Source organism: Tachyglossus aculeatus, chromosome 5 (genome assembly GCF_015852505.1).
Source record: "Tachyglossus aculeatus isolate mTacAcu1 chromosome 5, mTacAcu1.pri, whole genome shotgun sequence".
NCBI lineage: Eukaryota > Metazoa > Chordata > Mammalia > Monotremata > Tachyglossidae > Tachyglossus > Tachyglossus aculeatus.
The window spans coordinates 32,132,444-32,276,622 of NC_052070.1; the positions used below are offsets into that span (position 1 = coordinate 32,132,444).

At 45.1% G+C, this 144,179-nt stretch overlaps 2 protein-coding genes and 1 non-coding gene across 4 annotated transcripts; 1 reads left to right on the forward strand and 2 right to left on the reverse strand.

The window, feature by feature from the left end:
• Positions 1–44,686: 44,686 nt before the first annotated feature.
• FBXO15 (F-box protein 15) lies at positions 44,687–86,613 on the reverse strand. 2 transcript variants are annotated; one of them, XM_038746463.1, is made up of 10 exons: positions 86,538–86,613; positions 81,151–81,240; positions 76,480–76,584; positions 71,264–71,485; positions 70,789–70,998; positions 66,465–66,591; positions 62,897–62,979; positions 59,877–60,022; positions 54,950–55,074; positions 44,687–45,618 (listed from the first exon to the last, which is right to left on the reverse strand). In XM_038746463.1, the coding sequence occupies exons 2-10, from the start codon at positions 81,222–81,224 to the stop codon at positions 45,349–45,351; spliced, it is 1,362 nt and encodes a 453-aa protein (XP_038602391.1). In that variant the 5' UTR covers positions 81,225–81,240; positions 86,538–86,613; the 3' UTR covers positions 44,687–45,348. The 2 variants fall into 2 exon arrangements, with proteins under 2 accessions (XP_038602391.1, XP_038602392.1); XM_038746464.1 differs by lacking the exon at positions 62,897–62,979 and having other exon boundaries at positions 59,877–59,970.
• Positions 86,614–90,707: 4,094 nt separating this feature from the next.
• TIMM21 (translocase of inner mitochondrial membrane 21) lies at positions 90,708–110,964 on the forward strand. The gene is made up of 6 exons (XM_038746465.1): positions 90,708–90,986; positions 104,418–104,480; positions 104,574–104,671; positions 106,239–106,312; positions 110,311–110,416; positions 110,523–110,964. Exons 1-6 carry the CDS (start codon positions 90,719–90,721, stop codon positions 110,613–110,615), a joined length of 702 nt encoding a protein of 233 aa, XP_038602393.1. The 5' UTR covers positions 90,708–90,718; the 3' UTR covers positions 110,616–110,964.
• Positions 108,935–109,072, reverse strand: LOC119929209. The gene has a single exon (XR_005451345.1). It is a non-coding gene; the product is annotated as a small nucleolar RNA SNORA7 (small nucleolar RNA).
• Positions 110,965–144,179: the final 33,215 nt, after the last annotated feature.

Here is a 144,179-nt window from a genome sequence, read left to right on the forward strand (position 1 = left end):
GGGGCGGCAGAGGGGGAGGAGGGGGAGAGGAAAGAGGGAGGGACCTTGGCAAATCACCTAACTCCTCTGTGCTTCAGCACCTTAACTGCAAATTTGGAATTAAATCAAGGACAACCTGATTACCTTGTGTCTACCCCAGCGTTTAGAACAGTGCTTGGTACATAGTAATCGCTTCAGAAATACCATAATTATTATTATTATTATTAGAAGCTGATTTAGAGCACATTCCCTGGGGAAGAGTTCAATTTGTTGTTTAAAAATCCTTTGCTCTTACAGGACCATTCTCCATGTTTCAACGTTACTACAGTTGGGGTAGTAAAATGAGAAAAAAAAAATTTATAATTGAAATTGATGTGGCCTAGTGATAAAAGCATGGGACTAGGGGTAAGGAGACCTGGGTTTGAGTCCTTGTCCCATCACTGACCTATTGTGTGACCTTGGACAAGTCACTTGGGCCCATGTCCTACCTCTGGCCTGGAACGCCCTCCTCAAATCCCCCCTTCAAGGCCCTACTGAAGGCTCACCTCCTCCAAGAGGCCTTCCCAGACTAAGCTCTTCTTTTTCCCAGCTTCCCCTCCCCTCCACGTCGCCCCAACTTGCTCCCTATTCTCTAGCCACCTCTCCCCGCCCCACAGCACTTATGTATATATGTACATATCTATAATTCTATTTATATTGATGCCTGTTTGCTTGTTTTGATGTGAATATAAATATAATTTTAATTATTATATTGATGCCTGTTTACTTGTTCTGATGTCTGCCTCCCCACTTCATTCATTCATTCATTCATTCAATCATATTTATTGAGCGCTTACTGTGTGCGGAGCGCTTGGGAAGTACAAGTTGGTAACATATAGAGACTGTCCCTACACAATAGTGGGTTCACAGTCTAGAAGGGGGAGACAGACAACAAAACAACACATATTAACAAAATAAAATAAGTAGAATAGTAAATATGTACACGTAAAATAAATAGAGGAATAAACTTCCAGACTGTAAACCCAGTGTGGGCAGGGTTCCAAGCGCTTAGTATAGTGCTCTGCACACAGTAAGTGCTCAATAAATATGATTGAATGAATGAATGAACTTAACTTCTCTGGGCCTCTGTTCCCTCATCTGTAAAATGGGGATAAAACAGATTGTGAATCTCCATGTGGGACAAGAACTGTGTCCAATCTCAAAACTCCTTAACTAATGATGATGGTATTTATTAAGCACTTACTATGTGCAAAGCACTGTTCTAAGTGCTGGGGAGGTTACAGGGTGATCAGGTTGTCCCACGGGGGGCTCACAGTCTTAATCCCCATTTTACAGACGAGGTAATGAGGCACAGAGAAGCTAAGTGACTTGCCCAAAGTCACACAGCTGACAATTGGTGGAGCCGGGATTTGAACCCATGACCTCTGACTCCAAAGCCCGGACTCTTTTCCACCGAGCCATGCTGCTTCTCTGCCCAAACGCCGAGTGCCAGTAGCATTTAATAAACGACCATGAGCTCCTTGTAGACAGGGAATGTGTCTACTAATTCTGTTGTTCTGTACTCTCCCAAGCACTTAGCATAGTGCATTGCGCACTGTGAGTGGTCAATAAATTCCACTGATTGATTGATTATTATTGAAAAGGATAACAACAGAACCCAAACTTTCCAAAGACACAGCCTCAGATGAGCACAGCTGGTAGCTATGAAAAACAGGAGGCAGTGTGAGAGTCTTTTGCCAAATATACATGAAAGGATGGCTGTGGCGGACTCTTTGCCTAATATAAATAGGAAAATATGATTTCAAAGCTCTTAAGAATAGCCTCACAAAATGGACACGTGGGACATAAGAGCAGCACTTGGTAATTGTGGAAAGGAAATTGACGGGCAGGGGAGTGTGTCAGGGGAACCGAGACAGCGACGGAGACTCGGTATTAGTGGCACTGGAAGCTGCATAGAAATCCAAACCTGTCGGAAGAGCAGCAAATCTAAATGATCTGGCTAGCTGCCCTCTAGCATGTCTGCCAAGGCACCGGGGTAATCATGAGTGAAATCAATGTTCAATGAGAATTTTTTTTTATCACTGCCTAAAGGGAAGCAGCAGTGATAAGAGGCCTGGGTCTGAGGCCATCTGGACTCAATGCTGAAAATTCGTTCAATTCACTTTCACCCTTTGGGCCTCAGTTTGCCCATCTAAAAGACGGGAAGCATGATACGTTCCCTTCCTTATCTCCCTCAGGACCACTGTGAGGAAAAATGACATCACAGTTGATGTGGCCTAGATTGCCCTCCCTCTTCATACCCGACAATTACTCTCCCCACCTTCAAAGCCTTATTGAATGCTCATCTCCTCCAGAAGCGTTCCTTTCCTCTCTTCCCACTCCTTTCTGCATCACCTTGACTTGTTCCCTTTATTCAAGCACCTCCCCAGCCCCACAGCACTTAGGTACATGTCTGTAATTTTATTTCTTTTTATTAACATCTATCTCCCCCTCTAGAATGTAAGCTCTCCGTGGGCAGAGAATGCGTCTGATACATTGTTATACTCTACTCTCCCAAATTTATATGTACAAGTAAAATAAATAGAGTAATAATCATGTACAGATATATACAAGTGCTGTAGGGAGGGGAAGGAGGTAGGGTGGGGGGGCAATGGGGAGGAGGAGAGGAAGAAGGGGGCTCAGTCTGGGAAGGCCTCCTGGAGGAGGTGAGCTCTCAGTAGGGCTTTGAAGGGAGGAAGAGAGCTAGTTTGGCGGGTGTGTGGAGGGAGGGCAGTCCAGGCCAGGGGAAGGATGTGGGCAGCGGGACAGTTAAGAATGAGGCACAGTGAGGAGGTTAGTAGCAGAGGAGTGGAGGGTACGGGCTGAACTGTAGAAGGAGAGAAGGGAGGTGAGGTAGGAAGGGGAGAGGTGATGGACAGCCTTGAAGCCGAGAGTGAGGAGTTTTTGCTTGATTCGTAGGTTGATAGGCAACCACTAGACATTTTTGAGGAGGGAAGTGACATGCCCAGAGCATTTCTGTACAGGGATAATCCGGGCAGCAGTGTGAAGTATAGACTGAAATGGGGAGAGACAGATGGATGGGGATCAGAGAGGAGGCTGATGCAGTAATCCAGTTAGGATAGGATGACAGATTGAACCAGCAAGGTCTCGGTTTGGATGGAGAGGAAAGGGCGGATATTGGCAATGTTGTGGAGGTGAGACCTGAAGGTTTTGGTGACAGATTGGATGTGTGGGGTGAATGAGAGAGTGGAGTCGAGGATGACACCAAGGTTGCGGCCTTGTGAGATGGGAAGGATAGTAGTGCCGTCTACAGTGACGGGAAAGTCAGGGAGAGGACAGGGTTTGGGAGGGAAGATAAGGAGTTCAGTCTTGGACATGTTGAGTTTTAGATGGCGGGCAGACATCCAGATGGAGATGTCCTGAAGGCAGGAGGAGATATGAGCCTGGAGGGAGGGAGAGAGAGCAGGGGCAGAGATGTAGATTTGGCTGTCATCAGCGTAGAGATGAGAGTTGAAGCCATGAGAGTGAATTAGTTCACCAAGGGAGTGAGTATAGATAGAGAACAGAAGGGGACCAAGAACTGACCCTTGAGGAACCCCTACAGTAAGGGGATGGGAAGAGGAAGAGGAGCCCGTGAAGGAGACTGAGAATGAACGGCCATGAGAATGAATGAGATCTCCCACATCCTCTCAAAACCTACCCACTCCACCTACACCTCTGACCCCATCCCTTCACACTTTATCAAAACACTTGCCCCCTTCATTCTTCCCTCCCTGACTACCATCTTCAATTTTTCACTTTCCAATGACTTCTTCCCCACTTCTTTCAAACATACCCATGTATGTCCTATCTTAAAAAAACTCTCCTTCGACCTCAAGACTCCTCTCCCTCCTATCGTTCCTCTCCAAACTCTTGAGTGAGCTGTCTACACCCACTGCCTCCACTTTTGCTCCTCTGATTCTCTTTCTGAGCCCTTCCAACCTGGCTTCCATGCCTTTCACTCCACAGAAACTGCCCTTCTCAAAAGGTCACCAATGATCTCCTTGCCACATCCAACAGCCTCAATGCCATCCTAATCCTCCTCAACCTCTCAGCTGCCTTCTACACTGTGGACCGCCCCCTTCTCCTGGAAACATTATCCAACCTAGACACTATCCAACCTTGTCCCCTCCTGGTTCCTTCTATCCTCTATTTCTTGTCTCTCTTCCTGTCTCTCTGGCTGCTCATTCTCAGTTCATTTTGCAGGTTCCTCCTCTGCCACCCACACCTTAATTGTGGGAGTCACTCAAGGCTCATTTCTGGGTCCCCTTCTATTTTCCAGCTACACCCATCCTCTTGGAGAACTCATTCACTCCCTTCACCTCAACTACTATCTTTATGCAGATGATCCCCAAATCTACATCTCCAGCCTTGACCTCTCTCCTTCTCTGTAGTCTTGTATTTCCTCCTGCCTTCAGGGCATCTCTACTTGGATGACCCGTCCACACCTCAGACTTAACATGTCCAAAACAAGAACTCCTCACTTCCCACCCAAACCCTCCACATGACCTTCCCATCACTGTAGACAGCATCACCATCCTCCCTGTCTCCCAAACCTGTAAACTTGACATTATCCTTGACTCATCTCTCTCATTCAACCCACAAAATCAATCTGTCACCAAATTCTGTCATTTCATCCTTCACAACATCACTAAAATCCAACTTTTCCTCTCCTTCCAAACATCCATCACGTTGATCCCACCTTAATTATTGCATCAGCCTCCGTGCTGATTTCCCTGCTTCCTGTCTCCCCTCACTCTAGTCCACACTTCACTTTTGTTGCCCAGATCATTTTTCTACCAAACCGTTCTGTCCATGTTTCCCCACTCCTCAAGAACCTCCAGTGACTGCCTAGCCACCTCCGCATCGAACAAAAACTCCTTACCATATGCTTTAATGCACTCAGTCACGTTGCCCCCTCCTACCTCACCTCACCACTCTCTTACTACAGCAACCCAGCCCACACACTTCACTCTACTAATGCCAACCTGCTCACTCACTGTACCTTGATTTCATTTATCTCACCGCCAACTTCTCGCCCACCTCCTGCCTCTGGACTGGAACACCTTTCCTCTTCATATTTGACAAAAGATCACTCTCCCCACTTTTGAAGTCTTATTAAAAGCACTTCACCTCCAAGAGGCCTTCCCTGCCTAGGCCCTGATTTCCTCTTCTCCCACTCCTTTCTGTGTCACCTTGGCACTTAGATTTGCACCCTCTATTCACCCTTCCCTCAGTCCCACCGTGCTTATGTACATATCTGGGATACATTTCTATCTATATCACCTTATAGACTTTAAGCTCTTTGAAGGCCGGGAATGTGTTTACCAACTCCGTTGCACTGTGCTCTCCCAAATGCAGAGCGTTGCACACAATAAGCTCTTAATAAAAATGATTGACTGACTGGCTAATACCCTTAATATTTCCATCTCTCACCCTAACTTTCCCTTCTATACCCTCAATGTTTTACCCTACCCAAGTCCCTCTTGAATCTGCTAAGTAGGTTCTGCCCATAAACCTTCCTAAGGTAATGTGTTCCATGTGCTCATCATCTGTTTTGTGAATAAGTGGTTCCTTTTGCAGAAAGAACACTTAGCTCTTAAAATGCTGACCTTCTCATTGTTCCTTGATCTCATCTATCTCACTGCTGACCTCTCGCCCACATCCTGCCTTTAGCCTGGAAAGCTCTTCCTCTTCGTGTCTGATAGACAAATACTTTCCTCCCCTTCAAAGCCTTATTGAAGGCACATCTCGTCCAAGAGGCCTCTCCTGATTAAGTCCTCCTTTCTTCTTCTTCCACTCCCTTCTGTGTTGCCCTGACTTACTCCCTTTATTCATCCATGCTTCCAGCCCCACCACCCTTATGTTTACATCTGTAAATTTGTTCATTTTTATTAATGTCTGCCTCCCCTTCTAGAATTTAAGATCGCTTAGGGCAGGGAATGTTTCTGCTATATTGTTACATTGTACTCTCCCAGTGCTTAGAATAGTGCTCTGCATGCAGTAAGCACTCAATAAATACGATTGACTGACAGAAATAGCATTTATTGAGCACTTTACTGAGTCCCTGGGAAGTACAGAATGACTGAATCCCCTCCTTCCCAGACTGAGCCCCTCCTTCCTCTCCTCCTCCTCCCCCTTCCTGTCCCCCCCGCGGCCCTACCTCCTTCCCCTCCCCACAGCACCTGTACATATGTTTGTACATATTTATCACTCTATTCTACTTGTACATACTTACTATTCTATTTATTTTATTTTGTTAATATGTTTTGTTGTGTTGTCTGTCTCCCCCTTCTAGACTGTGAGCCCGCTGTTGGGTAGGGACCGTCTCTATATGTTGCCAACTTGTACTTCCCAAGTGCTTAGTACAGTGCTCTGCACACCGTAAGCACTCAATAAATATGATTGAATGAATGAATGAAGTACAAAACAAGAAAATGACATATACTTTGCCCATAAGGAAGTTCACTCTATTGGGGGAGACATACATAATAGCATTTTCAGAACAAGTAATCAGAATAAATCACTGAATTAACCATGGAAATGTGTACACATGAATAAATAGGGATAAATAAGGATGAGTATACAATGCTGGATATAAGTATAATGGTGCTAGAGTTAGCTAATGGGTGAACTAACCATCAGAATGTTTGCATTTGAAAGTTGCTAACAATTTAATAATGGGATACATTAAACACTTACAACACTTTAAGTGCTAAGGTAGATACAAAATAATCAGATAAGACACAGACTCTGTCCCACAAGAGGCTCACAGTCTAAGACAGGGGAAAAGTGGTTTTCTCATCCTCGTTTTACAGAAAGAGCTGAGGCCCAGAGAAGTTAAGTGAGTAGCTCAAGGACACACAGAAGGCCAGTGGAAGAATGAGGAGAAGAGTCGCTGGGTAGTGACTGTATATGTTGCAATTTGTACCTCCCAAGCGCTTAGTACAGTGCTGTCCACACGGTAAGCACTCAATAAATATGATTGAATGAATGAAAATGGTGACTTCCACATAACTATTCGTTCTACTAGATCATACTGCCTAAGGCAGCCGGATGGTTTTTGATTTTTTGCAGGAGGGCTTAATCAGGAGAGGCCTCTTGGAAGAGATGTACCTTCAATAAGGCTTTGAAGGGGAGGAAAGTATTTGTCTGTCAGACATGAAGAGGAAGGGCTTTCCAGGCCAAAGGCAGGATGTGGGCGAGAGGTCAGTGAAAAGAGCATGAGCTTGGGAGTCAGACGTCATGGGTTTAAATCCCAACTCCACTGCTTGTCAGCTGTGTCACTTAACTTCTCTGGGCCTCAGTTACCTCATCTGTAAAATGGGGATTAAGATTGTGAGCCTCACATGGGACAACCTGATCGCCTTGTATCCTCCCCGGCACTTAGAACAGTGCTTTGCGCATAGTAAGCACTTAAGAAATACCAAAATTATTATTATTATTATTATTTCAGCTGCTGCAGCTGACATCTACTCACTTCAGACAATTTGGGGTGAAAAAGGGACCCCAGGGAAGTAGACCTGTCTATCCTTGAACGTCTGGTGGGGAAGTTGCAGCCAAGAGGCTCTGGATAGTAAGAAGGATCGACCAATAAGCTGGACATTGGTCTCACCCTCATCTAATCATCTCAACTGGTGATAATTAGACTGACGACCATTCTAGACTGTAAGTTCATTGTGGGCAGGGAACATGCCATACCATATGTGTTATACTGTGCTCTCCCAAGTGCTTAGTACAGAGCTCTGCACATAATAAGCACCCAATAAATAATGGCATTTTATTGAAGGAACATCTTCTGAGGCCATCCCTTAAGCTCTTATTTCCTTTCATTCATTTGTTCATTCATTCTATCATATTTATCGAGCACTTACTGTGTGCAGAACACTGTACTAAACACTTGGAAAGTACAATTCAGCAACAAAAGAGACAATCCCTGCCCAACAATGATTTGCTCCCTTTATTCACCACCACCCTCAGCCCCACAGCACTTATGCACCTATCTGTAATTTATTAATTTATGTCTACGCATCAGGCAAAAACTCCTCACCCTCGGCTTCAAGGCTGTCCGTCACCTCGCCCCCTCCTACCTCACCTCCCTTCTCTCCTTCTCCAGCCCAGCCCGCACCCTCCGCTCCTCTGCCGCTAATCTCCTCACTGTGCCTCGTTCTCGCCTGTCCTGAAATGCCCTCCCTCCGCACATCCGCCAAGCTAGCTCTCTTCCTCCCTTCAAAGCCCTACTGAGAGCTCACCTCCTCCAGGAGGCCTTCCCAGACTGAGCCCAGTCCTTGCTCTCCCCCTCCTCCCCCTCCCCATCCCCCCTTACCTTCTTCCCCTCCCCACAGCACCTGTATATATGTATAAATGTTTGTACAGATTTATTACTCTATTTATTTATTTATTTTATTTGTGCGTATTTATTCTATTTATTTTATTTTGTTAATATGTTTTGTTTTGTTCTCTGTCTCCCCCTTCTAGACTGTGAGCCCACTGTTGGGTAGGGACCGTCTCTATATGTTGCCAACTTGTACTTCCCAAGCACTTAGTACAGTGCTCTGCACACAGTAAGCGCTCAATAAATACAACTGAATGAATGAATGAATGATTGAATGAATGTTTGTCTCCCCTTCTAAACAGTGAGCTCATCGTGCGCAGGGAATGTGCCCACCAGCTCTGTTATATGGTTATATTATACTCTCCCAAGCACTTAATACAGTGCTCACACACGGTAAGTGCTCAATAAATACAATCGATTGAGTGAGCGAGTGACTGACTGGTGTTTACTCCTCCAATTGGAATTCCCCATTTATTTGCAACAATGGCCAAAACATTGAATCCTAACTTAAACCCATCTATGACATTTCATGAACACACTAAACAATTAGCTGAGCATGTAGTTTGAAACCTTTCTATGAAATTCCTTCAAAAGGTGAAAAAGGACTTAACCCTTCCATTCCAACCCAGGTTCTTTTTGTGCAAAACGGTGTGATTTACTACATCACACAACCAGCGGTGATTGCCAGAGTTTGTAAGGTGAAGTTATTTATCAGAAGTACTGAGCTGCTATCCCTAGATATCACTGTACTGAGCCATCCATCTTTTGAAGGTTAAAAGAATATTTCTCTAAATCTGGCAGGGCTGCAATTCAGAACATCCCTAAATGGACTTCATTTCCCTAACCAGACATGTCAGGTTGCTTAAGGTTCCTGAGAGTCATTTTAAAGGTAGTGCTAAGTGCCAGTGAAATGACTATAAATGTACGATACATTTAGTCTGCCCAGCTCATCTTGATTAAATTTCCCCTGTGTTCACAAATGAGAGACGATAATTAATCGGGAAGAAGCACGAATTTCATTTTTTGCATTTGTTTGCCTTCTGTTAATTCCCTTCTGGAATTGGAAATGAAAAGTCTTCGTTTGCTTAAATGCCTCGTGGCTATTTCCGATCACATTAACATTACAAAATATCAGTATGTAATCATTTCCAAATGATCTTCCTTTGTCCGAAATGAATTAGAGGGGCAAGCAGAGGCCATTTGATGCGGATTAGATCACCTGATTAGAGATGTTCCTGGTGAGAATGGATGGCGCCAAATGATACTACTATCGCCCAGTAATCCTCTGCCGAATGGGGAGCGCTTAATTAAGCAAATGTGTCTGCTATTTTTTTCTGGCTCTCAGTCTTACTGATGCATGTGGAAGACAATGCCTTTCTCATCTCTCTGGGTTTATCTAAGTCTTGCATGATGAGCTATTTAAGTGTCTGTCCCCCGGCCCCTCCTCTGGATGGTAAACTCCTCTGGGACAGTCAGTCAGTTGTATTTATTGAGCGTTTATTGTGGGCAGAGCACTGTACTAAGTGCTTTGGAGAGTACAATATAACAATACAACATTCACATTGCCTATCAACGACGAGTTTACATTCGAGGGGGGAGACAGACATTAACATAAATAAATAATTACGATATATACATAGGCGCTGTGGGGCTGAAGTGGAGGTGAATAAAGGGAGCAAATCAGGGAGATGCAGAAGGGAGTGGGAGAAAAGGAAATGAGGACTTAGTCTGATGGAGGAGGTGTGTCTTCAATAAGGCTTTGAAGGTGGGGAGAGTCATTGTCCGTTGGCTATGAAGGGAAAGGACATTCCAGGCCTGAGGCAGGACGTGGGCAAGTGGTCCGTGGTGGCATAAACGATATCGAGATATGCTGAGAAGGTTGGCATTAGAGGAGCAAAGTGTGCTGGCTGGATTATACTATAGTAGGAGAGTGGAGAGGTGAAATAGGAGAGGGAAAGGTGACTGAGTGCTTTAAAGCCGATAGTGTGGATTTTTTCTCTGATGTGGAGGTGGATGAGCAACCGCCGTGGGTTCTTGAAGAGTGGGGAAACATGGAATGAATGTTTTCTAAAAAAAATGATCCAGGCAGCAGAGTGAAGTATGGACTGGAGTGGGGAGAGGCAGGAGGTAGGGAAGTCACAATAAATACCGTTGACCGATCGACAGGTTGAGCGAGTGAGGATCAACCTGTTATTCTTTTCACTTCTCTGAAAGATGAGATAAGCAGGCAGGCCTGACTAGGGCCTCGACCACCCAGCCTCCTGTTCCCCAGTGACATCCAGCCCTTTCTCAGCCTGGCTGAAGAGGAGGGGAAGAATCCTCTTGGACAACCTTTAGAACAAGAGGGAACCTATGGCTGCTTATTTGAGGGCTGAATTTGGGTTGGGGGGTGAATCCAGGAACCTTTTCCTTTAGGTGTCTCCATCCTAATGTACCTCTAGGTACCATTCCCCCTGGATGGGAGTGGCCCCACTCCCCTTGTCCTTCTGCCTGGTCCATCCCCAGAACATGGCGTAGTGGGTCTCTATATGTTGCCAATTTGTACTTCCTAAGCCCTTAGTACAGTGCTCTGCACATAGTAAGAGCTCAATAAATACGATTGATGATGATGATGATTTATTACTCTATTTATTTATTTATTTATTTTACTTGTACATATCTATTCTATGTATTTTATTTTGTTAGTATGTTTGGTTTTGCTCTCTGTCTCCCCCTTTTAGACTGTGAGCCCACTGTTGAGTAGGGACTGTCTCTATATGTTGCCAATTTGTACTTCCCAAGCGCTTAGTACAGTGCTCTGCACATAGTAAGCGCTCAATAAATACGATTGATGATGATGATGATGGATAGAGCATGAGCCCTGGGAGTCATAAAGTCATGGATTCTAATCCTGGCTCTGCCACTTGCCTGCTGTGCTACCTTGGACAAGTTACTTCACTTCTCTGGGCCTCAGTTTCCTCATCTGTTAAATGAGGATTGAGACTGTGAACCCCATGTGGGACAAGGACTGTGTCCAACTAGATTTGCTTGTAATAAAATAATAATAATAATAATAATAATGGCATTTGTTAAGTGCCTACTATGTGCAAAGTACTGTTCTAAGCGCTGGGGGATACAAGGTAATCAAGGTTGCCCCACATTGGGCTCACAGTCTTAATTCCCATTTTACAGATGAGGGAACTGAGGCTAGAGAAGTTAAGTGACTTGCCCAAGGTCACACAGCAGACACGTGGCGGAGCCGGGATTTGAACCCATAACCTCTGACTCCCAAGCCCGTGCTCTTTCCACTGAGCCGTGCTGCTTGTATCCACCCCAGTGCTCATTACAGTGCCTGGCAAGTAGTTAGCACTTAACAAATACCATTATTATTATCATTATTATTATTATTATTGTTATTATTATTATTATTATTATTATTATATTGTAGTGGGTATGCCATGCAGATGTGATTGGCATAAGAGGCATTTGGTTGGATCACTTCTGTGGGCAGGGAAGTAGCACGGCATAGTAGATAGAGCACAGGCTGGGAGTCAGAAGGTCATGTATTCTAAATCCTGGCTCTGCCCCTTGCCTGCTGTGTGACCTTGGGCAAGTCACTTCACTTCTCTGGGCCTCAGTTACCTCATCTGTAAAATGGGGATAGAGACCGTGAGCCCCATATGGGACAGAGACTGAGTCCAACCTGATTTGCTTGTATCCACTTCAGCGCTTAGTACAGTGCCTTTCACAGAGTAAAAGCTTCACAAATACTCCAATTAACTAATTACCAACTCTGTTGCATTATACTCTCCCAAGTGTTTAATTACAGTGCTTTTTTCATTCAATCATTCATATTTATTGAGCGTTTACTGTGTACAGAGCACTGTACTAAGCGCTTGGGAAGTACAAGTTGGCAACATATAGAGACGGTACCTACCCAACAACGGGCTCACGGTCTAGAAGGGGGAGACAGACAACAAAACAAAACATGTGAACAGGTGTCAAGTCCATAGTAAGTACTCAACAAATAGGATTGATTACGAACATATTTGGGCATCTTATTAATCTGCCCACCTCCAGTAGAAGGGACCTCACCGTACCTCGTTCTCGCCTGTCCCGCCATCAACACCCGGCCCACGTCATCCCCCGGGCCTGGAATGCCCTCCCTCTGCACATCCGCCAAGCTCGCTCTCTTCCTCCCTTCAAGGCCCTGCTGAGAGCTCACCTCCTCCAGGAGGCCTTCCAAGACGGAGCCCCTTCCTTCCTCTCCCCCTCGTCCCCCTCTCCTTCCCCCCATCTTACCTCCTTCCCTTCCCCACAGCACCTGTATATATGTTTGTACATATTTATTACTCTATTCATTTTACTTGCACATATCTATTCTATTCATTTTATTAGTATGTTTGGTTTTGTTCTCTGTCTCCCCCTTTTAGACTGTGAACCCACTCTTGGGTAGGGACTGTCTCTATATGTTGCCAACTTGTACTTCCCAAGCGCTTAGTACAGTGCTCTGCACACAGCAAGCGCTCAATAAATATGATTGATGATGATGATGAAGTGATGACTTGACACCTGTCCACATGTTTTGTTTTGTCGTCCGCCTTCTAGACTGTGAGCCCATTGTTGGGTAGGGACCGTCTCTGTATGTTGCCAATTTGTACTTCCCAAGCGCTTAGTACAGTGCTCTACACACAGTAAGCACTCAATAAATACGATTGAATGAATGAATGAATGAAAGGGACGGAAACTCTGACCGAACCTGACGCCGCAGCCCCTCTGATTGAAATTAGCCAGTGATCTGACGCAGTCTGACCACAGCCTGGCACCCGCCACTCCCCTACGCCCGATCCACTCCCCGGTCACCTCCGGAGATAACGGATGCTTGTCCCTGAAGGCCGCTCCACTCCTCCTGTGCCAGGGACTCTGCTTGGGGGGCAGCTCTGGAGGAAGGAATCCAGTAGAGAGATAAAAGACATAATCAAAAGGAGAATGGCTACATATTAATGAATTCCTAAATAATTGAAAATGGGAGAAGAACATGATTTAAGCACTCTTAAATTCTCTTCCTTGCCCACCCTTCCTCCTCCCCACTTCAGCTCACTGTGAGGCTGCCCACGAGCCATACGCCCGACACGTTTAGCGTGAGGCCTGGATTGCCTCTTCAGGACTTCAAGCCCGCCTCCCTCTTCCCTGGCGCTGCCCCCTGATCACAAGATTTGGCAACTTTTTAATTTACACTATGAAGACAATTAATTGGGAGTCGATAGAAACTGACCTTGATCAGATCTCTTTGAAGGATTTCACCTGATTAACGTGATGCAGCGCAAAATGCACCCATCCGTCTGGAGCCCCTGGGGTAACAAAATCCCTCAGCTCATGACCTGCTTTTGGCCAGCTGGGCTACACACAACTTGAGCTCACACACTGCACTCCACCATGCCCACCTTACCCCCACCTCGGCTCTGCACACAGTAAGCACTCAATAAATCCGATTGAATGAATGAATCCCTAATCTCCTCTCTTGTTCCTGCCCTAAACCACTTTTCATTCACTCATTCATTCATTCAATCGCATTTATTGAGCACTTACTGTGTGCAGAGCACTGTACTAAGCACTTGGGAAGTACAATTCATCAACAAATAGAGATGATCCCTGCCCACAGTGGGCTCAGAGTCTAGAAGGGGGGAGACAAACATCATAACAAGTAAACAGGCCATCACTGTTAATAAATAAAATTATAAATATATACTGTTATCGACAAGTAGGGTGCAAAATAGGTTAATCGGTGTAAATCGGCCGCAGGGTTCTTGTACCCAAGGTGGTGACGCAGATAGGAAAAATGACTCGGAGACATGAGTTCAGATAGAGCAGTAAAGAAGGAAAGTGGCTACCTGCCCGTTCACCTCCCGGGAGAGGTACGAGTGACAAGCAGCCCCAATCCCAGCCGCTTCTTCCTCTTTTATTGGGTTTCAAATCCGAGCTACACAAAGGATTCCTGAGAGTAGTGCCATCCGTGAGGCCTTGGCATTCCTAGATCCCAAGTTAAAGTACAACCGTTTGTTTGTCATGGTTTGGTTAGTGTTAAAATCCCTGTTTACAAGATGTTATCAGGAGATAATGGTCAACACAGGATGGGGACATTCCAGGCAGAGAGGGGCCACTTTGGTTAATGTTACTTTAGAAACACTGGAGTGCTTTCGGTCTGCACAAAATAAAGGGTTACTGTTGGTATGCACAAGATGGAGTCAGTCATGCCAAGTTTGCTGGTAGACAACAATACACATCATTAATAAAAATAAATGGAATTATAATTGTAAATATGTACATATATACACAAGTTCAGTGGGGCAGGGAGGCGAGTAGAGCAAAGGAAGCGAGTTGGGGTGATAGAGAGGGGAGGGAAGAGGGAGCAGAGGAAAAGGAGGCTTAGTCTGGGAAGGCCTCCTGGAGGAGGCGAGCTTTCAGTAGGGCTATGAAGGGGGGAAGTGTGATAGGTTGGCGGATTTGAGGAGGGAGGGCATTCCGGGCCAGAGGTAGGATGTGGGCCAGCGGTCGATGGTGGGACAGGCAAGAACGAGGCACGGTGAGAAGGTTAGTACCAGAGGAGTGGAGTGTGAGGGCTGAGATGTAGAAGGAGAGAAGGGAGGTGAGGTAAGAATGGACAAGGTGATGGAGAGCTTTGAAGCCAATAGTGAGGAGTTTTTGCTTGATAGTCAACCACGCTGATCTCTCCCATGCCCCAGTCCTATCAGCCGCCTACTCAATCCATCAATTGTACCTATTGAGAATTTACTATGTGCAGAGCACTGTACTAAGGGCTTGAGAGAGTACAACACAACAATATAACAGACACAAACCCCCTGCCCACAATGAGCTTACTGAAAAGAAAACTACATATTGCCTGCAAGACTCAGCATGGCCTTATGGAACGGACACAGGCCCAGGAGTCAGAGGACATGGGTTCTAATCCCAGCTCCACCTACTGTGTGACCTTGGGCTGGTCACATTTCTTCAGTTTTGTCATCTGTAAAATGTCTTAGACTGTAAGCCACACATGGGACAGGGACTGTACTCTAATTATCCTGTTTCTATCCCCATGTTCAGTAGAGTTCCTACCCCATGTTAGAGAAGCACCATGGCTCATTGGAAAGAGCATGGGCTATCGAGTTAGAGGTCATGGGTTCAAATCCCAGCTCCGCCAATTGTCAGCTGTGTGACTCTGGGCAAATCACTTTACTTCTCTGGGCCCCAGTTACCTCATCTGTAAAATGGGGATTAAGACTGTGAGCCCCAAATGGGACAACCTGATCACCTTGTAACCTCCCCAGAGCTTAGAACAGTGCTTTGCACATAGTAAGCGCTTAATAAATGTCATCATTATTATTATTAATTATCCTGTTTCTACCCCCATGTTCAGTAGAGTGCTTGACAAATATTAATCACTTAACAAATGCCACAACTACTATTATCCAAGGAACTTACAATCCAACAGGGGAGACAGGGAGGCAGAAATTATTTACAAATAGTGGAAGCCCGTGGAGGAAGAAGTCCACAACAGGAAGTAGTACAAATGTCTGGATTCATTCATTCATTCATTCATTCATTCATTCATTCAATCGCATTTATTGAGCACTTACTATGTGCAGAGCACTGTACTAAGCACTTAGGAAGTACAAGTCGGCAACATATAGAGAAGGTACCTACTCAACAATGGGCTCACAGTCTAGAAGGGGGAGACAGACAACAGAATAAAACATGTGGACAGGTGTCGTCATAATAAATAGAAATAAAGTTAGATGCACATCATTAACAAAATAAATAGAATTGCAAATATGGATGAAATAGCTGAATAAATAATTGAATATTCTCATCTACATTAATGCTAAGGATGTGTATAAATACACGTTTGGGGATTGATGGAACTCAGGGTGTTGGGAATGAATCCGAGAAGGCTTCCTGCAGAAGAGAGTATTTTAGGAGGATAAATCAGAGCTGATGAGATTAATCCATCAATCAATGGTATTTATTGAGCACTTACTATGTGCAGAGCACTGTATTAAGCACTTGGAAGAGTACAATACATGAGAGTTAGCTGACATGGCCCCCGCCCACACCAAGTTTACAGTCTAGAGGGGGATCAGTATTTGAAGATTATAAAATCTAATCTGTCCGGTGCTGATTTGTAGCTGAGGTGGGGTAGAGCAGAAGATCAGCCTACATGTTTTGTTTTATTGTCCGTCTCCCCCTTCTAGACTGTGAGCCCCGTTGTTGGATAGGGGCCGTCTCTATATGTTGCCGACTTGTAGTTTCCAAGCACTTAGTACAGTGCTCTGCACACAGTAAGCGCTCAATAAATACAATTGAATTAATGAATGAATAAATCAGCCGAGAAGAAAGGGTGGCTGAGGAGTCAGGGAAGGGAACAGGGGAGTTTGCTCATGAGGAACAGCAAAGCCGAGTGGATAAACCATGGGCTTGGGAGTCAGAAGAACCCGGGTTCTAAATCTGGCTCTGTCACCTGCCTGCTGTGTGACCTTGGGCAAGTCACTTAACCTCTCTGAGCTTCAGTTACCTCATCTGTAAAATGGGGATTAAGATCGTAAGCCCCATGTGGGACATGGACTGTGTCCAACCTGATTAGCTTGTGTCATCCCAGTGCTTAGTACAGTGTCTGACATTTAGTAAATGCTTAACAAATACCATTAAAAAGTAATATAGCTGTGGCAATTGTTAACTGCCTACTATCTGTCAGGCACTGTCCAGTCCTACATGGGGCTAGCAGTCTAAGTAAGAGGGAAAACAGGTACTGAATCCCTACTCTACAAATGAGGTAACTGAGTCACTGAGAAGTGACTTGCCCAAAATGATACAGCAGAAAAGTGGCAAAGGCATGATGGGGAACTCATTCATTCCCATGGCTTCGACTATCATCTCTACACTGATGACACCCAAATCTACATCTCCACCCCTGCTCTCTCTCCCTCCCTCCAGGCTCGTATCTCCTCCTGCCTTCAGGACATCTCCACCTGGATGTAGCCTGCCATCCAAAACGCAGTATGTACAAAACTGAGCTCCTTATCTTCCCTCCCAAACCCTGTCCTCTCCCTGACTTTCAGGTCACTGTAGACGGCACTGCCATCCTTCTCATCACACAAGCCCGCAACCTTGGTGTCATCCTTGAATCCACTCTCTCATTCGCCCCACACAACCAATCGGTCACCAAAACCTGCCGGTCTCACCTCCATAACATCGCCAAGATCCGCCCTTTCCTCTCCACCAAACCACTACCTTGATCTCCCATCCTCCTGTCTCTCCCCACTTCAGTCTATACTTCACTCTGCTGCCTGGATTACCTTTGTACAGAAACACTCTGAACATGTCAATCCCCTCCTCAAAAATCTCCAGTGGTTGCCTGTCAACCTGCAAATCAAGCAAAGACTCCTCAGTCTCAGCTTCAAGGCTGTCCATCCCCTCGCCCCCTCCTACCTCACCTCCCTTCTCTCCTTCTCCAGCCCAGCCCGCACCCTCCACTCCCCTGCCGCTAATCTCCTCACCGTGCCTCGTTCTCACCTGTCCCACTGTCGACCCTTGGCCCACATCCATCCCCTGGCCTGGAAGGCCCTCCCTCCCCACATCCACCAAGCTAGCTCTTTTCCTCCCTTCAAATCCCTATTGAGAGCTCACTTCCTCCAGGAGGCCTTCCCAGACTGAGCCCCCTTTTTCCTCTCCTCCTCCCCTCCCCATTGCCCCCCCACCCTCTGCCCTACCTTCTTCCCCTCTCCAAAGCACTTGTATATATTTGTACGTATTTATTACTTTATTTATTTCACTTGTACATATTTACTACTCTATTGTATTAATGATGTTCATACAGCTATAATTCTATTGATTCTGAGGCTTTTGACACCTGTCTACTTGTTTGGTTTTGTTGTTTTATTTCATCAATGATGTGCATGTAGCTATAATTCTATTTATTCTGACGGTTTTGACACCTCTCTACTTGTTTTGTTATGTTGTCTGTCTCCCCCTTCTAGACTGTGAGCCCGTTGTTGGGTAGGGACCGTCTCTATATGTTGCCGACTTGTACTTCCAAAGCACTTTGTACAGTACTCTGCACACAGTAAGCGCTCAATAAATATGATTGAATGAATGAATGAATGGATGAATGAATTAGACCCTTGGTCCTCTGACTTCCGAGCCCATGTTCTTTCCATTAGATCTTGCTGCTTCTCTAATAGGAGGGAGCAGGGAGAGGGGTGGGGTATCCGACACTGTTGTTGTGGCAGGAGGTTTGAGGATAGAGAGGAAAGAGGACATGAGTTCTGAGAAGCAGTGTGGTCTAACGGATGACTTGGGAGTCAGCAGGAGCTGGGTTCTAATCCTGGATCCACCACTCATCTGCTGTGTGACCTTGGGTGAGTCATTCAACTTCTCTGTGCCTCAGTTCCCTCATCTGTAAAATGGAGATTAAGACTGTGAGCCCCATGTGGGGCATGGACTGTGTCCATCCTGATTAGCCTGTATCTGCTTAGTACATTGCCTGGTACCTACTAAGCACTTAACAAACACCATAAAAAAAATTGAGTAAGCTTAAGTTACCTGATGACCAGAGTTGGTTGCTGAATTCACCAAAGGCCATGGGTTGTAATCCTGCTCCGCCAATTGTCTGTTAGGTGACTTTGGGCAAGTCACTAAATTTTTCTGTGCTTCAGTTACCTCATCTGTAAAATGGGGATTGAGACTGTAAAGCTCACATGGAACAGAAACTGTGTCCAACCTGATTTGCTTGTATCCACCGCAGCACTTAGTATAGTTCCTGGCACATAGTAAGCATTTAACAAATACCATAAAAAAAGAATGCTAATTACGGAATCTGCCCTTGGGACCAAGGAAAAAAAAAAGAATGTTAATTACAGAATCTGCCCTTGGGACCAAGGAATGGCGCAGCCTCCAACTGCCCCAGCCTTCCCCAGTTGTCACCGATTGATGCCATCTTTCCAAACACCTCAATGTTTTTGCAGGGTCTTCTTTACCTCCCACTCCTGCAAACAATCAGTAGTATTTATTGAGCCATACTCTGTGCAAAGGAATGTACTAAGGGCTTGGGAGAGTACAATATAACCGAGTTGATAGACATGTTCCCTGCCCACTATGAACTTAGACTCTGAGGGACATGCTGGCTCTTCTGAATTCTCACCAGATGGAAAGGGCTGGCAGCCACAGAGTCTCTCAGCACCTTCTCCTCCAATGGGGTCTTAGACACCATCAGAACCAGCTCCTTTCAACTATCTCACTGGTCAGAGTAAGCGATCCGGAGTCTGGACGGATGGGGCGTAATCCTCCACATTCCCATTCCCAGCACATCCTTCCCTTCCCATCACCTTCCAACATGGCCTCTGGAACACCTCCTTCCAAACCCTATTCAATTCGACTGATGATCTCCTAGTAGACAACACAACACACCAACACATCAGCATGGACATAACCTGGTCTTCAAAATTACCATGGACTACATTGCTTCCAAAATCATAAAATTCCATCCCCTAAACTCTAAAAACCTGACCCACCAGAGCAGAAATTATGTATCCACACCAGCATGGACATAACCTGGTCTTCTAAGTTACCATGTGCTATATCACTTCCAAAATCATAAAGTTCCATCCCCTAAACGCTGAAAACCTGAGCCATCAGAGCAGAAATTACATATCTCAGAAGATACATTCACCACCAGTTTTCAGTTGAGCTACATAAAGCTAGTCCTCCCTGCACACACTCTCCAAATGTTGTAACTTCAATCCCACCCCTTCTCCAGCTCCCCGGGGGTTTCTTCCAGAACCATGAACTTGCCCTCCCATCTCCACAGTCTCCTTCAACTCCCCCTGGTATAAGTCTATTATTTTAACTTTTATTTATTAATTCTCCAGTTGAGTCCCAGTGAGATCTCACTACTACCTGCTCCCTCTGTTCACCTCCCCCCTCCCAGCCCCACAACATTTATGTTCCCCTCTGTAACTTTATTTAGTTATATTAATATAACATTAATAATAATGTTGGTATTTGTTAAGCGCTTACTATGTGTCAAGCACTGTTCTAAGTGCTGGGATAGATACAAGGCAATGAGGTTGTCCCACGTGGGGCTCACGGTCTTCATCCCCATTTTACAGATGAAGTAACTGAGGCATGGAGAAGTAAGTGACTTGCCCAAGGCCACACAGCAGATGAGTGGTGGAACCGGGATTAGAACCCATGACCATCTGACTCTCAGGACAATGCTCCTATCCTCTGTGCCATGCTGCTTCTCCAATCTGTCTTCCCCCACTTTGGACTGTAAGCTCATTGTGGGAACGGAACGTGTCTTTATTTTAACACTGTACTCTCCCAAGCACTCAGTACAGTGCTCTGCATACAGTAAGTGCTCAATAAATGTGATGGACCAACTGACTGACTGACGACTGCTGCCAACCTAATTTCCTGGGCCAACCTGACAATCCCATGGCTTGTGGGTCTGTAAAATCAGTGGGTTAGGTGGGACTTAGGTAGGATGGAGGGAAAGTGGACAGTGGAGAATGAAGTGGAGAAGGAGGAAAAGGAGACAGCATAGCCTAGTCGAAAGATCACAGGACTGGAAGTCAGGAGACCTGGGTTCCAGTCCTGGTTCCGTCGCTTGCCAGCTCTACGACCTCGGGTAAAATCACTTAACCACTTTAAGGCACAGTTTCCTCATCTCTAAAGCCAGGATAAACTACTTGTTCTCCCTCCTTCTTTTGTGATGAACCTGGTGTGGGAGAGGGACTATGGCAATTCTCATTATTTTGTACAGGAAGCACTTAAAAAATACCGTTGTTATTGTCAAGGAGGAAGAGATGGAAAGGCTAGAGAGAGCCTCAGACCTCCTCCCTTTCCCCCACCTCCAATTCTCTTCCCCCTCCTCCTCCTTCTCCACCGCCTTCTCCCATCCCTCCCCAGTCTGGCCTGGCCCCCCAGTTTTGCAGTGCCACCAGCAATGGGGGTAGCTGGAATGGTGAAAGAAACAACTGCAGCAAGGATCCAGCCGCAACAAAGACCCAACAGCACTGCAGCTGCAGAAAAAAAGAAATAAAAGTTACAAGGAAAAAATTAAAATAGAGGCAGTGCAGTCAACTGAGGAGACACTGGGGGAGGTTGAGGGATGGTGGGAGGCAAGAAAGCTGCAAAATCCATAGAAACCTGGCAGGCTGGGCTAGGGTGAGGTGGGCATGGTGATTTTGTGGGTGAATTCAGGAGAAGAAGTGATTTTTGCCAGGCTGACGATGAACCCTCTTGTTTATTGTTTCCCGATCTTAATTCCGAACCCATATCCCTCAAAATGTTTTCCGTCTCCCAACCCCAGCCCCTTGCCCCAAGAACCCTGGCCTCCAGAAATCCTCTACTTCTCCCAAATTTCTGGGTTCTGGTCTCTCTAAAAGGCCTCCTCTCTTTGGTTCCCAAATCCACACTCTAGGGTCATTGTCAAAGTATCGGGTTCAGGGGTGCAGTGCGTAGGTGGGATTCCCCCACCTTTAGAGGTCAAAGATCAGATTCTCTGGTTTCCTTAAATGGAATGATTTCAAGAACACAGGTGGCAGCACGGAAAACGATTTCCCATTTTGCCAGGACCTCTCTTTCTCATCACCAGCTTTGAGATGCTGGCCAAGCTCCCAGATTCAGTTGAAGCCGGGCCAGGCCACCAACTGACAGTGATCAACTGGCCAGCTTCAGCTGCCGATCACACCCTCTCTCACAGAGGATGATTAGCTGCTGATTTACCCAGCTAGTCTGAATGCCCACCCCCTGCCAGAAGGTGGGACTCTAATAAAAATGGTCAGTGAACCTGTCTGAAACTATATATCCATCAATCAAATCCTTCCCCACTTTCACATTCTCAATAAAACCAACTGGGCAGCCTAGGTTCCATATTTCCCTTTAAACTCACCTTTAGAATCCTAATCGGGGATAAACGTGGACACTTTTGGAAGTGTCAGGGATTGGCTTGCTTTCTCTATGCTTCTCCTCCTGAAACCATCTAAAATGGTCCCCCAACAGAATCAGCCATACCCCAAACCCCAGAATACTAAGTGGGGAAAGCTAGTTCTTCCTCCTCCTCTTCCTCCTCCCTCACCTCAACCCAAATCCTTGATTTTTTATAATGGTATTTATTAAGCGCTTGCTAAGTGTCAGGCCCTGTACTAAGGATTGGGGTGGTGACAAGCTAATCGGGTTGGGCACAATCCATGTCCCACAAGAGGCTCACAGTCTTAATCCCCATTTTACAGATGAGGAAACTGAGGCACAGAGAAGTTAAATGACTTACCCAAGGTCACACAGAAGACAATTAGAACCCAGGACCTCTGACTCCCAGGTTCCATGTTCTTTCCACTACGCCACTCTGCTTCTCTGATATCTGCTTTGATACTCTTAGTCCCCTCCCCAACTCCACTCCATTCCCAGGGAAATGAAACATGAAGACACAGACAGTAAACATAAATTGGGAATAGCATGGAAACAACTTGTTAAAATGAGAGAAAACAAACTGAAAAATAAACAATAATAATAATGGTATTTGTTAAGCACTTACGATGTGCAAAGCACTGTTGTAAGCGCTGGGGAGGTTACAAGGTGATCAGGTTGTCATTCATTCATTCATTCAATCGTATTTATTGAGCGCTTACTGTATGCAGAGCACCGTACTAAGCGCTTGGAAAGTACAAGTTGGCAACATATAGAGACGGTCCCTACCCAACAGCGGGCTTACAGTCTAGAAGGGGGAGACAGACAACAAAACATATTAACAAAATAAAATAAATAGAAGAAATATGTACAAGTAAAATAGAGTAATAAATATGTACAAACATATATACATATATACAAGTGCTGTGGGGAGGGGAAGGAGGTAAGGCATGGGGGATGGGGAGGGGGGAGGGGGGAGAAGAACGAGGGGGCTCAGTCTGGGAAGTCCTCCTGGAGGAGGCGAGCTCTCAGTAGGGCTTTGAAAGGAAAGCTGTGTCAGCTGTGTGACTTTGGGCAAGTCACTTAACTTCTCTGTGCCTCAGTAACCTCATGGGGAGCTCATAGTTTTAATCCCCATTTTTACAGATGAGGTAACTGAGGCACAGAGAAGTGAAGTGACTTGCCCAAAGTCACACAGCTGACAGTTGGCAGAGCCGGGATTTGAACCCCTGACCTCTGACTCCAAAGCCCGTGCTCTTTCCACTGAGCGATGGAAATAAACGATATAAATAAACCGAAGAGTGAACTGGTGATTTGTCAGGGAATGCCTCCATTGTAGTTTTTCAAGCGCTCAGTACAGCACTCAATAAATTTGATTAACAGATTGAACGCGCCCTGGAAGAGATGATTTGGGAACGGTTTGGGTTTGGCAGATGGGGAAGACATGGCTTGGTAGGTTGGATGGGGGAGGGAATTCCATGCGGCAAGGAGGACATAGCCGGAGTGGTGAAAGAGAGAGAGGAGTTAGGGGTAAGGTTCAGTTAGGAGGTTAGCTGAAAACAGTGAAAAGTCTCATCTCGAACCTCAATCTCGTCTATCTCACTGCCAATCCACGTCCTGCCTCTGGCCTAGGATCTATTCTATTTATTTTATTTTGTTAGTATGTTTGGTTTTGTTCTCTGTCTCCCCCTTTTAGACTGTGAGCCCGCTGTTGGGTAGGGACTGTCTCTATATGTTGCCAACTTGTACTTCCCAAGCGCTTAGTCCAGTGCTCTGCACACAGTAAGCGCTCAAAAAATACGATTGATGATGATGATGATGATCTGGGCCGTACCGGAAGAAAGAAATAGCGGGAGTAGCAGAAAGGTAAGACCTACTTGGAAAGCATTCGACGCAGGACGCAAGGCCAGCAACCCCATTTCAGCACCATCTCTCAGGCTTGCACTTGGAGAGTTTCCACTGCTCTACCAGTCCCGACTATGGGAGGGAGAGTCAAGCAGAGGCATATCCATTTCATTCCTAGCTTGGCCGGTGGCTACAAGTCAAATCTGCTACAAGTCAAAACTCACCTGTGCCGGGCAGCAGCGGCCTGGGAGAGAGTGGAGGGTGGAGACTCAGGTTTACTGTGCGGAAGGAGGCAATGGTGAACTGCTGCCATGTTTTTACCGAGAAAACCCTCTGGATCCACTACTAGAACGATTGCAGATGGAGACGGGGCATTCTGGGAGAGATGCGTCCATTGCATCACTATGGGACGGACACGACAACAACAACTACTTAAGATCACAGACAATGAGGTCCGGGAATGACTTCAGAAAACCAGCTTCCAAACAATATCTGTCACATCACACCATCACTAGCAGCGTGGCTCAGTGGAAAGAGCACGGGCTTTGGAGTCAGAGGTCGTGGGTTCAAATCCCGGCTCCACTAATTGTCAGCTGTGTGACTTTGGACAAGTCACTTCACTTCTCCTGTGCCTCAGTTACCTCATCTGTAAAATGGGGATTAAGACTGTGAGCCCCCCATGGGACAACCTGATCACCTTGTAAACTCTCCAGCGCTTAGAACAGTTCTTTGCACACAGTAAGCACTTAATAAATGCCATTATTATTATTATAAGCGCTTAGTACAGTGCTCTGCACATAGTAAGCGCTCAATAAATACGATTGATTGATTGATTGATCACTAGGCAGAATACTCATTCATTCATTCAATCGTATTTATTAAGCGCTTACTGGGTGCAGAGCACTATACTAAGCTCTTGGGAAGTACAAGTTGGCAACATATAGAGACGGTCCCTCCCCAACAATGGGCTCACAGTCTAGGAGGGGGAGACAGACAACAAAACAAAATATGTGGACAGGTGTCAAGTCGTCAGAACAAATAGAATTTAAGCTAAATGCACATCATTAACAAAATAAATAGAATAGTAAATATGTGCAAGTAAAATAAATAGAGTAATAAATCTGTACAAACATATATACAGGTGCTGTGGGGAGGGGAAGGAGGTAAGGTGGTGGGGTGGGGAGGAGGAGAGAAAAAGGGGGCTCAGTCTGTTTCCCACTTAGATTGTGAGACCTGTGTAGGACAACGACTATGTATGACCTGAGTATCTTGTATCTTCCCCAGAGTTTAGAACAGTGCTTGACATACAGTAAATGCTTAACAACTCGCTGATTATTATTATCATTATCATTAAAGAATGGATAACACCAGGCTGTCTAAACAGTTCCTCGGAGCTGAACTGCAGAAACTTGAGACCGGGTGAGCGAAAAAACGCTCTTCAGATCCAACGAAGCCAAATCTAAAATGATGGGCGTAGCATGTAGATGATAAATTAGCTTGGTGGGCAACAAGTCAAACTGTGTTGGAAGAGAGACTATAGGAAGGCCTTACCACTATTGGAGAGAAATTAAAACAGCAGTAAGTACCGCAGTAACAAATGGAGCGATCTTTGTATTAACACAATGTGGATGGGATTGTCAGCCACACTCACACATTTACAGAAACTTCACTACTAATAGCATCATCTCAGATCCCAGAAGGCAGCTCTATAGAAATATACTTTACTGTATGTTATTGGGTTTACCTGGTCTCGGGATAATTCTGCAGGGAAATGCAATATAATCAGTTAATGTTACCTTGTAGCGTCCTCTAGAGCAGCACGCCTTTGCCAAATATTCAGAAATGGGTAATCTAATTCGTTGACATTTCTGCAGAGCCGAGATGTGTAAATGCAGTTGGGCCGTTGGTTCCTATTTTTAGCAAAGGGTATGGCTCCCAACTAGTGAACAACTAAACTGGATCAATGTGAAGGCCAAAGTGACTGCAGCACGGCTTCAGTGCTTAGACTTAGGACCCAGTGCTTAAAACAGTGCTTTGCACATAGTAAGCACTTAACAAATGCCATCATTATTATTATTATAGGACTACAGTGGCCAGTAGCCATCCCGGTCAGCCATTTTTCAGGATTCTGAACCTCTCCACCTGGCAAAACGCCCTAGGAGGGTTCTTCCGTCAGTCAAAAACCTTCGCTACGAATGGTAGAATCTCATCATCATCATCAATCGTATTTATTGAGCGCTTACTGTGTGCAGAGCACTGTACTAAGCGCTTGGGAAGTACAAATTGGCAACATATAGAGACAGTCCCTACCCAACAGTGGGCTCACAGTCTAAAAGGGGGAGACAGAGAACAAAACCAAACGTACTAACGAAATAAAATAAATAGAATAGATATGTACAAGTAAAATAAATAAATAAATAAATAGACAATCTCAACAGGCAGAACCAGAATTCAGGTTTGCTTATTCCCAGAGTAGTCCATTTCCACCAGACCAACATTAGGGGCTTGGCTGCATGTAGGGGTTCACGGGTGAGTTCCTCCGAACATTTTTATGATGACGATGATGGTGGTGTTAAGTGCCTACTATGTGTCAAGCACTGTTCTAAGCGCTGAATGATACTCATAGCTTGTTGAGTAGGAGGTTTTCAGGTGGATTGCAAACATCTCCATAATAATAATAATAATGATGGCATTTGTTAAGCACTTACTATGTGTGAAGCACTGTTCTAAGCACTGGGTAGATACAAGGTAATCAGGTTGTCCCACGTGGGGCTCATGGTCTTAATCCCCACTTTACAGATGAGGTTACTGAAGCCCAGAGAAGTTAAGTGAGTTGCCCAAGGTCACACAGCAGACAAGTGACGGAGCAGGATTAGAACCCATGTCCTCTGACTCCCAAGTAGTGCTCTTTCCCCTAAGCCACGCTGCTTCCCTAAATGATGCTTGCTTCTCATCATCATTATCATCATCATCAATGGTATTTACTATTTGCAGAGCACTGTACTAAGCTCTTGGGAAGGTACAATGTAACATAGTTGGTAGACACATTCCCTGCCCACAAGGAGCTTCCAATCTAGAGGGGAAGATAAACATTATTGAATCCTCAAGCAAGATTTATGAGAAGCAGGGTGGCCGAGTGGAAAGAGCCTGGGCTTTGGAGTCAGAGGTCATGGGTTCAAATCCCGGCTCTGCCAATTGTCAGCTGTGTGACTGGGGGCAAGTCCCTTCACTTCTCTGTGCCTCAGTTCCCTCATCTGTAAAATGGGGATGAAGACTTTGAGCCCCCCCATGGGACAACCTGATCACCGTGTAGCCTCCCCAGCGCTTAGAACAGTGCTTTGCACATAGTAAGCGCTTAATAAATGCCATTATTATTATTATTATTTATAAAATAGATTTTCAGCCACATTAGCACACACCGATAAGAAAATTTCATTGTCAATAATGTCATCTCCAAAATCAAAGGGCAGTTAAATCTATGTACACATATAACAATTCCTGTTGTATTTTGACTCCTGTAGAGCCCAACTTTTTCCAAGAGTGTATCTTCCAGCTCAGAGAGAAAGGGGATTCCTTGCGCCTAACTACAGCGAGAGCGTGATTTTATAAAGGACTGGCCAGCTGATATGCATTCCCAAACCTCTGTCAAACATGAACTGTTATCAAAAGGTGAAAAAAACTTATTTTTTTGTCCATCTCGCCCTTAAAATCCCTTTAAAAATCCAAGTACTTTGAAAGTTGAACGAGAATGATTTACAAATTGCTCCCTCTAGTGGTACAAGTGAATAGTTGCTGTTCGTGTGCCAGTCAATTGTATTTATTGAGCGCTTACTGTGTGCAGAGCACTGTACTAAGCGCTTGCGAGAGCACAGCATATAACAATAAACAGACACATTCCCTGCCCATAGCGAGCTTACAGATTTTGCAGGTCTAAATAGAAGGTAAGGGAAAACAAACTTGGGATTCAAGTTTATCAAGGTGTGTAAGATTGTGGTCCCCCCCGCTCTACTCTTCTTTTGCTTGTGTGTGTATTTGTCTGTGCTTGTGTGTCCAACCACCCTGCAAAAGGTTAACAGACCTCCTCACTCCTCCTCACAGATTTTGCAGGTCTAAATATAAGGTAAGGGAAAACAAACTTGGGATTCAAGTTTATCAAGCTGTGTAGTTGCTGTTCGTGTGCCAGTCAATTGTATTTATTGAGCGCTTACTGTGTGCAGAGCACTGTACTAAGCGCTTGCGAGAGTACAGCATATAACAATAAACAGACACATTCCCTGCCCATAGCGAGCGTACAGATTTTGCAGGTCTAAATATAAGGTAAGGGAAAACAAACTTGGGATTCAAGTTTATCAAGTGAGTTGTGTAAGATTGTGGTACCCCCCGCTCTACTCTTCTTTTGCTTGTGTGTGTGTATTTGTCTGTGCTTCTGTGTCCAACCACCCTGCAAAACTTTAACAGACCTCCTCACTCCCCTCTTCACTGCTCCAAACAAAAGTTCCAGGTGAGTAGGTGACTCAGGATATTGTCAATCTGTTGAGGCAAGAGTGTTTTTTAGTGACAATTTGAGTGTCTGAGGAGTCATACTTAGCTACACAACTCTTGGAGAAGGAACTAGAAAAGGTTCGCTGAAAACGGCTTGCCTCATCAGGACCACACCTGATCAACCATTATCTTCTGATGTACTAACAAATAGAAAACCTATGAATAGACAGAATAATAATAATAATAATGGAACATTATTATAAGGAGATTACAAGGTGATCGGGTTGTCCCACGTGGGGCTCACAGTCTTAATCCCTATTTTACAGATGAGGTAACTGAGGCACAGAGAAGTTAGGTGACTTGCCCAAAGTCAATCAATCAATCAATCGTATTTATTGAGCGCTTACTGTGTGCAGAGCACTGTACTAAGCGCTTGGGAAGTCCAAGTTGGCAACATATAGAGACAGTCCCTACCCAACAGCGGGCTCACGGTCTGAAAGTCACACAGATCATCATCAATCGTATTTATTGAGCGCTTACTATGTGCAGAGCACTATACTAAGCGCTTGGGAAGTCCAAGTTGGCAACATATAGAAACAGTCCCTACCCAACAGTGGGCTCACAGTCTGAAAGTCACACAGATGACAATTGGCGGAGACTATAAACTCCTTGAGGGCAAGAATCGTTTTTACTAACTCTACTATAGTTTCCCAAGCCCTTAAGACAGTGAACAGCACACAAAAGGCACTCATTAAACGCTACAGATTAAATGATCACGTGCCTATCACATGGTGAGCTAAGATTTTGTCCTTAGCCACGTTGCGGTTTGGGTAGCGCATGGTTAGCTATGTTATCCTGCAGCCGGCCCAGAGGGATTCCGGTCAGACTCTCGCCGGTAATGGAAGCAGTGAAAAATCATCACCAATCGTATTTATTGAGCGCTTACTGTGTGCAGAGCACTGTACTCCCACTGGCACCAGGATTTATCAGGTGAGTAATCGGTAACACAATCTGAAAAGCTTTTGAGGCTTACCGCAGAACGTGGCTCGTATCCTAAAGCCGAAACCACTGCCTCTACTGCGGAAGTTTATCTTCTGAAAGAGAGGGTCTATCCAAAGCTGGTTGAAATCCGTCCGACAATTGTAGAGAAGCAGCAAGGCTCAGTGGAAAGAGGAAGGGCTTGGGAGTCCGAGAACTTGGGTTCCAACCCCAGCTCCACCACTTGATTCAAGTGGGACCTTGGGCAAGTCATTCACTTCTCTGTGCCTCAGTTCCCTCATCTGTAAAATGGGGATTAAGGCTGTGAGCCTCACGTGGGACAGCTTGATGACCTTGTGTCTACCTCGGTGCTTAGAACAGTGCTTGGCAACTACCATTATCTGTAAAATGGGGATGAAGACTGTGAGCCCCCCATGGGACAACCTGATCACCTTGTAGCCTCCCCAGCACTTAGGACAGTGCTTTGCATGTAGTAAGCGCTTAATAAATGCCATTATTATTATTATTTATAAAATAGATTTTCAGCCACATTAGCACACACCGATAAGAAATTTCATTGTCAATAATGTCATCTCCAAAATCAAAGGGCAGTTAAATCTCTGTACACATATAACAATTCCTGTTGTAATTTGACTCCTGTAGAGCCCAACTTTTTCCAAGAGCGTATCTTCCACCTCAGAGAGAAAGGGGATTCCTTGTGCCTAACTACAGCGAGAGCGTGATTTTATAAAGGACTGGCCAGCTGATATGCATTCCCAAATCTCTGTCAGACATGAAGTTATCAAAAAGCGAAAAAAGTTATTTTTTTTGTCCATCTCGCCCTTAAAATCCCTTTAAAAACCCAAGTACTTTGAAAGTTGAATGAGAATGATTTACAGCGCTTGGCTCATAGTAAGCGCTTAACAACTACCATTATTATTATTATTATTCATTGAGCGCTTACTGTGTGAGAGAATCTGCCTTAAACTTCTATGGTGGGCAGATTGACCTAAAGAATTGATCAAGAATTACATCCAAAAAGGCATCAAAGATCACTGACATGGCAACCAGGATATCCAAGCAGAATGCATTATTGTTTTCGTATTAATATTCGTGTGGAACTTGTGACTCACCATTCCAACCAGGCTGAAACTAGTTAATGAATTAAATGCCTCTTATTCTGGCTGTCTGAAAGATGGTAACTGGGTGATTGCCGCATTGTCCTAACTAGGGCGATAATCATTCATGCATTCATTCATTCAATCGTGGGTTCTAATCCCGGCTCCGCCACTTGTCAGCTGTGTGACTTTGGGCAAGTCACTTCACTTCTCTGTGCCTCAGTTACTTCATCTGTAAAACGGGGATTGAGACTGGGAGCCCCATGTGACTCACTGTGCTCACATGCGGAGCACAGTACTAAGCACTTGGGAAGTACAAGTGCAAGTACAAGTACAAGAAGCAGCGTGGTTCAGTGGAAAGAGCACGGGCTTTGGAGTCAGAGGTCATGGGTTTGAATCCTGGCTCCGCCACATGTCTGCCGTGTGACCTTGGGCAAGTCACTTAACTTCTCTGAGCCTCAGTCACCTCATCTGTAAAATGGGGATTAAGACTGTGAGCCCAACGTGGGACAACCTGATCACTTTGTATCCCCCCAAGCGCTTAGAACAGTGCTTTGCACATAGTAAGCGCTTAACAAATGCCAACATTATTATTATTATTATTAAGTACAAGCCGGCAACATATAGAGATGGTCCCTACCCAACAATGGGCTCACAGTCTAGAAGGGGGAGACAGACAACAAACCAAAACATGTAGACAGGTGTCAAAATCGTCAGAACAAATAATAATAATAATAATGGTATTTGTTAAGTGCTGAGTATGTGCGAGGCACTGTTCTAAGCGCCGGGGAGGTACGAGGTGATCAGGTTGTCCCACATGGGGCTCACAGTCTCAATCCCCATTTTACAGATGAGGTAACTGAGGCCCAGAGCAGTTAAGTGACTTGCCCGAAGTCACACAGCTGACAAGTGGCGGAGGCGGGATTAGAACCCATGACCTCTGACTCCCAAGCCCGGGCTCTTTCCGCTGGGCCATGCTGCTTTTCCAAATAGAATTATAGCTATAGCTAGATCATTGCCATGGCACGCCTCCAGACACCCTTATGCGAACCTTATGCCTCTAGTGCGCATCAGGCAGAAACTCCTCACCCTGGGCTTCAAGGCTGTCCATCCCCTCGCCCCCTCCTACCTCACCTCCCTTCTCTCCTTCTACAGCCCAGCCCGCACCCTCCGCTCCTCCACCGCTAATCTCCTCACCGTACCTCGCTCTAGCCTGTCCCGCCATCGACCCCCGGCCCACGTCATCCCCCGGGCCTGGAATGCCCTCCCTCTGCCCATCCGCCAAGCTAGCTCTCTTCCTCCCTTCAAGGCCCTGCTGAGAGCTCACCTCCTCCAGGAGGCCTTCCCAGACTGAGCCCCTTCCTTCCTCTCCCCCTCGTCCCCCTCTCCATCCCCCCCATCTTACCTCCTTCCCTTCCCCACAGCACCTGTATATATGTATATATGGTTGTACATATTTATTACTCTATTTATTTATTTATTTTAGACTGTGAGCCCACTTTTAGACTGTGAGCCCACTTTTAGACTGTGAGCCCACTGTTGGGTAGGGACTGTCTCTATGTGTTGCCAATTTGTACTTCCCAAGCGCTTAGTACAGTGCTGTGCACATAGTAAGCGCTCAATAAATGCGATTGATTGATTGATTGATTGATTGATTGATTGATTTTACTTGTACATTTCTATCCTATTTATTTTATTTTGTTGGTGTGTTTGGTTCTGTTCTCTGCCTCCCCCTTTTGGACTGTGAGCCCACTGTTGGGTAGGGACTGTCTCTATGTGTTGCCAATTTGTACTTCCCAAGCGCTTAGTACAGTGCTGTGCACATAGTAAGTGCTCAATAAATGCAATTGATTGATTGATTCATTGATTGATTGATTTTACTTGTACATTTCTATCCTATTTATTTTATTTTGTTGGTATGTTTGGTTCTGTTCTCTGCCTCCCCCTTTTGGACTGTGAGCCCACTGTTGGGTAGGGACTGTCTCTGTGTGTTGCCAATTTGTACTTCCCAAGCGCTTCGTACAGTGCTCTGCACATAGTAAGTGCTCAATAAATACGATTGATTGATTGATTGATTGATTGATTGATCTGTATATAGCTATAATTCCATTTATTCTGATGGTATTGATACCGGATACCTGTCTACTTGTTTTGTTTTGTTGTCTGTCTCCCCCTTCTAGACTGTGAGCCCGTTGTTGGGTAGGGACCGTCTCTATATGTTGTCGACTTGTACTTCCCAAGCGCTTAGTACAGTGCTCTGCACACAGTAAGCGCTCAATAAATACGATTGAATGAATGAATGAATGAATACCTCTGCTGACATCGGATATTCAAAAAGAAACCCAGACTGTGGGAGGATAGCAAGAGTATGCTTTCCCCTCCAAATTCACCGTTAGCCGCAGAATCCGCAAATGGGATCCAAGCCTCCGGCAACGGGGTAGGCAATAAAGCCAGCTAATGGCCGTTTAATCATTTTCCTCCTCCAGCCGGTGGTGAATCCATCCAGAATTAACCATCAGAACGACACCCACTCTATGCAGAGCTTCACGTTCGCGGCCCTTACAAGTCTTCTGCTGAAAAAGACTCGATTTTTTTTTTTGATCGCAGTACCAGTACCATTCAAGTGATTCCCAGGTTCCAGTGGAGATGCAGCATCGGCTGAGGCTTTGTTTCCTGATGCTGAAATGTTAATAATTATAATAATAATGGTATTTGTTAAGCGCTTACTATGTTCATTCATTTAATCATATTTATTGAGCGCTCACTGTGTGCAGAGCACTGTGCTAAGTACTTGGGAAGTACAAGTTTGCAACATATAGAGACGGTCCCTACCCAACAGCGGGCTCACAGTCTAGCAGGGGGAGACAGACAACAAAACAAAACATATAAACCAAATAAAATCAATCAATCGTATTTATTGAGCACTTACTGTGTGCAGAGCACTGTACTAAGCGCTTGGGAAGTACAAGTTGGCAACATATAGAGACAGTCCCTACGCAATAGCGGACTCACAGTCTAGAAGGGGGAGACAGACAACAAAACAAAACATATAAACCAAATAAAATCAATCAATCGCATTTATTGAGCGCTTACTGTGTGCAGAGCACTGTACTAAGCGCTTGGGAAGTACAAGTTGGCAACATATAGAGACAGTCCCTACCCAACAGTGGGCTCACAGTCTAAAAGACTATAAAATATAAAATAAAATAAATAGAATAAATATGTTTTATTTTATAAAATAAATAGAATATATATGTACAAGTAAAATAAATAAATAGAGTAATAAATATGTACAAACATATATACAGGTGCTGTGGGGAGGGGAAGGAGGTAAGGCGGGGAAGGGGGAGGAGAGAGGAAGGAGGAGGTGCTTACTATGTGTCAAGCACTGTTCTAAGCACTGGGGTAGATACAAAGTGATCAGGTTGTCCCACATGGGGCTCCCAGTCTCAAAACTCATTTTACAGATGAGGTAACTGAGGCACAGAGAAGTTAAGCGGCTGGCCCACGGTCACACAGCAGACAAATGGCGGAGCTGGGGTTAGAACCCATGTCCTCTGACTCCAAGTCCACGCTGTTTTCACTAAGCCGTGCTGCTTCTCTTAATAAATTTTGCAGCTTGACGGTGCTGCACACTGTTGTAGTGGTATCTGGTCGATTGTAGTAGGTGTAGGAGTAATGCTGCCAGTGCACTGAACTAATAATAATAATAATAATGGAATTTATTAAGCGCTTATTAATAAGCGCATAGTAAGCGCTTAACAAGTACCATTATTACTATTATTACTATTATTATTATTATGTGCAAAGCACTGTTCTAAGTGCTGGGGAGGTTACAAGGTGATCCGGTTGTCCCACGTGGGGCTCACAGTCTTAATCCCCATTTTACAGATGAGGGAACTGAGACGCACAGAGAAGCTAAGTGACTTGCCCGAAGTCACACAGCTGACAATTGGCGGAGCCGGGATTTGAACCCATGACTTCTGACTCCAAAGCCCGGGCTCTTTCCACTGAGCCACGCTGCTTCTCTAGGCACTTGGGTCATACAGAAGCAGAAATGCATAGAGCACGGGCCTGGGAATCAGAAGGTCATGGGTTCTAATCCCGGCTTTGCCACTTGACTGCTGTGTGACCCTGGGCAAGTCTCTGTGCTGCAGTTCCCTCATCTGTAAAATGGGGATTGAGACTGTGAGCCCCACACGGGCCAGGGACTGCGTCCAACCCGATTTGCTCGTATCCACCCCAGTGCTTAGTACAGCGCCTGGCACGTAGTAAGCACTTAACAAAAAAAGAAGTGACCCATTCCTTTCCCACAAGGAACTGACAAATCTAATAGGGGTGACAAACATAAAAAAATTACAGAAGTAGTCAAAATAAATAATTGAATCATCATCAATCGTATTTATTGAGCGCTTAGTGTGTGCAGAGCACTGTACTAAGTGCTTGGGAAGTATTCCCAAGCATCAATGTATCAATCCAAGTATCAATGGGAAGTATTGAATGTATTACTGATTACACACACACACACACACACACACACACACACCCACACACACACACCCCATATGTACTAGACTGTGAGCCCACTGTTGGGTAGGGACCATCTCTATACGCTGCCAACTTGTACTTCCCAAGCACTTAATACAGTGCTCTGCACACAGTAAGCACTCAATAAATACGATTGATTGATTGATTGATTGATGCACCCATCTTCAGCACTCCCATAGATCATCATCATCATCATCAATCGTATTTATTGAGCGCTTACTGTGTGCAGAGCACTGTACTAAGCGCTTGGGAAGTACAAGTTGGATGAGAAGCAGCATGGCTTAGTGGAAAGAGCAAAGACTTGAGAGTCAGAGGACTTGGGTTCTAAACCCGGCTCTGCCACTTGTCTGCTGTGTGACCGTAGGCAAGCCACTTAACTTCTCTGTGCCTCGGTTACCTCACTTGTAAAATGAGGATTAAGACTGTAAACCCCATGTGGAAACCAACCCAAACCAACCCTGTTCCCCCTCAACTCTCTCTCCCCCGGATCCCTCTCCCCTTCTCTTCCTCTCTCCTCCCGCCATCCCCACCTCCTCACCCGTCCGGTTGTGGTGCTGGTGGGGTGGGGGGAATGTGTGTGGTGGGTGTGGAGGGGTAGGTTGTGGGGTGGGGGCCCGGCCGCTCCCTCCGCACATCCGCCAAACTAGCTCTCTTCCTCCCTTCAAAGCCCTACTGAAAGCTCGCCTCCTCCAGGAGGCCTTCCCAGACTGAGCCCTTTTTCCTCTCCTCCTCTTCCTCCCCATCCCCCCTCTGCCCTCCCTCCTTCCCCCTCCACAGCACTTATATTTGTACAGATTTATTACTTTATTTATTCTACTTGTACATACTATTTTGTTAATGATGTGCATACAGCTATAGTTCTATTTATTCTGATGATTTTGACCCGTCTCCATGTTTTGTTTTGTTGTCTGTCTCCCCCTTCTAGACTGTGAGCCCATTGTTGTGTAGGGACCGTCTCTATACATTACCGACTTGTACTTCCCAAGCACTTAGTACAGTGCTCTGCCCACAGTAAGCACTCAATAAATACGATTGAATGAATGGATGAATGAATGCATGTGGGACAACCTGATTACCTTGTATCTACCCTAGCGATTGGCGCATAGTAAGTGCTTAACAAATACTATTATTATTATATATATGTGAGTTCTGAAGGGGTGTGTGTATATATCAAAGCACTGTTCTAAGCGCTGGGGAGGTTAGAACACAGGGAGCTCACAGTCTTAATGAATATATATATATATATATATATAATCATCATCATCGTCATCAATCGTATTTATTGAGCGCTTACTGTGTGCAGAGCACTGTACTAAGTGCTTGGGAAGTACAAGTTGGCAACATATAGAGACAGTCCCTAACCAACAGTGGGCTCACAGTCTAGAAGGGGGAGACAGAGAACAAAACCAAACATACTAACAAAATAAAATAAATAGAATAGATATGTACAAGTAAAATAAACAAATAAATAAATATGTGAGTGCCCCCTCCTTCCTCTCCCCCTCCTCCCCCTCCCTCCCCATCCCCCTGCTTTACTTCCTTCAACTCCCCATAGCACCTGCATATATATATATATATATATATATATATATATATGTTTGTACATATTTATTACTCTATTTTACTTGTACATATTTATTATATTTATTTTATTTTGTTAATATGCTTTGTTTTGTTGTGTGTCTCCCCCTTCTAGACTGTGAGCCCGTTGTTGGGTAGGGACCGTCTCTATGTTGCCAACTTGTACCTCCCAAGCTCTTAGTCCAGTGCTCTGCACACAGTAAGCGCTCAATAAATACGACAATGAATGAATGAATGCAGAAGGTGTGTTTATAAATAAGCTGATCAGTGCTAGGGTTGGATGAGGGGTTGGTTCTGTATAGCATGCTAAGAAACTCCCCAAGGAAGTCTTGCTATACAGAAATTGTTACTAGAGATTGCCAAACGATTTGTATAAATAATAATTATGGTATTTGTTAAGTGCTTACTAGGTGTCAAGCACTAATATTCAAGTAGAAGTTGCTCTCCACCTCAAGATTATCATCAAAGTCTGGATTTCCAGGAGCCTATTTAGGGGTGAGGTCAAGTGTCACCCATTTTAGGGATCCTCCATAGTAATAACAATAATAAGACTAATAATTATGGCGTTTGTTAACTGCTGACCATCTTGGGCAGGTACTGTCTCTGTTATATTGTACTCTCCCAAGCACTTAGTACAGTGCTCTGCGCAGAGCAAGCAATCAATAATAATAATAACAATAATGGCATTTATTAAGCACTTACTACATTAAAAGCACTGTTCTAAGCGCTGGGGAGGTTAGAACACAGGAAGCTCACAGTCTTAATCCCCATTTTCCAGATGAGGCAACTGAGACTCAGAGATGTTAAGTGACTTGCCCGAAGTCACACAATAAATACGATTTATTTACGATTGACTATGTGCCGAGCACTGAGCTCGGCCCTGAAGGAGATACAATACAATAAGATATGACACAGTCCCCCTCCCATATTGTCAGATGAGAAAGGAGAAGAGGTATTTAATCCCCATTTTACACATAAGGAAACTGAGGCACAGAGAAGCTGAGTGAATTACCCAGGTCTCCTGACTCCTATGCCCGTGCTCTTTCCACTTGGTGACACTGCTTCTCTAGCAATACTCGGGATTTGTTGTAAAATCTTTACCAACTGCTAAATCATTACCCAGATTTATATAGTAAACGATTATAATTTATATATTGTATGAATATATATTAAATTGAAACTTTTGCATGCCGATATTTAAATTATGTACATATCTTTAAGTTATATGTTGTAAATCAGCGTGGCTCAATGGAATGAGCACGGACTTTGGAGTCAGAGGTCATGGGTTCAAATCCCGGCTCCGCCACTTGTCAGCTGTGTGACTTTGGGCAAGTCACTTCACTTCTCTGGGCCTCAGTTCCCTCATCTGTAAAATGGGGATTAAGACTGTGAGCCCCCTTGGGACAACCTGATCACCTTGTAACCTCCCCGGCACTTAGAACAGTGCCTTGCACATAGTAAGCGCTTAATAAATGCCATGATTATTATTATCATTATTATTATTAATGTCTGTCTCCCCCGAAGACTCCTTCCGGGCAGGGAAAATGTCTATCAACTCTGTTAGACTCTCCCAAGCACTTAGCACAGTGCTCCGCACCTAATAAATACTCAATAAATTCCACTGGTGGGAATCTTAGCCAGTCAACAATGGATCCAGTTGGTTTGACATTCTGCCTATAGAAACTGAGTGGGGAAAACAGGTTTTCCTCTTTTTAGGGAATGCTCATTTACTTCTACTCTAACATCCGTGTATGCGTTATTCAATTTTCTGAAGACCAATCGCGACAAACGGCGACTCCCCGATTGAGTTTGAGGATTACCCAAACCACGCTGACGGCTAACGTGATTTGGGTCAGGGGAGTCACGAGGGAAATAGTGATAGCTGGCTCATTTCTTCAACTGAATTACATTTTCTTCGCAATACTGCGTTTATATTGTGTAACATAGAAATCACAATAAACAGCCAGGAATAAGCTACTGCTCCTGAGCCTCTAATGAGCTATTTAAAATCTTTGACTCAGCACAACAGCCTTTTCTAAAATGCAAGCACTTGGCTGAGATGCAGGTTGGTGAACCAACGATTCAAAAGTCAGGAAAAACAGTTGCATCCTAGAGATGAACGAACGGCAAGAAAACCGCAGAGCAGTGGGACCATACTCTGAAGGAGGGAACCTTCTGCCAGCCTATTCATTGCTGCCAACCTGGTAACTACATCTTCACTCCGCTGCTTCTGATCGTCTTTCTTTTCCTTTTAATGGCATTTATTAAGCGCTTACTACATGCAAAGCACTGTGCTAAGCGTCTCTCCAAAACCCTGTCCTGCACACCTACAGGCCTTGGTTTTGGCAATAAGGTTATCCGCCTCTTGCCCACGTCCGCTTCTCCTCGGTCTCTTCCACTCCAACCTGATTAATGTGAGTCTACCTCAGTGCTTAGAACAGTGCTTGGCACGTAGCAAGTGCTTAAATATTATTATTATTGTTCCACCACAGGGCCCCTCACTGTACAAGTCCAGCAAGGCTCTGTTCTCAATCAATCAATCAATCAATCAATCGTATTTATTGAGCGCTTACTGTGTGCAGAGCACTGTACCAGAAGCAGCGTGGCGCAGTGGGAAAGAGCCCGGGCTTTGGAGTCAGAGGTCATGGGTTCAAATCCCGGCTCCGCCACTTGTCAGCTGGGTGATTTTGGGCAAGTCACTTAACTTCTCTGTGCCTCAGTTACCTCATCTGTAAAATGGGGATGAAGACTGTGAGCCCCACGTGGGACAGCCTCATCACCTTGTATCCCCCCAGCGCTTAGAACAGTGCTTTGCACATAGTAAGCGCTTAATAAATGCCATTATTATTATTATTACTAAGTGCTTGGGATGTACAAGTTGGCAACGTATAGAGACGGTCCCTACACAACAGTGGGCTCACCAGTAGTGAATGATTCTGTGTCCCGGCAAATAACGAACCCAAAACTTATTATGTCCAATAAAACTATCAGCAATGTTACAAAGTTAAAGCACAGAAACAATATTATGGCAATGGATATGATATTCAGAGGGGGGTACACAGGGATCCCCCTCCTCTACTTGCACGACACTCACTCACTAGGAGAGCTCATCTAGGAGGGCCCGTCAACTCAGATGGCTTCAGCTATCACTGGTCAACCCCCAAATCGACTCCTCCAACCTATAACCCCGTATTTGTTACCGAATTGTACTTTTCAAGCGCTTAGTACAGTGCTCTGCACACAGTAAGTGCTCAATACGATTGAATGAATATGGGGGGAAGAGGACGGAAGCTGAGGGTCGTGAGATCGCCACTCCCACCTCTGCTGCATTTCCGCCCGTGGATTATTTATTGAGCGCCTACTGGGTGCTCTTTTAGACTGTGAGCCCACTGTTGGGTAGGGACTGTCTCTATATGTTGCCAACTTGTACTTCCCAAGCGCTTAGTACAGTGCTCTGCACACAGTAAGCGCTCAATAAATACGATTGATTGATTGATTGATTGATTCCCAGTGTCTCCAGGTTGTCGCCAACCACCTCAAAGAAACATGTTCGAAATTGAACCACTCATCTTCCCCGCTAAATCCCATGCTTTTCCCAACTTCTCCACCTGTGTCGATGACACCAAAATCTTCCGAGACTTAAAAGTCCACATCCCTGCTACCACCCTAGGCTCCTCAACTATTTTTCAACTGCCTCGTTCAAGCTATGACTAAATCCTATTTTTAGTCTGCATATCTGACCTCTGCCCATCCCTCACCCAGTTGTCCTCCTTCTTAGTCCAAGCCCTTGTCATATCATGGCCGGACTAGTTTATCAGCCTCTTCCCTGATCTCCCTGCCTCCAGCCTCTCCCCATTCCCATCCACATTCCAGGCTGCTGCACGGATCGTCTTGAAGCATCAGTCATCTCGTCCCTACCCACTTCTCAAATCCCTCCACTGGCTTCCCATGTCCCTCAGTGACAACTCTTCCCACTTGGCTTCAAGGCTCTCTGCCAACTCAACCCCACCTTACATATCTGCTCTCTACCAGTCAATCAGTTAATCAAATTTATTGAGCACTCATTATGCGCAGAGCTCTGTAATGTTAATAGTAATGGTATTTGATAAGAACTTACCATGTGCCAAGCACTGTTCAAAGCGCCGGGGTAGATACAAGGTAATCAGGTCATCCCATGTGGGGCTCACAGTCTGAATCCCCATTTTGCAGATGAGGTGACCGAGGCACAGACAAATTGACTTGCCCAAGGTCACAGAGCAGACAAGTGGGGGAGCAGGGAGTAGAACTTAGTCTTTTAGACTGTGAGCCCACTGTTGGGTAGGGACTGTCTCTATATGTTGCCAATTTGTACTTCCCAAGCGCTTAGTACAGTGCTCTGCACACAGTAAGCGCTCAATAAATACGATTGATGATGATTAGAACCCAGGTCCTCCGACTTCCAAGCCCTTGCTCTTGCCACTAGGCCATGCTGCTTCATGAGCGTTGAACTAAGCACTTGGGAGAGTACAATATAACACAATAGCGGATGCATTCCCTGCCCACAATGGGTTTACAGTCTACCTGCGGCTGACCCACCTCTTCACTTCATTCCTCCCAAACTGACCGTTTGACTCCTCCAAGGCTGTGGGCCCGTAAGGGAGACACACTGGCTCTCCTCCCAGCCTATGTCCTGGTAGATGGGGAGGACTCTTAGGTCAATCAATCAATCGTATTTATTGAGCGCTTACTCTGTGCAGAGCACTGTACTAGGCGCTTGCGAAGTACAAGTTGGCAACTTGACTCTGAGGTCAAGAACCAGCGTGGCCTAGTGGATAAAGAGGACCTGGGCTCTAATCCCGTCTCTGTCACGCACCTGCTGTATGATCTTGGACAAGTCAACTTCTCCATGCCTCAGTTACTCATCTGTAAAATGGGGTTCAATACCTGCTCTCCCTTCTTAGACTGTGAGCCCCATGTGAGACTGGGACTGTATCAGGCCCGATACACTTGTATCTGTTCCAGTTCTTAGAGCAATACTTGATACAGAAAAAGTGCTTAATAAATACTGTTAAAAAAAAACCCATCACAAGCTCGAGTTGCCTTTTGCCCCCGCACAGATGCAGTCTGACTATAGCCCAGGATGTCCTCCGGCAATCCTCTGGCCGGAACCAAAGACTCAGCAACTTGGAGAACTCTCCAGACTTTGGGGAATTCAAGCAGAGAATTGATAAGCAACCAGCCCCGGCCAACTCAAGATGAGGCTGCCAGCCACCAGCAACTAGGTGCTAGTGGTGGAGAGGAGGGATTCAGGGCACAGAGGAGCTCGCCCCAAGTGTGGAGTGGGCTAAAACAGACCAGCTTGGCTCTCAATGCAGGGAACTGAAGCTGTAACGGTTGTAAAGCTCTTATCTGCATTCTTTTCCCAAATCCAAGGAGCCCCCGGGAGAGCCAGCAGCCTAAGGTGATGATCAGCCGATAGAGACGATCTAGATCTAGAGATGATCAGCCATCCACTGACGATAGAGACTTCCATACTCATTCATCAAGATAATAATAATAATAATGATGATGACATTTGTTAAGCGCTTACTATGTGCAGAGCACTGTTCTAAGTGCTGGGGATGGATACAAGGTGGTCAAGTTGTCCCACATGGGGCTCGCAGTCTTAATCCCCATTTTACAGATGAGGTAACTGAGGGTCAGAGAAGTGAAGTAAGACTGCGAGCCCCGTGTGGGACAACTTGACCACCTTGTATCCATCCCCAGCACTTAGAACAGTGCTCTGCACATAGTAAGCGCTTAACAAATGCCATCATCATTATTATTATTATTATCTTGATGAATGAGTATGGAAGTCTCTATCGTCAGTGGATGGCTGATCATCTGTAGATCTAGATCGTCTCTATCGGCTGATCATCACCTTAGGCTGCTGGCTCTCCCGGGGGCTCCTTGGATTTGGGAAAAGAATGCAGATAAGAGCTTTACAACCGTTACAGCTTCAGTTCCCTGCATTGAGAGCCAAGCTGGTCTGTTTTAGCCCACTCCACACTTGGGGCGAGCTCCTCTGTGCCCTGAATCCCTCCTCTCCACCACTAGCACCTAGTTGCTGGTGGCTGGCAGCCTCATCTTGAGTTGGCCGGGGCTGGTTGCTTATCAATTCTCTGCTTGAATTCCCCAAAGTCTGGAGAGTTCTCCAAGTTGCTGAGTCTTTGGAGTCACTTCACTTCTCTGACCCTCAGTTACCTCATCTGTAAAATGGGGATTGACTTGCCCAAGGTCACACAGCAGACATGTGGTGGAGCCGGGATTCGAACCCATGACCTCTGACTCCAAAGCCCGGGCTCTTTTCCACTGAGCCACGCTGCTTCTCTTGATGATCCAGATCAGAGCACTGCAGGGGGTCAGACACTGAAAATATTGGGAATAGAACCAAATCTCATGCTCTGGAAGAGTTTTGAGCATTGGCCACTTATTACTTCCTGGCCCGCTTAGGAGCCTTGAAACCGCTGTTTTTGTTATCACGCATAGCAGTTTTTATTGCTTTCCTTATCCTTGTTTTCTTAACTTGCTGCTTTGTATTTATCTTTTTAATCTTCCCGTCTTCCCGTCATGGCTTCATGGGTATTTGGTGCCTGGCCACTTTTCTCGCCCTATGGGCTGCGAGCAGTGTGGCTTAGTGGCAATAGCTTGGGCTTGGGAGTCAGAAGTCATGGGTTCTAATCCCGGCTCCGTCACTGGTCAGCTGTGTGACTTTGGGCAAGACATAACTTCTGTGCCTGTTACCTCGTCCGTAAAATGGGGATTAAGACTGTGAGCCCCACATGGGACACCCTGATAACCTCGTATCTACCCCACAGCTTAGAACAGCGCTTGGCACATAGTAAGCGTTTACCAAATACCATCATTATTATTATTATTATTATATATACCATACCTTGTCACTCTTCTCTTCTCCTAAGCACTTAGGACATTGCTCTGCGTGCAGTAAGTGCTCAATAAATATCACTGATTGGTTGATTGATTCCTCGTATTCAATGATGTCACTCATGGTGAAATTCAACTAAGTGCATGTGAGGCTAAAAACCCAATGGGGGACCCACAGGGTGAACCTATGTGAGACATGAAGATTGTCTCTTATTGTCATGTTTGATGTTTACAACTGGCGCTTTTTCCATTTGCCTCCTTGTCTCTCAATCCTTATCAATAAATGGTTTTTACGGAGTGCATACTATGTGCAGAGCACTGTGCTGTGTTTGGGAGAGTACAATACAAAAGAATTAGTGGACACATTCCACTAATAATGAGCTTAGAGTCTAGAAGAGACTTTGCTCAAAGATTTTGCTCAGAAAAAACCCAAAAACATTCCATTTTCAACTGCAGTATGCCCACGCTGGTCATCATCATCATCATCATCAATCATATTTATTGAGCGCTTACTGTGTGCAGAGCACTGTACTAAGCGCTTGGGAAGTACAAGTTGGCAACTACCCTCGGCAAGTGGTTCTGATTTGTAAGCTGAGACTTGCACTGTCTGAGGCTCCGTTTTGTTGTGCCCATTAAAGATTCCCTCTGTCCCCCTCGCTTTCGGGTTTTGTAATTCAACTCACCATTCGGCAGTTGTTTCGATCTCTTGCTGTCGTTCATCCTTCTCCCATATCGCACCCGATGGAGCTGTGTTGCGGCGAGCATAGTTTCAATATTAGGAGACCGACTACATCAGTAGGGGACTGAGTTCTGGAACTCAATAAACACTACTGAATGAGTGAAATGATCAATGAATGACAGAAAACCTCAATGCAGAGGGAGCATCAAACTAAAAACTTAACCAAGCACTACTTAAGAAACTTTATTCACCCATTCTAAGAACCCAAAAGAAACAAAGTGCTATGAAAGTACACGACATCATCAAAAATATGCAATACATTTTTTGTCATAAACTTACTTTTTTACCCTGTTCAAATTTACTAAAAGGAAAACATTCTTTTGGGCTCATCTATCTCCACTTTTGTATAACTTCTTTTCTTAAAAAAAGTTACCAGTCCAATGACATGTTCTCTGGATAATTTAGAAGATTACTTATCTTCTTGATCTTTAAGAAAACTTGACTTGGCAGAATTTAAGGGAAACATTCCCCAGTTCAAATGGACTTCTTGGAGTTATGTTCAGGGCTCTGTTATGTTTTTTAGTTCTTACTAGTTTAGAAGATACAGTACTAATAATCACATATTTATATTTACACCACACGTCCTTCAGCAGCCTTTACATTGGATCATTTACAATTCCAAAAATAAGATTCATGATACACTTTGGATGTTTCTAGAAAATATGTTCGGTGTTAAATGCTGTCAGGGTTCAAGGATCCTCCAATAATCATCATGAAAGACAATGGACCCCATTGGCCTTGTTTGCAACCAGAAAGGAAAACTCTTTACATCCTTCCACTAGCACTAACTTTCTTTTACTCTTTAATACAAAAACCAAAACCAGTTAGAGAAAAGTAGTTTGATTCTGCACAGACTTTCAGTAGTTGGTTCCAAACCACCGATTCACTTTTTTAATGCTTATGTAAAGAACCAAGTTGACAATGTAGAATTCTTCTGTCGTTTCCATCCGGGTGAACTTCAACAGGACTCTTCCTTCCGGGCCCAGGTAGCTTCCACTGAAGTTCTTTACTCCGTTGTTTGAATGGTCAGAAGGTTGAGAAACGGGATATAGGGTGACTGGGGAACTGAAACACCAGAAAGGTTTCTCTGTATCATCCAGAAGGGTAATGTCCATTACACAGCAGTTCTATAAAAAAAAAAAAAATCACGAAGAAGGACTCGCAAGGCCAATCGTATAACAGAAACACCTTGCCATCGGCTTTAAAGCATTCAGCTTGCTCCTTACTTCATGATTTCCTACTAGAGCCCAATCTTCACACTGTGCACCAGCTGGCTCACTTTCTCGATCCCATTTATCCCGCCACTGATCCCTTTCCCACATTCTCCTGTCCCGCCATCGACCCCCTGCCCACATCTTCCCCCGGGCCTGGAATGGCCTCCCTCTGCCCATCCGCCAAGCTAGCTCTCTTCCTCCCTTCAAGGCCCTACTGAGAGCTCACCTCCTCCAGGAGGCCTTCCCAGACTGAGCCCCTTCCTTCCTCTCCCCCTCGTCCCCCTCTCCATCCCCCGCATCTTACCTCCTTCCCTTCCCCACAGCACCTGTATATATGTATATATGTTTGTACATATTTATTACTCTGTTTATTTATTTACTTATTTTACTTGTACCTATCTATTCTATTTATTTTATTTTGTTAGTATGTTTGGTTTTGTTCTCTGTCTCCCCCTTCTAGACTGTGAGCCCACTGTTGGGTAGGGACTATCTCTATATGTTGCCAGCTTGTACTTCCCAAGCGCTGAGTACAGTGCTCTGCACACAGTAAGCGCTCAATAAATACGATTGATTGATTGATTGATTGATTCTCCCTCTGGCCTGGAGCTCCCTCCCAGCCAATATATACCAGACCACCGTTCTGCAAAGCATTATTAAGGTCACATCTCCTCCAAGAGGCCTTCCCTGATTAAGCTCTCTCTTCCTCTCTTCAAAGCCCTACTGAGAGCTCACCTCCTCCAGGAGGCCTTCCCAGACTGAGCCCCCTCCTTCCTCACCCCCTCCTCCCCATCCCCCCGCCTTACCTCCTTCCCCTCCCCACATCACCTGTATCTATGTACATATGTTTGTACATATTTATTACTCTATTTATTTTACTTGTACATATTCATTCTATTTATTTTATTTTGTTAATATGTTTTGTTTTGTTGTCTGTCTCCCCCTTCTAGGCTGTAAGCCCGCTGTTGGGTAGGGATCGTCTCTATATGTTGCCAACTTGTACTTCCCAAGCACTTAGTACAGTGCTCTGCACACAGTAAGCACTCAATAAATATGATTGAATGAATGAATGAATGAATGAAGCTCTCTATCCCTGACTCCCTCTTCCTTCTGTGTCATCTATGCACTTACATTTGTACCGGTATTCACCCCACTCTGAACCCCACAGCACTTTTGTAAATATCCATAATCACTCGTCTATATTAACGTCTTTCCCCGCCTCTAGACTGTAAGCTCCTTGTGACAGGGGATCATTTCCTGTAGCCTCCCAAGTGCTTCGTACAGTGTTCTGCACACAGTAAGTGCTCAATAAATACCACTGATTGATAACACTTAATGATGTATCACCCATAGCACAGCTAGACTTTGGCCTCAGTCTCCTTGCTGCTCTCCATCCCTTCCCCTCTTCAATCCGCACTACCCACTTCCACACAGATTGCGTGCTTGAAGTGCTGCCTGGCACACGTCTACACCCTTCAAAACCCTCAACCGGGTCCAAAACTCCCTCCTTGCCCAAATCCTAGAGACCACAGCTCTCTCCCACATTCAAAGTCCTCCTGAACTCCCACTTCTTCCAACAAGCCTCCCCCAATTAGTTCTCAGCACCCCAAGTCATTACAGACCCACTGACTTAGGTGCTTATTTATACCTGTCCTCGGCTCTTTATTAGTAAATATTTTTATGTCTGTCTCCCCCATTAGACTGTAAGCTCCTTGAGGACAGGGAACGTGTCACTCCTCCATTTTATACTTCCCAAGAGCCCAGCACAGTATTCTGCACTGAATGAACACTATCACAACTTCTACATAGTGATATAGCAGCAGGAGAGGCATCATCATCATCATCATCATCAGTCGTATTTGTTGAGCGCTTACTGTGTGCAGAGCACTGTACTAAGCGCTTGGGAAGTACAAGTTGGCAGGGCCTAATGACAAGAGCACGGGCTCGGGAGTCAGAGGACCTGGGTTCTAATCCCAACTCCACCACTTTTCCGCTGTGTGACTTTGGGCAAGTCACTTAACTTCTCTGGGCCTCAGGTATCTCATCTGTAAAATGGGGATTAAGACTGTGAGTCCCATGTGGGACAACCTGATTACCTTGTATCTGCACCCGTGCTTACAACAGTGCATGGCCCATAGTAAGCACTTAACAAATACCATAATTATTAATTTTTATCATATAGCCCTGATTTTAGAAGTCCCATAGAAGAACTCCTACTGACTTCAACAGTAATTTTTTCTGTACTCCCTGAAAAGTGAGCTCTCTACTTTTAGATTCAGGGTCAAATTTTCTAACACTTAGTTTAACAATTTATTTCCCAGCTGTTTGCAATGAAAGAGCCAAGCCTCTTCCTTGTGAAACACTTACGAGTAAATATTTGCTCTAGAAAGTTCAATTTGTTTAAATGTCTTCTCTATAATTTATGTTGCGAGATCTGGTTTATTTCTCTTAAATAACTTTGGAAGGTTTTCTTTGAACTTGGGAAATATACTCCCACAAGAGTCCCATGGGGAGAGTAATTTGCTATTTTGTGAGCTCCAAAGTTTTGTTTGTCTCCAAAGAGATGCCATCAGGAAACCAAATGGACCTGAGAGAACTTACCCACCTGGATGACACAGTAGGAGATCAGCCCAATGCCAGTCCAGGAATTGAGCCAAAGGCATTTTTATTTATTTATTCGCTGCTCTGTCTCACTAGGATGAAAGCATTCTTTTCTGCCTCATCTACCTCCACTAAATTTCCGCTTCTTTAAAGTCCCTTGTACAATGACGTAGTCTCCAAGACAATTTCAGGGATCACTTATCTACTTATTTAATGCAATAATGACTCTGCTTGCTGAATACACACTCACATCTCCCTTATTCTAAAAAAAACCCTTCCTTGACCCCATGGCTCCCTCCAGTTAACGTCCCATCTCCCTCCTACCTTTCCTCTCCAAACTCCTTGAGTAGGTTGTTTAAACTCGCAGTCTCTACTTCCTCTCTTCCAATTGTCTCTTTGACCCCCCCCCCCAATCTGCCTTCATCCCCTTCACTCCACCGAAACTACCCTCTCAACTGTCATCAATGACCTCCTTCTTGCCAAATCCTACGGTCTCTACTCCACCCTAATCCTCCTCGACCTCTCAGCTGCTTTTGACACTGTTGACCACCCACTGCTCCTGGAAACATTATCCAACCTTCGCTTCACTGACATTGTTCTCTTCTGGTTCTCCTCCTATCTCTCTGGTGCTTATTCTCAGTCTCTCTTGTGGGCTTCACCTCTGCCTCCCCCCCCGAACTGTGGGAGTCTCTCAAGGTTCGGTTCCGGGTCCCCGTCTAGTCTCCACTCCCTTGGAAAATTCATTTGCTCCCATGGCTTCATTTTCCATCACTACGTGGATGATTCCCAAATTTACATCTCCAGCCTTGATCTCGTGCCTTTTCTGCAGTCTTGCAATTCCTTCTGCCTTCAGGACATCTCTACCTGGATGTCCCGCCTACACATCAAACTTAACACGTATGAAATAGAACTCCTCATCTTCCCACCCAAACCCTGTCCTCCCCACAACTTCCCCATCACCGTCGACATCCTCCCTGTCTCACAAACCTGTAACCTTGACGTTATCCTCAACTCATTTCTCTCAATCAACCCAAGTACTCAATCTGCCACCAAATCCTGTGGATTCATCCTTCACAACATCGCCAAAATCCACCCTTCCCTCTCCATCCTAACCGCTACCATGTTAATCAAAGCACTTATCCTAACTCATGTTGAATTCTGCATCAGCCTCCTCACTGACCTCCCCGTTTCCTGTCTCTCCCTACTCCAGTTCCTACTTCACTCTGCTGTCAAGATCATTTTTCTACAAAATCGTTCAGTCCATGTTTCCCCTACCCAACAGTGGGCTTAGAGTCTAGAAGGGCTCACAGTCTAGAAATCATCATCATCATCAATCGTATTTATTGAGCGCTTACTATGTGCAGAGCACTGTACTAAGCACTTGGGAAGTACAAGTTGGCAACATATAGAGACAGTCCCTACCCAACAGTGGGCTCACAGTCTAAAAGGGGGAGACAGAGAACAAAACCAAACATACTAACAAAATAAAATAAATAGAATAGATATGTACAAGTAAAATAAATAAATAAATAAATAGAATAATAAATATGTACAAACATATATACATATATACAGGTGCTGTGGGGAAGGGAAGGAGATAAGATGGGGGGATGGAGAGGGGGACGAGGGGGAGAGGAAGGAAGGGGCTCAGTCTGGGAAGGCCTCCTGGAGGAGGTGAGCTCTCAGTAAGGCCTTGAAGGGAGGAAGAGAGCTAGCTTGGCGGATGGGCAGAGGGAGGGCATTCCAGGCCCGGGGGATGACGTGGGCTGGGGGTCGATGGCGGGACAGGCAAGAACGAGGTACGGTGAGGAGATTAGCGGCGGAGGAGCAGAGGGTGCGGGCTGGGCTGCAGAAGGAGAGAAGGGAGGTGAGGTAGGAGGGGGCGAGGGGATGGACAGCCTTGAAGCCTGGGGTGAGGAGTTTCTGCCTGATGCGCAGATTGATTGGTAGCCAAATCCACCTCTGCATCAAACAGAAACTCCTTATCATAGGCTTTAAAGCATTCACTCAGCTCGCCCCCTCCTTCCTTACTGCACTGATCTACTACGGCCCAGTTCGCATATTTCACTCCTTTAGAGAAAGCACTGCACTGTGCTACAATCTCACCTATCTGGCCACGGACCCCTTTGCCACATCCTACTTCTGGCCTGGAATTTCCTTCCTCTTCATATCCGACAGACGCTCATTCTCCCCATCTTCAAAGCTTTATTAAAAGCACATCTCCTCCAAGAAGCCTTGTCCAACTAAGCCCTCACTTCCTCTTCTCCCACTCCCTTTTGTCACCCTTGCACCTGGATTTTCACTCCTCCCTCAGCTCCACAGCACTTAAGATGTACAGATCTGTAATTCATGTTACAAACATATTGTCTCTCCCTCTAGACTGCTCATTGTAGCAGAGAGTATGTCTGTCGACTGTTATATTGTACTCTCACAAGCTCTTAGTACAGTGCTCTGCACACAGTAAGCACTCAATAAATATGACTGATTGATTGTCTGACAGGTATAGAAAGATTAAATGAAAGGGAGCTAGGGGGTCCAAAGTTGTTTCTGGGTGGCTGAATCTACCAGGGACACCAGGGCAAAGAGAACCCAAAGTAATAATAATAACGACAATAATGATGGTATTTGTTAAGCACTTACTACGTGCCAAGCACTGTTCTAAGTGCTGGGGTAGAAGCTGGCATGAATCCAGAAATACTGGGAGGAGGCTGACCCTGGACTGTGAAGCAGACTTTAACTGTTAACAACCAAGTAATCAATCAATCAGCAGTATGGATTGAGTGCTAACTGTGTGCAGAGCATTGTAATAATAATAATGATGATGGCATTTATTAAGCACTTACTATGTGCAAAGCGCTGTTCTAAGCACTGGGGAGGTTACAAGGTGGTATGTTTGGTTTTGTCTCCCCCTTTTAGACTGTGAGCCCACTGTTGGGTAGGGACTGTCTCTATATGTTGCCAATTTGTACTTCCCAAGCGCTTAGTACAGTGCTCTGCACACAGTAAGCGCTCAATAAATACGATTGATGATGATCAGCACTGTACTAAGTGCTTACCCCAAAAAACTCTCTGCACACCTAGGTGCTCAATAAAAATTGACCAAATCTGACAAGTTAACCTTTCAAGAATACTAGCACAAGATTAAGTGTGGAGAAAAGAAAAATGGCATTTTATTTCAGGAGTTCAATACATAGTAGTAATAATAATAATAATAATAATAATAATAATGGCATTTATTAAGCACTTACTATGTGCAAAGCACTGTTCTAAGCACTGGGGAGGTTACAAGGTGATCAGGTTGTCCCACGGGGGGCTCATAGTCTTCATCCCCATTGTACAGATGAGGTAACTGAGGCACAAAGAAGTTAAGTGACTTGCCCAAAGTCACACAGCTGACAATTGGTGGAGCTGGGATTTGAACCCATGACCTCTGACTCCAAAGCCCGCACTCTTTCCACTGAACCACGCTGCTTCTCGTCCATGCTCTTTGTACTGCTACTGTTCGGAATTATAAGGTTTGAAGTTAAAGATCTGACCTCACTTGGTCTAATGTCATACCAACATTGGTAAAATGCTTTATAACTTTTTAAATAAAATGAAGTTGCTGTATGTTTTGTGCTCTGGGTCTCTACCATCCTTATCTATAACTGGGGATTGGGGATTATAATTGGGGATTAAGACTGTGAGCCCCACGTGGGACAACGTGATCACCTTGTATTCCCCCCAGTGCTTAGAAAAGTGCTTTGAACAAATAATAATAATAATCAATCAATCAATCGTATTTATTGAGCGCTTACTGTGTGCAGAGCACTGTACTAAGCGCTTGGGAAGTACAAGTTGGCAACATACAGAGACGGTCCCTACCCAACAGTGGGCTCACAGTCTAAAATAATAATGGCATTTATTAAGCGCTTACTATGTGCAAAGCACTGTTCTAAGCGCTGGGGAGGTCACAGAGTAAGCGCTTAACAAATGCCGTCATTATTATTATAGCTGCACGACTGGTAGAGCAGAAAAAAGATAGCTGGGCTGGATAGAATGAACCCCTACTTTATTCTCTGCTAGGTTTGACAAAGTTAATAACTGTAGCATTTATTCATTCATTCATTCATTCGTATTTATTGAGCGCTTACTGTGTGCAGAGCACTGTTCTAAGCGCTGGGGAGGTCACAGAGTAAGCGCTTAGCAAATGCCATCATTATTATTATAGCTGCACGACTGGTAGAGCAGAAAAAAGATAGCTGGGCTGGATAGAATGAACCCCTACTTTACTCTCTGCCAGGTTTGACGAAGTTAATAACTGTGGCATTTATTCATTCATTCATTCGTATTTATCGAGCGCTTACTGTGTGCAGAGCACTGTTCAGTGCTCTGCAATCAATCAATCAATCAATCGTATTTATTGAGCGCTTACTATGTGCAGAGCACTGTACTAAGTGCTTGGGAAGTACAAATTGGCAACACATAGAGACAGTCCCTACCCAACAGTGGGCTCACAGTCTAAAAGGGGGAGACAGAGAACAGAACCAAACATACCAACAAAATAAAATAAATAGGATAGAAATGTACAAGTAAAATAAATAAATAAATAAATAAATAGAGTAATAAATATGTACAACCATACAGTAAGCGCTCGATAAATACGAATGAATGAATTTATAAAGCACTTACTATGTGCCAAACACTGTACTAAGTGCTGAGGTAGATATAAGATAATCAAGCCAAACACAGTCCCTGTCCCACGTGGGGTTCACAGTCTGAGTAATAATAATAATAATAATAATAATAATAATAATAATAATAATAATAATAATAATAATGAGTAAGAGTAATGTGTAATTATGAGTAAGAGTAATGTGTAATGAGTAATTATGAGTAAGCGGGCGGACAGATGCTGAATCCCTGTTTTACAGGCAAGGAAACTGAAGCACAGAGAAATTAAGTGACTTAGACAAGGTCACACAGCAGGCAAGTGGCAGAGCTGGGATTAGACCCCAAGTGCTCTGACTCCCTGGGCTGTGCTGCTTGCCAGTCACTGAATGGTGGCAGGCGGTCTCTTCGAACCTCGAGGGGCTCTAACTGGAAAATACTCTCCAAAGCGGAGGGGAAAGCTGAGAGGGATCAGCGGCCAGGTTGGGGGTTCGAATTTCTACATCTGAGCTCAAACCTCCGCCGAATTCATCCGAATCCGTGTCTGCCCTTGGCCTGCCCCCTCCCTGCCAAACTTCCCTCAGTTTGATCCCGTCAGGGGCTGTTTGTAGCTCGCGGTGCTTCGTGCCCAGGAGACCAAAGAGCAGGCAGGCAAGCGTAGCTCGCCTGTGTGATATCTGCCCTGTGGCCCTGGTTGAAGGTACTCACTGTCGCATCGGCAAGATGAGAGTAATAAATCACAACTGGGCGAGAGCTCTCTCCGAAGAACTAGCTACTAGGAAAGTGAGGGGATGTGCCACTAGTACGTTTTTGAGATTCCTCAAAAATCTCCAGTGGCTACCAATCAATCTGCGCATCAGGCAGAAACTCCTCACCCTGGGCTTCAAGGCTGTCCATCACCTTGCCCCCTCCTACCTCACCTCCCTTCTCTCCTTCTCCAGCCCAGCCCGCACCCTCTGCTCCTCTGTCGCTAATCTCCTCACCGTACCTCGTTCTTGCCCGTCCCACCATCGACCCCCGGCCCACGTCATCCCCCGGGCCTGGAATGCCCTCCCTCTGCCCATCCGCCAAGCTAGCTCTCTTCCTCCCTTCAAGGCCCTACTGAGAGCTCACCTCCTCCAGGAGGCCTTCCCAGACTGAGCCCCTTCCTTCCTCTCCCCGTCCCCCCCCTCCATCCCCCCCATCTTACCTCCTTCCCTTCCCCACAGCACCTGTATATATGTATATATGTTTGTACATATTTATTACTCTATTTATTTTACTTGTACATATCTATTCTATTTATTTTATTTTGTTAGTATGTTTGGTTTTGTTCTCTGTCTCCCCCTTTTAGACTGTGAGCCCGCTGTTGGGTAGGGACTGTCTCTATATGTTGCCAACTTGTACTTCCCAAGCGCTTAGTACAGTGCTCTGCACAAAGTAAGCGCACATTAAATACGATTGATTGATTGATTGATAGTACGCTGAGAAGCTACCACAGCCCTGAATTCTCCTCACACCCACACCCTGCCACTGGCCCCGTGTGGGAATGTTCCTTAGGACTCAACCTATACCCATCATTTTCAAACCTCTCTAATGCTAAGACCTCCTTATCTTAATGTAAGTACTCCAGGACCTGTTTCTGAATAATTCCAATTTCAGTTCCACTCAAGACTTAAAGGGGCACTATATTAAATGAACTTTGACATTCAGCCTGCTTAAATCAAGACCATTTATACGTATTTTATAAGAAACTACAACCAGTGTTGCTGCTGACAAAATGCAGTGTCGAGACAATGACCTAGACTCAAAAGTTGCGTTATGTTAGTTCTATTTACACTCTCCACCCCTGAATTCTGCAGCCACAAATAAAGAACTGCAGTTTCCTATACAGGCACTCAAGAGACTCGGCCGTCCAGCTAATGTATTAGACACCTCCGTTTTTCCTCAAGGCACAACTGACCAACAGATGGAACTGGCTTCCCAATCACCAACTTCTCTTGCGAACAACTGTTACCTGTACATTGCCTTCAAAATTATCTGCCTTCCAGAAGATGCCAATATTTTTATTAAGACGTAGATGTTGAGCATTCTTGTTATAATTTATGATTATGAGCTTCAAGTATCCATTCTGAATGTAATCTGAATAAAAATTAAAAAGAACTGTTACTCCTTATTCATAGAATACGCAGCAAATCAAAGCCTTCCCTGATTCATTTTTCTTCTCCCCAAGTTATATCCTGCCAACTATCACCTCAGTACTTTCCACCACTTCCACACCTTTTTCGTAACCTACAATTTAAAGTACATTCTCCTTCACATATCCATTTCTCCAATTTCCCTTACCCCTTATTTGTAATTATTCTGTGTCCTTAGGGAACTTCGCTCTCATTCACTCAAGCGTATTTATTGAGCGCTTACTGTGTGCAGAGCATTGTACTAAGAGCTTGGGAAGTACAAGTTGGCAACATATAGACGGTCCCGACCCAACAACGGGCTCACAGTCTAGAAGGGGGAGACAGACAACAAAACATATTAACAAAATAAAGTAAATAGAATAGTAAATATGTACAAGTAAAATAGAGTAACAAATCTGTAAAAACATATATACAGGTATGGTGGGAAGGGGAAGGAGGTAGGTCGGGGGGGTGGGGAGGGGGCGAGGAAGGAGGTGGCTCAGTCTCTCATCTCTCTCATCTTCGATCCCTTGCTTACGCCCACGTTCCTGCTTGGAACTCCCTCCCCAACCACATCTTTTAATTTTTTTACGGTACTTGGTAAGCACTTACTATGTGCCAAGCACAGCTCTAAGTGCTGGGGTAGATCAAAGTCGTTCAGGTTGAACACCATCCCCGTCCCACATGAGGCTCACACTTTAATCCCCATTTTACAGATGAGGCAACTGAGGCCCAGAGAAGTTAAGTGGCTCGCCCATGGTCACACAGCATACATGTGGCAGAGCCTGGTGTAGAACCCAGGTCTTTATGATTCCCAGGCCTGTGCTCTACCCACTAAACCACACTGCTCCTCTACACAAAGCCCTAAACATCTCCAGGAAGCTTTCTCTGACCAATCTCCCATCTTCCCATGTCTTCCCTCCATACTGGTTCACCCGTGCATTTAAGTCCATTTCCCCTAAAAACTTTTGTACTTACCCACCTCAAACACAGCACTTATGTGCATATCCTTATTGTTGGTTGCTTTCCCTACCTGTAATTTTTTTTAGTGCCCGAAATAAAGTAGAGAAGCAGCGTGGCTCAGTGGAAAGAGCACGGGCTTGGGAGTCAGAGGTCATGGGTTCGAATCCCGGCTCCGCCACTTGTCATCTGTGACTTTGGGCAAGCCGCTTAACTTCTCCGTGCCTCAGTTAACACATCTGTAAAATGCGGATTAAGACTGTGAGCCCTACATGAGACAACCTGCTTCCCTGTATCCCCCCACAGCACTTAGAACAGTGCAAATACCATTATCATCATCATTATTATTATTATCATTATTTTCCCCACTACATTGTAAGCTCCTTGAGGGCAGGGTTCGCACAGACCAACTCTACTGTACTCTCCCGAGTGCTTACTGCAGTGGTCGACTGATGGATTGGGGCTGGGTGTGAGTGAGTCCTCTTTCCCCCTGGTCTGAGGTCCTGTGTAGACAAAAAATCCCCTCGCTGTACCCGACCTGTCCACACTGCCTGGAGAAATCTACCCTGGACAAGACAGGTCTGGGTCACAGCTCCAGGACTACAGTGGGGACAAGCTCCCCACGGGTCACTGTTGGGTAGGGACTGTCTCTATATGTTGCCAATTTGCACTTCCCAAGCGCTTAGTACAGTGCTCTGCACATAGTAAGCGCTCAATAAATACGATTGATGATGATGACAGTAGGCACAGAGCCAGACGATAGTTGGCCGTTTTCTGGCAACAACTGCTACCCGAGCTCCAGTAGGTCCAGCTCCAGAGCTGCTGACATGACGGCAGGGGCCAAAAAATCCTGTGGAGAGTGCCTGCTCCCTCAGGCACATACTCCTATGGTGGCTCCAAAACCACAGCTCCTGCTGGTCCAACCCCCAGGATTTTGGGGGAGAATAGATGGGGGTAAAGTGGACTGATGTTTCGCTCTCGAGAGGCTCCAGAGTCTAGGTGTGGCACAGGAGCTGGGGGATGATGAGAGAAGCCATGGATACAGACGGCACGGGAGGTAGGATAAGTACTTTTTGTGTCAGTCAATCAACCTGTGGTATTTATTGAGCGCTTACTACATGCAGAGCACTCTCTTTCCTTCCCTCTTTCCCTTTCCTTACCCTCCTTTCCCAACCCCATCTCTTCTTTTCCCTCCTTCCTCACCTTACCAAGGCCCTACTACACACTCCGCTCCTCTGGTGCCAGCTTACTCGCTGTGCCCCGATCTCATCCATCTCGCCACCAATCCCTCTACCATGTCTTCTCCCTGGCCTGAAATCCCTCCCCCTCTGTATATGCCGGACCACCACTCTCTCCACCTTCAAAGAATTATTAAGGTCACATCTCCTCCAAGAGGCCTTCCCCGATTAAGCCCTCATTTCTCTGGCTCAGCCTCATTCATTCACTTCATTCAATCACATTCACTGACGTGGGCCAGGGGTCGACGGCGGGACAGGTGTGAACGAGGCACGGTGAGCCTCTCCTTTCTTCGTCGTCGAGGCACTCGGATCTGTGACCTTGGGGCATTTGATATTCACCTCACCCCCAACACCACAACGCTTAGGTACCCATCTTCAAACTACAAAATATAAATAACTGATTTATTCATACTAATGTCTGTCTCCTCCTCTAGACTGTAAGCTCATTATAGGCAGGAAACATGTCTGCTAATTCTGTTGCATTGTACTCTCCCAAGTACTCAGAACAGTGCTCTTCACATAGTGAGCGCTCTGTGAATATTGATTGATCCTTTCTTTCCTCTTATTCCTCCTTTTCTGTTCCTCCAATTTTTCTCCCTTGATGGGCCCCGTCAAAGCTCCATCTCCTCAACGCTCCATCTCTAATTCCCTGTCCCCCAAAGCTCTTACAATCCCTGCCCAAATTCATTTCCATCTGAATTCATTCATTCATTCATTCATTCAATCGTATTTATTGAGCGCTTACTGTGTGCAGAGCACTGTACTGAATTGAAAAGCTCGCACTCCTGCTGGACATGACCCGACTCCTTGCCCTTGTCCAGACAACTCAAGCGTCTCTATCATCTTCAGTACCCTTGCCGCGTCCAGAATTTGGCCAGTACCCACTTTTCCCCGCTTTATGGCTGGCCGTGAACAGAACATTGTCGTACACAGAATGGTATGCGGTATATAACGAGAAATACTAGTTCCACATATATATTTTCCGATCGCTGAAACGAATGGAAGGAGAAAATAGTCCCTATACTTTCTCCTGACTCTCGCTCCTTGGCCAAAGTGAGTGCAGGGCCTCAGCCACAAGCTAAGGGCAGACGAGGGAGTCGTGAATAAGGCTGTATTCCACGCCTACACTTGGTCACTCGAAATAAAGCAGGCTCAGAAACGGAAACTATGAACTGGAAATGAGTGCTCAAAAACACAGACACCTTTGAAGTGGCGTTTTTAATGTCTCTAACAACTCTTCATTTTCGATATTCAGTCAGTCTTACATTTATTAAGCCCTCAGTGTCTGCAGAGCACTGTGGTAAATGCTTGGGAGAGCATACTATAGCAATTTAACAGACACGTTCCCTGCCCACAGCAAGTTTACGGTCTGCATACAGAATCCTTAAATGTTTTTCCACTGAAATTTTTGGGGGTACCATTTAATCGCCCCTAAATGTGAAGCTTTGAAAACGATAATAATAATAATAATAATGGCATTTGTTAAGCGCTTACTATGTGCAAAGCACTGTTCTAAGCACTGGATGCACGCTGATTTGGAAAATGAATACTTAAAACCCAGATACAGAATTAAATGAATTACATTCAAAATAATCAATAGTTCTAATTTCGGGAGGCACCATTTAATCGCCCCTAAACGTGAAGCTTTGGAAATGACGCGTGCTGATTTTGAAAATGAATGCTTAAAATCCAGATACATAATTACTAGGAATGAATTACATTCAAAATAATCGATAGTTCTAAAATAGAAATAGAGCGAGTAATTAATGCTGCCCTCCATGTAAAATTTAAAGTATGTTGCTACATACAAAATTATTCAGTTAAATATCATCTTACCTTGTGCACAAAAATTAATCAATCGGTGGCTTACAATGTACAGCCTGCCTTCAAAGCTGAAACATTACAAAAGCCTAAATCCCCCTTTTAGACTGTGAGCCCACTGTTGGGTAGGGACTCTCTCTATATGTTGCCAACTTGTACTTCCCAAGCGCTTAGTACAGTGCTCTGCACACAGTAAGCGCTCAATAAATACGATTGATTGATTGATTGATTGATTGATTGAAATCCCATTCTACAGTATTCTACTACAAATACTGTCCTATTTTGATGGTACTCATTAAACCCTTACTGTGTCAAGAACTGTATTAACTGCTGAGGTAAATGCAAATTGATCAGATCAGGTACAGTCCCTGTCCCACATGGGGCTCACAGTCTAAGCAAGAGGGGGAACAGGTATTGACTCCCCATTTTACAGCTGAGGAAACTGAGGCACAGAGAAGCTAAGTGACTTGCCCAAGGTCACACAGCACATAGGTGGCAGAACTGCGATTGGAACCCAGGTCCTCTAATTCCCAGGCCCAGACTCCTTCCTCTAGGCCACACTGCTTCCCATTTAATCAAATGGTTCGAAGGCAGGGGCTCTTGTGTTGCTTTCCACAAGAGAGGAATGCTTGAACAGAGAGAAAAACAACCCATCGCCTCCATTCCTGAACTACAATGGGTCAAAATCTAGTTGACTTTACCCCTCCCTTTCTGAACTACGGCGGGGTCAGAATCTAGTTGCCTTTACCTTTACTGCCGCAGACATCGCGGAAGGTTCCACGCAGGTACTTATCCTTCCCGTTGTGCAGGTCGATATGTAGCTGATATCCACGCAATCCAAACTGTGGATCAAGTTTATCCAGAAAAGCGTTGTGAGGAGGAGCGGCATACGGGCTTACACAAGAACACAAACAGTGGTATACAGAATCAATAGATCAGTAGTATTTATCCCCGCCACTCTGCCGTTTGTCTGCTGGGTGACCCCGGGCGTGTCACTTCCCTTCTCTGCGCCTCAGTTACCTCAGCTGTGAAATGGGGAATAAGACTGTGAGCCCCAGGTGGGACACGGATTTGCTTGCGTTTATCCCAGTGCTTAGTACGGTGCCTGGAACACAGTAAGCGCTTAACAAACACCATAAAATTAAAATAAGTATTTATTCAGGACCTACTGTGTGTAGAACATCATATTAAACACCAAGGAGAGTATAATAGAATTAGTAGACTTGATCCCTGCCCTCAGAGCAGCTTGTAGCTTGGCCCAGTGGCATGAGCCTGGGGGTAGTTAGGACCTGGGTTCAGTTCAGTTCAGTTGAGTCCAACTTCGCCACTTGTCTGCTGTGTGACCTAGGGCGAATCACTTCGCTTCCTCTGTGCCTCGGTTACCTCAACCGTGAAACGGGAATCAAGACTGTGAGCCCCATGTGGGCCACGAACTGGGAAACCTGATTAGTACGTGCCTGGCACATGTAAGTGCTTAACAAATATAAAAAAATTACATTTATGGAGCATTGGGTGCAGAGCAATGTAAATAATGCTTGGGAGAGTGAAATAGGTAAGTAGACATGATGCCTGATATCAAGAAGCTTACAGTCTTCTACCAGAGGACACGGACCTAAATTCATTATAGATAAGATATATACAACATATGTATATATGTATGTATGTATGTATGTATGTATGTAAAGAAACACAGATTGGAAGAAATAAGTGAGCATAAAGAAATGACTGTTTAAGCCCAACAGCCCTTATGAACATATCGATAAATTATTCATATTAATGTCTGTCTCGCCCCCTAGACGTAAGATCTTATTGGGCATGGAACTTGTCTAAAAACTCTGTTGTATTGTACTGTTCTCGACCAAGTGTTTAATACAGTACTCTGCACCCAGTAATCACTCAGTAAATACCAGATTGACTGATTGAGGTTCTTAGGTGGCACAGACGTGCTGAAGTGACAGTCATGGGAACATAAAGTGGGGAGAGTAGGAATCACCTGGGGAAGGCCTCCTTGGGGAGATGTGATTTCAAAAGGACTTTGAAGATGGGGAGGGCAGTGGTCTGTCTGACATGAAGGGGAAAGGATTTCCAGGAGGAAGGGAGGAGCAAGTGGTCAGCAAGGGGAGAGATGAAAATGAGGTCCAGTGAGGAGATTACCTGGAAAGAGATGAAGGCAAGCTGGAATGTAGTTGGGAAAACAGCATGGCCTAGTAGAAATAGCATGAGCTAGGGAGTCAGTGGACATGGCTTCTAATCCCAGCTCCACCACTTGCCTGCTGTGAGACCTTGGACAAGTTATCTAACTTCTCTTGCCTGTTACCTCATCTGTAAAATGGTGATTAAGACTGTGAGCCCCATGTGGGACAGGGATTATGTCCAACCTGATTACTAGCACTTAGAACAGAACACGGCACATAGTAAGCACTTCCCAAATGCTATAATTACTACTACTAATTATTCTTATTAGAATCAGTCAAGAGAGCGTGAGCTGGCAGAATGTCAATGCCAACGGTCAGGAGCTTCGGTTTGATGGGGAGAGAAATGGGCAACTAGTGGAAGTTGGTGAGAAGTCGGGGGATGTATGTAGAACAACATTTAAAAAAAATGATTTGAGTTGCAAAGTAAGGACTGTAAAAGGACAAGACTAGACCTGAGAGATCAGCAAGGAGGTTGATGCAATCGTCAAAACAAATATATTCACTGAGGAGCAGGGTAGCCTGGAGGAATGAGCATAGGCCTGGGGGGGAGATGACCACCACTCTTCTCCTGACTCCACCACTACCTGACCTTGGGCAAGTCACTTAACTCCCAGGTAGGGCTGTGTCCAACCTGGTTATCATGCATCTACCCCTACTGCTTAGAATAGTGTTTGATACATAGTAAGTACTGAATGAATGCAATAAGGATAGTAATAATAATGATGATAGTTGCCAGGGCAGTCAGGTGGCTCTTTGGGTGGAGAAGAAGACGATGACTTTAGAAATGTTGCTGGGGGAAGATGTGACAGGATTTGACGGCACACTGAATTTGGGGGTTGAAAGAGAGGGAGGGATCAAGGATAATGCCGAGTTATCTGGCTGGTGGTGTTGTCCAGCTTCACCCAGAAGCTCAGTGACAGAACCGGGATGAGAACCCAGGCTTCCTGACACTCATTCCTACGGTCTTTCCATTAGGCCAAGCTGTTCCATCACCTTCAAGCAGGAGAGATTGCAGACTGATAGCTCCTGCCCTGGCCTACTGGAGCCCAGAAAGGTTGCATATCTCTTTATTGCTGTACTGTACTATCCAAGTGCTTAGTACAGTGCTCTGCACACAGAAAACACTCGATAAAAATAACTGAATGAATGACTGAAAGGAGTAAAGATAGGAGACCAATTCATTCAAGAAAACAATTTCAATTCCCACTAGAATGAGGGACATTAACTCCCACTTCCAGGGCTGCGGAGTGGACAGGAGACAAAATGCTCTTTCCTCAGGTTAAGAGTTAAGAGGAGGAAGCAAATTCTACCACACCGCTTAGTACAATGCCTGGCACTTAAATACCATAAAAAGCAGCTTGAAGACATAGTGTTACACCTCTCTGTATAATAACTCTCTCATCAACTGTTTCAGCCCAACAAAATAAACAAAACAAGAATATTCTTGGGAATTGCTTCAGCAGGTCACTGGAATCTTTTTTAAAAACATTTCAAGCACCTTCATACTATAGAGCTGTTTAGCTAATTTATTTTTTCATTTATTCCTCAAATATAGAAGATAAATTGTACATACACCGAGACTGAGCCCAAAATGCTCTTCTCCAGAAGTTGATGATAATGAAGACTCGCCATAACAAAAGCCATTTCCTTCTCTTGCTGAAAAGTTAATTATAAAGAATTCATTTTTCACCTGGAATAGCAAATTTTTCACAAGGTCTTCTTGAAGAACACAGCACATTCATCTTTCAGGTATGTGTTATTTCTTACTGTAAGATCAACAGAGTGCTAATGTATTATTATTGCTAATATATTATTTCTATTTCATATATCATACTGACAGGTGGGCCACAATTCCCACAAAGTTTCAGTACAAACTGTCCCAGCAGCCTTATTGCAAAGTATAGGGGCACTTGGAAGTGACTGAAAAACTGACTGCGTATGATGATTCTGTGAAAATATATATTTGCTTCTTCCAAATTCTTATAATGAGCACTATTTAAAGCAGAAGGGAAACCATTAAGAAGAATAAATGGCCCAGATGCATCAATTAATATCCTTCAACCAGTCGTCATCCTCAGTGGTATACTTACTAGTCAAAAAACATTTTCCTATCCCCAGATAATTGCTTCCTATAACTTGGCAAGCCCTTAATATAAAAATGGCATATTTTCCCAGTTTACAACTTCCACTTCAGAAGCAAACAAACCCCCAGGTTTCTCGCTTTCCTCATTGCTGACAGGAAGAATGATGCCCATAATGTATTTGCCTGGGCAAGGCAGCCAATTCTGGACCAGGAAGACAAATAAGTAAGGACTCTGTATAGATATGGCCAAATCACACCCACACCAGAAAAGGGACCCACAATTGCTTTTCCCCAAGCCACCAGAACAGAAAATGGAGCCTTTACAATTTATTAGGCAGTGGCAGGGAGCACTGGGACATAAGTGGAAAGGAGAGGAGAATAAACGCAGAGTACCCTTCCCTATTGCCACTTCCAAGGTCTGCTTGCCAGTGGTCTCCAACGCAGCTAGAATGGTAGGTAAAATGGCTGTGCCCAAAATCTCCAGCAGCTTTGGAAGTAGTCAGGACCCCCAAGGGAGTGTAGGAATGTTGGCAATGGTCATGGTGATGATGATGATGATGACAATCTGCTGCTACCATCGTGCCTTGTCCCACTCCAAAAACACATTGGATACATCCTTCTATGTTTGTGTGGGAGCAAGTGCAAGTTTGTGGACACCAGCCTGTACTCCAGACTGTAAGCCTCCTCTAGACTGTAAGCTCGTTTGGGTAGGGATTGTATCTGTTATATTACTGTATTCTACTCTCTGCACACGGTAAACGCTCAATGAATACGACTGAATTAATAGATCACTCTGCACACAGAGAAAGCACTCAATAAAGATGACTGACATCCATGGATCTTTCTCTCTCTCTCACTCGGCTCAACTACCTTGGATCCCACCTCTCCTTCTTCCCATTCTGTCCTATCTTCATCCCTCCCATCGTCCCTCTTACTCTTGCCGTCTGTCCTTCTCTTTCCCCTTCTCCCTCCATCTCCATTTTCCTGCCCAAGCCTTTCCTTCCCTCCCTTTCCTGCTTTTTTCTTTCTCCTCTTTTTGAATCGCCAACCACTCTTGTGGAATTACGGTCACTTCTGACTTCGCAAAAACCGAAAGAGAATTTGCACTGAGCTGTTTCCGCAAAATGTATTAGATACTCCCTTCCTGGCCTCTTCACCCACCCTCCATCCACTTCTTGGGAAATCTATGCTCACTGTGAGCAGAGAATGTGTCTTTTTTATTGTTATGTTATACTCTTCCAAGCACTTAGTACAGTTCTCTGTGCACGGTAAGCGCTGAACAAATACGATTGACTAATAAATATAAAGGTTCCCCTCAAAGGATGATTATTTGCCCATAGTTGGCTGTTACTTAACCTGAAACGTGTTTGTTCTACCTTGTGACCTACAAAAGCCTTAATTAAGTATGATTCTTGCTAAGCAAAGAATGTATATTTTATGTCCAGTTCAGATTCAAAGGCAAAGAAAAAGCAGACCAGCAGAGATCACCAAGTTAAAACTAAACTTAGAACATACACATACAAACAGGTAATAATAATAATAATAATGGTATTTGTTCAGCACTTACTATGTGCCAGAAACTGTACTAAGTGCTGGGCACTGTACTAAGCACAGAGGGAGACACTGATCCACGGGCCTTTTCGGGAGCAGACACACATTCACATAAACGCAGGAATAACCACAACTACTTATAAAAATAGAAAAACTCTGCTTCCTCTTTTCCCACTCTCCTTGATGGCGTGCAATCTGGCTTCCACCCCCTCTACTCCACTGAAATTGCTCTTTCTAAGGCTATCAAAAGTCACCTGCTTGCCAAATCCACTTGCGACCTTGACCTCTTAGTGGCTCTCAACACCATGCACCCCCTCCTTGTCCTGGGATCACTATCTTACCTTGGTTTCATTGACACTGCCCTCCCCTTCTCCTCCTGCCTCTTTGGCCTCTCCTTCTCTCTCTCTTTTGCTGACCCTTCTTATACCTCCCACCGGCTAACTGTGGGAGTCTCCCAAGTTCTGGACGCCCTTCCATTTTCCATTACACCCACTCCCTTGGAAGAGTCATCTGCTCCCATGGCTTCAACTACTACTCTTACGCAACGGTTCCCAAATCTACTTCTCCAGTCCTGTTCTCTTTCTGTCTCTGAAGTCTCACATTTCCTCCTGCCTTCAGTACATAAAAGATTCCCAAATCTACCTCTCCAGTCCTGATCTCTCTCCTCCTCTGCAAACTCACAATTCCTCCTGCCTTCAGGACAGCTCTACTTGGATGTCCCACCAACACCTCCTTTTTAACATGTCCTAAACCAAACCCCTCATCTTTCCACCTAAACCCTCTCTCCCGTGACTTCTGCCTCAATGTTGGCAATACCACCACCCTTCCTGTCTCAGAAGTCTGCAACCTCGGCATTACCCTTGGCATTAGCTCTCCTTCAATCAATTCAATTAATCAATCCATGGCATTTATTGAGTGCTTATCTTGTGCAGAGCACTGTACTAGGCATTTAGGAGAGTACAAGGAAGCTGGTAGACCTGATCCCTGCCCATGAGGAATTATCATATTCAGTCAGTCACCAATTCCTGTTAGTTTTATCTTCACAACATCTCTAGAATCTGCCCCTTCCCCTCTTCCAAGATTGCTACCACACAGGTCCAAGCACTTGTCATATCCTATTTGACTACTGAGTCAACCCTTATTTTCCCTGTCCCCAATCTCTTCTCTCTCCAATCCATTCTTGACTCTGTTGCCCAAATCATTCTCCTAGAGAGTCATTCTGCACACATCTCCTCACTCCAAAAATCTCTGATGGCTGCTCAACCAACTCCACGCGAAGCACTTTCATGGCAGAGATAGTTCAGTTACTTAAAAATTCAGAATTCAGCTCAGCAAGCCTGCAGGAAGCAAAGGCAGGATAAACAAATGCATATCATCTCTGGGTTCTGGTTTGAAACATATGTCCCTTAGGGCTCCATGTACTTGAACTTACCCATCATTTGGATTAGGGTAAAAATGAGGTGAGCGACAATATAACCAAGATGGACAAGGGAAACTCCAATCTTACCTTCCATAGCCCAACAATGAGTCCTGGGGCCAGGTGGAAGAGCTGGATGAGTCTGTCAGAGCCAATCATCTGGGACCTAGTTAGGTTACTCAAACAGTGCTCAGCAATTAGGGAACGTCGCCAAGGTCTTTTGAAGACGAAGCACAATATGGTAAATAAAAGCAGAAGTAGGTTCATCATCAACATAGTTACGTTTCTTTTCAGTTCATTAAAGCACCTTAAAGCACTGAATACTCCTAGGCAAAGAGGTGTTTAGAAGCGGGATGACCAAGTGGAGAGATCACAAGACTGGAAATCAGGACATCTGAGTTCCCACCCCAGTTATTCCACTTGTTTGCTGTTTGACAAGGCACTTCAATTCTTTATGCCTCAGTTTCCTTATCTGTAAAATGGCAATGAAATACCTATTCTCCCTCCTCCTTAAAATGTGATTCCCATGTGGGACAGGGACTTTGGACAATTTGATCACTTCATATCAACCCCAGTGCTTAGCACAGTACGTGGCACTTAATAAGTGCTTAACAAATACCACAATTATTAGAATTATGTAACCTGGGCTCTAGTCCCAGGTTTGCCACTTGCCTACTACGTGACCTATGGAAAGTCATTTAACTTCTCTGTGCCTCAGTTTTCTTGTTTGCAAAATGGAGATAAAATACCTGCTCTCCTTTCTTGGACTGTGAGATGGACTGTGTCTGATTTAATACTGATGGCATTTGTTAAGCGCTTACTATGTGCCAAGCACTGTTCTAAGCTCTGGGGAGGATACAAGGTGATCAGATTGTCCCACCTGGGGCTCACAGTCTTCATCCCCATTTTACAGATGAGTTCACTGAGGCACAGAGAAGTTAAGTGACTTGCCCAAAGTCACACAGCTGACAAGTGACAGTGCAGGGATTTGAACCCATAACCTCTAACTCCCAAGCCCGTGCTCTTTCCACTGAGCCACACTCTGATTAAATAATAATGAGGGCATTTGTTAAGTACTTACTATGTGCAAAGCACTGTTCTAAGCGATTCTCTTGTATCCACCCCCATGCTGAACACAGTGCTCAGCACATAATACACGCTTACTAAGTACCACCATCATTATACAGGGAAATTGGCAAATCCAACATACTATAGGCAAATTAGAAAATAGATAGCATGACTTATGTTTCACCTGAGTATCCCTTTAGGAACATGTCAGGGAATAAAAAGTGCATGTGTCATATTAATGTCTGTCCCTCCCCCCTCTAGACTGTAAGCTCGTTATGGGCAGGGAATGTGTCTGTTTATTACTTTACTGTACTCTCCCAAGTGCTTAGTATATGCTCTGCACACAGTAAACGCTCAGTAAATATGCCTCAATGAATGAATGAAGACTGGTTGTCCTAGTTGGTAAATTAGGCCCTGTGATTTTGTAGGAGGCTGACTGATTCTTCCCGGGCAATAGGAAGGCAAGTAAAGAAAATTACTGAGGGGTGGGAGGTTCCCACGAGCCCAAATTCAGGAACTTGGCCCAATCCATCAGTTGCTTAGCCCGAGGGTGGCTGGAGCCCAGTGGGTCCATCCTTATTGACCTCCATGCCCATTGCCCTCGTCAGTTGCTCCAGATGTTTATCTCTCTCCTCAAACCCTTTGTTTCCCAGCTTCCCCATCTCTTGGCCCCAGTGGCCTGGCCACCAATTTAAGAAAAGTGATACTCTGCACATAGTAAGCGCTTAACAAATGCCGTCATTATTATTATTATCATTTGTGATCTCCCTAAAATCTTCCCTGCCCCGCCCCATCCCTCCCTGCTCCTGCCCCTTTTTCAACTCTCCCATCTTTTCCAGCAGTATCTCTAGAGGAGATCAGCACAGCGTAGTAGATAGAGCATGGACCTGGGAATCAGAAGGGCATGGGTTCTAATCCCAGCTCTTCCACATGTCTGCTGGGTGACCTTGGGCAAGTCACTTCACTTCTCTGTGCCTCGGTTACCTCATCTGGAAAACGGGAATTGAGACTGTGAGCCCTAAGTGGGACAAAGGACTGTGTTCAACCCGACTGGCTTGTATCCACCCCAGTGCTTAGAACGGTGCCTGGCACCTAGTAAACGCTTAACAAATACCATTATTATCTCCTGCTTTCTCTCAAAATCCTCCCCCTCCACCTTTGCATCCATTCCCATTCCTTCACACCTTATTCATTCATTCAATCGTATCTATTGAGCGCTTACTGTGTGCAGAGCACTGTACTAAGCGCTTGGGAAGTACAAGCTGGCAACATATAGAGACGGTCCCTACCCAACAGCGGGCTCACACCTTATCAAAACTCTTGCCCTGTCCCTTCTTCCCGCCTTAACTGCCATCTTCAACCGTTTGCTCTCTAATGGCTTCTTCCCCACTGCTTTCAAACATGCCCAAGTCTCCCCTCTCCTAAAAAAAACCCTCCCTTGACCCCTCAAGCTCCCTCCAGCTATCGTCTCATCTCCCGCCTACCACTCTTTTCCAAACTCCTTGAGCGAGCTGTCTACACCTGCTGTCTCAAGTTCCTCTCCAGTTCTCTCCTTGATCCCCTCCAGCCTAGCTTCCATCCCCTTCGCTCCACAGAAACCAAGGGAGTGGGTATTGATGGCGAATTAAAGGGTCCCAAACTGAGCCTTGAGGCACTGCCACAGTTAGATGGTAGAGGCAGAGAAGGAGCCAGCAAAAGAGAAGGAGAACGACAAGTAAGAGAGATAGAACTAGGAGAGAAAAGTGTTGTTCAAGCTAAGGTTAGATAATGTTTCCAGGAGACGGGGGTGGTCCACGGTGTCAAAATCAGTGATGTCAAGGGGGATTTGAGCCCATTTGATTTGGCCAGAAGGAAGTCACTGGTGACCTAGAGAGGGCTGTTTCCACGGAGTGAAGGAGAAAGAAGCCAGATTCCAGTGGGTCAAGGAGAGAGTTGGAGGAGGAAAACAGAGTGTATACAACTCACTCAAGGAGTTTGGAGAGAAATGGTAGGAAGGAGGTGGGTGATATTCATCCAATAAAATCCTTGGCATCAGTAGCATTATTTTAGAACCTGGGCTTGAAGTCACTTATATGTGTTGCTCGCATTCTCTCTCTCTCTTTCCAAGTGATTTCCCAAAGAGACACAGAGAGAGAGTCTTAATAAACCTTTAATAATATCCCCTTTCCTTTGATCTAGGACTATGACAAGATAGAATTATTTTAGATACAATCTTCTAATTATTTTATAATAATTATAGTCAAATATTAGGTCAGGGAATGAATGCAATTAACATTCTTGGCCGTGCTCGGTTTTGACAATGCTCGGATTACTATTGGAGGAGACACTGAGGTCAAAAGATGAGCAGAAAAGGGGAAACCTATTTGTGCAACCACTGCTGCCTGAAATCTACATATATCAGAAGCCTAAGACCTGCACTGCTCCAAATCATCCAAATTAGCAAACCTGGGGGAGACTTTTAAAATTAGGAGAGTGAAACATGGCTCCTCTTACTCACTCTCTCTTCTAGGGCAGACTAATAATCTTGCCGATTAGTGAATACAAATGCTTAGAACTCTTTGTTTATTTTGGAACATGTCTCTCTACATTACTTCATGTGCACAATAGAGTCTGCATGTCTAGAAGCATAAAGGCACTTGGACTGGATCGTGTTTTGCTTTCTCTTTTATTTCTTTCTGTGCATCACGCCAGTTCTTATACCTAGGTTCCGGATACTTGGAGAATATCTGGAAATGTTTCTCAGATCTCATCCCCAGTAGTCCTGATAGACCAACTTTCACTAAATGCCACAAGGGTGGTAATGGCAGTTCTGTAACTTGGAATTGTGAGCCAAGACAACTTGAAGCACTCAGAGTCCAACAGTACTCTACTGATATCTAACAACCTAATCAATCAATCAATAAATGGTACTTATTGAGCATTTACTATGTTGCAGAGCACCGTACTAAAAAGTTGAGAGAGTAGCTTGGCTTAGTGGAAAGAGCACAGGTCTAGGAGTCAGAAGACCTGGATTCTAATCCCTGTTTGGGACTTGTCTGCATGTGACCTTGGGCAAGTCACTTAAATTCTCTGGACCTCAGTTTCTTCACCTGTAAAATGGGGATTAAATCCCACTCCCACCTACTTAGACCGTGAGTTCATGTGGAACTATGTCCAAACTTGATTAACTTACATCTACCCCAGTGCTTAGACCAGTACTTGACACATCAAAAACACTTAAGTACAATGCTTGTTTATGACGCAACAGAGATTGCAGACACATTCCCTGGCCACAGTGAGCTTAGTGTCCGGGGCGGAAGACAGACATTAATACAAATAATTTAAATATCAACGAATTCAAACTCACCCATTTCTGGTGTGAACCATACAACGGTCCAGGAAAACTGGTGTGACGCCACACAAATCTATTGCTGACAGTAAAGCAAAAGGTGGCCAACTTTGTCCATACCAAACCACAGTGACAGAGGAGTCATTGAGGAAAGTCTCAGTCTGTTCCATAATATGCTCCTTTCCATTTCTTTCCTTCAAAACCATCACCCACTTCAGGCCGGACACTCTGTGGTTGGAAGAGATGAAAACCAGAACTTGGAACCAATTCTGTAAAGTTCATTTGGGTGAGTTAAGAATACAACCGTTTACCTTAGGTTTGATTCCCTAACCAAACCTAAACCTTCCAAGATTCTCTAAGTGAAATTTGACTGGAATCGACTCTTTATCTATCTTTATCTATCTTTTTGGAGAGGAAATGCATCCTCCAGAGATGAGTAGTGGTTTCGTTTCGCAATCACTAGACTTCCGATTTCCATCAGGTCATAGCTTACTTGATAGCTTCTTTGGTCTTATATGGAAGGCCAGTGTAAGAATTGACAGGTTTGATGAACTGAATGGCCATTCTTTGGCCAGCTTCAATTCGTTTCATAATATAGTCCTTCTTCCAATAGCCAATGTCTTGGTCCTGAATGGAAATCTTCTCATCTGGATTCGTTTTCCACTTTGAACTTTCAGGTGAAAAGAAAGCAGTGTAGGTTCTGAACCAGATCATACTGGGGGAAAAAAATGAAGAAATAAGTGATTATGACCTATAAACAAAAAAGGAGGATCTTAAAAATCAATGTAATTGCTGCAGAATTACCATCATATAAGAACACAGTTGCTCAAAACAACAAACGGCCTCTAAGTACCTTTTTTACCTAACATTTTGATTGTTGTTGAGAGATTCAGATAGGTATTAGGATTCCTCAATACACCAGCTCAGCCTCTGGCTGGAGCTGAGGACATCAATGCATTTTACCTGACTCAATCAACCAAACAACAGTATTTAATGAGTGCTTACTGTGGGCAGAACACTGTACTAAGTGCTTGGGAGAGTACAGAAAAACAGAGTTGGTAGACATGACATATGCCCACAGTCTAAAGGGAAGATAAGGTGGCAAGCCCACTGGGCTATGACTCTACCCACACCACTTTTGTGAGAATAATGAAATTATCCTGTTTCTCTCAACCGCAAAAGCCAATGACCCTACACGAATCCATTCCCAAGGTCAGATCCATCAATCATTCAATAAAGGGTATTTATTGCAGCGTGGCTTAATGGAAAGAGCCCGGTCTTGGGAGTCAGAGGTCATGGGTTCTAATCCCGGCTCCGCTACTTAACTTCTCTGTGCCTCAATTACCTCATCTGTAAAATGGGGATTAAGACTGTGTGCCCCATGTGGGACAACCTGATTACCCTGTATCTATCTATATGCTTGGCACATAGTAAGCTCTTAACAAATACTATTATTATTATTATTATTATTGAGTGCTAACTGTGCAGAACACTGTATTAAGCGATTGGGGGAGTACAACAGAGCTCGTAGACACATTCCCTGCCCACAAGAAACTATCAGTACAGAGGGGAAGACAGACATTAATATAAATAAATTTTGGCTATGCATATCAGAGCGATGGGGCAGAGAGAGAGGCGAGTATCAAGTGCTTAAAGGGTACAGATGCAAGTGCACGGATAATGCAGAGGGGAGAGGGAGTCCAAGGAAAAGAGGGCATATTCAGGGAAGACCTCTTGGAGATATGACCTTAATAAGGCTTTGAAAGTTGAGAGAGTGGTGTCCTGGAATATATGAAGGGGGAGGGAGCATGGTCAGAGGGAGGATGTGGGAAAGAGGTCGACAGTGAGATAGACAAGATCGGGGCACAGTGAGCAAGATGGTGTTAGGGGAGTGCAGAATGCAACTGGCCTATAGTAGGAAAACAGCAGGACAAGGTAAGAGGGGGAGAGCTTTAAGGCCGATGGAAAAGAGTTTCTGTTTGATGGGCAACCACTGGTAGTTGGTAATACGTGAGGAGATGTCAACTGAATGTATTTTTAGGAAAATGATAAGGGAAGCAGACTGAAGTACAGACTGGAGTGGGAAGAGACCAGGAGATCAGTGAGGAGGCTGATGCAGTAGCCAAGGCAGAATATGATCGTTTCTTGGATCAGCATAATAGCAGCTTGGATCAATCATCATCATCAATCGTATTTATTGAGCGCTTACTGTGTGCAGAGCACTGTACTAAGAGCTTGGGAAGTACAAGTTGGCAACATATAGAGACAGTCCCTACCCAACAGTGGGCTCACAGTCTAAAAGATAATAATAATGGGATTTATTAAGCGCTTACTATGAGCAAAGCACTGTTCTAAGCGCTGGGGAGGTTACAAGGTGATCAGGTTGTCCCACGGGGGGCTCACTGTCTTCATCCCCATTTTACAGATGAGGGAACTGAGGCCCAGAGAAGTGAAGTGACTTGCCCAGAGTCACCCAGCTGACAAGTGGCCGAGCCGGGGTTTGAACCCATGACCTCTGACTCCAAAGCCCGGGCTCTTTCCACCGAGCCACACTGCTTCTCCATATGTCTGCCAATTTCAAGGGATAGATTCTTCAGAAAAAAATCTCACTTTTAAAAACTGCAAGACGCTCAGACCTTTGAAATTAGTACCAAAGGTCTGCTTTGAAATATTGGGAAAAAATACTCTTTTTTAAAAACACAGTCATCTGTTCTCCCTGACTTCTCCCAACCCTCTCCTGCCCCACTCACCTCACTCTCTTTTAATTTTTGAAACCTCTAACCACAAAGCTTCCCTGCACTCTCCTTCCTCACACATGTCACAAACACAAACCCTTCTCTGGAGGGAGCATGAGCTCTTTAGCTGCACAGCCCCCCAGCTGAACCAGCCCTGGCCCCAGTAACCCCGACCCATTCCAACTTTTATCCCTGTCCCTTCCCTGTTGCGAGGATTCATTCATTCATTCAATCGTCTTTATTGAGTGCTTACTATGTGCAGAGCCCTGTACTAAGCACTTGGGAGAGTTCAATACAATAATAAACAGACACATTTCCTGCTCACAGTGAGCGCAGATCCCTTACAGCATGTGCCAGCAGAGCCCTCCAAAGTCACAGGTCGGTGAAAAGAAACCCAGGCAGAGCTCACCTCCTCCAGGAGGCCTTCCCAAACTGAGCCCCCCTTTTCCCCTCCCCACAGCACTTGTATATATTTGTACAGATTTATTACTCTATTTACTTGTACATATATACTATTCTATTTATTTTGTTAATCATATGCATATAGCTATAATTCTATTTATTCTGACAATTTTGACACCTGTCTACATGTTTTGTTTTGTTGTCTGTCTCCCCCTTCTAATAATAATAATGATGGAATTTGTTAAGCGCTATGTGTGAAGCACTGTTCTAAGCGCTGTGAGCCTGTTGTTCGGTAGGGACCGTCTCTATATGCTCCTGACTTGTACTTCCCAAGTGCTTAATAAACTGCTCTGCACACAGTAAGCACTCAATAAATACAGCTGAATGAATGAAACACAGTGCACGTGGGGCAGCAGTGGGCCTCTCCCAAGCCTTCTCGTTCACCCTGTTCTGACCTCATAATAATAATAATAATAATGACATTTGTTAAGTGCTTACTAGATGCAAAGCACTGTTTTAAGTGCTGGGGGGCACACAAGGTGATCAGGTTGTCCCATATGGGGCTCACAATCTTACTCCCCATTTTACAGATGAGGTAACTAAGGCACAGAGAAGTTAAGTGACTTGCCCAAAGTCACACAGTCGGTAAGTGGTGGAGCCGGTATTAGAACCCATGACCTCTGATTCCCAAGCCCGTGCTCTTTCCACCGAGCCACGCTGCTTCTCATCCCCAGCATAACCGAGAAGGAACGGGATGGGTTTGGGTTATGGGGCACAGTGCTGGGCTGGTGAAACAGGAGAGAGAGAGAAGCAGATTCAGGGAAGCAGGATGCAAGGAGTGGGGTGCAGGGAAGCCACAGTTTTTTCAACTTTGTCTCGGCACCCCTGCCTCAGGTCCTTCCCTGCCACGCAATCCCTTCTAACCTGTGTCCCCCAATGCTGCCAAGTCCACCGGGACAGGGTGGGACAGGGTGGGACAGGGTGGACTTTCTCCTCTGCCCGGGCCTGGGCTGTCCCATACCTGCAGCTCTTGGAGGCAGGGGCAGCGGATCTCAGATGGAAGAGACCATAAGGGGTAATAATAATACTACTACTAATAATAATAATGGTGTTTAGCACTTGTTTAGCACTTACTATGCCTCAAGCACTGTTCTAAGCACTGGGGTAGCTAATCAGGTTGGACACAGTCCCTGTCCCACATGGGGCTCACGGTTTTAATCTCCATTCTGCAGATCAGGTAACAGAAGCACAGAGAACTAAAGTGACTTGACCAGAGTCACACAGCATACAAGTGGTGGGGCCAAGATTAGATCCCAGGTCTTTCTGATTCCCGGGCCCATGTTTTATCCCATAGGGAGGGGATTGATTGGACACAGCTAACTAGAGTTTAATTTAAAAGAGACAGGAGAGAGGGTGCAGTTACGGGCACGGAGTTGACCCAGCCGGGGTGGAGGTGCTAAAGTGTTTTTTTTCCTTTTAATTCCACACAGGATGAGGGACATTTTGGAAAAAAATTGCCCAACAAACAGAACATGATGATGATGATGATGGCATTTGTTAAGCACTTACTATGTGCCAAGCACTGTTCTAAGCGCTGGGGTAGATACAAGGTTATCAGGTTGTCCCACATGGGGCTCACAGTCTTAATTCCCATTTTACAGATGAGGTAACTGAGGTACAGGGAAGTAAAGTGACTTGCTCAAAGTCACACAGTTGACAAGTGGCAGAGCCGGGATTAGAACTCACGACCTCTGACTCCCAAACCTGGGATCTTTCCACTAAGCCACACTGCTTCAACATCTTGCATAATATCTTGCAAAATATACAACACCTTGTATAATACAGGACATGTGGTCATCCTAGGAGACCAAGAGCTATTACCTGAAGTGCATTCTGAGGTGTAGGGATCCAAAATTGGAGTAAACACATAGTCAACACAATTTATGACCGTCCCTTCAGACCCCTTCCTCTCAAAGAATTGTTAGAGATCACCAACGAAGCAGTGGCTCCTCCTTACTAAAATGCATTTTCTTGTTCGTAAATAGACCAGAGCAATACGAATCACGTGGCCCAGTGGATAGACAGAGGGCCTGAGAGTCAGAAGGACCTGGGTTCTAATCCCAGCAGAGCCACTTGTCTTCTGTGGGGCTTTGGCTAAGTCACTTAACTTATCTGGGCCTCAGTTATTTCATCTGTAAAATAGGAATTAAGACCGTGAGTCCCATATAATATGCGGACTGTGTCCAATCTGATTAATTTGTATCTACCTCGGCACTTAGAACAGTGCCTAGATTAACAGATACCATAAAAAAATCAGTCCTTTGATGAACCAGAAGAAGGATATTCCAATGCCCCAAAGACCTCTAAATACAGATTATGACTTCAATTTACTTTAGATAGTAATCACTGGCTAGAACTTTCATTAAACACTTTTTAAACTTATTTCGCAGATAACTGCACAACGTGTCGAGTGTTTATCAAGTCTTTATAACTGTTTTAGTGAAACCGGATAAAATACGTGTATTACAATCATAACCTGAGGCGACAAGATCCATAATGGCGTTTTTCTTACTTATCATTGGCCAGGTGATAGAAACGCTTATTCACGCAACCGATGCACAACAAGGACGGAGGATCCAAGTAAGAAAATATCATCAGGATGATCTCCGAGGGCATACTGGAGAAGAAAGAGAAAGGAAAACAAAATGAGGATCCTATCTACAAGTTAGAGAAGCGAAAAATGGCTCTTTTCCCTTATGCTGAGGAAATTAAACAGAACACAAATTGCTGCCAACTATTTGAGCCCATATAGCAAAAAGGTAATGGCAATGTTGCTGTCTAAGATACTACCACTGTTTCTGTTATTTGACTGATTGGCATTGGCAATCTCCATCACTTCCATCTACTGCCACGCTTAGAACAGTGCTAAAGACATAGTAAGTACTTAACACAATAATAATAGTAATAATAATAATTAATAGGTGTACCAAGGTAGCAGACCAGCCAATTTTGACTGGTACACAAGGGAAACCAGCTTCCTCCTGGGTTCTGAGTAAGTGGTGACATGTTTCCCCCACTGTGGCTCTCTACAGTCATCTTAAATCGGCTTTAAAGCAGTCAGTCCTCCTACCTTACCTTGCTGATCTCCTACTGTAGCCCGGCCTGACACCGTCTGCTGGTCTAGTGCCTTTTAACTCACTCTCTGCCCTGATCTTGTCTCTCTGGCCACTAACCCCCTTTCCCACACCCTCCCCCTAGCCTGGAACGCCCTCCCGCTCCAGATCACTACTCTCTCCAGTTTCAAAGCATTACTAAGGTCACCTCCTCCAAGAGGCCTTCCCCCATTAAGCCCTCTTTTCCCCCCTGCTCCCTCTCCCTTCTGTATCATCTAGGCACTTGGATCTGTGACCTTTGGACATTTGATATTTGCCCCATCCCCAATTCCATAGTATGTATGGGCATATCTTTAAATTACACGTTACAAATTACTTATTGATTTGTATAAACATCTCTTAGCATCTCTTAGCATCTTCTCTAAGCAGCTAGAGAAGCAGCGTGGCTCAGTGCCAAGAGGCTGGGCGTGGGGGTCGGAGGTCGTGGGTTCTAATCCTGGCTCCACCAATTATCAGCTGTGTGATTTTGGGCAAGTTACTTAACTTCTCGGTGTCTCAGTTCCCTCATCTGTAAAATGGGGTTGAAGACTGTGAGCCCCAGGTGGAATCCCAGGTGGGATGCTGCTTAGAGATGCTTAGAGAAGCAACGTGGCTCAGTGGAAAGAGCCCGGGCTTTGGAGTCCGAGGTCAGGGGTTCAAATCCCGGCTCTGCCAATTGCCAGCTGTGTGACTTTGGGCAAGTCACTTCACTTCTCTAGGCCTCAGTTCCCTCATCTGTAAAATGGGGAGTAAGACTGTGAGCCCCCCACGGGACAACCTGATCACCTTGTAACCTCCCCAGTGCTTAGAACAGTGCTTTGCATATAGTAAGCACTTAATAAATGCTATCATTATTATTATTATTATTATAAACGTCAGTCTCCCCCTCTAGACTGAAACCTCATTATGGGCAGGCTACGTTTCTGCTAATTCTGTTGTATTCTCCCAAGTGTTTAGTACAGTACTCTGCACATAGTAAGCGCTCAATAAATACCACTGATTGATTGATTGAATGCCTTGAACCCCCTTTTCCGCAGGATTGTCTCCCAAGATCCAAGGGCTCTATGTAGGGCATTAGCCTTGCGGTTCAGGGTAGGGCACAGGCTTTGGTAAAGATGACAAGGGATCCAGGACTCCTAAGGGATACACCATAAACTCCTGTTCCCAAAGCACGTAAGAGCCAGAGATTAGAATTGGGTGGCTCACTTTGGACAGGTTACATATCTACCAACTCTGTTTAACTATACTATCCCAAGCGCTCAATAAATATTCCTGATTAACTGATTAACATTATAAAACACTGCCCCCAACCACAGGCAAGTTCCCAACTCTGCAAAGCAGAAAGATTTCAGGTTGCAATAGCAACCGTAACTAATGCAGATGAATTAACATCGACATCCATCTAGTAACTCATTCTAATTACTAGTCAGTATTTCAGATTGTTGAGAGTGGGAGAGAAAATTAAGAAGGGACTAAGGCTTCCTCAATAGCCTTTAAGTAATGCATAAATAAAATTGATTTTAGTTCTCTCGGGCTTCACTGATATGCTCTGGATTTTACAGATTTAAAAAATAATTGCAGAGGTAGTCACCACTATTGTTTCCATAATTTGGCTTAATTTTTTTAATATGTACATTTCAAAAATGTTGGTTGGAATTTTAGCTCTTATTTTACGATCTCTGCACAAAGACATCTGAATGGCTAGTGTTTCTTCAGTGCTCTTATTCTTTTCTGGCATTTGCAAACAATCCAGATGGCTACCTGTTGGCCTTCTTGGCCACGTTACAACAAAGTGGCTTAATTTAGGGTATCAGACTTCTGGATCAATTCAAGATTTAAGACTATCCAAAACTTAGTTTGGGGATAAGGGTTCACTGTTGGAGGGGGTAGAATAATGATTTTCACACCAAAAATGGTATGATTTAAACAAAGGGAACACCAGACTCTCGTTACCTGAATGTGAGCCCACTGTTGGGTAGGGACCGTCTCTATATGTTGCCAACTTGTACTTCCCAAGCGCTTAGTACAGTGCTCTGCACACAGTAAGCGCTCAGTAAATACGACTGAATGAATGAATGAATGGGGCAAAGGGAAACAGAACTCACACATTAAGTTCATTTTGGGAGGGGAATCTTAAAGTAAGATGAACAAAATTTAAATTTTGAGTTTTATTGGTCATCATCAATCGTATTTATTGAGCGCTTACTATGTGCAGAGCACTGTACTAAGCGCTTGGGAAGTACAAATTGGCAACATATAGAGACAGTCCCTACCCAACAGTGGGCTCACAGTCTAAAAAACCTAATTTTTAAAAAATTTATCTGAATTGCAGGAATTGAGTTAAATCAGACAAAAGTCCAAAAATCAGTATCTATTCACTCAGCAAGAAGAGTTAAACAGTTAGATTTTGTATTTTTAACAGCATTTAGAAAAATCAAATATAAAATGTTCTTTGATGCATTGGGGGGTTAATTGGAAAATACCATCCTTATCAATAAGAGTGTTAAATAACACTGTTATCATTGCTATTCAATTAGATTTCCCAGTCACCCTTAATTTATTTCCTCAGATGTCTTTTCAAGGAGTGTTCAATTCTATCTGATCCTTAACACCTCTGATGCTAAAAAATACTTTTATAATGGTCTTTCTTGAGTCCTGAAGCTCTCCTCCATAATTATGAAAAATAAAATCAAGCAAAAATGTAGTCTTGAATGCACTCTTCCATCCTTCCCGTCTCACAAGCGCGCAACCTTGGTGTCATCCTCGACTCCGCTCTCTCATTCACCCCTCACATCCAAGCCGTCACCAAAACCTGCCGGTCTCAGCTCCGCAACATTGCCAAGATCCGCCCTTTCCTCTCCATCCCAACCGCTACCCTGCTCGTTCAAGCTCTCATCCTATCCCGTCTGGACTACTGCATCAGCCTTCTCTCTGATCTCCCATCCTCGTGTCTCTCTCCACTTCAATCCATACTTCATGCTGCTGCCCGGATTATCTTTGTCCAGAAACGCTCTGGGCATGTCACTCCCCTCCTCAAAAACCTCCAGTGGCTACCGATCAATCTGCGCATCAGGCAGAAACTCCTCACCCTGGGCTTCAAGGCTGTCCATCCCCTCGCCCCCTCCTACCTCACCTCCCTTCTCTCCTTCTACAGCCCAGCCCGCACCCTCCGCTCCTCCACCGCTAATCTCCTCACTGTACCTCGTTCTCGCCTGTCCCGCCATCGACCCCCGGCCCACGTCCTCCCCCGGGCCCGGAATGCCCTCCCTCTGCCCATCTGCCAAGCTAGCTCTCTTCCTCCCTTCAAGGCCCTGCTGAGAGCTCACCTCCTCCAGGAGGCCTTCCCAGACTGAGCCCCTTCCTTCCTCTCCCCCTCATCCCCCTCTCTACGCCCCCCATCTTACCTCCTTCCCTTCCCCACAGCACCTGTATATATGTATATATGGTTGTACATATTTATTACTCTATTTATTTATTTATTTATTTTACTTGTACATATCTATCCTATTTATTTTATTTTGTTAGTATGTTTGGTTTTGTTCTCTGTCTCCCCTTTTTAGACTGTGAGCCCACTGTTGGGTAGGGACTGTCTCTATACGTTGCCAATTTGTACTTCCCAAGCGCTTAGTACAGTGCTCTGCACATAGTAAGCGCTCAATAAATACGATTGATGATGATGATGATGATGATGATTAAAACAATACAGGCTGCAGCAAGATGCTCTCCTCAAATACCCAAGTATGGTCAATTTGAGAGACACTAAACCAGCTCCAGATTTAGAATAAATTCTTAAATACAAAGTTCCCTTTCCTTCTGAGAGAGTAGAGAGGGAATTAATTTGAAGTCAGCTTAGTAATAGAAAATTTAAATTCACCTGTCACCTTTAGAGGTTTGGAGTCAGACAGTCTTACGGGGATGATGGTGACAGGCTGACAAGTCACACAGCTATTCTCGACAGAGCTCAAAACCAAAATAGCAACTTGACATAATCAATATTATTCCCATTTTCCGCCCCCACTGTCCCCCTCGTCTCTCTTCCTCCCAAACCCAGAATGAACGTAAAAGTCAAGGTGACTGCTTCTGCAACTTACCTCTCCATGAAATCACATTTCTTCAAGGATGGTTCCTGAGAGGGTCTTGGAAATATTTGAGATTCCACGAACATAATTTCTAGCTTTCTCCTGGAAACAAGCAACAAATAAATTGAAGTCACATAATTACCAAATAAGAGGGGATGGGCATTTAAACTGCTTTTGCACCGTCCTATGGAGTTCGAAGAGAATTCAGAAACCAGCAGGTTTGTGTCCCCTTATGAGTACACCCCAAGGATACTATTCCCTAAATGAACATAAACAGATACAAATGACTACTGGATGCATTTTTTAAAGCAATCTTTCCACCCGCTTAGAAAGAATAAAGTAATAAAATAAATGTATCTAGCATGTGACTAACCTTGAATGAGCTATGTGTATACACATATGGAAGGGAAACAATAATGGATTATAGTGAACAGGGACACATGGGCAGAATCATTCATTCATTCAATCGTATTTATTGAGCGTTGTGTGCAGAGCACTGTACTAAGCGCTTGGGAAGTACAAATCGGCAACAATCAGCAACAGAATCCTCACGACTTGCTTAAAATTTGGGTTTCAGCTCTACCCCACGAGAAGCAGTATGGCAGAGTGAATAGAGCACGGGCCTGGGAGTTGGAAGGTCATGGGTTCTAATCCTGGCTCTGCCACTTGTCTGTAGTGTGACCTTGGGCGAATCACTTCACTTCTCTGTGCCTCAGTTGCCTCAATCTGTAAAACGGGGATTGAAACTGTGAGCCTCACGTGGGACAGGGAGTTTGCCCAACCCAATTTGCTTGTATCCACCCCTGTGCTTACAAGAGTGCACGGAACATAGTGAGCGCTTAATAAACGCCACAATTATTATTATTATTATGTCTTACTCCCCCCCAACCCCCAAGGGACATATCCCTGTTTATAGATCAGGGGCTGGAGGAAGATAAACCTCATCTGAAAGCCTGCACCTGGCCAGATTTCAACCGGCTGGGTCCCATCCTCCCCAACAAAAAAAAAACCTCACCAAACTCACAGATGCCTCCCCCTCCAAAAAAGAAAATCATCTTCAACTCCAGCTAGGGCAGAATGAATGCAGGAGACCTCTGGAAAATGTGGCAATTATGAGAAAATCAGCCAGATCCTTCGGCAACCCCATGATGGGATGGTTTGTAGAATCTGAGTTGAAGGCGTCATGTTTGACTGTTTTCCTGATGCTGTTTGAGTGAAGCAAGGCTGGGGGACAGACCCGAGTTACCTTCCATCTGTCGTCAGATGTTACCTCCACTAGTATTGTAATCTCCTAAGTATTTAATATAGTGCTCTGCACAAAGCGGACATTCAATCTCATTTAATGACGTATGTGGACCTCCTAGAACTTGTCCCCATTTACGGGTAATTTCAACGGTAGAGTTTACTGTTCGCTGCAGACTTGGGGATTTCACTGCACACTCTGTCTCCCAGATGGATGTGAAGTCGACAGAGAAAATCAGTCCTAGCACAGATCCCTGGCCCTAAGAGGGACCATTTAAAAAAATATAAGGTATTTGCTTAACACTTACTGTATGTTCCAGACACTAAACTAAGCACTGGGGTAGATACAAACTAATACAGTTGGACAATGTCTATGTCCCATTTGGGGCTCACAGTCTTAATCCCCATTTTAGGGATGAAGCCATTGAAGATTAGAACCCATGTCCTTCTGACTCCCAGGCTTACGCTGTAGCCATTAAGCCATGCTGCTTCTCTATTTATCCCTGGCCTTTGTTTCATATCTTCGGGTTAGTTTTTAATCTGTGGATTATTCTATGTTTTAAGGCTTTTGAGGGGATCTTTGATATGAAACTTTGTTACGGAACTTTGTTAAAGGCTTTTTGAACATGTAAATATATGTCTATGACTCTGCTCCCTCAATCAATTAATCATATTTATTGAGCGCTTACTGTTTGCAGAGCACTATACTAAGTCCTTGAGAGAGCACAATATAACTGAGTTAGTAGAAACATTCCCTACCCTCACAGTTTAGAAGGGCATAATGGAAATACCTGTTAAACCCTTATTATATGTCCAACACTGTACTAAGCGCTGGAGTAGATAAAAGATCATCAGGTCCCACATGGGGCTCACAGTCTAAGTAGGAGGGAGAACAGGTATTGAATCCCCATTTTGTAGATGAGGGGACACAGAGAAGTTAAGGGACTTGCCCAAGGCCACACCGCAGGGACACGGTGCAGGTGGGATCTGAACCCAGATCCTTCGACTCTCAAGCCCGTGATCTTTCACTAGGCCATGCTACTCCATCCATAGGATCATCAGCCCCTTAAAAGAACTTAGTGAGGCACAGTTACACTTTATAAAAACACATTACCCATGCCTTGATAAGTTGTATTTTTCTGAATGCTCATTGATCCTACCCGTAATTATGGATTCTACCAATTTGCAAGAATAGATACTTACTGTTCTTTTAATTCCTAGGATATCAGAGAAATATAATAGGAAGTCTACCTTCTTTTTCTCTTCAGGTTGTTACCTCCACTTGTTACACACTCCCTGATGGATGTCACGAAACTTCCCCACTAAGATTTGTGTGTACGCCAGCCCTGGTGATCGGTATGCATTTTGGTGTAAATCCCCTGGTTCGGCCAGTGCAATCTGACCCAGGTCCTCTTATCTGGCTACTAGAAAAATGTCCATACCTCCTTTGGCTTTGGTAACATCTTCTTCGTCAAAACCAAACTAAAGAGTTTATTGAGCTTCTTGATCATCACCTTTTCAATTACTCAACAGTATTTGCTTGCAAAGCACTGTACTGTGCACTTCGAAAAATACAACAGAAACAAAACATCCTTCCCTGTCCGCAAAGAGTTTACAGTCTAATGGGGGAGACAGATAACATTACACACAAATAGTAGAAGGGAAAGATCAATTATAAAATAAGTAATAGAGTGAATATGCCAGGAAATTTAATCTACCTATGTATTTACATACAGTCTTGGCACTTTAGATGCATAAGTGCTAAGAATGACTATTGGGTTAATGTAACATGGTGTTGCGAATAATTTGGGAAGGTTTCTTGGAGGAGGTAAGAGCCTTAAGAGGCTTTTGAACATGAGGAAAGCACTGTTCTAAGTGCTGAATCGGCTGTGTGACTTTGGGCAAGTCATTTAACTTCTCTGGGCCTCAGTTACCTCATCTGTAAAATGGGGATTAAGACTTTGAGCCCCCCATGGGACAATCTTCGAATCCCGGCTCAGCCATCTGTCAGCTGTGCGACCTTGGGCAAGCCACTTAACTTCTCTGTGCCTCAGTTACCTCATCTGTAAAATGGGGATTAAGACTGTGAGCCCCACACGGGACAACCTGATCACCTTGTATCCCCCCCCCCCAGTGCTTAGAACAGTGCTTTGCACATAGTAAGCGCTTAACAAATACCATCATTATTATTACCTTGCATCTACCCCAGCGCTTAGAACAGTGTTTGGCACATAGTTTAACAAATACCATCATTATTATTACAATTTGGCAACAGATGGAGACAGTCCCTACCTAACAACAGGCTCATGGTCTAGAAGACTGTGCTATTGATGCCTGTCCACTTGCTTTGTTTTGTTGTCTGTCTTTCCTCTTCTAAACTGTGAGCCCGTTGGGTAGGGACTGTCTCTTGCCGAACTGTACTTTCCAAGCGCATAGTACAGTGTTCTGAACGTAGTGAGTGCTCAATGAATACGACTGAATGAGTGAATTCTTTGGGCACCTGCCTGGTAGGCCCTGGTCCTCGAGCCAAGGATGGGCCGCACCGGGGATGCCCACTGGCCCTCAGTGGCGGAAACCCCTCCCAGTCACGGTTCGGGTCAGTTGGCGCTTAGTACAGTGCTTGGCAAACAGTAAGCGTTCATTAAATACAACGGAACGAATCGACTGGTAAACCAGCGTGGCCTTGGAAGGGAATGGCGACGTGACCAAACGGCCCCACCAAAGTTTACCAGAGGAGCTCAGTTTGCTAAGCCCACTGTTGGGTCCTGTATATAAGTTAGTACATATTTATTACTCTATTTATTTATTTTACTTGTACATATCTATTCTATTTATTTCATTTTGTTAGTATGTTTGGTTTTGTTCTCTGTCTCCCCCTTTTAGACTGTGAGCCCACTGTTGGGTAGGGACTGTCTCTATATGTTGCCAACTTGTACTTCCCAAGAGCTTAGTACAGTGCTCTGACACAGTAAGCACTCAATAAATACAATTGATGATGATGATGGGTAGGGACCGTCTCTATATGTTGCCAACTTGTAGTTCCCAAGCGCTTAGTCCAGTGCTCTGCACACAGTAAGCGCTCAATAAATACGATTGAGTGAATGAATGTATAATGTCCCCCGATCCCGGGGGAGCCCTGCCTGGCCGGGCCTTTAATGATAATGATAATAGCGGCATTTATTAAGTGCTTACTATGTGCAAAGCACTGTTCTAAGCGCTGGGGAGGTTACAAGGTGAACAGGTTGTACCACAGGGGGGCTCACTGTCTTAATCCCCATTTTACAGATGAGGGGACTGAGGCCCAGAGAAGTAATAATAATAATAATAATAATGGGATTTATTAAGCGCTTACTACGTGCAAAGCACTGTTCTAAGCGCTGGGGAGGTTACAAGGTGATCAGGCTGTCCCACGGGGGGCTCACAGTCTTCATCCCCATTTTACAGATGAGGGGACTGAGGCCCAGAGGAGTAGTAATAATAATAATGATGATGGGATTTATTAAGCGCTTCCTATGTGCAAAGCACTGTTCTAAGCGCTGGGAGGTTACAAGGTGATCAGGTTGTCCCACGGGGGACTCACTGTCTTCATCCCCATTTTACAGATGAGGGAACTGAGGCCCAGAGAAGTAATAATAATAATAATGGGATTCATTAAGCGCTTACTATGTGCAAAGCACTGTTCTAAGCGCTGGGAGGTTACAAGGTGATCAGGTTGTCCCACGGGGGCGCTCACTGTCTTCATCCCCATTTTACAGATGAGGGGACTGAGGCCCAGAGAAGTAAAAATAATAATAATAATGGGATTTATTACGCACTTACTATGTGCAAAGCACTGTTCTAAGCGCTGGGGAGGTAACAAGGTGATCAGGTTGTCCCACGGGGGGCTCATAGTCTTCATCCCCCTTTTAAAGATGAGGGGACTGAGGCCCAGAGAAGTGACTTGCCCAAAGTCACACAATTGACAATTGGCGTGGCTGGGATTTGAACCCACGACCTCTGACTCCAAAGCCCGGGCTCTTTCCACTGAGAGCCACGAAGTGACCGGCCCAAAGTCACTGGCAGGATGGGAACCCACGACCAACGATTCCCAAGCCAGGGCTCTTTTCCTCCATTAAAAGCCACGCTGCTTCTCCGGCCTTCTCTGCTTCTCCGTTTACCTGGCCTGTGCGGGGGGACCGCGGGGCCCGAGCCCCTCAGCCCCCGCGAAGGCCGGGCTGGCTCGCTGGGGGCGGGCCGCCTCGCTGGGACCCGCCGCCATCTTGGCACCTGAGGCGAGGGAAAACTCGCTTCTTCTTCTTCTTCTTCACGGAGGCCGCTCCCTCCTGCGCCTGCGCAGCATCAGGCCCCGCCCCCTTAGCCCCCCCACCCGTTCTGAGCCGAGAGGTCACGTGGGCGGGTGGAAGCCGCCATTGCTTCTCCCTCAGACTTTTACCTCAGGGGACCATTCATTCATTCAATCGTATTTATTGAGCGCTTACTGTGTGCAGAGCACTGTACTAAGCGCTTGGGAAGTACAAATTGGCAACATATAGAGACGGTCCCTATCCAGCAGTGGGCTCACAGAGAATAAATATTACTCTATTTGTTTTACTTGTACATATTCTATTTATTTTACTTTGTTAATATGTTTGGTTTTGTCCTCTGTCTCCCCCTTCTAGACTGTGAGCCCACTGTTCTAGAGAATATTACTCTATTTATTTTACTTTGTTAATATGTTTGGTTTTGTCCTCTGTCTCCCCCTTCTAGACTGTGAGCCCACTGTCACAGAGAGTATTACTCTATTCATTTATTTTACTTATACATATTCTATTTATTTTACTTTTTTAATATGTTTTGTTTTGTCCTCTGTCTCCCCCTTCTAGACTGTGAGCCCACTGTCACAGAGAATAAATATTACTCTATTTTACTTGTACATATTCTATTTATTTTACTTTGTCAATATGTTTTGTTTTGTCCTGTCTCCCCCTTCTAGACTGTGAGCCCACTGTCACAGAGAGTATTACTCTATTCATTTATTTTACTTATACATATTCTATTTATTTTACTTTTTTAATATGTTTTGTTTTGTCCTCTGTCTCCCCCTTCTAGACTGTGAGCCCACTGTCACAGAGAATAAATATTACTCTATTTTACTTGTACATATTCTATTTATTTTACTTTGTTAATATGTTTTGTTTTGTCCTGTCTCCCCCTTCTAGACTGTGAGCCCACTGTCACAGAGAATAAATATTACTCTATTTATTTTACTTGTACATATTCTATTTATTTTACTTTAATATGTTTTGTTCTCCGTCTCCCCCTTCTAGACTGTGAGCCCACTGTCACAGAGAATAAATATTACTCTATTTTACTTGTACATATTCTATTTATTTTACTTTGTTAATATGTTTTCCTTCCTTCCTTCCTCTCCCCCTCCATCCCCCATCTTACCTCCTTCCCTTCTCCACAGCACCTGTATATATGTTTGTACATATTTATTACTCTATTTATTTATTTTACTTGCACGTATCTATTCTATTTATTTTATTTTGTTGGTATGTTTGGTTTTGTTCTCTGTCTCCCCCTTCTAGACTGTGAGCCCACTGTTGGGTAGGGACTGTCTCTATATGTTGCCAACTTGTACTCCCCAAGCGCTTAGTACAGTGCTCTGCACACGGTAAGCGCTCAATAAATACGATTGATTGATTTTGTTTTGTTCTCTGTCTCCCCCTTCTAGACTGTGAGCCCACTGTCACAGAGAATAAATATTACTCTATTTCACTTGTACATATTCTATTTATTTTACTTTGTTAATATGTTTTGTTTTGCCCTTTGTCTCCCCCTTCTAGACTGTGAGCCCACTGTCACAGAGAATAAATATGACTCTATTTTACTTGTACATATTCTATTTATAATAATAATAATAATGATGGGATTTATTAAGCAATTACTATGTGCAAAGCACTGTTCTAAGCGCTGGGGGTTTACAAGGTGATCAGGTTGTCCCACGGGGGGCTCGCAGTCAACCCCCATAATATGTTTTGTTTTGTCCTCTGTCTCCCCCTTCTAGACTGTGAGCCCACTGTCACAGAGAATAAATATCACTCTATTTATTTTACTTGTACATATTCTATTTATAATAATAATGATAGCAATAATGGGATTTATTAAGCGCTTCCTCTGTGCAAAGCACCGTTCTAAGCGCTGGGGGTTTTACATGGTGATCAGGTTGTCCCACGGGGGGCTCGCAGTCAACCCCCATTTTACTTTAACATGTTTTGTCCTCTGTCTCCCCCTTCTAGACTGTGAGCCCACTGTCACGGAGAATAAATATCACTCTATTTATTTTACTTGTACATATTCTATCTATAATAATAATGATAGTAATAATGGGATTTATTAAGCGCTTCCTCTGTGCAAAGCACCGTTCTAAGCGCTGGGGGTTTTACATGGTGATCAGGTTGTCCCACGGGGGGCTCGCAGTCAACCCCCATTTTACTTTAACATGTTTTGTCCTCTGTCTCCCCCTTCTAGACTGTGAGCCCACTGTCACAGAGAATAAATATCACTCTATTTATTTTACTTGTACATATTCTATTTATAATAATAATGATAGTAATAATGGGATTTATTAAGCGCTTCCTCTGTGCAAAGCACCGTTCTAAGCGCTGGGGGTTTTACATGGTGATCAGGTTGTCCCACGGGGGGCTCGCAGTCAACCCCCATTTTACTTTAATATGTTTTGTCCCCTGTCTCCCCCTTCTAGACTGTGAGCCCACTGTCACAGAGAATAAATATCACTCTATTTTACTTGTACATATTCTATTTATAATAATAATGATAGCAATAATGGGATTTATTAAGCGCTTCCTCTGTGCAAAGCACCGTTCTAAGCGCTGGGGGTTTTACATGGTGATCAGGTTGTCCCACGGGGGGCTCGCAGTCAACCCCCATTTTACTTTAATATGTTTTGTCCTCTGTCTCCCCCTTCTAGACTGTGAGCCCACTGTCACGGAGAATAAATATCACTCTATTTATTTTACTTGTACATATTCTATTTATAATAATAATGATAGTAATAATGGGATTTATTAAGCGCTTCCTCTGTGCAAAGCACCGTTCTAAGCGCTGGGGGTTTTACATGGTGATCAGGTTGTCCCACGGGGGGCTCGCAGTCAACCCCCATTTTACTTTAATATGTTTTGTCCCCTGTCTCCCCCTTCTAGACTGTGAGCCCACTGTCACGGAGAATAAATATCACTCTATTTTACTTGTACATATTCTATTTATAATAATAATGATAGCAATAATGGGATTTATTAAGCGCTTCCTCTGTGCAAAGCACCGTTCTAAGCGCTGGGGGTTTTACATGGTGATCAGGTTGTCCCACGGGGGGCTCGCAGTCAACCCCCATTTTACTTTAATATGTTTTGTCCCCTGTCTCCCCCTTCTAGACTGTGAGCCCACTGTCACAGAGAATAAATATCACTCTATTTTACTTGTACATATTCTATTTATAATAATAATGATAGCAATAATGGGATTTATTAAGCGCTTCCTCTGTGCAAAGCACCGTTCTAAGCGCTGGGGGTTTTACATGGTGATCAGGTTGTCCCACGGGGGGCTCGCAGTCAACCCCCATTTTACTTTAATATGTTTTGTCCCCTGTCTCCCCCTTCTAGACTGTGAGCCCACTGTCACGGAGAATAAATATCACTCTATTTATTTTACTTGTACATATTCTATTTATAATAATAATGATAGTAATAATGGGATTTATTAAGCGCTTCCTCTGTGCAAAGCACCGTTCTAAGCTCTGGGGGTTTACAAGGTGATCAGGTTGTCCCACGGGGGGCTCGCAGTCAACCCCCATTTTACTTTAATATGTTTTGTCCCCTGTCTCCCCCTTCTAGACTGTGAGCCCACTGTCACAGAGAATAAATATCACTCTATTTATTTTACTTGTACATATTCTATTTATAATAATAATGATAGCAATAATGGGATTTATTAAGCGCTTCCTCTGTGCAAAGCACCGTTCTAAGCGCTGGGGGTTTACAAGGTGATCAGGTTGTCCCACGGGGGGCTCGCAGTCAACCCCCATTTTACTTTAACATGTTTTGTCCCCTGTCTCCCCCTTCTAGACTGTGAGCCCACTGTCACGGAGAATAAATATCACTCTATTTCTTTATTTTACTTGTACCTATTCTCCCACCCGCCTTCCTCCCTCCGCCCCCGCACGGCTGGATTCGGTGGCGGAGGCGCGGTGAGGGGGCCTCGGTGCTGCCCAGTGGGCGGTGGCGTGCGTGTCTCCCGGCATGCAGCGCGGCGGCGGTCTTGCTCGTTGCCCTGGGCAGCCATGGTGGGCCCGGTGGCTGGGCAGGCCCGTTGGCAGGCCTGCCTGTGGCGGGCCCTGAGGGCCGCCGAGAAGCGGCTCCCCCGGTGCCCACCCCCGGGACGCCCTCCTGCGTGGCCGAGGCCGGGCCCCTGGGCAGCCTGGAGGCCGGGCCCGGTGTGCCCGGGGCTGCGGGTCCTGCTGGTCCCCCACAGAGCCGCCAGGCCCCAGGCCCGGGCCCCCCAAGGGCCGCTGCCCGGCCCCGCCAAGCCCCTCACCCCCGCCCAGCAAGGTAACAGCCGCGGGGCCCAGGGCGGGACACGACACTCAGTCACTCAGTCCCATTTATTGGAGGCCTTCCCAGACTGAGCCCCTTCTTTCCTCTCCCCCTCATCCCCCTCTCCATCCCCCCATCTTGCCTCCTTCCCTTCCCCACAGCACCTGTATATATGGATATATGGTTGTACATATTTATGACTCTATTATTTATTTATTTTACTTGTACATTTCTATCCTACTTGTTTTGTTTTGTTGGTATGTTTGGTTCTGTTCTCTGTCTCCCCCTTTTAGACTGTGAGCCCACTGTTGGGTAGGGACTGTCTCTATGTGATGCCAATTTGTACTTCCCAAGCGCTTAGTACAGTGCTCTGCACGTAGTAAGCGCTCAATAAATACGATTGATTGATTGATTGATTGATTGATTGGGCGCCCACCGGACTGAGCGCTTGGGACGGGCAACTTGGCCACATATCCCAGACGGTCCCTCCCCGACGGCGGGCTCACAGTCTAGAAGGGGGAGACAGGCGACGAAACCAAACCACATTAATCAATCAATCGGTCGTGTTGATTGAGCGCTCACTGTGTGCAGAGCGTCATCATCGTCAGTCGTCTTTATTGAGCGCTTACTGTGTGCGGAGCACTGGACTAGGCGCTTGGGACGTACAAGTTGGCAACGTGGAGTGGCGGTCCCTACCCAACAGTGGGCTCACGGTCTAGAAGGGGGAGACTGGACTAAGGGCATGGGACGTACAAGTTGGCAACGTGGAGTGGCGGTCCCTACCCAACAGTGGGCTCACGGTCTAGAAGGGGGAGACTGGACTAAGCGCTTGGGACGTACAAGTTGGCAACGTGGAGAGGCGGTCCCTACCCGACGGCGGGCTCACAGTCTAGAAGGGGGAGACAGACAACAAAACAGAACATATTAGTCAATCAGTCAGTCATGTTGATTGAGCGCTTACTGTGTGCAGAGCACTGGACTAAGCGCTTGGGACGTACAGGTTGGCAACATCTAGAGACGGTCCCCACCCAGCAGTGGGCTCACAGTCTAGACGGGGGAGACAGACAACAAAACATATTAATCAATCAATCAGTCGTGTTGATTGAGCGCCTACTGTGTGCAGAGCACTGGACTAAGCGCTTGGGACGTACAGGTTGGCAACATCTAGAGACGGTCCCTACCCAGCAGTGGGCTCACAGTCTAGACGGGGGAGACAGACAACAAAACATATTAATCAATCAATCAGTCGTGTTGATTGAGCGCTTACTGTGTGCAGAGCACTGGACTAAGCGCTTGGGACGTACAGGTTGGCAACATCTAGAGACGGTCCCCACCCAACAGTGGGCTCACAGTCTAGACGGGGGAGACAGACAACAAAACATATTAATCAATCAATCAGTCGTGTTGATTGAGCGCCTACTGTGTGCCGAGCACTGGACTAAGCGCTTGGGACGTACAGGTTGGCAACATAGAGAGACGGTCCCCACCCAACAGTGGGCTCACAGTCTAGAAGGGGGAGACAGAGAACAGTCAATCAATCAATCAATCAATTGTATTTATTGAGCACTTACTGTGTGCAGAGCACTGGACTAAGCGCTTGGGAAGGCCAAGTTGGCAACATGGAGAGACGGTCCCTACCCAGCACTGGGCTCACAGTCTAGAAGGGGGAGACAGACTACAAAACAAAACATATTAATCAATCAATCGTATTTATTGAGCGCTTACTGTGTGCAGAGCACTGTAGTAAGCGCTTGGGACGTACAGGTTGGCAACATATAGAGATGGTCCCTTCCCAGCAGCGGGCTCATAGTCTAGAAGGGGGAGACAGACAACAAAACAAAACACATCAATCAGTCATGTTGATTGAGTGCTTACTGTGTGCAGAGCACTGGACTAAGCGCTTGGGACGTATAGGTTGGCAACATCTAGAGACGGTCCCTACCCAACAGTGGGCTCATAGTCTAGAGAAGGGGGAGACAGAAAACAAAACATATTAATCAATCAAAAGTATTTATTGAGCACTTACTGTGTGCAGAGCACTGGACTAAGCGCTTGGGACGTACAGGTTGGCAACATAGAGAGACGGTCCCCACCCAACAGTGGACTCACAGTCTAGAAGGGGGAGACAGACAGCAAAACACTCAATCAATCAGCAGTATTTATTGAGCGCTTACTGTGTGCAGAGCACTGGACTAAGCGCTTGGGAAGTACAAGTTGGCAACATGGAGAGACGGTCCCCACCCAACAGTGGGCTCACAGTCTAGACGGGGGAGACAGACAACAAAACATATTAATCAATCAATCGGTCGTGTTGATTGAGCGCTTACTGTGTGCAGAGCACTGGACTAAGCGCTTGGGACGTACAGGTTGGCAACATAGAGAGACGGTCCCCACCCAACAGTGGGCTCACAGTCTAGAAGGGGGAGACAGACAGCAAAACACTCAATCAACAGTATTTATTGAGCGCTTACTGTGTGCAGAGCACTGGACTAAGCGCTTGGGAAGGCCAAGTTGGCAACATGGAGAGACGGTCCCTACCCAACAGTGGGCTCACAGTCTAGAAGGGGGAGACAGACTACAAAACAAAACATATTAATCAATCAATCGTATTTATTGAGCGCTTACTGTGTGCAGAGCACTGGACTAAGCGCTTGGGACGTACAGGTTGGCAACATCTAGAGACGGTCCCCACCCAACAGTGGGCTCACAGTCTAGAGAAGGGGAAGACAGAAAACAAAACATATTAATCAATCAATCCAAAGTATTTATTGAGCGCTTACTGTGTGCAGAGCACTGTACTAAGCGCTTGGGAAGTCCAAGTTGGCAACATATAGAGACGGTCCCTACGCAACAGTGGGCTCACAGTCTAGAAGGGGGAGACAGACAACAAAACAACATATTAATCAATCAATCAGTCGTGTTTATTGAGCGCTTACTGTGTGCAGAGCACTGGACTAAGTGCTTGGGAAGTACAAGTTGGCAACATAGAGACGGTCCCTACCCAACAGTGGGCTCACAGTCTAGAAGGGGGAGACAGAGAACAGAACATATTAGTCAATCGTATTTATTGAGCGCTTACTGTGTGCAGAGCACTGTACTAAGCGCTTGGGAAGTCCAAGTTGGCAACATGGAGAGACGGTCCCTACCCAACAGTGGGCTCACAGTCTAGAAGGGGGAGACAGACAATAAAACAAAACATATTCATCAATCAGTCGTATTTATTGAGCGCTTACTGTGTGCAGAGCTCTGGACTAAGCACTTGGGAAGTGCAAGTTGGCAACATGTAAAGACGGTCCCTACCCAACAGCAGCGTGGCTCAGGGGAAAGAGCCCGGGCTTTGGAGTCAGAGGTCATGGGTTCAAGTTCCAGCTCCGCCAATTGTCAGCTGTGTGGCTTTGGGCAAGTCACTTAACTTCTCTGTGCCTCAGTTCCCTCATCTGTAAAATGGGGATTAAGACTGTGAGCCCCCGTGGGACAACCTGATCACCTCGTAACTTCCCCAGCACTTAGAACAGTGCTGTGCACATAGTAAGCGCTTAATAAATGCCATCATTGTTGTTGTTGTCAACAGTGGGCTCACAGTCTAGAAGGGGGAGACAGAACAAAACATATTAATCAATCGTATTTATTGAGCGCTTACTGTATGCAGAGCACTGTACTAAGCGCTTGGGAAGCACAAGTTGGCAACATATCGAGACGGTCCCTACTCAACAGTGGGCTCACAGTCTAGAAGGGGGAGACAGACAACAAAACATATTAATCAATCAATCAATCAATCGTATTTATTGAACACTTACTGTGTGCAGAGCACTGTACTAAGCGCTTGGGAAGTCCAAGTTGGCAACATATAGAGACAGTCCCTACCCAACAGTGGGCTCACAGTCTAGAAGGTGGAGACAGAGAACAAAACATATTAACAAAATAAAATAAATAGAATAAATATGTACAAGTAAAATAAATAGAGTAATAAATATGTACAAACATATATGCATATATACAGGTGCAGTGGGGAAGGGAAGGAGGTAAGGTCGGGGGGAGGAGGGCACCTACCCACCCACCTGGGGACTCGGCGTGGGCAGACACTGTGTCTGCTCAGCGTGGCTCAGTGGCTAGAGCCCGGCCTTTGGAGTCAGAGGTCATGAGTTCAAACCCCGGCTCCGCCACTTGCCAGCCGTGTGACTTTGGGCAAGTCACTTCTCTGGGCCTCAGTTCCCTCATCTGCCAAATGGGGATGAAGACTGTGAGCCCCCCGTGGGACCACCTGATCACCCTGTAACCTCCCCAGCGCTTAGAACGGCGCTTTGCACATAGCAAGCGCTTAATAAACGCCATTATTATTATCATCAATCGTATTTATTGAGCACTTACTGTGTGCAGAGCACTGTACTAAGCGATTATTATTATTATTATTATTATTACTATCCCAACGCTTGAGAACAGCCTGGCTCAGTAGAAAGAGCCCGGGCTTGGGAGTCAGAGGGCGTGGGTTCTAATCCCGGCTCCGCCACTTATCAGCCATGTGACTTTGGGCAAGTCACTTCGCTTCTCTGGGCCTCAGTTACCTCATCTGTAAAATGGGGATTAAGACTGTGAGCCCCACGTGGGACAACCTGATCACCGTGTATCCCCCCCAGTGCTTAGAACAGTGCTTTACACACAGTAAGTGCTTAGCAAATACCATCGTTCTCTGGGCCTCAGTGACCTCATCTGTAAAACGGGGATTAAGAATGTGAGCCCCACGTGGGACAACCTGATCACCGTGTATCCCCCCCAGTGCTTAGAACAGTGCTTTACACACAGTAAGTGCTTAGCAAATACCATCATTCTCTGGGCCTCAGTGACCTCATCTGTAAAACGGGGATTAAGAATGTGAGCCCCATGTAAGACAACCTGATCACCGTGTATCCCCCCCAGTGCTTAGAACAGTGCTTTACACACAGTAAGTGCTTAGCAAATACCATCATTCTCTGGGCCTCAGTGACCTCATCTGTAAAACGGGGATTAAGAATGTGAGCCCCATGTAAGACAACCTGATCACCGTGTATCCCCCCCAGTGCTTAGAACAGTGCTTTACACACAGTAAGTGCTTAGCAAATACCATCATTCTCTGGGCCTCAGTGACCTCATCTGTAAAATGGGGATTAAGAATGTGAGCCCCACGTAAAACAACCTGATGACCTTGTATCCCTCCAGCACTTAGAACAGTGCTTTGTACATAAGCGCTTAACAAATACTTTTTTTTTATTTTAGGGAGGTAGCATGGGTCAGTGAAAAGAGCCCGGGCTTGGGAGTCAGAGGTCGTGGGTTCTAATCCCGGCTCTGCCACTTGTCAGCTGTGTGACTTTGGGCAAGTCATTTCACTTCTCTGTGCCTCAGTTACCTCATCTGTAAAATGGGGATTAAGACTGTGAGCCCCATGTGGGACAGCCTGATTACCTTGTATCCCCCCCCCCCCCCCCAGTGCTTAGAACAGTGCTTGGCACATAGTAAGTGCTTAACAAATGCCATTATTATTCTTATTATTATCCCAGTGCTTAGAACAGTGCTCAGCACATAGTAAGCACTTAACAAATACCATCATCATTACAGTGTCCCGCACACAGTAAGCTCTCAGTAAATAGGATTGATTGAATGATCGGACCTGCAATAAATCAACCACACCATAGTATTTATAATAATAATAATAATAATAATAATAATAATAATGGTATCTGTTCAGCGCTTACTATGTGCCTAGCACTGCTCTAAGCGCTGGGGAGGATACAAGGTGATCAGGTTGTCCCAAGCGGGGCTCACAGTCCTTATCCCCATTTTACAGATGAGGTAACTGAGGCACAGAGAAGTGAAGGGACTTGCCCAAAGTCACACAGCTGATAAGTGTCGGAGTTGGGATTAGAACTCACGACCTCCGACTCCCAAGTCCGTGCTCTTTCCACTAAGCCACGCTGCCTCTCGAGCACTTTATCGAGCTCTTGCTGTGTGCACAGCACTGTACTAAGCGCTAGGGAGACAATACAGCGGCGTTGTAGACATGTACCCTGCCCGCAACGAGCTTATATATTTTTAGTTTAACGTTAGGTTCAGAGCTTCCTGCATGCACATTCAACAGCCAAGAGGACCAAATAACCCTTTGGTCGTGGAGTAGTATAATAATTGTGGTATTTGTTAAGCACTCACAATGGGCCAAGCAAAGGGGGAGATATATAATAATAATAATAATAATGATGGCATTTATTACCTCCTTCCCTTCCCCACAGCACCTGTATATATGTATATATATTTGTACATATTTATTACTCTATTTATTTTACTTGTACATATCTATCCTATTTATTTTATTTTGTTAGTATGTTTGTTCTCTGTCTCCCCCTTTTAGACTGTGAGCCCACTGTTGGGTAGGGACTGTCTCTATATGTTGCCAATTTGTACTTCCCAAGCGCTTAGTACAGTGCTCTGCACATAGTAAGCGCTCAATAAATACGATTGGTTGATTGATTAAGCGCTTACTATGTGCAAAGCACTGGGGAGGTTACAAAATGATCAGGTTGTCCCACGTGGGGCTCCCAGTCTTAATCCCCATTTTGCAGATGAGGTGACTGAGGCCAGAGAAGTTAAGATATGGATATATCTGGAGACCAGACACAGCCCCAGACCTACACGAGGGTCGAGGTTGGAGGACAACGGGTGTTTAATTTCCATTTTACAGCTGGGGAAACTGAGGCACAGTCGCAGAGCAGGGATTAGAGCCCAGGTCTTCCTGTCTCCCTTTCCTTGGGCTTTTCCCCGTGGCCACTCTGCTTCACAGTGAAATTAAAAACACTGGAACACATTAAGGATCAGGAGTGAAAGTAACTATGGGAATTAGTCGTGTTATTTATTTGGGTCCCTTTTGAAAAGTCACAAGGATTTAGACTCTGCAGATCATCAGTGGCATTTATTGCACACAGCTGGTATTTAGCACTTTTCACATGGCAAGCACAGGGATAAGTGCAAGAAAACAATAATAATTATGGTATTTGTTAAGTGCTTTCTACGTGCCAGGCACTGTACTAAGCGCTGGGGTGATTACAAGCAGGTCAGATGGGAAAAAGTCCCTGTCCCGCATAGGGCTCACAGTCTTAATCCCCATTTTACGGCTGAAGTAACTGAGGCTCAGAGAAGTGAAGCGACTTGCCCAAGGCCGCACAGAGCACAAGTGGCAGAGCTGGGATTAGAACCCAGGACCTTCCCCTCCCAGGCCCTGGTTCTATCCACTAGGCCGTGCTGACTTCTTCAATCAATCGATCGGATTTATTGAGCGCTTACTGTGTGCAGAGCACTGTACTAAGCGCTTCGATCGGGTCAGGCCAGAGTCAGGTCAGACACAGCCCCCCGTCCCCTGTTGGAGAAGCAGCGTGGCTCAGTGGAAAGAGCCCGGGCTTTGGAGTCAGAGGTCACGGGTTCAAATCCCGGCTCTGCCAACTGTCAGGTGTGTGACTTTGGGCAACTCACTTCTCCTGGCCTCAGTTCCCTCATCTGTAAAATGGGGATTAAAACTGTGAGCCCCCCATGGTACAACCTGATCACCTTGTAACCGCCCCAGCGCTGAGAACAGTGCTTTGCACATAGTAAGCGCTTAACAAGTACCATCATTATTATTATTGGACTCCCAATATAAGAGGGAGGGAAAATAGGTCATCTTGCGGCTACTTTTACAGATAGGGAAACTGAGGCCCAGAGAGGCAGGTCCGGAGGAGCCCAGACCAGCAGTAAGCGCTCAATAAATACGATTGATTGATTGATTAAGCGCTTACTATGTGCAAAGCCCTGGGGAGGTTACAAGGTGATCAGGTTGTCCCACGTGGGGCTCCTAGTCTTAATCCCCATTTTACAGATGAGGTGACTTGAGGCCAGAGAAGTTAAGATATGGATATATCTGGAGACCAGACACAGCCCCAGACCTACACGAGGGTCGAGGTTGGAGGACAACGGGTGTTTAATTTCCATTTTACAGCTGGGGAAACTGAGGCACAGTCGCAGAGCAGGGACTGCCAGCCAGTCCCACACCCTTTCCACTAGGCCGCAAATGCAGATAACCTGGATTATTTTTCTTTTTTTAGATCTTGGCCTGGTTTTATATTTGTTGTCCAGATCATTTACATTCACAGGCACGTACTACGAGACCTCAGTCAGTGGTATTTGTTTTATATTTGTTGTCCGGATCATTTACATTCCTAGGCACATACTACAAGACCTCAATCTGTGGTATTTGTTGAGCACTTACAGTGTGCAGAGCACTGTACTGAGCACTTGGGAGAGTACAGGCAGCATGGTGTAGTGGATAAAGCAGACTGAGCCCCTTCCTTCCTCTCCCCCTCGTCCCCCTCTTTATCCCCCCCATCTTACCTCCTTCCCTTCCCCACAGCACCTGTATATATGTATATATGTTTCTACATATTGTTTTTTACTCTATTTATTTTACTTGTACATACCTATTCTATTTATTTTATTTTGTTAGTATGTTTGGTTTTGTTCTCTGTTTCCCCCTTTTAGACTGTGAGCCCACTGTTGGGTAGGGACTGTCTCTATATGTTGCCAATTTGTACTTCCCAAGCGCTTAGTACAGTGCTCTGCACATAGTAAGCGCTCAATAAATACGATTGATGATGATGATGATGATAAAGCATGAGCCTGGGACTCAGAAGGCCATGGGTTCTAATCCTGGCTCCGCCACTGCTGGGTGGCCTTGGATAGTCACTTCACTTCTCTGGGCCTCAGGTGCCTCATCTGTAAAATGGGGATTGAAACTGTGAGCCCCACGCGGGACAGGGACTGTGTCCAACCCGATTTGCTAGTATTCACCCCAACGCTTAGTACAGCGCCTGGCACATGGTGAGCGCTTAACAAACACCATTATTATTATTACAGTGTAACAGTTGATCGACACATTCCCTGCCCACAAAGAGCTTACCTCCTTGCCCTCTTCTGGTGAAACTTCTCAGCCAAGTTAGAGTCGTCATCATCATCATCATCAATCGTTTTTATTGAGCGCTTACTGTGTGCAGAGCACTGTACTAAGCGCTTGGGAAGTACAAGTTGGCAACATATAGAGACAGTCCCTACCCGACTGTACAGTCTAGTTACATCATCCTGATGTGTAACTAGATATAATAATGATGGCATTTGTTAAGCACTTATTACGTGCAAAGCACTGTTCTAAGCGCTGGGGAGGATACAAGGTGATCAGGTTGTCCACGCGGAGCTCACAGTCTGAATCCCCATTTTACAGATGAGGGAACCGAGGCACGGAGAAGTGAAGGCCTTGCCCAAAGTCACACAGCTGCCAACTGGCGGAGCGGGATTTGAACCCATGACCTCTGACTCCCAAGCCCGTGCTCTTTCCATGGAGCCACACTGCTTCTCTAGATATACGGATCAAAATTGTGTCCAGGTTTTGTTCCATCTGATCTGACACTGACCTGATTCTAAAATGAAGAATAAAATCAGATAGGATTACGCTGTATTGAAAGAAGGAAAAAAAACCTAGTTCATCTTTTTCACAAATTATCCAATGCAGTGCCTCTTCTTTTATTGAAAATATATCTGGTAAAATAGGCCAGGGAACAATTGTATAGGGTAGCAGATGAGACAAGTTTCCCGTCTCCTAAGATGTTATCGCACTCAAAAACAGTAAGCAGCCATGGGAAGCCGTGTGGCCTAAATAGAAAGATCCTGGGAGTCAGAGGACTTGGGTTCTAATCCCAACTCACCACTTGCTCACTGTGTGAACTTGGGTAAATCACTTAACTTTTCTGTCTCAATTACTTTATCCGTAAAATGGGGATTTAGACTGTGAGCCCCCCCGTACAAGTTGGCAACATATAGAGACGGTCCCTACCCAACAGTGGGCTCACAGTCTAAAAGGGGGAGACAGAGAATAAAACCAAACATACTAACAAAATAAAATAAATAGAATAGATATGTACAAGTAAAATAAATAGAGTAATAAATATGTACATACATAATATACAGGTGCTGTGGGGAAGGGAAGGAGGTAAGATGAGGGGGATGGAGAGGGGGACGAGGGGGAGAGGAAGGAAGGGGCTCAGGTTTGGAAGGCCTCCTGGAGGAGGTGAGCCCACTGTTGGGTCGGGACTGTCTCTATATGTTGCCAACTTATACTTCCCAAGCGCTTAGTACAGTGCTCTGCACACAGTAAGTGCTCAATAAATACGATTGATTGATTGATTATGAATTGTGTCCAACATTCTGTCTATCCCAGCACTTGGTATAGTGTCTGGCATATAGTAAGCACTTAACAAATCCCATTTAAGAAAAAAGGCAATCATATTTTCATAGTATCAAGCCCCAGGGTGAGTTTACAGTGGTAGGATTTAAGGCACTGGGGAGCTGGGACAGCAAACTAGGGTTTTCCCCTCTTTCCCATCACCAACAGCACTACCTGGGTGAAGGCCCTAGAATCTCATGCTTGCCACTCTTTTTTATAAAGCAAAAATGCAGCCCAAATCGTTCAGTAGACTTTTGATTTTCATATTAGATCTACTATTACTTGATTGCCAACTTGCGAATGACACCACACAACTTTGGCTAGCCGACTTCTTTTTTTATGATAATAATAACAATAGTATCTGTTACGCATTTACTCTGTGCCAAGCACTGTACTAATTAAGTGCTGGAGTAGATACAAGCATAATAAGCACTCATATGGGGCTCACAGAGGAAGTAGGAGGGAGAACGGGTATTGAATCCCATTTTGCAGATGAAGGAACTGAGGCACAGAGAAGTGAAGTGACTTACCCAAGGTCAGATAGCAGGTAAACGGCAGAGCCGGAATTAGCACGCAGGTCCTCTGATCCCCAGGCCGTGCTCCCCTCCCCACAGCACCTGTATATATGTACGTATGTTTGTACAGATTTATTACTCTATTTTATTTGTACATATTTATTCTATTTATTTTATTTTGTTAATATGTTTTGTGGTGTTGTCTGTCTCCCCCTTCTAGCCCGTGAGCCTGCTGTTGGGTAGGGACCGTCTTTCTATGTTGCCAGCTTGTACTTCCCAAGCGCTTAGTACAGTGCTCTGCACACAGTAAGCGCTCAATAAATACGATTGAATTGAATTGAACCAGTGTCGAGATTAGAATCCAAGACCTCGGCCTCTCAGACCCCTGCTCTTTCCGCTAGGAAATGTAGAACTTTTCCTTCCAAAAGCCAGCCTGCCTTCTTTGTGGCAGCTTGGTTGGAGGGAAGGGCTTGGCTTGGCATCACTGACCCCTTCCTATGCAGAACTAGGATTCACCAGGTAGTGTGTGGGTGCCCAGGGGGTGGGGCAGGTCATAATAATAATTTGGACATTGACATCAGTGGAAAGAGCCCGGGCTTTGGAGCCAGAGGTCATGGGTTCAAATCCCAGCTCTGCCAATCATCAGCTGTGTGACTTTGGGCAAGTCACTTAACTTCTCTGTGCCTCAGTTACCTCATCTGTAAAATGGGGGTTAATAATAATAATAATAATGACATTTATTAAGCGTTTACTCTGTGCAAAGCACTGTTCTAAGCGCTGGGGAGGTTACAAGGTGATCAGGTTGTCCCATGGGGGGCTCACAGTCTTAATCCCCATTTTCCAGATGAGGGAACTGAGGCCCAGAGAAGTGAAGTGACTTGCTCAGAGTCACACAGCTGACCCATGGTGGAGCCAGGATTTGAACCCATGACCTCTGATTCCAAAGCCCATGTTCTTTCCACTGAGCCACGCTGCTTCTCTAAGACTGTGAGCCCCACGTGGGACAACCTGATCACCTTGTAACCTCTCCAGCGCTTAGAACAGTGCTTTGTGCATAGCAAGCGCTTAATAAATGCTATCATTATTATTATTATTACAATGTGCTGTGCCCTGGGGCTCAATGTGTTATTCCCATTTTACAGGTGAGGAAACTGAGGCCCAGTGGCTTGCCCAGTGCGACACAGTCAGCTGGTGGCGGCGTTGGGATTCGAACCTGTCTCCCGCCTCCCATTCCCATGCCCTTTCCAGTAGGCTGTGCCAGCCATTGGGGGGCTTTGCAGCAATCAGTGAGAGACCCCCAACCTCTTTTCCTTATTGTTTCCAATCCAAACCCGGTCCATTCTGCCCTGGAGCCGGGGCCCCGGTGAGACTATGGTGGAAACTCCGAGCTCTAAAAGTAGGCAGACCAGAAAAGCATCAGAAATGGAAACAAGTAAGCGCTCCTCCCTATCCTGCCTCCTAGCACTGCATCTCAGGGCCTCCATGAGGGATCTCGTTGAAATCTCGGATGGTCACTAAAGCAGGTAGGGAATAAATAGAGAGGAGGGAAAAGTGGGATTGGGGGAAAGTCAGAAATCAATCAATCAATCAATCGTACTTATTGAGCGCTTACCGTGTGCAGAGCACTGGACTAAGCGCTTGGGAAGTAGAAGTTGGCAACATACAGAGACGGTCCCTACCCAACAGTGGGCTCACAGTCTAAAAAATCTCCAGAAATGCCCATGCCTCTGCTGGGCAGATTTCTCATGGACGCGTATGTGTGTGTGTTTGTGAACGTGTTGCCCCGCCATGCTGCCGGGGGTCACTATGGGGGTCCCTCTAACTCTCGCCTTCCTACACCCGATGGGCAGCTTTGGTTTTGGAAGAGTAAGTCCTGGGGAGAAGTGAGCAGTATGAGCACACGCCTGGGAGTCAGAAGGACCTGGGTGCCAGTCCCGGCTCCATCACCCGTCTGCTCTGTGACCTGGGGAAAGTCGCTTCACTTCTCTGTGCCTCAGTTCCCTCCTCTGCAAAATGGAAATTCAGACCGTGAGCCCCATGTGGGACATGGACCGTGTCCTACTTGGTTTTCTCATGTCTGCCCCAGCGCTTAATACAGTGCCCGGTATATCATAAAGCACCTAACAAATACCATTATAAAAAGAAAGTTGGGGGAGAATACACGCTTCAGGAAGTACCGCTTGGTCACTGCGAGGGTGTTCCCGTGTTCTCCCACCCCTAGACAGAAGGCAACTGGGCCCACTGTTGGGTAGGGACTGTCTCTATATGTTGCCAACTTGTACTTCCCAAGCGCTTAATACAGTGCTCTGCACACAGTAAGCGCTCAATAAATACAATTGATTGATTGATTGGTTCGGTGTGCTGTATTGATGGCGTCACGCAGCAATTCACGTGATGTCATCTGTGTCTCAGGTCATCTGACAGGTCTAACCCTGGGCTCAGGCTTTGGTATGTGCATCCCTGATTCTGGAATCATTGGCCAGCAGGAGTGAGTTCAGACCAATTTGGAAAGGGAAAAAAAAAAATCTTTAAAATGGCTCAATTTGGAAAGGGAAAAAAAAAAATCTTTAAAATGGCTTACCTGTTTGCACTTTCAGGGCATCCAAACAGTGAGAACTCAGTATTTACTTGGAATGTGTTTGTTTTTGTTTTCTCTTGTTACAGTGAAAGAAGCTGGAAGGGATTTTACGTATTTGATAGTGGTGCTCGTTGGAATCAGCGTCACAGGTTACCGAACCGCAAGTCCATTAGGCGAACATTTTCTCCGCTTGTCGCAGTGCAATCCGATTTGATTTTCTATTGGTTTTCCTTTGATCTTAGGTGGCTTGTTCTATGTGATTTTCAAAGAACTTTTCTCTTCATCCAGTCCTAGTAAGATTTATGGCGATGCCCTAGAAAAATGCAGAGCTCATCCAGAGGTTAGTTTTTACGGTTGGGTTAACAGGAAATAACGAGGCAAAAGACCGTATTGAGAAATAATAATAATACTTCCAGTATTTAAGTGCTTACTGTGTGGCAGGCACTGTACTAAGTGCTGGGGTGGATACAAGCAAATCGGGATGGACACAGTCACTGTCCCATACAGGGCTCACAGTCTCGGTCCCCGTTCTACAGATGAGGTCACTGAGGCACAGAGAAGTGAAATGACTTGCCTGTGGTCACACTGCAGACAAGTGGATTTGAACCCATGACCTTCTGACTCCTGGGCCTGTGCTCTGTCCACTATGCCGTGGTGGAGCGCAGCTCCCAGCTGATCTAGGGTTTTGACTAGCTGGCTATTTGTTCTTAGTACAGTTGCAACCCAGTTAGTGCCTTTGTTTCAAAGTAGGGATGACAAGGCTTTCCTCCTTCCAGCCCATAAATTGTGGCACGGTTTTCCAAAGGAAGCAACAAGATAAATTCAAGGAGGTGGGGGTGCTGTTATTAACAATGGACTTCTCATTTTCTCCGCTTGGACAGCCTGTCCTTGGAATGATCCAAGGCGTGCCACGTAAGTGTTTGCTTCCTTAGTCGCAAAGCAGACTGAAAGGAAATGAAGGAGCCAAGTGCTCCAGGGCACCACATTCAAGTCAGATTGTCCTCTTAAGGAGCTGAAGAACATTCGACCGGAAAGCAAATCCACAGTCAGAGGCCGCTCTCGGGACATTAACGGCGAGGAGAGAGCCCCGCGTCCTTATTCTTGTCTACGGAGCTGAGTAGGCTTTGGGAGCCAAGCCCTTAGCTCCAGGCTGGTGGCCAACCGGAGAGCTTGGCCAGTGAACTGGCTCGTGGTCGGGATTGCATTTTGTGGAAGCAACGTCCTCTAGAATGTGGGACATGAGCATCATTCTCTAGCGTGTCCCCTCTGGGGACTTTCTCATAGAGATGTGTTTATCTACACTGCAGATATACCTGGAGCTCTAGCACGTGGGCAAACATGAGGTGTCAGTGTACATGGTGAGACCCATTGACCGTCCCTTACTGGGGATGCAGAGTCCAGTTCACTGGAACTTAATCCTTGAATCCTTTTGAGAGACACAAATTCCCCAAGTGCCTAAGCGACCTCGTGGAAGTAACATTGGCCCTTGGGCGAGTTAAATTAACGCCGCCATTGCCTCAAGCACCCTAATGGCAACGAGTGGCCTGAATAAGGTAATACAGCTTTCCCAGGTGACCAGCTTCCTCCGGTGAAGAGTTCCGGGCGCGTAGAGATTTGCCCAGTGAAACCAGCTTAATTGTAAATGCTGTCGATTTCAGTACTACCCGCTCTGTATACCCAATGCAAAGTCAAACCAAAAGTAATAAAGCAGACGTAATGGCATGTAGCAGCGTGACTGAAAATCGTAAGGTGTGCTAAAGGTGGCAGAAATTCTCCAGTAGTTTTCATTTCCTGGGAGATAAAGATTTTTTTTCCATTAATGTCTTATTATCTGGTTTCTCCTGAAAAGTATGTTTCATTGGAGAAAAAGTAAATTGTTTACTGAGACATAATCTCTATTCTCATAGGTAATAGGTGTTTTTGGTGAGCCCATTAAAGGTTATGGAGAGACAACAAGACGGGGTAGAAGACAACATGTCAGGTACCTGTATAAATCACAAAATAACTACGGCAGATGAACAATGAAACCACCGAGGAGGCGCCTTTGCCTAAATTAAATATCCAGGCGGATTTCACACCATCCCTTAGTAGTCTTCCTAGTTAATCTTCCTTTCGTCCAATAAATAGTAATATTATTATGCAATTACAACAAGTGAAACATTGTACTAAGCGCTGGGGAGAATACATAGAGCTGGATTCAAACACAATTGGCCCAGAGGGTTTTCATAAGCTGAGGAAGGGCAGGACAGAGTGGAGGGAAAAAATGACAGGCTAAAATTCACCCATTTGAAAACGCAACAGTAAAAATTACTGCATGGTGGAGAGCGTTCCTCGTGTTACTCACCGCACTGGAGGGGACGTTTTGGTCTGAACCGCCACAATTTCCCGACGCCATAAAAGTTACAAAGGCAGCTTCTGCCCACCTTGTGCCTGAGAGGGGAGTGGAGGGTCAATTCCCTGGTAGTGGGTGGAAGAATGGGAGTTGCGGAGGCCACTCTTCTGCCTCTGTCTGGCAATCAGTGGTCTTTATTGAGATTTTATTCTGTTTGGAACACTGTCCTAAATGCTTGGGAGAATACAAAAGAGTCGGTAAACGTAATCCCCGCTCTGAGGGAGCTAACAGTTTAGCGGGGAAGACAGACATTAAAATAAATTATATGTAGAGAATAAGGATAGGAAACATAAGTGCTGTGGGGGTGGATTGAGTACCTAAGTGTTGAGAGGGTGGAACTAAGTGTATAGGTGAAGCAGTAGGGAAGGCAAACAGTTTACTCAGGGAGGAGATATGACTTAAGTAGGGCTTTGATGATGGAGAGAGGGCTGGTTGGTCAATTATGAAGGGCGAGAGAGTTCCAGGCAGGAGGTGGTAATAATAATAATAATAATGATGGTATTTGTTAAGCGCTTACTATGTGCAAAGCACTGTTCTAAGCGCTGGGGAGGTTACAGGGTGATCAGGTTGTCCCACGTGGGGCTCACAGCCTTAACCCCCGTTTTACACTTGAGGTCACTGAGGCCCAGAGAAGTTAAGTGACTTGCCCAAAGTCACGCAGCTGACAAGGGGCAGAGCCGGGATTTGAACCCCTAACCTCTGACTCCAAAGCCCGGGCTCTTTCCACTGAGTCGCGCTGCTTCCGTAGGTAAGATGTGAGCAAGTGGTCGACAGGTGGTGAGGTAAGAGCAAGGCTCAGAGAGCAGCTTATTGTAGAGGGCCAAAGTGGGGAGGGATGCTGACTGAGTGCCTTGAATCCAATGGTGAGGAGCTTCTGCTTGATGCAGAGGTGGATAAGCCACCATTAGAGGTACTTGAGGAGCGGGAGGACATGCACAGAACGGTTTTTAAGAAAAATGATCCAGGCAGGAGAATCAAGTGTGGCCTGGAGAGGGGGGAAGCTGATGCAGTGGTCAAGGTGGGGGCTGATAAGTGCTTGAACTAGTGTGGCAGCGTTAAATAGAAAGGGAGTGAGTTCTGGGGATGTTGTGGAGATAGAATTGACAACACCGTGACTGAATATGCAGGATGAAGGAGAGAGGCGTCAAGGACAATTCCAAGATTTCAGGCTTTGTGAGACAGGAAGGATAAGGGGGTTGTCAGCAGTGATGGGAAAGTTGCAGGGAGGACAGAGTTTGAGAGGGAAGATGAGTGCAATTAATTAGTGGTATTTATTGAGTGCTACTATGTGCAGAGCACTGTGTTAGGCACTGAGAGAGAATACACAGATGGGAATTAGACATGGTCCCTGTCCCTTGGGAGGCTCACAATCTCAGACAGATACCTTTAAACTGCTCTAAACTTAAAGCCAAATGATACAGAAATAAAAGAAAAACATGATTTTTAGCTCAGGGAATAGGCTTTCGCCTCATTCAGTGTACAGATCTTTGCAGAAAGAGAATGTATCATGCTCCGCAAAAAATACATGCATCTTTGCTTCAGGCAGTGTGAGGTGCCTTAAAGCATCTGACCAAATGATTTTGGAGAACTATGTAATTGATGCTTTGGGGTTTTTGTTTTTTTTATCTTTGGGGCGGAAACATAGAAGTTCACTTACTAACTTACTGCAGTCCAGTCATATCCTGACTTGACTACTGCATCAGCCGCCTCACTGATCTCCCAGCCTTTAATCCCTCCCCTTTCCAGTCCACACTTCAGTCTGCTTCCCAGATCATTTTTCTACAGCATCATTTTGGAAGCATCATCCTACTCCTCAAAGACCTCTGATGGTTGATGATTCTTCTCCAATGAAGCAGAAACTCCTGATTTTTGCCTTGAAGACACTCAGTCATCATTCTCCCTCCTACTTATCCCCTCATCTTCCCTAACTGCCACTTCAACACTTTTGTGCCACCTAAGAGCTGAAGTACACTCAACCTCCCATATCTTGTCTTGTGCCGTCGAGTCATTTCCAACTCCTATTGACACCATGGCCACATCTCTTCCAAAACACCCCACTCTCCATCTGCAGTCGTTCTGGTAGCATATCCATAGAGTTTTCTTGGTAAAAATACAGAAGTAGTTTACCATTGCCGCCTTCGGCACAGAAAACTCGAGCCTCCTCCATCAACTCTCTCCCATACCGCTGCTGCCCAGCGTGGGTGAGTTTTGATTTGTAGCAAATTGCCTTCCACTCTGTAGCCACTGGTCAGGCTAGGAATGGAATGGGTATGCCTCTGCTTGACTCTCCCTCCCATAGCTGAGACTGGTAGAGGACTGGAAATTCTCCAGATGCGACCCTAAGAGGGGACAACTTCCCATAGCAATGATATAATTCTCCCCATTTCCTTCTCCTTCCTACTTGTGATTTATTTTAGCTAGATTGTACCCTCCTTGAGGACAGGGATTGTGCCTTCTAATCCTCTTGTACTCTCCCTCTCCGGTACTCACTAACTATTATTGACTGATTCCCAGGTTTCTCAGGAGAATGTCTTCCTAGATGAGAGAGGCCAGGAAATGCTGTCCATATGAAATTATCTGACATTGGCATTCACTGCTTTGTTCGTGGTGCATGGAGGGGAGAATAATGGGTTAGAAACCAATACTGTCTTAGGGGAGGAGGAGAGATGGGAATTTGGGGCACCAGAACTACAAGTACAGCAGTTCATAAACTTGGTTCTGGCTTAACAAAAGGAAATTGGCCCTTTCCCTAATTTCCCCCAGACATAACTTGTACAAATAAATAGGGCACAATGCTAGCCAACAATTTTTTTCCAAGGGGATATTTTCCTGGGCATCAGGTGCTTGAAGTAGCTACTGCCAGATAAACACCGTCCCGCTCATACACAAACACACTCAGCCAGGAAACACTTGTCCCTCACCCATCATCCCATTGTTTGTGTCTTCTTGACGGAGAAGTGTCGGTGAACAATTTTTGCCCAACTTGAAAATAGTTCTCAGTTCACCTGATAAACATGTCCTCCGAAATGTAGTAAAGACACACTAGGTGGCTCTTGTGCTTAAATAATCCCACCTAGCATGCAAGAGTGAGTTCCTGTCTTTACACATTCAGAAATTATTCCCAGTAGGTATTTCTTCTTAGCAGTTGCCTCCAGTAAAATCTTGAGAATCTAAGAATTTTTCCTGGTCATCGCAGAATCATCTTCCAGGTAGAAACGCTGCAGTTAGGCCCATGCTCTGTCCACTAATCCACGCTGCTTCTGTGGACTCTTAAGTTCGTGGGCAGGAAATGTGTCTGTTATATTGTCCTATTGTACTCTCCCAAGTGCTTAGCACAGTGCTTGCACACAGTAAGCGTCCAATAAATATGATTGATTGATTAAAGGAGATATGATAAATGCCCTTTCTTTCTCTTTGTTTATGAGCTCCTATGCCTGATCTGATTAGATCATCTCTTGTCTACTCCAGCGCTAAGCACACTGCTTCACCTAGAGTAAGGAACAAATAAATAAACAAACAAATAAATGCGTGAACTAACTTTAGCGGTAGTAAATATGCAGGAAACGAAAAAGACGTTTTCTTTACAGTCACGTGGAATATGTAAAAGACGGCACAAAGCGCATGCGGCTGAAATTCTACATTGAGGGGTCAGAACCAGGGAAGCAAGGAACAGTGCACCTTGAAATGAAAGAGGTAATGGAATGGACATTGAGGGTCAGCGAGTGACTTCCCTGTTGAAATTCTCGGAGGGGAGTCGTCTACTGTGAAATCTGGGGTGGTTTTTTTTGTTTATTTTCAGAACCTTGAAAGCGGCAGATACGAATATCGCTATATCTTTGTGGATGTCGATGCCTATCCTAGAAGAACCATCATTATTGAAGACAACCGATAACAAGGTCATTAGCAAACCCAACTGGCCTGATACTTTGGAGTGAGGGTTGGTGGATACAGAATCACAGTACAACTTCTCTGCTCATATCAGCTCTCTCTGGAAATCAATTGAGTAGGAAAGAAAAATGTCTGCATCACAATCAGGAGTGTTCTAATGGGATGTTGTACCACACTGAAAGAAATAGGATTTGGAGCAAAAAGCCTTAAAAAAAGAACCTCCGCTTATCACAGTGGATTTTTAGTCATGAACAGTATTTCTGGTGCCTTTAACTAGATCTTCCAAAATGTAAGGGTTTGATTTTTTTTTAAGCGTAGTCACAGAAATAAAGAAAATGAATTGTAAAAGCTCATGATTTTTTCATTTGTGTCCATTCTATTACAGCTATGAATTAACAATAGTGAGTTTATCATGACCATAAAGGATATTCTGTTAAAATCAAGATTTGAGTCTCACTGTTCGTTCACGTTTTGATTTGACTGGGTACTTGCGTATTGAAATTTGAAGCCAGGTTCCAGGTGAAAATCAGTGGTATTGACCGGGTGTTTACCACATGTCTAGCTGTTCTAAGAACTGGTGTGGATAAAAGTTTCCACACCATCTGATCCCTATCCTCCAAACCTGGGTCTGCCACTCTGGCATTCTCTCCTGTTGTCTCGGGAAGGCTGAGTGCTTGGGAAAATTGGTAGACATGTTCCCTATCCACAAGGACCTTACAGTCTAGAGGGGGACCTACATACATGCTGGGAGGCCAAAGGTGGATATCAAATGCTTAGGGGATGTAGTTCCAAGGGCATAGGTGTGGCCGAAGGGAGGGCAAGTGGGGGAAATGAGGGGAATAGCTTTCTGCAGTGGGGTCCAGTGAGTTCAGAAAACACCCCTGAAACAATGGGCCCAACCACAGACTATGCAGCCTTTTCAAGGGAAAAGGAAAATGACGGGAAGGCAGAACTGGCCTGGGAGGAAAGAGATCAGAAGGGAGTAGCAACTTGTATAATAGTAATAATTATGATACTTGTTATGTGCTTACTATGTGCAAGCGCTGTTCTAAGCACTGGGGTAGATACCAGTTAATCAGGTGGGATGCAGTCCCTGTCCCCCTTGTGGCTCACGCTCTCAATCCCCATTCTACAGATGAGGCCCAGAGAAGTTAAGTGACTTCCCCAAGTTCACACAGCAGACGTGGCGGAGCCAGTATTAGAACCCAGGTCCTTCGGAGTCCCAGGCCTATGCTCTATCCACCAAGCCACACTGCTTCTCAAACTCTCCACCTTTGCACCCATAGGCACTTGGGAAACAGGAGGGAGGGTGGCTCAGAGCAGGACACACTCACAAAACTGCACTTATGCACCATAGGCACTTGAGAAACTGGAGAGACAGTGGCTCAAAGCAGGACACATGTATATATGTGTGCACGCACATGCACACACACATACATACATATCCCTCACCTCCAATTCTACACCCGTAGGCAAATAGGAAACAGGAGGCAAGGGTGACCCAGGAGGACACGCTCAAGCGGAGACACAAACACACACATGCACACATTCCATGAGAGTCAACAGGTCGGATCCTACCCCCCCGCCACCCCTCCTCCCCCCATGGAGGGTAGTATGAACCCCAGCACTTAGAACAGTGTTTGACACATAGTAAGCACTAATAAAAGAAGGTAGGGGAGAACAATAGAACTATTGGGAAAATGGGCAGGAAAGGAAGGGGATGACTTTTCTAAGCCAGGAAGAGGGGAGAATGTGAAATCAATCATCATCATCAATCGTATTTATTGAGCGCTTACTATGTGCAGAGCACTGTACTAAGCGCTTGGGAAGTACAAATTGGCAACATATAGAGACAGTCCCTACCCAACAGTGGGCTCACAGTCTAAAAGGGGGAGACAGAGAACAAAACCAAACATACTAACAAAATAAAATAAATAGAATAGATATGTACAAATAAATTAAATAGAGTAAAAAAAATGTACAAACATATATACATATATACAGGTGCTGTGGGGAAGGGAGGGAGGTAAGATGGGATGGAGAGGGGGACGAGGGGGAGAGGAAGGAAGGGGCTCAGTCTGGGAAGGCCTCCTGGAGGAGGTGAGCTCTCAGCAGGGCCTTGATCAATCAATCAATTGCATTTATTGAGCACTTACTGTGTGCAGAGCACTGGACTAAGCACTTGGGAAGTACAAGTTGGCAACGTATAGAGACGGTCCCTACCCAACAGTGGGCTCACAGTCTAGAAGGGAGAGACAGAGAACAAAACACAACATTAACAAAATAAAATAAATAGAATAGATATGTACAAGTAAAATAAATAGAGTAATAAATATGTGCAAACATATATACAGGTGCTGTGGGGAAGGGAGTGAAAGGGTAGATAGTTGGAAATGGGGATAGGTAGAATGGAGAGGCAAGGGGGGAGAAAGTACAGAAGAAGAAGAATCATGGCATTTGTTAAACCGTTACTATGTGCCAGGCGCATGGTGGCACATAGAGAAACAGAGTGGCTCAGTGGAAAGAGCACAGGCTTGGGAGTCAGAGGTCGAGGGTTCAAATTCCTGCTCCACCGTCAGCTGTGTGACTTTGGGCAAGTCACTTAACTTCTCTGGGCCTCAGTTACCTCATCTGTAAAATGGAGATTAAGACTGTGAGCCCCACGTGGGACAACCTCATCACTTTGTATCCTCAGCACTTAGAGCAGTGCGTGGCACATAGCGCCAAACAAATGCCATCATCATTATTATTATTAAAACAGCACAATGGGCTGCATGCTCAATCAGTGTCATTGATTGATTAAAATTGTATCCATGAAACCTTGATTATCTCTTTAGGGTGTTTTATGAGGTAGGCCAAATCTGAGGTTTACAAATACTGGCTTTAGAGCAATTATTGAGTGTTTCCTGTGTGCAGGGCACGGTATTAAGTACTTGGGATGGTAAAATTCAATGGAGTTAGTAGACACGCTCCCTGCCCAACAGAAGCTTACAGTTTAGAGGGGGAGATGGGCACTAAAATAAAATATGGATGGGTACATCAGGGCTGAGGGTGGGGTGATTATCAAGGGCTTAAAGGGTACAGATCCGAATGCCTGGGCAACGCCGAAGGAAGAGGGAATCCAGGAAAGGGGGCTTAAATGGAGAGCAAGTGGGGCCTTTTGGAGAAGATGTGATTTTTATAAGGCTTTGAAGGTGGAGAGAGTGGTAATCTGTTGTTTATTAAGGGGAAGGGAGTTACGGGCCCAAGGAAGGACATGGGTGAGGGATCAGTGGAAAGAGCACAGGCTGGGGAGCCAGAGGTCATGGGTTCTAATAATAATAATAATGGCATTTATTAAGTGCTTACTATGTGCAAAGCACTGTTGTAAGCGCTGGGGAGGTGACAAGGTGATCAGGTTGTCCCCCGGGGGGCTCACAGTCTTCATCCCCATTTTACAGATGAGGTAACTGAGGCCCAGAGAAGTTAAGTGATTTGCCCAAAGTCACACAGCTAATTGGCGGAGCCAGGATTTGAACCCATGACCTCTGACTCCAAAGCCCGGGCTCCTGTCCACTGAGCCACGCTGCTTCTCTAATAATAATAATGGTATTTGTTAAGCGCTTACTGTGTGCAAAGCACTGTTTTAAGCGCTTGGGGAATACAAGGTGATCAGGTTGTCCCACTTTGGGCTCACAGTCTTAATCCTCATTTTACAGATGAGGAAACTGAGGCCCAGAAAAATTAAGTGGCGTGCCCAAGGTCACACAGCTGACAAGTGGCGGAGTCGGGATTCAAACCCATGACCTCTGACTCCCAAGCCCATGCTCTTTCCACTGAGCCACGCTGCTTCTCTGCTCTGCCACTTGTCAGTTGTGTGACCTTGGGCAAGTCACTTAACTTCTCTAGGCCTCAGTTCCCTCATCTGTAAAATGGGGATGAAAACTGTGAGCCCCACGTGGGACAACCTGATTACCTTGTATCTACCGCAGCGCTTAGAACAGTGCTTGGCACGTAGTAAGCACTCAACAGATACCAAAATACCAACATTATTATTATTATTGTTATTATTGGTGGCGAGTTCAAGATACAGTAAGTGTGTTGGCGTTAGAAGAGCGAAGTGTGTAAGCCGGATTTTAATAGGAAATCAGCAAGGTAAGATAAGAGGGGGTGAGCTGATTAGTACCTTCATCATAATCAATCGTATTTATTGAGCGCTTACTGTGTGCAGAGCACTGTACTAAGCGCTTGGGAAGTACAAGTTGGCAACACATAGAGACAGTCCCTACCCAACAGTGGGCTCACAGTCTAAAAGGGGGAGACAGAGAACAAAACCAAGCATATTAACAAAATAAAATAAAATACCCATAGTAGGGAATTCCTGTTTGATGTGAATGTCAACGGGCATCCACTGGTTCTTTCTGATGAGTGGGGAGATGTGAATTAAAAGTTTTTTTAAAAGAAAACAGTTTGGGCAGCAGAATCGAGTGGGGAAAGACAGAGGGCAGGGAGGTCGGTGAGACTGTCTATATGTTGCCAACTTGTACTTCCCAAGTGCTTATTACAGTGCTCTGCACACAGTAAGTGCTCAATAAATACGATTGAATGAATGAATGAATTTATATAAGAGCTTGAATCAGCGTAGTAGCAGTTGGGATAGACAGGAAAGGGTGGATTTTAGAAATGTGAAGCTAGAACGGGATTTGGTGACATCAACTATGTGGGTTGGATAAGAGATGAGTCGAGGACAGTGCCAAGGTTTGCAAGACAGGATAGGGGCGTTGTCTACAGTGATGAGAAAGATGGGGCGGACAGGGTTTGGGTGGGAAGTTGACATGATAAGTGTGAGGTGTTGGCGGGTTTGTTACCGCATTGTGCTTTCCAAGCGTTTAGTACAGTGCTCTGCACACAGTAAGTGCTCAAGAAATACGATTGAATGAATTGAATGAATACCATCCAAACAGATGTCCTGAAGGTAGAAGGAAATGCCATAGTGCAGAGGAGAGAGGTAGCTTGGGGAATCATCTTTTTTTAAATGGTATTTTTTTAAGCACTTACTATGTGTCAAACACGGTTCTAAGTGCTGTGTAGAAATCGTAGTTGAAGTCCTGGGCAAATGAGTTGCCCAGAACAGTGCTTTGCACGTAGTAAGCGCTTAATAAATACCATCATTAATTAATTAATTAATGAGTTCTTGAAGGATGTGGGTGGAGGTGGAGAATAGAAAGGGATCCAGACCTGAGCCTTGAGGGACTCACAAAGAGCGTGGGAGGCAGAGGAGTAGCCTGTGAAAGAGACATGAGCAAGTTTGAAAGCAGTGGGGAGGAATCAATCCATCAATCTTATTTATTGGGCGCTTACTATGTGCAGAGCTCTGTCCTACGCATTTAGGAGATTACAATATATCAGAATTAGCAGCCATTGGGAAGTGAATCACTGACAAGGGTGGTGAGGGAGAGGCTAAATATTTTGATAAGGTGCAGAGGGATGAGGTCAGATCACAGAAAGTGGATTTTGAGAGGAGCCAGGAGATCTTTTGAGACACTTCTAGGAAAGATAAGGGGGAGGAGCGGGGAATGATTGGAGAGTCACATCCAAAACAGAACTTCTTATCTTCCTACCCAAACCCAGTCTGTCCCCTTCGTTTGCCTTGACTGCAGATAATACCACTACCTTCCCTATCTCACAAGCTCATGACCTTGGCATTATCTCGACTCCTTTCTCTCACACAATCTACGTATTCAGTCTGTCACCAAATCCTGTCGATTCTACCTTCACAGCATTGCTGAAACCTGTGCCTCCCTCTCCGTCCAAGATCACCTTGACTACTGCAACTGCCCCCGTCTCATCCAAGTCCAGTCCGTACTTCATCTTCATCAGAACTCCTTACGTTCCCACCCAAACCCTGTCCTTCCCCTGACTTTCCTATCACTGTAGGCGGCATCACCATCCTTCCTGTCTCACAAGCCGGTAGCCTCGGTGTTATCCTTGACTCCACTCTCTCATTCAATCCACAATCCATCACTAAATCCTATCAGTCCCACCTTCACAGCATCGCTAAAATCCACCTTTTCCTCTCCATCCACACTGCTACCACGTCAGTCCAAGCGCTTATCTTATCCTGCCTTGATTACTGTATCAGCCTCCTAGCTGACCTCCCAGCCTCCTGTCTCTCTCCACTCCAGTCCATATATCACTCTGCTGCTGGATCATTTTTCCACAAAAACGTTCAGACCACATTGCCCCACTCCTCAAGAACCTCCAGTGGTTGCCCATCTACCTTGACATCAAACAGAAACTCCTCACCATTGGCTTTAAAGCAATCACCTTGCCCCCTCCTACCTCACCACTCTCCTACTACAACTCAGCCCACACACTTAATAATAATAATAATGATGGTATTTGTTAAGTGCTTACTATGTGCAAAGCACTGTTCTAAGCGCTGGGGAGGTTACAAGGTGATCAGGTTGTCCCACAGGGGGCTCACAGTTTTAATCCCCATTTTACAGGTAACTGAGGCCCAGAGAAGTTAAGTGACTTGCCCAAAGTCACACAGCTGACAGTTGGCAGAACCGGGATTTGAACCCATGACCTCTGACTCCAAAGCCCGGGCTCTTTCCACTGAACCACGCTGCTTCTTCACTCCACTAACCTTCTCACTGTACCTCAGTCCTGTCTATCTCACTGCCAACCTCTCATTCACATCCTGCCTCTGACCTGGAACACCCTACCTCTTCATATCTAACAATTACTCTCCCCAACTTCAAAGCTTTATTGAAGGCACATCACCAAGAGACCTTCCCTAACTCCTCTTTTCCCTTTCTTCCACTCCCTTCTGCATCCCCCTGACTTGTTCCCTTTATACATCCCCCTTCCCAGCCCCACAGCACTTATGTACATATCTGTAATTTCATTTAGGTGTATATATATAAATATCTGCCTCCACCTCTAGACTTTAAGCTTGTTGTGGGCAGGGAATGTGTGTGTCTGTCTAATTGTTGTTTTGTACTCTCCCAAGCGAGTCAGAGGACCTGGGTTCTAATCTTTGCCAATTGCTAGCTGTGTGACCTTGGACAAGTCACTTAACTTCTCTGTGCCTGTTTCCTCAACTGTAAAATGGGGATTTAATACCTGTTCTCCCTCCCACTTAAGGACTGTGAGTCCCATGAGGGACAGGGACTGTGTCTGACCTAACTGACCTACCCCAGCACTTAGAATAGTGTTTGGTACATAGTAAGCACTTAAAAAGTCTCATAAGACAAAAACAAACAAGCTCGTTGTGGGTAGGGAATATGTCTGTTACACTGTTGTGGTGTAATAATAATTATGATGGTATTTGTTAAGTAATAATAATAATAATAATGGCATTTGTTAAGACTTTACTATGTGCAAAGCAATGTTCTAAGTACTGGGGAGGTTACAAGATGATCAGGTTGTCCCACGGGGGGCTCACACTCTTAATCCCCATTTTATAGATGAGGTAAGTGAGGCACAGAGAAGTTAAGTAACTTGCCCAAAGTCACACAGCTGACAATTGGCAGAGCTGGGATTCGAACCCAAGGCCTCTGACTCCAAAGCCCATGCTCTTTCCACTGAACCACGCTGCTTCCAAGCACTGTTCTAAGCACTGGGGTACTCTCCCAAGCACTTAGTACTGTGCTCTGCACATAGTAAGTGATCGATAAATATGATTGTTTGATTGATTCATTGAAGTAACGGGGCTGATTGATCCAAGGATTGGTCTTCACAATGGTAATTGTGAGTCAAACAAAAGTAAAGAGAGATGGGGAAAGAAAGGGAAAGGGAAGCCTAGGGAAAAGAATGGTCTTGGAATATGCAAGGAGCAAGAGGAGAAAACAGGGACAAGGACTGCACTGAGGAAAAGGCAGTTTGGATTGTTTGGGGCTCCATTGAGTCACCCCTCTTCACAAACTGGAATCATTTAGCTTGTTAGCTTTTTCAGGGTATCATTCATTCAGTAGTATTTTTTTTTTAGCGCTTACTGTGCGCAAAGCACTGTATTAAGTGCTTGGGAGAGTACAATGTAACAATAAACAGACACACTCCCTGCCCACAACGAGCTTACAGTCTGGAGGACATTAAAATAAATAAGCACATATTGTTTAAACCTCATCAAGATTTATTAATTGGAGGAAAGAATGATCAGATCTTGTTCTGTTTTAGGAGTCAAGTGTCTGGGTACATTTGAAAATGTTTTCCTATCACCTAGAAAGCACTTACGAAGTCAAACACAATAGTGCTGCTGTATTGTGTAAAATGTTTAAATAGAGCCATTTCCATGGACACCAAATAAGATTTTGCATTTGCATCAACCGAATTTAATTTTCCAAGTGGATCAGATTCTGTGATACTAACAAGAACCTCAATTTGAATAGGGTTTAAAGAAATTCCCTAAAGTCAGATGATAGAGCAAATAACTGATTAAACTAGAAAGGCGTGACCACTGCCAGAAAAATAACTACAGCAAAGCCAGGTGGGATCTTTCAGACACTAAAATGCTCTTGATTTACTTGTGGTTATTCCATCTTATTAAAAATAATTGTATTTTTTCATCTGTCTAGCATGCTTACGTGCATTGTTAAGAAAAATGTTTGCCTCTACTTTATAACTGATGGCCCTATATCTATGCAGACCCTTAATAATTTGGAAGACTATGCTCCAAAAATTCCAGAGGAAATTCCGACATTCCAAAACCTCAAAACATCACATCCAAACTTCAAAAGGAAAAGCAACCCTAGAAACACTTGTTAAACAAGGTTAAGCATAATACTATATTTCAAAGGAATTAAACTTTTGATCAGGAGAAGCAGCATGGCCTAGTGGATAGAGCATGGGCTTGGGAGTCAGAAGGACCTGAGTTCTAATCCTGGCTCTGCCACTTGTCTGCTGTGTGACCTTGGGCAAGTCATTTAACTTTCTCTGTGGCTCAGTTATCTCATCTGTAAAATGGGGTAAGACTGTGAGCCCCATGAAGGACAAAGACTGTGGTCAACTTGATTACTTTGTAATGACCCCAGGGCTTAGAATAGTGCCTGGCACCTAGTAAGCACTTTACAAATATCATCATCATCATCATCAATCGTATTTATTGAGCGCTTACTGTGTGCAGAGCACTGTACTAAGCGCTTGGGAAGTACAAGTTGATTACCATTAAATTAAATTAATTTAATTAAGTAATTAAATTATTTCATTGATTAAATTTATTTATTCATTTATTAATAAATTATAAATTAATTGATTAAATTAATTACATTAATTAAATTAAATTAATTTAATTTAAATTAAATTAATACCATTAAAGAAGCTTGTTTCAGTTGCTTAACTCCCTTCTCCAACGCCCCGCCTTCCTCCATCTCTAGCCCCTAATAACCTGGCCAGGAACTTTATCGATCCATCGGTATTTATTGAGTACTTGCTGGGTGCAGAGCAATGTACTGAGCAAATGGGAGAGTACAATGTAACGGAGTTGGTAAATGCATTCCCTGCCCACAGTGAGCTTACAGTTTAGAGGGGGAGACAGACATCAATATAAATGAATTACGGATATGTCTGTAAGTGCTGTGGGGCTGAGGATGGCGTGAATATTCATTCAAGATCGGGCTTGGGAGTCACAGGTCATGGGTTTGAATCCAGGCTCTGCCACATGTCTGCTATGTGACCTTGGGCAAGTCACTTAACTTCTCTGAGCCTCAGTTACCTCATCTGTAAAATGGGGACGAAGACTGTGAGCCCCACGTGGGACAACCTGATCACCTTGTATCCCCCCAGCGCTTGGAACGGTACTTGGCACATAGTAAGTGCTTAACAAATGCCATCATTATTATTATTATTCATTCATTCAATCGTATTTATTGAGCACTTACTGTGTGCAGAGCACTGTACTAAGCACTTGGAAAGTACTCTACCTACCTCCTTGGAAAGTACCCTACCTCCTTCCCCTCTCCACAGCACTTGTATAAATTTGTACAGATTTATTACTCTATTTATTTTACTTGTACATATTTACTATTCTATTTATTTTGTTAATGATGCGCATATAGCTATAATTCCCTTTGTTCTGACGATTTTGACACCTGTCTGTAGGTTTTGTTTTGTTGTCGGTCTCCCCCTTCTAGACTGTGAGCCCATTGTTGGGTAGGGACCGTCTCTATATGTTGCCGACTTGCCCAAGCGCTTAGTCCAGTGCTTTGCACACAGTAAGTGCTCAATAAATACTATTGAATGAATGAAAGTACAATTCGGCAACAGATAGAGACAATCTCTACCCAACAATGGACTCACAGTCTAGAAATCAACTGCTAAAAGGCTCCAGAGCCAAGTGAATAGGTGAAATGGAAGAGGGAAGTGGGGAAAGGGCTTCCTCCCCCTCTCCTTCCCCCCCGCCTTACTTCCTTCCCTTCCCCACAGCACCTGTATATATATATATATATATATATATATATATATATATATATATATATATACATATATATACATATATATATATGTTTGTACGTATTTATTACTCTATTTATTTATTTATTTTACTTGTACATATCTATTCTATTTATTTTATTTTGTTAATTTGTTTTGTTCTCTGTCTCTTCCTTCTAGACCGTGAGCCCACTGTTGGGTAGGGACCGTCTCTATGTGTTGCCAACTTGTGCTTCCCAAGAGCTTAGTACAGTGCTCTGCACATAGTAAGCGCTCAATAAATACGATTGATTGATTGATTGATTGGGGAAGGCCATGTGGAAGAGCAGTGAACTTATAAACGGTGCCCTGCGCACAGTAAACGCTCAATAAATATGAATGAATAATAAGACTTTGAAGGTGGGGAGAGTGGTGATCTGGCAAATACGGAGGGGGAAGAATTTCTAGGCCCGAAGGAGGATGTGGGAGAGGGGTCGGCGGTGAGATAGAAGAGATTGAGGCATAGCAGATAATCTGGAGCTAGGGGAGCGGAGTGTGTGTCTGGGCTGTGGGAGGAGATCAGTTAAGTGAGGTAGGAGGGGGCAAACTGACTGACTGCTTTAAATCAATCAATCAATCAATCAATCGTATTTATTGAAGCCGAGGGTAAGGAGTTTCTGTTCGATGTGAAGGTGGATACAGTGCTCTGCACACAGTAAGCGCTCCATAAATACAAACGAATGATGGGCAACTGCTGGAGATTCTTGAGAAGTAGAAAGAGGTGGGCTGAATTTTTTTAGAAAGATGACCCAGGCAGCGGAGTAAAGTCAATCAGTCAGTCAGTCGTATTTATTGAGCGCTTACTGTGCACAGGGCACTGTACTAGGCACTTTTGTTCTCTGTCTCCCCCTTTTAGACTGTGAGCCCACTGTTGGGTAGGGACTGTCTCTATATGTTGCCAACTTGTACTTCCCAAGCGCTTAGTCCAGTGCTGTGCACACAGTAAGCGCTCAATAAATACGATTGATGGTGACGATGATGATGGTAGAGTACAAGTACACACACATATTCCCCACCCTCAACAAGCTTACAGCCTTGAGGCGGAGACAGACAGTAGGCATTCATTCATTCATTCATTCAGTCGTATTTATTGAGCGCTTACGGTGTGCAGAGCACTGGACTAAGCGCTTGGGAAGTACAATTCAGCAATATATAGAGACGGTCCCTACCGAACAAGGGGCTCACAGTCCAGGCAACACTGCCGCCCTGTTTTTGTTTGGATTAGAGGTCATCTACCAGTCCTCTAGCCACTCATTCTTGGAATTGTATCATTACCTCACTCATAGGTTACAGTGTATGTGTGTGTGTGTGTACACACTGACTATTAAAGAAAACATCGAATGCTGTTTGGGTGAGAAGGTCAATGCAGGACCCTCCAATACTGGGTTCATGGCAGATACAAAAAGGCAAACCCAGGATGACCTAGGAAGACAAGCCTGGGTGTCAGTGGGAGAGGAGGCTGGGCCAGGGGGAGACTGCTAGAGAGACCCCTGTCCTCCTGCCAGCCCAGCATGGCCCCTATGCTGTGACAGCCTCAGGGAAAGCGGGCGGGGGAAGGTGCAACTGGTAAAAAATGAAAAGTTCCATATTGGACAGAGGGGAGAGAGGGGAGGGCGAGTTAGGGCCGTGGGAGCCGGAGGATGGGGCTGGTACACAGGAGGCCAGGTAAAGCAGTGTGGCTCGGTGGAAAGAGCACGGGCTTGGGAGTCAGAGGTCATGGGTTTAGACTGTGAGCCCACTGTTGGGTAGGGACTGTCTCTATATGTTGCCAACTTGTACTTCCCAAGCACTTAGTACAGTGCTCTGCACACAGTAAGCGCTCAATAAATACGATTGATGATGATGATCCCGGCTCCACCACTTGTCAGCTGTGTGACTTCGGGCAAGTCACTTAACTTCTCTGTGCCTCAGTTACCTCATCTGTAAAATGGGGATGAAGACTGTGAGCCCCACGTGGGACAACCTTTTCACCTTGTAACGTCCCCAGCGCTTAGAACAGTGCTTTGCATATAGTAATCCCTTAATAAATGCTATTATTATTATTCACCCCCTCCTACCTCACCTCCCTTCTCTCCTTCTCCAGGCCACCCCGCACCCTCCGCTCCTCTGCCGCTAATCTCCTCACCGTACCTCGTTCTCACCTGTCCCCCCAGGCCTGGAATGCCCTCCCTCTGCCCATCCGCCAAGCTAGCTCTCTTCCTCCCTTCAAGGCCCTACTGAAAGCTCACCTCCTCCAGGAGGCCTTCCTACACTGAGCCCCTTCCTTCCTCTCCCCCTCATCCCCCTCTCCATCCCCCCATCTTACCTCCTTCCCTTCCCCACAGCACCTGTATATATGTATATATGTTTGTACATATTTATTACTCTATTTTTTTACTTGTACATATCTATTCTATTTATTTTATTTTGTTAGTATGTTTGGTTTTGTTCTCTGTCTCCCCCTTTTAGACTGTGAGCCCACTGTTGGGTAGGGACTGTCTCTATATGTTGCCAATTTGTACTTCCCAAGCGCTTAGTACAGTGCTCTGCACACAGTAAGTGTTCAATAAATAAATACAATTGATTGATAATTATTATTATTATAAAGGTAGGAACCATTTGTTAAGCCTGGGTCAGGTGGAAGTAGGTTCTGGAGAAAGGCAAACTGGAAGTGAGGGAGGTGGGGAGGGGCGGGGGGCGGTTACCCCATCACTAAGGAGAGGGGACAGAGCGATTCTACTTCCCATGAAGCAAAATTCTGGCTGGCTGGTGCATATAGCTCTAATTCTATTTGTTCTAACGAACTTGACACCTGTCTACATGATTCGTTTTGTTGTCTGTCTCCCCCTTCTATACTGTGAGCCCTCTGTTGGGTAGGGACCGTCTCTATATGTTGCCGACTTGTACTTCCCAGTGCTTAGTCCAGTGCTCTGCACACAGTAAGCGCTCAATAAATACGACTGAATGAACCTCACTAAATTGTCTATTTAGGAAATGACCTCTAGTGACCAGAGTTTGCACACTTCCAGAGTGAAAATCATTCCTCCTACTCCCCATCGATAATAATGATGGTGTTTGTTAAGCGCTTACTATGTGCCAAGCACCGCTCTAAGCGCTGGGGTAGATACAAGGTAATCAGGTTGTCCTATGTGGGGCTCACAGTCAATCAATCAATCAATCATATTTATTGAGCGCTTACTGTGTGCAGAGCACTGTACTAAGCGCTTGGGAAGTACAAGTTGGCAACATATAGAGACAGTCCCTACCCAACGGTGGGCTCACAGTCTAAAAGGGGGAGACAGAGAACAAAACCAAACATACTAACAAAATAAAATAAATAGAATAGATAGGTACAAGTAAAATAGAGTAATAAAATATGTACAAACATATATAAATATATATATATATATGTCATAATCGTAGTCGTAATCGCCATTTTACAGATGCTGTAACTGAGGCCCAGAGAAGTTAAGTGACTTGCCCAAAATCACACAGCTGACATGTGCCGGAGCTGGGATTTGAACCCATAACCTCTGACTCCAAAGCCCGTGCTCTTTCCACTGCTTAAGAAATACAATAAAAAAAAATACCATTGGTTGATTCCTTAAATCCAACCTTACTCCCTCACGCTGAAGTTTAGGGCTCTGTCCTTTGGTTCTGTCCTGAACTTGAAAGTTTATACTATTACAAAATGTGTTTGACTCTCAACTACTCCTTTATCTCCAAACTATTTATATTGTATCCTCTCCAGTGCTTAGCCTGGTACCTGGCACACAGTAAAACGCTAAATAAACACCATAACTAACTTTTTTTTTTCTGTGTTCCCTAGACTTGAACTTGAGTCCTGGGTTCAGACAAGAAAAATGTTATCAAGGGGAAAGTAAAGAAAAAAACAGAGAGAGAGAAAAATGAACTCCACCCAGTTAAGCTATTTCCAGGAAAGAGGAAATAGTTCTCGTTCGGAGAAAAGTTCTCCTCCAACTATTTTGTGCTTCGTTTGAGAAATGTTGACTGGGCAGCCCTCTCTCAAGGAGATGAATGCTGTTGACGCAGGTAACTGCTGGCTACTGGCAACAAGAGCCCCGTTCGGAGAGCACAAATCACCCCCAACAGAGCCAACGCTTAGCTAGCTGCCTCCCTTCTCCTCTCCTCCGCAGAACAGCCAGGATGGCCTTGCACCACTTCGACCAAAAAACCAACTCCGGAACGCATCCTATCATCCCCTGGGATTCCCCCAACTGCCCGGTTTCACTCCAGATTGGCGGCAGCATCGCCATTCACTCATTCATTCAATCGTATTTATTGAGCGCTTACTGTGTGCAGAGCACTGTACTAAGCGCTTGGAAAGTAGAGTTTGGCAACAGAGAGAGACAACCCCTACCCACAACGAGCTCACAGTCTACTAGGGGGAGATAGACAACGAAACAAAACAAGTAGACCGGCATCAATAGCATCAAAAATAGATAAATAGAACAAATGGAATCACCCAGTGCCCAGAGAGCATCTGAGAGAAACACCGTGGCTGAGAGGAAAGAGCCCGGGCTTGGGAGTCAGAGGTCATGGGTTCCAATCCCAGCTCCGCCGCTTGTCAGCTGTGTGACTTTAGGCAAGTCACCTAACCTCTCTGGGCCTCGGTTACTGCATCTTTCTGAAAGATCCCTGGCCAAGAACCTTGAGCAGCTCAAATTGGGCAGGATCTGCCTTTTCACAGCCTTCCTTCACGTGGTGGGTAATTGGGATTTCTTTAGCACTTCATCATGATAGGGATACGGCTCATATTTCTATTACTGTCTGTCTCCCCCTCTGGACTTTAAGCTCCTTGTGGGCAGGGACTGTGTCTGTTAAAATAATAATAATAATTGCGGTGTTTGTTAAGCCCTTATTACGCTCCAGGCACTCTACTAAGTGCTGGGGTGGATATTAGCAAATTGGGTCGGACACAGTCTCTGTCCCACATGGGGCTCACAGTCTTAATCCCCGTTTTACAGATGATGGAATGAGGCACAGAGAAGTTAAGCGACTTGCCCAAAGTCACATAGCAAACAGGTGACAGAGTGGGGAACAGAACCAAGGCCCTTCCAACTCCTAGGCCTGTGCTCTAATGTACTATTATATAATATACTATTGTACTCTCAATCAATCAATCGTATTTATTGAGCGCTTACTGTGTGCAGAGCAGTATAGTGCTCTGCACACTGTAGGTGCTCAATAAAGAAGATTATCTAGGTGACACTGTCCTGTTCCTTTCAGATGAAAACATAAGCCCTTCAGGTTCAGTGTACCCTTACCGCTTGGACTAACCCTGACCTGTGTGTTTGTGTGTGTGTGATTTGCTGACTCCAACCTGCCATCCCCTGGGACAGCCTGTTACCCATCCTGCCATTATCATCTTTGTTGTTGATGATTAATGTTCTTGATTCAGTCATTCATTCAATCATATTTATTGAGAGCTTACTATGTGCAGAGCACTGTACTAAGTGCTTGGGAAGTACAACTTGGCAACATATAGAGATGGTCCCTACCCAAAATGGTTTCACGGTCTTGAAGGGGGAAACAGACAACAAAACAAAGTAGACAGGTGTCAATACCATCAGAATAAATAGAATTATAGCTATATGCACATCACTAATAAAACAGAGTAATAAATATGTACAAATATACACGAGTGCTGTGGGAAGGGGAAGAAGGTAGGGTAGAGGGAGGGAGGGGGGTGATAGAGGGGGAGGAGAAGGAGAGGAAAAAGGGGGGGCTCAGTCTGGGAAGGCCTCCTGGAGGAGGGAGTTCTCAGTAGGGCTTTGAAGGGAGAAAGAGAGCTGGTTTGGTGGATGTGTGGAGGGAGGCCACTCCAGACCAGGGGAGGACAAGGGCCAGGGGTTGATGGAAGGACAGGCGAGAACGAGGCCCAGTGAGGAGGTTAGTGGCAGAGGAGCAGAGGATGCGGGCTGGGCTGGAGAAGGAGAGAAGGGAGGTGAGGTAGGAGGGGGCGAGGTGATGGACAGCTTTGAAGCCGAGAGTGAGGAGTTTTTGCTTCATGAGAAGGTTAATAAGCAACCACTAGAGATTTTTGAGGACGGGAATGACATGCCCAGAGCATTTCTTTACAAAGATAATCTGGGCAGCAGAGTGAAGTATAGAAGTACAGGGGAGAGACAGGAGGATGGGAGATTAGAAAGGAGGCTGATGCAGTAATCCAGTCAGGACAGGATGAGAGATTGAACCAGCAAGGTAGCAGTTTGGATGGAGAGGAAAAGGTGGATCTTGGCAATGTTGTGGGGGTGAGACCGGCAGATTTTGGTGACGGATTGGATGTGTGGGGTGAATGAGAGAGCCAAGTTGAGGATAACATCAAGGTTGTGGGCTTGTGATATAGGAAGGATGTTAGTGCCGTCTACAGTGATGGGAAAGTCAGGGAGAGGACAGGGTTTGGGAGGGAAGATAAGGAGCTCAGTCTTGGACATACTGAGTTTTAGATGGCAGGCAGACATCCAGATGGAGATGTCCTGAAGGCAGGAGGAGATACGAGCCTGGAGGGAGGGAGAGAGAGCAGAGGCAGAGATGTAGATTTGGGTGTCATCAGCACAGAGACGATAGTTGAACCCGTGGGAGTGAATGAGTTCACCAAGGGAGGGAGTATAGATGGAGAACAGAAGGGGACCAAGAACTGACCCTTAAAGAACCCCTACAGTAAGGGGATGGGAGGGGGAGGAGGGGCCCACGAAGGAGACTGAGAATGAACGGCCAGAGAGATAAGGGGAAAACCAGGAGAGGATGGAGTCAGTGAAGCCAAGGTTGGATAGCATGTTGAGGAGAAGGGGATGGTCCACAGTGACGAAGGCAGCTGAGAGGTCAAGGAGGATTAGGATAGAGTAGGAGTCATTGGATTTGGCAAGGAAGAGGTTATTGGTGACCCTTGAGAGGGCAGTTTCGGTGGAGTGTTGGGGACAAAAGCCAGATTTGAGGGGGTCTTGGAGATAGAACTCTCCCTAATACCCTCCCAAGTACTTAGTACACTGCTCTGAATATACTAAGTGTTCTGGATATCAAATGGCAGGACAGGATCACGAGCAAGAGGTTCTGGAATAAAGTCAGTCGACCAAAGTCTAAACTCTGCTCAACACAGCTACGCTGGATCGGACGTGTGAGGAGAATGTGTGGCTACAGGATACCCATACGGTGTTGTAAGGAGAGCTGAAATTGGGAAACCAATGCAAGAAGGGCAGTGGAAACATTTTAAAGACACGGTGAAACAGAACCTCAACAGCACTGGTTCCCAGCTGAAACAAATTGTTCATTCATTCAATTGTATTTATTGAGAGCTTACTGCATGCAGACCACTGTACTAAGCCCATGAGAGAGCACAATACCACAACAAAGACACATCCCCTGCCCACAACAAGCTGACAGTCTAGAGGGGCAGATAAATATTAATATTGTCTTGTCTTATGCTGTCGAGTCATTTCTGATCTATAGCGACGCCATGGACACATCTCTCCCAGAACACCCCACCTCCATCTGCGATTGTTCTGGTAGCGTATCTAGAGAGTATTTTTGGTACAAATATGGAAGTGGTTTACCATCGCCTCCTTCCGCGCAGTAAACATGAGTCTTCACCCTGGTCTCTCTTCCATGCCACTGTTGCCTAGCACAGATGAGTTTTGACTGGTAGCAGGTTTGCTTTCCACTTGCCAGCCACTGCCCAAGCTAGGAATGGAATGGGTTTGCCCTACTTGATTCTCCCTCCTGTAATCGAGCCTGGTAGAGTAGTGGAAACTCTCCAGTTGTGACCCTGAGAGGGGAAACATTAATATACATAAATAAATAAATAACAGATATACACATACGTGCTGTGGGGATGGAAGGGAAGATGAATGAAGGGAGCAAGTCAGGACGACGTAGAAGGGAATGGAAGAAGAGGAGAGGAGGGCTTAGTCAGGGAAGGCTTCTTGGAGGAGATGTGCCTTCAGTAAGGTTTTGAAGTGAGAGAGAGCAATTGTCTGTCTGATATGAGGTGAGAAGGTGCTCCCGGCCAGAGGTAGGATGTGGGCAAGAGGTCGGTGGCAAGATAGATGAGATCAAGGTACAATGAGAAGGGTAGCATTAGAGGAACAAAGTGGGATGTAGCAGGAGAGTAGCGAGGTGAGGTAAGAGAGGGTAAGGTGATTGAGTGCTTTAAAGCCATTGGTGAAGAGTTTTTGTTTGATGTGGAGGTGGATGGGCAAACACCAGAGTTTCCTGGGGAGTGGGAAACATGGTCTGAATGTTTTTGAAGGAAAACGATTTGGGCAGCAGAGTGGAGTATTGACTGGGGTGGGGAGAGACAGGAGGCAGGGAGGTCAGCAAGGAGGCTGATACAGTAATAAAGGCGGGATAGGATAAGGGCTTGCATTAATGTGGTAGCAGTTTGGATGAAGAGGAAGAGGAGGATTTTAGTGATGTTATGAAGGTGGAACTGACAGGATTTAGTGATGGCTTGAATATCAAGAAGGGAGTAGCATTCTCTGAGCAAATACTTCTCAAGGAAAGAAGAGACAAGGAGGGGAAAAGGAAAACACAGCCAGCAGCCACAAACACAAAACATGAGTCCACTGAGACATACAATTTTTATGTCCCCTGAGGCCAAGAGGGTGGCCTTGCATTAGCTTTTTCAGCCACACACCTCTAGGTGAACTTGCCACCAGTGGGGAATTCTTTCTGAATAATAGTAACAACAATAACAATAATAAGGATGATGATAATAACAATAACAATAATGGTATTTAAGCACTTACTATGTGTTAGGCACTGGTCTCAGTGCTGGGATAGATACAAGATAGGTTGGATGCAGGGCTCACAGGTTTAATCCCCAGTTTACAGATGAAGGAATTGAGGCACAGAGAAGTTAAGTGACTTGACCAAGGTCACACAGCAGACAAGTGGTGGAGCCAGGATTAGGACCCAGGACCTTCTGACTCCCAGGCTTGTGCTCTATTCAGTAGGCCACGTAGGCTGGGATTATGTCTACCGACTCTATTGCACTGTACTTTCCCGTGCACTGATTTCAGTGCTCTGCATACAGTAAATGCTCAATGAATACCATTGTTGGCTTCATTTCTTTGAATACTGACAACTCTCTACACTGGCAGGTTAGCGGCAATGCCATCTGGGTGTTTTTTCCAACTCCTCCATGCCCAATCCACAAGGGCAATGGCTCCTTTTGTCCGATTAGATTAGGTGCCCTTGGAGAATATGGCTTTTCTGCAGCAAATCAGAACGTAAAGTTGCAACATCAGGATTTTCTGAGCACTTTCAGGGGCCAGAAAACTATACTCGCACTTTTTTAAATGGCATTTGTTTAATTCCTACTATGGACCAGGCACTGTACTAAGTGCTAGGGGTAGATACCAGTTAACTCGGTTGGACACAGTCCCCTGTCCCACATGGGGCTCACAGTCTTAATCCCCATTTTACATCCTCTGTGTAAACTGAAGCACAGAGAAGTTAAGGGCTTGCCCGAGGTCACGCAGCAGGAGGCAAGTGGTACAGCCAGAATTAGAACCCAGGACCTCTGACCCTTGGCCCGTGCTCTAGCTACTGGAGTGTAAAACACACGGAGTACGGTCCTCTAGAAGTACAATACATTAGACTGTAAGCTCCTTGAAGGCAGGAATCATGTCTACCAACTTAATTGCATTGTATTCTCCCAAGAGCTTAGTTCAGTGCTCTGCGTAGTAAGTACTCAATAAATATTACTGATGCACTGATAGAAGACAAATGAGAACAAAAGGGAAAACAGATACAACCAATACCAGTGTCAGCCAAAAAATGAACAAACCAGTGGAATGCAGCATCACACTTAGAACACTTTATGCAGCTCCATTAATCACTTGATACCTTCTTTGACCAGGAGGCCTCTCCCTCCAAAAACAGAGCTAATCCCAGAAAGATCACAAAGAACTAACCACAAAGTCTAAGGGTGAGAAAGCATTTATGTAATCCCTCTGCCTTTCCAGCCACCCACACGTAAATTTCCCCATCCGTGGTGTCTTTAAATTGGAAGGACAACTATATTCCAATCAGTCAATCAGTGGTGTTTATTGAGCACTTACTCATCATCATCATCAATCGCATTTATTGAGCACTTACTGTGTGCAGAGCACTGTACTAAGCGCTTGGGAAGTACAAGTTGGCAACATATAGAGACAGTCCCTACCCAACAGTGGGCTTGTGCAGAGCAATGCTTGGGAGAATACAATTCAACAGAATTTACAGCCGAAGGAATTGAGGCATTCCCGTTACATGTATTTATCAATACCTGTTAGCACATAAATGCCAAGGGGAGCTAATAATAATAATGATGATTTTTGTTAAGCACGTACCATACTTAGCACTGGGGTGGATACAAGCAAATCGGGATGGCTACCGTCCCTGTCCCACATGGGGCTCAAGGTCTCAATCCCCATTTTCCAGATGAGGTAACCGAGGCGCAGGGAAGTGAAGGGACTTACTGAAGTTCACACAGCAGACGTGCAGTGGAGCCGGGATTAGAACCCACGACCTTCTTACTTACAGGCCCGTGCTAGGATGACCTGCTCAGGGAGGTGAGAGTGAGAGGCGGACAGGGCATAACACCATCTCAAATTAAATGACTCAGCCGTGGACTGGGGGAGGCGTTGATCTCCCCGAGCAAAGACTTGGTGAAGATCGGGAAACCAGGAAGCAGGCTTGAAAATGGAGACAAGCCCATTAGACACCGCCTTACGTCGCCAACATCTTGGGAGGGGGCGTCAGTCACACGGTGCGATTCTCACTTGCGTGCACGGAGCAGGCAGCTGTGTGCTTTCCAAAATCTCTACCAAATGCTCTTGGTCTCACTTTCCAGACTCGCTGTTTCCCAATCATTTCCTCCTTCTCTTCTGTAGAACAAATGCCGCTCTAGCAGCTGGCAGATCACAACATGTCTAAAACAGAGCTCCTAATCTTCCCACACAAATCCTGTCCTCCCCCTGACTTTCCCATCACTGTAGATGGCACCACCACCCTTCCTGTCTCACAAGAACGTAACGTTTGCATTATAATAATGATAATAATGATGATGGCATTGTTAAGCGCAAAGCACTTTTCTAACAGTGCAAAGCACTGTTCTAAGCGCTGAGGTGATCAGGGTGTCCCACGGGGGGGCTCACATTCAACCCCCATTTTACAGATGAGGTAACTGAGGCCCAGAGAATTTAAGTGACTTGCCCAAGGTCACACAGCTGACAATTGGCGGAGCCGGGATTTGAACCCACGACCACTAACTCCAAAGCCTGTGCTCTTTCCACTGAGCCACGCTGCTTATCCTTCACTCCACTCTTTCAGTCAACCCACACATTCAGTCCATTACTAAAATCTCATCAGGTTGACCTTCACAACATCACTAAAATCCTCCCTTTCCTCTCCATCCAAACTGCTACCATGCTAATACTATCACTCATCCTATCCTGCCTGGATTACTGCATCAGCCTCCCTGCTGACCTCCTAGCCCCCCGTCTCGCCCCACTCTAGTTCTTACTTCACTCTGCAGCCCGAATCATTTTTCTACAAAAAATTCAAGACGTCACCCCCCTCCTCAAAAAACTCCAGTGGTTGCCCATCCACCTCCGTCTCAAGCATAAACTCCTCACAGTTGGCTTTAAAGCAGTCCACCACCTTGCCCCCTTCCTACCTCACCTCCCTTCTCTCCTTCTACAACCCAGCCTGCACACTTTGCTCCAATAGTGCTAACCTTCTCACTTTGCCCTGATCTTACCCGTCTCACCGCTGATCCCTGGCCCACGTCCTGCCTCTGGCCTGGAACGCCCTCCTTCCTCAAATCTGACATACGATTACTCTCCCCAACTTCAAATCCTTATTGAAGGCACATCTCCTCCAAGAGGCCTTCCTTGACTAAGCCCCACATTTCCTCAAATCCCACTCCCTTCTGCATATTCCTGACTTGCTCCTTTTACTCTTCCCCCTACCTGCCAGCCCCACAGCACTTAGGTACATATCTCTAATTTACTTATTTGTATTGATGTCTGTTTCTCCCCTTCCAGACTGTAAGCTCATTGTGGGCAGGGAATGTGTCTGTTTATTTATTCTATTGTACTCTCCCAAGTGTTCAGTAGAGTGCTCTGCACACAGTAAGTGCTCAATAAATACAATTGACTGAATGAATGAAAATCAATCAATCAATCGTATTTATTGAGCACTTACTATGTGCACAGCACTGTACTAAGCACTTATTTGGTATCGCCCTGCCCTGGCTCATTCGCTATAGGTGGTTCCCAGTGAGTTTGATCTGGGCACAGATATCCCGTCAGAGAATGTGGAGGCAGTAAGGGCCAATGCCTGAGTCAGAAGGAAGTGTGATGTTATATATTAAAAATAAAGAGCTCAGAGGATAAAGAAACAAGTCTAGCTGGTATTCCCAGTGAGTAGTAAAAGCTTACCGTCATCTTGCAAGGAGTTTTTGCTCAAGGGTTGGGCGAGAGTCTGACTTCAGGGAAGCTGAAGTTCTGATCCTTTTTCACGCTGGCAGGCAAATCAATTTAACTCCTGTTAGCCACCTCTTCCGCTGAGAGAGATAGAGAAATATTTCAGAGAGGTAACCCAAATGCCTCAGAAACCCAACAGAATTTAACCTATTTAAAATGGTATTGGTTATTCACTTACTCTGGGTCAGACCCTGTTCTAAACTCTGGGGTAAGTATGAGTTAATCAGGTTGGACATAGTCCCTCCCGACAAGAGGAGGCTCACAGACTAAGGAGGAAGAACAGGTACTTAACCCTTATTTTACAGTCAAGGAAACTGAGGAACAGTGAAGTTAAGGGACTTGGTCAAGGTTATACAGTGTGGCTCAGTGGAAAGAGCACAGGCTTTGGAGTCAGAGGTCATGGGTTCAAATCCCAGCTCTGCCAATTGTCAGCTGTGTGGCTTTGGGCAAGTCACATAACTTCTCTGTGCCTTAGTTACCTCATCTGTAAAATGGGGATTAAGACCGTGAGCCCCCCGTGGGACAACCTGATCACCTTTTAACCTCCTCAGCGCTTAGAACAGTGCTTTGCATATAGTAAGTGCTTATTAAATGCCATAATTTTTTTATACACGGCATAGCAATTGGCAGGATTGGGATTAGAAGCCGGGTCCTTTGATTCCCAGGGCTGTGCTCTTTCCACTTGGCCACACTGCTTCTATTTGCTGCTTCTCTCTTCCCATATCTGGGGCAGTCCAGTCAGGAGTTTGGCAAGGCCCAGCTCTGCTCTCTTTAATCAGCCACACCGGAGCCAGCCCCACTAGCTCAATATTCACTCATTGGCCCTTTGGCTACCACTGGGCACAGGAAGGAAAAAGAACTGGGCAAAACTTTCTCTATCCAAAGATTGTTGCCCCAGTCACATACATGCTTCTGATGGAAGGAAAAATAATAATAATAATGACTGTGGTACTTAAGTGCTTCCTTTGTGCCAAGCACTGGGGTGGATACAAGCAAATCAGGTTCCCTGTCTCACATGGGGCTCACAGTCTCAATCCCCATATTACATTTGAGGTAACTGAGGCATAGAGAAATGAAGTGACTTGCCCAAGGTTCCCCAGCAGACAAGTGGCGGAGCTGGGATTGGAACCCATGACCTTCCAACTCCCAGACCCGTGCCCTATCCATTATGCCATGCTGCTTCTCTATGGCATCCCCAATCTGGGTGATTCCTTTTAAGGGTAATTGTGTTATTAAATAAAGTGTGGGGAATACGAAAGGAAAAAAGAGAATAAGAAACACCAGGAAGAGACCACCCGGAATATTCAATTCAGACTGGATTGTCCACCTTCTATTCATTCCTTATTTGCTTTGGCAAGGGTTTCTAAACATGCCTCTGAAAACACTTTGCTCCCATCCTTACCCCATATGGGTAAACAGCAGCAATGGCAAAGAAATATTCTAGGAGCATCTGGAGTCTCATCATATTAACTCCACAAATCTGACAAGCTGGAGACTGCAAGGTAATGCGGGTGAGTAATGATGGCGTGTTGTGGAAAAACTCACAAAAATCCCAGGGATTACATCGCAATGGGTTACTTGTCCTCAGCCAATGTTCCCAACATCAACCCTGATGCCAACCCCCACCTTCCTCCACCCAAAGTAAAGAAAGGCCCCAGATGAATTCAAGATCTAAACAATGGCACCTGGGTGATTCAGTGGAAGATCTCTTGTTTCTTATGTGTGAGGCCCAGGATCAATCAATCCTACCAAATCAATATTTTATCAAGCAATCATATTTATTGAGCACTTACTGTGTGCAGAACACTGTACTAAGCGCTTGGGAGAGTACAATAATACAATATAACAGACATATTGCCTTGCCAGTTCAGTTCCCAGCTAGTGCATAGTGGAAGGCAGCGAGGTCTAGTGGAGAGAGCACAGATCTCAGGGCCAGAAGACCCAGCGCTTAGAAAAGTGCCTAGCAAATAGTAAGCGCTTAACAGTGCTCAAGCGCTTAGTACAGTGCTCTGCACACAGTAAGCACTCAATAAATACAATTGAATGAATTAATTAATTTAAAAAAAGCCCAGGGTTCTAGCCCCAGCTCCACCACTAGCCTACTATGTGCTCTTTGGCAAGTCCCTTACTACTCTGTGCCCCAGTTTCCTCATCTGTAGAATGGGGATAAAAATTTATCAGGCTAGAGCACGGGCCTGGGAGTCAGAAGGACCTAGGTTCTAATCCCGGCTCTGCCCCTTGCCTGCTATGTGACCTTGGACAACTCACTTCTCTGGATCTCAGTTACCTCATCTGTAAAATGGGGATAAAAATGTTTAGATATTTATATTTCATATTTTATATCTGTTCTCCCTCCCTCTTTGACTTTGAACCCACTGTGGGACAGGGAAGGTGTTTCAATATCTTGTATATAACCCACTGTTTAGCACAGATTTTGCCCGGAGCAAATGCTTAGTCATTCATTCATTCAATCATATTTATTGAGTGCTTATTGTGTACACAGCAAGCTTAGTAGCTTAGTAGCTTAGTAGCTTGTACTAAGCGCTTGGGAAGTACAAGCTAGTCAATCCCATCATCATTATTATTATATCCCCGTGTGATAGTAAGATTTGAAAGATGTATGGATCACTGCAGCTATTCAAAGTGTTGAGTGCTGGATTGTCCATCAGCCCATTCACTCAAAAATAGCAAAAAGCGGCATCAAAATGATCTTACCATCAAATTCCTGGAGAACCAAGAAAACGTGAAGGGTGTTCTTCAACAGCATCACAGGTATCCTGTGAAATAAGGAACCCCAGCCACGAAGTACTGTTAGTAGTAATTGTGGTCCTTGCTAAACACTTACTATGCTCATTCATTCATTCATTCAATTGTATTTATTGAGCGCTTACAGTGTGCAAAGCACTGAACTAAGCACTTGGGAGCATACAATGTAACAAAAGACAGACACAGTCCCTGCCCACAACAAGCTCACAGTCTAGTGTCAAGCACTATTCTAAGCACTGGGGCAGATAATAATAATAATAATGATGGCATTTATTAAGCACTTACTATGTACAAAGCACTGTTCTAAGCGCAGGGGAGGTTACAAGGTGATCAGGTTGTCCCTCGGGGGGCTCACAGTCTTAATCCCCATTTTACAGATGAGGTAACTGAGGCCCAGAGAAGTTAAGTGACTTGCCCAAAGTCACACAGCTGACAATTGGCAGAGCTGGGATTTGAACCCATGACCTCTGACTCCAAAGCCCGTGCTCTTTTCCACTGAGCCATGCTGCTTCTCTAAGGTACAAGGTAAGCAGGTTGGACACGGTCCCTGTCCTAAATAGGGCTCACACTCTTAACCCCCATTTTACAGATGAAGGAACTGAGGCCCAGCAGTTAGGTGACTTGCCCAAGGTCACACAGTGGACATGAGGCGGAGCTGGGATTAGAACCCATGTCCTTCTGACTCCCAGGTTTATTCTCTAAGTTCTATGTTCTATGTTCCAAGAAGCAGCCTGGCTCGGTGGAAAGAGCATGGGCTTTGGAGTCAGAGGTCATGAGTTCTATTCTCAGCTCTGCCAATTGTCAGCTGTTTGACTTTGGGCAAGTCACTTAACTTTTCTGTGCCTCAGTTACCTCATCTATAAAATGGGGATTAAGACTGTGACCCCCTTTGGGACAATCTGATCACCTTGTAACCTCCCCAGCACTTAGAACAGTGTTTTGCACATAGTAAGTGCTTAATAAATGTCATCATTATTATTATTATTCTAGCCACCAAGCCAAGCTGTTTTGCCAAGTGGACACTTCCATAGATTTCTGGCGGTATCGCTAGGAGACTCCAACTAGAATGGTTGGATGAAAATGACTCAGACTGAAATGCCACTTAGCAGCCAAGCAAGAGGCATAATCCCAACTTGAAAACTTTCGTGATTATAGAAAAATGGGAAATGAAGACCAAGCTAAGGCACATGCCCAGCTAGGGATGGAATGCCAGGGCTGGAGAGTTTCCGAAACATGCTGGCCATCAAACTGAGAACTTCTACTCATCTCTAAAAAAGCTCTGTACATACGCCCACAGCACTGTTGAACTGTGCAGGTGGAACTCTCCTCCTTCTTCTAGTGATGTATGGTAAGTGCTTACTCTATGTCAAACACTGTACTAAGCACTGGGGTAGATACAAGATAATCAGGCCCCATATGGGGCTCGCTATCTAAGTAGGAGGGAGAACACATATTGAATCCCCACTGTGCAGATGAGGGAACTGAGGCACAGAGATGTTAAGTGACTTGCCCAAGGTCACATCTCCTCAGAGACCAAGAGGGAAATCTTGCCCAGGAGAAAAGAACTCTACCGTGATCTTGAGGAGATCTTCCAGAAATGAGAAGGAGGCCTTTCAAAGCATAGCGAGACAGCCAAAATGTGAAGGCTTGGCCCTTACTCTCATTTTTGAGATAGTCACCGTTGTAGTCAAAGCCAGGAAAAATGGAAAATGCTTGGGCCTGATGGCGTTCAATCAATCAATCAATGGTATTCCTTGAGTGCTTACTGTGTGCAGAGTAGTGTACTAAGCACTTGGGAGGGCATAGTATAACAGAGTTGGTAGACACGGTCCCTGGCCACAACAAGGGTAGGGACCATCTCTATTATGTTGCCAACTTGTACTTCCCAAGCGCTTAGTACAGTGCTCTGCAAACAGTAAGTGCTCAATAAATACGATTGAATGAATGAATGAACAAGCTTCCGGTTTAGAGGGGGGGAAATCAGCCAGCAAAGGGGAGTTCTAATGCTCAGATATTTGCACAAGCTCTTCCTCAACATAAAGAACACTTAGCATAAGCCACAGGACCTCAAAATTGTCATCTTCAAAAACAGGGGAGAGAGCTGATTCTGTCAACTACACTGGTATCGCTCAGTTTTCCGAACAGACAGCTGAAGACCACACCAAGACCTGAAGAAATTATTCCGAGAGCATTCTGACTGGAATCTTGCTCCCAGAGGAGTATGGGGGGACCCTTCTAGACTGTATGAACAAGGAGCATGTTTGCCGATTCTGTTATACCTTACTCTCCCAAGCGCTTAGTACAGTGCTCTGCACACAGTAGGTGCTCAATAAATACCATCGATTGATCCATCCCACCTGTTTCCACAGCAAGCTCTCTCCCCTTTCTTCTTGTAGACAGTGAGGCTGGTGGCGACTTTGAAATCCTGTAGCATTTCCTCGGTGTCCCACGTGTTAAGGCAGGGTCTGTAAAAACAACTAAGCCATATTTCATTCAATTGTTAGTACCACCACTTGTCTGCTATATGCCCTTGGGCAAGTCATTTTACTTCTCCGTGCCTCAGTTACCTCATCTGGAAAATGGGGGCTGAAACTGTGAGCCCCACGTGGAACAGGGACTGTGTCCAACCCGATTTGCATGTATCCACTCCAGTGCTTAGTACAGTGCCTGGAACCTAATAATAATCAATCAATCAATCAATCGTATTTATTGAGCACTTACTGTGTGCAGAGCACTGTACTAAGTGCTTGGGTAGTACAAGTTGGCAACATACAGAGACAGTCCCTACCCAACAGTGGGCTCACAGTCTAAAAGGGGGAGACAGAGAACAAAACCAAACATACTAACAAAATAAAATAAATAGAATAGATATGTACAAGTAAAATAAATAAATAAATAGAGTAATAAATATGTACAAACATATATCCATATATACAGGTGCTGTGGGGAAGGGAAGGAGGTAAGATGAGGGGGATGGAGAGGGGGACGAGGGGGAGAGGAAGGAAGGGGCTCAGTCTGGGAAGGCCTCCAGGGTGATGGCATTTGTTAAGCACTTACTATGTGCGAAGCACTGTTCTAAGTGCTGGGGTGGATACAAGGTGATCAGGTTGTCCCATGTGGGGCTCACAGTCTTAATCCCCATTTTACAGATGAGGTAATTGAGGCATAGAGAAGTGAAGTGACTTGCCCATAGTCACACAGCTGACAAACGGCGGAGCCAGGATTAGAGCCCATGACCTCTGACTCCAAAGCCCATGCTCTTTCCACTGAGCCATGCTGCTTCTAAGCACTTAAATACCATAATAACAATAATTATTATTATTATTAAGTCCCCTCTTTGTTTGTGGATCCCAGCTGGTAGGGCATAAGATCTGGGAACTTTGCCATTCCTCGAGGCCGGATTACAGAGGAGACTTCATTGAGCTACGGCACAAGAGTTTCTAGACTGTGAGCTCTTTGTGGACAGGGAAATTGAGTGTCTGATGCTACATTGTACTCTCCCGAGTGCTTAGTACAGTACTTTGCACACAGTTAAGTGCTCAATAAATACAATTGAATGAAAGTGTTCCCATGTTGGCAGGCGAAGCAGTCTCTCCCAACTCCGGGAGAGGAGACTCTGGCTAGCTGTTCTGTTCCATGTCCTCCTCTCCTTTCTGACACAGGGAGCTGCCCCAAACAGTTACTACATTGGTTTCGAAGAATTCAGTGATGCCATTCAATTCTGGATCACAGCTGGAAATTCTTGGTTGGGTATTGGCTTTGCTCTCCCCAAAACGGTCCATAATCTCTGTCTTCTTCAAACCGTCACCTCATAGTGTTCGGCTGATACAGAGAAGTGGCACATTATCATCTGCCCAGCTTCTTTGTGCATATCTATTCTATTTATTTTATTTTGTTAGTATGTTTGGTTTTGTTCTCTGTCTCCCCCTTTTAGACTGTGAGCCCACTGTTGGGTAGGGACTGTCTCTATATGTTGCCAACTTGTACTTCCCAAGCGCTCAGTACAGTGCTCTGCACACAGTAAGCGCTCAATAAATACGATTGATTGATTGATTGATTAATAGTATTTATAGAGTGCTTAGAGTGTGCGGAGCATTGTACTAAGCACAGGGAGATAATTCCCAGGTGGAAATTAAACATAGTCCCTGTCTCTTTGGGGGTAGGGGTGGGGTGGGGGGGCAATTTTTTGGTTGTTGGTATTCCTATTTGAGAGTCATTTAAACATTTGATGATCCTCTCTGTTCAGCCCAATTTCCCAAGGGATCAAAATCCTACCAGATTAAGCAGCATGACATAGAAAAGTAACATGGCATAGTGGATAGAGCATGGGCCTTGGGGTCAGAAGGTCATGGGTTCTAACCCCGGGTCTGCCACTTATCTGCTGTGTGACCTTGGGCAAGTCACCTCCCTCTTCTGGTCCTCAGTTACCTCATTTGCAAAATGGGGATTGAAATTGTGTTGTCTCACGTGGAACAGGGATTCTTTCTCACCCAACTTGCTCATATCCACCCCAGCGCTTAGGACAGGGCTTGGCACGGCACATAGTGAGTGCTTAACAAATACTATAATTATTTTTATTATTATTGACTTCCTTGTTCCTTTGAGCATTGCTCCATAGAATAGGTTGAACAAGAATGGAAATAGAAAACCACCCTGCTTTATTCCATTGGTGATTGGGATAGATAGAAGCAGCGTGGCCCAGTGGAAAGAGCACGGGCTTTGGAGTCAGAAGACATGGGTTCAAATCCTGGCTCAGCCAACTGTCAGCTGTGTGACTCTGGACAAGTCACTTAACTTCTCTGGGCCTCAGTTACCTCATCTGTAAAATGGGGACTAAAACTGTGAGCCCCCTGTGGGACAACCTGATCACAATGTAACCTCCCCAGCACTTAGAACAGTGCCTTGCACATAGTAAGCACTTAACAAATACCATCATTATTATTATTATAGTATCTGCCAGGCCCCTATTAGTAACACTGTACATATTTACTATTCTATTTATTTCGTTAATGATGTGCATTTAGCTTTAATTCTATTTGTTCTGACGACTTGACACCTGTCCACATGTTTTGTTTTGTTGTTTGTCTCCCCCTTCCAGACTGTTAGCCTGTTGTTGGGTAGGGACCGTCTCTATATGTTGCCAACTTCTACTTCCCAAGCGCTTACTACAGTGCTCTGCACACAGTAAACACTCAATAAATATGATTGAATGAATGAATGAACAATAATAATAATTAAGGTACTTGTTAAGCACTCACTATGTGCCAAGCACTGTTCTAAGCAGCAGGGTAGATACAAGTTTGGACACAGTCCCTGTAATAATAATAATGATGGCATTTATTAAGCGCTTACATGTGCAAAGAACTGTTCTAAGCGCTGGGGAGGTTACAAGGTGATTAGGTTGTCCCACGGGGGGCTCACAGTCTTCATCCCCATTTTACAGATGAGGTAACTGAGGCCCAGAGAAGTGAAATGACTTGCCCAAAGTCACACAACTGACAATTGGAGGAGCCGGGGTTTGAACCCATGACCTCTGACTCCAAAACCCGGGCTCTTTCCCCTGAGCCACGCTGCTTCTCCTGTCCCACATGGAGCTCACACTTTTAATCCTCATTTTACAGATGAGGAAACTGAGGCTCAGAGAAGTGAGGTGACTTGCCCAAGATCATTCAGCAGACATGTGGCGGAGCTGGGATTAGAACCCAGGTCCTTCTGACTCCCGGGACCCTGTGCTCTAACCACTAAGCCATGAGGTTCCCAGCCCCACCCACCTTTACAAAGAAGAGTTTGCCAACAGATGAAGATAAGATTTTTGTACCAATAGGTGTCAAAGTCCCTGTTGCATCGGGATCACAAAGAAGGCCGAAGGGAATTTTCCAGATCTGAGACCTGTACGGAGGGAAAGGATTCGCTATCACAGCTCTGCCTGGCAGACACAATTCCTGCTTCACGTCCAATACAGGACAAATGCTGGGAAACACACACCAAGACCTCACTAACCAGGGTTCATCATCATCATCATCAATCGTATTTATTGAGCGCTTACTGTGTGCAGAGCACAGAGACCTTAGGGGGAAAAAAAAAATCATTAGAGAAGCATTGTGGGCTAGTGGCTAGAGGACGGGCATGGGAGTCAGAAGGACCTGGGTTCTAATCCTGGCCCTGCCCCTTGTCTGCTATGTGACCTTGGGCAAGTCCCCTCACTTCTCTGTGCCTCAGTTACCTCATCTGTAAAATGGGGATTAAGACTGTGAGTTCCATGGGGGACAGGGACTGTGTCCAACCCACTTTGTTCGTACCCACCCCAGCACTTACGTGGCTCAGTGGAAAGAGCGCGGGCTTGGGAGGTCATGGGTACTAATCCCAGCTCCGCTACTTTTCAGCTGTGTGACTTTGGGCAAGTCACTTAACTTCTCTGTGCCTCAGTTCCCTCATCTGGAAAATGGGGATTAAGACTGTGAGCCCTATGTGGGACAACCTGATTATCTTGTATCTCCCCCAGCACTTAGAACAGTGCTTGGCACATAGTAAGTGCTTAATAAATACTAAAATTATTATTGCTATTACAGTGCCTAGCACATGGTAACTGCTTAACAAATACCACAGTTATTATCATTATTATTATTTGACACCATTAGCGGATCTGGACTCTGACAAATGGGAAGATGTTTGGCTGCTCTGAGAAATTAATCAAGACTAAGACTACTGATGATACAAGCATCAGTGTTAGGCACTAAATAAACTCAAACACACTCTCCTCGGACTAATCATCATCATCATCATCATCAATCGTATTTATTGAGCGCTTACTATGTGCAGAGCACTGTACTAAGCGCTTGGGAAGTACAAATTGGCAACATATAGAGACAGTCCCTACCCAACAGTGGGCTCACAGTCTAAGAGAATCCAAGAGAAGTAGCGTGGCTCAGTGGAAAGAGTCCGGGCTTTGGAGTCAGAGGTCATGGGTTCAAATCCCAGCTCTGCTAATTATCAGCAGTGTGACTTTGGGCAAGTTACTTCACTTCTCTGGGCCTCAGTGACCTCATCTATAAAATGGGGATGAAGACTGTGAGCCCCCCGTGGGACAACCTGATCACTTTATAACCTCCCCAGCGCTTATAACAGTGCTTTGCACATAGTAAGTGCTTAATACCCACTGTTGGGTAGGGACTGTCTCTATATGTTGCCAACTTGTACTTCCCAAGTGCTTAGTACAGTGCTCTGCACACAGTAAGTGCTCAATAAATACGATTGATTGATTGATTAATAAATGCCACTATTATTATTATTATTAATCCAGAATTTACCAGCTGCCAAGTTGAGCCAGGCAAAGCTTTTTTCAGAAATGGAATCTATTAAAGAAGCATTCCATTTCTGTGGCCCCTTAATGACTGTCTCCCCCGCTAGACTGTGAGCTTGTTGTGGGCAGGGAATGAGTCTATTTATTGTTGCACTGTATTCTCCCAAGCACTTAGTAGAGTGCTTTGCACACAGTCAGTGCTCAATAAATACTACTGAATGAATCAATGATAGTTCAAAGGTCAGGACTGTAGGAAGTTGTGTCAAAATCTGAATGATATCGTTAGAGCTGTTTAGTTTGAGAAAGACAAGAGCAGCTTTAGTATTCTAGATTTGCCTTTGGGGCAGAAGAGAGCCTAGTGAAAGTACTAAAGAGAGGGAATGTAGTTTGAATTTTTTTACGTAAAATTCCAGAAGAGTAATTGACCATACTGAAATTCACATCGGAATGTTTTTGACCAGTGTAACCAGTTAAGTTCAGGGCATTCCATGGTTGTCCGGGAAAGGCCAAATCTGATTTGATTTCTAGAGGACCAAAGACCGTGACGGACATAACCGGATCCCTAGACAGGTGTAGT

Bases quoted from the DNA above. Each gene is read 5' to 3' on its own strand.
- FBXO15 (XM_038746463.1), bottom strand. From the start codon at position 81,224: ATGTTCGTGGAATCTCAAATATTTCCAAGACCCTCTCAGGAACCATCC. The intron at 71,486-76,479 runs GTAAGAAAAACG...TTTTTCCCCCAG, and splicing joins TATCACCTGGCCAATGATAA to TATGATCTGGTTCAGAACCT. The intron at 62,980-66,464 runs GTAAGATTGGAG...TTAACTTTTCAG, and splicing joins TCATTGTTGGGCTATGGAAG to CAAGAGAAGGAAATGGCTTT.
- TIMM21 (XM_038746465.1), top strand. From the start codon at position 90,719: ATGGTGGGCCCGGTGGCTGGGCAGGCCCGTTGGCAGGCCTGCCTGTGG. The intron at 90,987-104,417 runs GTAACAGCCGCG...CTCTTGTTACAG, and splicing joins CCTCACCCCCGCCCAGCAAG to TGAAAGAAGCTGGAAGGGAT. The intron at 104,481-104,573 runs GTTACCGAACCG...CTTTGATCTTAG, and splicing joins CGTTGGAATCAGCGTCACAG to GTGGCTTGTTCTATGTGATT.